The 116,357-nt window shown below is 36.9% G+C and overlaps 8 protein-coding genes and 2 non-coding genes across 17 annotated transcripts; 5 read left to right on the top strand and 5 right to left on the bottom strand.

Annotated features, from left to right (window-relative positions):
* Positions 1-5,038: 5,038 nt before the first annotated feature.
* LOC117907374 (histone-lysine N-methyltransferase ASHR1) lies at positions 5,039-35,930 on the top strand. 3 transcript variants are annotated; one of them, XM_034820893.1, is made up of 14 exons: positions 5,040-5,185; positions 6,884-7,155; positions 7,491-7,625; positions 8,574-8,628; positions 8,742-8,860; positions 10,313-10,401; positions 10,482-10,563; positions 12,298-12,402; positions 12,530-12,620; positions 12,703-12,819; positions 13,042-13,148; positions 26,251-26,320; positions 33,559-33,622; positions 35,242-35,930. In XM_034820893.1, the coding sequence occupies exons 1-14, from the start codon at positions 5,086-5,088 to the stop codon at positions 35,402-35,404; spliced, it is 1,569 nt and encodes a 522-aa protein (XP_034676784.1). In that variant the 5' UTR covers positions 5,040-5,085; the 3' UTR covers positions 35,405-35,930. The 3 variants fall into 3 exon arrangements, with proteins under 3 accessions (XP_034676786.1, XP_034676784.1, XP_034676785.1); XM_034820894.1 differs by having other exon boundaries at positions 5,042-5,185; positions 6,884-7,029; XM_034820895.1 differs by lacking the exon at positions 26,251-26,320 and having other exon boundaries at positions 5,039-5,185.
* Positions 35,931-36,373: 443 nt separating this feature from the next.
* Positions 36,374-52,117, bottom strand: LOC117907373 (serine/threonine-protein kinase MPS1). Of its 3 annotated transcripts, none has more exons than XM_034820889.1 (6): positions 51,759-52,116; positions 50,926-51,336; positions 49,649-50,703; positions 48,846-49,046; positions 48,394-48,555; positions 36,374-37,204 (listed from the first exon to the last, which is right to left on the bottom strand). In XM_034820889.1, the coding sequence occupies exons 1-6, from the start codon at positions 51,955-51,957 to the stop codon at positions 36,626-36,628; spliced, it is 2,607 nt and encodes an 868-aa protein (XP_034676780.1). In that variant the 5' UTR covers positions 51,958-52,116; the 3' UTR covers positions 36,374-36,625. The 3 variants fall into 3 exon arrangements, with proteins under 3 accessions (XP_034676780.1, XP_034676781.1, XP_034676782.1); XM_034820890.1 differs by having other exon boundaries at positions 49,649-50,634; positions 51,759-52,114; XM_034820891.1 differs by lacking the exon at positions 48,394-48,555 and having other exon boundaries at positions 51,759-52,117.
* Positions 52,118-60,382: 8,265 nt separating this feature from the next.
* Positions 60,383-62,486, top strand: LOC117905885. Its single transcript, XM_034818753.1, has 2 exons — positions 60,383-61,330; positions 61,666-62,486. Exons 1-2 carry the CDS (start codon positions 60,499-60,501, stop codon positions 62,298-62,300), a joined length of 1,467 nt encoding a protein of 488 aa, XP_034674644.1. The 5' UTR covers positions 60,383-60,498; the 3' UTR covers positions 62,301-62,486.
* Positions 62,487-65,638: 3,152 nt separating this feature from the next.
* Positions 65,639-65,850, top strand: LOC117908026. Its single transcript, XR_004650144.1, has one exon. It is a non-coding gene; the product is annotated as a small nucleolar RNA U3 (small nucleolar RNA).
* Positions 65,851-67,008: 1,158 nt separating this feature from the next.
* On the top strand, positions 67,009-67,221 carry LOC117908025. Its single transcript, XR_004650143.1, has one exon. It is a non-coding gene; the product is annotated as a small nucleolar RNA U3 (small nucleolar RNA).
* A 1,712-nt stretch (positions 67,222-68,933) lies between these two features.
* LOC117906187 (pentatricopeptide repeat-containing protein At4g08210) lies at positions 68,934-73,087 on the bottom strand. Of its 3 annotated transcripts, none has more exons than XM_034819151.1 (4): positions 72,973-73,087; positions 69,757-72,795; positions 69,517-69,584; positions 68,934-69,409 (listed from the first exon to the last, which is right to left on the bottom strand). In XM_034819151.1, the coding sequence occupies exon 2, from the start codon at positions 72,567-72,569 to the stop codon at positions 70,497-70,499; it is 2,073 nt and encodes a 690-aa protein (XP_034675042.1). In that variant the 5' UTR covers positions 72,570-72,795; positions 72,973-73,087; the 3' UTR covers positions 68,934-69,409; positions 69,517-69,584; positions 69,757-70,496. The 3 variants fall into 3 exon arrangements, with proteins under 3 accessions (XP_034675042.1, XP_034675043.1, XP_034675041.1); XM_034819152.1 differs by lacking the exon at positions 72,973-73,087 and having other exon boundaries at positions 69,757-69,812; positions 69,963-72,885; XM_034819150.1 differs by lacking the exon at positions 72,973-73,087 and having other exon boundaries at positions 69,757-72,885.
* A 1,042-nt stretch (positions 73,088-74,129) lies between these two features.
* Positions 74,130-84,306, bottom strand: LOC117907462 (O-fucosyltransferase 10-like). Of its 2 annotated transcripts, none has more exons than XM_034821008.1 (10): positions 83,642-84,306; positions 82,294-82,384; positions 82,048-82,115; positions 81,190-81,278; positions 80,161-80,358; positions 79,707-79,911; positions 79,423-79,590; positions 76,269-76,436; positions 75,004-75,194; positions 74,130-74,660 (listed from the first exon to the last, which is right to left on the bottom strand). In XM_034821008.1, exons 1-10 carry the CDS (start codon positions 84,005-84,007, stop codon positions 74,447-74,449), a joined length of 1,758 nt encoding a protein of 585 aa, XP_034676899.1. In that variant the 5' UTR covers positions 84,008-84,306; the 3' UTR covers positions 74,130-74,446. The 2 variants fall into 2 exon arrangements, with proteins under 2 accessions (XP_034676899.1, XP_034676900.1); XM_034821009.1 differs by lacking the exon at positions 83,642-84,306 and adding an exon at positions 83,381-83,584.
* A 6,554-nt stretch (positions 84,307-90,860) lies between these two features.
* LOC117907582 (ubiquitin-fold modifier 1) lies at positions 90,861-99,873 on the bottom strand. The gene is made up of 4 exons (XM_034821169.1): positions 99,764-99,873; positions 99,444-99,541; positions 92,055-92,087; positions 90,861-91,257 (listed from the first exon to the last, which is right to left on the bottom strand). The coding sequence occupies exons 1-4, from the start codon at positions 99,826-99,828 to the stop codon at positions 91,160-91,162; spliced, it is 294 nt and encodes a 97-aa protein (XP_034677060.1). The 5' UTR covers positions 99,829-99,873; the 3' UTR covers positions 90,861-91,159.
* Positions 99,874-100,062: 189 nt separating this feature from the next.
* On the bottom strand, positions 100,063-101,545 carry LOC117907580 (pathogenesis-related thaumatin-like protein 3.5). Its single transcript, XM_034821168.1, has 3 exons — positions 101,445-101,545; positions 100,616-101,282; positions 100,063-100,425 (listed from the first exon to the last, which is right to left on the bottom strand). Exons 1-3 carry the CDS (start codon positions 101,503-101,505, stop codon positions 100,299-100,301), a joined length of 855 nt encoding a protein of 284 aa, XP_034677059.1. The 5' UTR covers positions 101,506-101,545; the 3' UTR covers positions 100,063-100,298.
* Positions 101,546-105,929: 4,384 nt separating this feature from the next.
* LOC117907981 (auxin transporter-like protein 3) lies at positions 105,930-108,976 on the top strand. The gene is made up of 8 exons (XM_034821684.1): positions 105,930-106,444; positions 106,548-106,733; positions 106,859-106,971; positions 107,094-107,277; positions 107,408-107,505; positions 107,824-108,031; positions 108,160-108,417; positions 108,521-108,976. Exons 1-8 carry the CDS (start codon positions 106,289-106,291, stop codon positions 108,710-108,712), a joined length of 1,395 nt encoding a protein of 464 aa, XP_034677575.1. The 5' UTR covers positions 105,930-106,288; the 3' UTR covers positions 108,713-108,976.
* Positions 108,977-116,357: the final 7,381 nt, after the last annotated feature.

Raw genomic sequence — 116,357 nt, 5'->3', positions numbered from 1 at the left:
GGGATTCTTGGGTGATCCTAAAAATCCTAAGAATGAAAAATTGGAATTATTTAAAAATCAAGATTTTGAGAAAGATATTTGCAAAATAGGATTTGAGGAAACATTTTCAAAATCGAGTAAAAAGAGATCCGGGAATGTCATATGGCCCAGAGATGGCCATGCAAACCATGCAGTAGGGGTATGGAATAGGTGGCAAATGGGCTCTTGAGTCAACGGTGTTGATTTATTGTTAATGGCAAGATCGGTAATTTGGCTCACAAGGCTGCCTGAATTATAAGCTGCTGTCACTTTATTCATCAGCATGTCACGGGCCCCCTTTCCCTCATCTTTTCTACCTCCACCTCAGTTTCTTTCCTTCAAGTTTTGTTTCAGGTTTGTGCTCCGACCGGAATGACAGTGACATCAACCGAAGATTTTGCAATTCTTTCATTAAGCTTATCTTTTCCATAATTCTGATCTGCTGCCACAACACAATACGACACGAGAAAACTTCAGCCATGAACGCACTCGTAAGCGCGGGCGGCTGGGTCTGTGGGGTCTCGATGTGGACACGTGTCTGTGCCCGTGCCTGAACCCGAGCTTACACCCAAGCCTGTTGTTGCGGCTGTTACTCACTAAACCTGTAGAAAATTCATGACGCGGACCAACACAAACTTCGGCGCTGTAGTGGTTATGTAAGGTTGCATCATGAATTTGCTAGCTTCTCATAAAATCGAAGAGTCTTGGTCCATGAAAGTGAGTAGCTTCCCTATATAGATCCATGTGACAGAGAGTGGAAGACAAGTGGCAGTGTGACTTCGAGTTCCCAGCTTGCCACAGAATTCGCTTGGTGTATTCTCCAAGTTCTGAGCGTCCTCGGTGCAAAACCGAAGAAGGTGGTTTCCATGGTTGCCGCTGCCGAACCTGCCGGGGCCACCACCAGCGTTGCCGCCATTCGGAATCTTAGCTCCCATGAAGAAAACTGGGGTGACTAGACACGGCTTCATGAATCACATGGAGTATCAAAGAGATCTTCACCAACGATGACAACACCACCCCGCTGCTGAGAATAAACCTGCCAAGGTCCCTTGCCGTCCGTGTGATCCGCCGCTGCATGCGGCTGCAACTATGGCTTTCAGTTCGCATGGAAGATGATGGCAATGAGTTGGAAAACGCGATGGGCCGATTCCGGGAATATGGAAAATAAGGACCAGTTGGCTTGAAAGGGATAGGAGGGTGCATGCATAGGATTGGTGGTAGTGAAGTGAGCTATTGGTGATGGGTATTAAAAAGGTGGAAAGGTGACAAGGGTGGCCATGTACAATAGACTCCGTGCACGAGAATGTAAGGTGAATGATGGGTTTGATGGGTACAGGTGACAGTATAGAGATAGGAGCGAGCATGAAGATGGATATGTAGGTGATGGATGTATGTTAGTATAAATACTAGAGAGAATGGGTATGGGTCGTGGGAAGGGTACGCGTGCATGGCTCCATGCATGAAGGAGAGGGAATGGGTGTGGTGGTGAGAGAGACAAAAGGTGATGAGATTGTGTTGAGTGTGATGGGAATGGGTTTAGTGGATTTAAGGTGAAATGGGTATCAATGGAATTGACAACACGTATGGGTATAGAGAGTGAGCATTCACGAGGGCATTATGGGAGATGGCCATGCATGGGGGGTGAGGCATGGGTGTAAGAAGGTGGGCGTGATGGAGGAGGCATGGGAACCAAGGTGCATGGATGATACGTGAAGGTTAGTGAGAGGAAGGTGGTGAGTATAAAAATGGGTACGATGGGTATGACAGCGTGGCTATGGAAGGGTGGCCGGGTTTGCATGGATTCCATGCACGTGGGAGAGCAGATTTGGAACCTCAGTGAAGCCTATGGATGAGCTTTGGAAGTTATGCAAGGTGAAGGAAATCGCCGGGGAAGGAGAGATGAACGACGCTGGTGCCGTCATAGAGAACGGAACGACCTTGAGCGTCTCCGAAGGCGGAGAATGAAAGCCTTGTAGCCGGGCACGCTGGAAGAATCTTCTTTGCTTAGATGGTGAACTCAGTGGTCTGGTGGGGCTGTGCGGAGACGAAGAAGGGGTGAAATAAGGGACAGAGTATGAGAGATGAGAGCTTGGCAGGTGGGTTTGAAATACATGAGGGACGGATAAGCGGGGACGTCCATGTGTATAAAGTTTTCTTTGTGTGGGAGAGCATGAGTTAAACGGGCAGTAGGAAGTGACAAGGGAGGTGGGACCAGCTGGGGCAGCAGGTGTGATGGATGGAGGATTTTGTGGCCATTTTCTCTGAGGTGATCCATCTGGTACTAGATCAACTGGAGCCCAAACAGGAGCCTCATTATCATGCCCCTTTCCTTGAGAAACACTTGGCGAGACGGATGGTAGAATTATTAGAACCTTGAAGTGTGGAGGAGTTTTACTAAGTGATGGTGACAATCTCGGATTGCTTGGTGGCACGTGACCTTTGGTCGTTTCGGATGCTGGAACAGATTTAATGGGTGGCAATACAAGTGGAGAGTGCAAAGCAGGCTTATTTATATGAAATGATGGGCTTAGTGCCTTGCTTTTCGATGGCCTTGCTCAGTGGACGACACCAGGTCATCCCTTATTTCTATTGCACCAGATGAACAGTTTCTTCAAATGAAGAGCTACCAGAAGACTCAGAACTAGAGGATGCAATCAATGGTTCAGCAATTGCAGCAGCATACCAAACATCCCAAACAGCTCTCATCATACGCTGTCCTCTCAAAAGTTCCACTTCTCTTGGAAATGCCCAGGCCACTATGATCTCCACAGCCCAAGGAAATCAACCGTTTGGCGATGGCGAGAAACCATTGGCATTAACTCGGATATTTCTGCCTGATCAAAATCAGAAGCAATACCAAAGGTGGCCAGAAGCCGCAAGAATGCATGAGCTTCCAAGGAGTTCCTGTGGCTGGCATCAATGTCAAGAGTATCCAACTTGGGCTTCCATTCTTCATCAATCGCTTTTGCCGTTTCTTTAACATCATCTGAGACTTCAGAAACAGGTCCCAGATCTGGGTTTGTTAGCAAAATACTAAGGCATGCCATCAGCATGATACAGGTTCGACAGAGACCTAGCACCCTTCTTCCCGTCCAAATTAGGTGTTTCAAATGTGAATGGGTGAAGCTTTTCTGAGTCTGTATCTTCACACAATCTGATGAGCTGGGGATAAGACTTCAACTCCACACTTCCATTTTCACATGACGGAGTTGAAGCCGTTGTCTAGGAATTTGAAGAGCGCATGCCTCAAGAGGAAACATGTTTTAATTCATTGCTGGCACCGTCTGAGGAACACCTGGCAATTCTCCTAGGACAGCGACACCTAACAGCAATGCAGTGACAGATGGCACCACGTCAAAACCGCTGATTAATAATTCTATCAGCACCAGCACTCCAAGCTCTGCTCAAGACTGCTGCAACGTCAGGCGCGTGGCACTGCTTGCCCTGGTAGATTCTTGAACATGCTCGTTTCATCATCTTACAGTCATACCCACGGGCAACTTATCAGATTTCCTTCGAGAACCTTTCCTTCTCACTGTTTCCTTTACTTTTCTTCCTCTTTCTATACCTTTTCCTTTCCATCATTGTTCAAGTCACCTTCCAAAATAATATGGGTAAGACTTGGAGTGGTTGAAGTAGCATGAATCTCTTCAGAGCAACTTTATTCTCTGATAACATCAAAACCTTGAGGATCCGTATCTTCGCAAGGGGTCACAGCAAGATTCCCCTTCTCATAGTCCATGCATTTAACACGGTCTCGGAGCAACGAGTAGCCATAACAAGCAAGAAATAATGGAAATAAAGCATGAAAGACAACAGATGAGGATAGTCTCACCTAAGGCTTCACTCATGAGCCACCAGTGAACCCTCCGGTTATGTGAGACTAAACACATCAAAATATGACTATGGGCATGATTGTGGAATATTTCACAGCAAAAACATGGCATATTAAGATTAACAAACTCATGCATATCTCAACAAACAACAGGTGGCTTTCATTATCCACCCCAAGCAAAACCAACAAATATTCAAGCATCAACAAGAGATATGGAAGAGAGATAACATCCAAAACATCAACGAGCCTGCAGTAAACATTACCTGAAGAAGTTTTCCTCCAGCAAAACCAACAAGACGTCCAAGCTCTTCCCCAGAAAATCCGTCTGCCCCCTTGCTTGAAGCCAAAAACCCCCTTTTTATCTCCCCCTGTTTCTATCTTCCACAGCAAGCCACTACCGACTCCACTGTTGCTCCACTCAGCAAGTATGGCACCTCTGACCACCAGCATGGCCGGCCATCTTGGCTTGCTGCCTCCACCAGCTTGTCTCATGTGTCGAAAGGGGTCCCTCCACTTGCCTAGGATGCTGCCAGCTTCTCCGGGTGCTCGAAATAGCATTCCTCCAATGCTATAAAAATCCTAAAAAAAGCTAAAATCTACTGGTTTCCTGAGAGGGGGTCTACAATAGGATAAGTTTTTATTATTTAAAAAAAAAAACTCTCAAATATTTTTTTTAATGAAAATAAAAAATTATTTCAAACTTTGTGCAATATGAGATTTTTTAAAAGTAAAAATAAATTAATTTAAATCATATATATGGATATTATTGATGATTCATTTTATTTTTTCTATTTTTATTATAATTTTTACCTCAAATTTATTCTTATTTAAAAGTGAATAATAATAAACTATGTGCAATAAATATTATTGTAATTACATTAAATAAATATTTATTGGCATCTAATTAATATATGTCATGTGTCAATAAAAAATCGGTGATAAGAATAACGATATAATCAATATATTATTATAATTCACTGGATTAGTTTTTTTTTATTTATTTTATAGAAAAAAACAATTTATAAAAAATATAATAAAATAAAAATGATCACAACATATCAACGAGAGCGTTACTTTTAGAGTTTCTATTTTTTAAGAAAAATATTATTGTTATTTTTATTTTTAAATGAGGCGGTGGGCTGGATTTGGAACGTTAGGACTTAAAACCCTGTACACCGAGGCTGCCCAAATTACAATAGAAGTTACTAGCGGAAGGGCGACTCTTCTCTACGATGGAGGGTTTGCAAGCTGATCTCTCACCTAATGGTTTAACCGTTTCCACCACCCCAGAGAAAGGTCGATGTCTCTTATCGATCAAAGATTTCTCTCCAGGTCTCAATTTCAATTCACATTTCTGTTTGTTTATCTTTGAAGATCCTAATGTCAATGCTTGTTGGACAATCGGTTCACGGGAGGAAAGTGAAAGTGAAAGGAAAGGAAAGGAACGGGAAATTAAAATCAAGAAACTGGGGGAAATATTGTTATTATCATTATTTTTCAATTAAGCATATTTTCTTGAAGATCAAACAACGGAAAGTTAAGAAACTGTTGGAAAAGAGAAGATGCAGAAAGGTATCTTGAATAATTGGTTCATTGAAGACCAAACAGCTGAAAATCAAGAAATAGTGGGGAAAGAAACAAACAAGAAAGGGAAGCATTTTTTTTTCTCTTCTCCCTTTTAGTTTTCTCTTTTTCACTTAATCAAGAGCTCTAGGTTTAAGGCTACCTTTCCTTTTGTTTTCTTTTGTTGGTCGGCAAACAGATCATGTGCACTGCAAATATTTATAATACTCATGTTTGAACAGTTTTTTGATTTTGATGTGCTTCCAGGAAAAAGAGAAGGAAACAACAAAAAAAAAGGGAAAACATGCACTTTTGATTTTTTAATCTCTCCTTTTTATTTTTTTATTTTTATTTTTATTTGGTTTTGCCCAAATGAACTCAACTATGCGTTCTAGTTTCTGGAGAACAAAACAACCGAAAATCAAGAAATAGTGGGAAAAGAGAAAAACAAGAAAGGGAAATTTTTTTTTTCCTCCCCTTTATAGTTTTCTTTTTTCTTTTTCACTAAATCAAGAGCTTTAGGTTTAAGGCTACCTTTCCTTTTGTTATCTTTTGTTGGTCAGGAAACAGATCATGTGCACTGCAAATATTTGTGATACTCATGTTGGAACAGTATTTTGATTTTTCTGTACTGCAAATTTTATTAAAAAGCTTTGGCCTCCTGTTTGATATAATATTTGAATGTCGCATTGACGATATTCCCAACATTTTATTTCTTTACTCTTCCTCCTCCTGTCTGAGATCCATGTAGAGAAGTCCAAGCCTAACATGAAATTGATCTCTATGGCGTATGAACTTTGAGTACCGCTCTAAAGTATCAAACTGTATGAAGATAGTTGTAAAAATTGTTAAAGACATAATGTTGAAGGTATTTCTGATTTTCTTAAACTGATGGTCTTTCAGTGGCATTATAGGTTTAGATTGGGTTTGGAAAGATATTCAAGGAAGAGTTGGGATATAGAGTGTCTTATGCCTCTTTGATAGGCCATTTTGAAAGAGAAGGACCTCTTCGTGCTTCCATTCTGCCTTACAAATTGATTGGAGTTGTTGTGATGTGAAAAATAATTTGTGAACCAATGGTTTACACCAGGCAATTGTTGGCTGCAAATACTTGATAAAAGAATTGGATATGAGAATGCTGCTAATAATTTTGGGAATGTTCATAGTAGAAATTGTTACCATGCTAGTCACTTGAAACTTGGCATGATAGATCTATGGAGGAGTGTTAATGTCAATTTGAATCAACTTCTACTAAAAGGATAAAACAGATGTTCAGCTAAACCTAATAAAAAGCATTACAAATTGGCATCAAACAATCAGTGGCTTCAGAATTTTGGTGGTCTGGCAATGCATCAGAATTGAAGATCTTATTACTCCAAGTTGCATTATATAAAACCCATTATTTGTGTGTATGTGGGCATACATGTGGGTGCATAATACTATGTAGATTCTATGTTGCACTTGCAGGAGAGGTGATCATAAGCCAAGAGCCTTATGTCTCTGTGCCAAACAACTCTGCAGTTCACTCAAGATGCGAGGGATGTTTCAGATCAAGTAATCTTAAAAAGTGCTCGGCTTGTCATGTTGTGTGGTACTGTGGGAGCACATGCCAGGTGCATAACAGGATGCATCATTCTTCATCAAGTTCAATAGTCATTGCTTCAATTTCAATATTTTCATGCAACTCAGATGGTTTGACCCCAAGTTCGCTTTGGCTTCATCTGTCTCTAGTTCCCAATGTATTACTACTTAATGCACAGGTTATCTGTTAGTGTTCTTTTATTCATCACAGTCATTGCATGGGATGCCTAAATTGTGTTGGATCTTCTCTTTAAAATTCTGATAGAGAGATCTTATATGCCAAAATTGCCTAGATGGTCATTAAAGCTTGTTGTACTGTTCTGATGGAAACAGTTATACATAAGCAAGTTAATAAATTGACATATTTAACTGTATGGCTATGTAATCTCCTGGTGAAAGAAATTTTGAGGTTAGCATTTGAAAAATATTAACAGAAGGGACTAGGTACTGTTGTCCTCTGTACATATTGATTGCATGTGCTTATTGTTTTCAGAAGTCAGACTGGAAGTTGCATCGTCTTGAATGCAATGCATTGTCAAGGCTTGAGAAGGAAAGGCAAAAATCTCTTACACCTTCTATACGCCTGATGGTAAAGCTCTACATGCGGAGAAAATTGCAAAGTGAGAAGGTGAATAATTTATTATCCCCTGGTCCTAATGATGGAGTTTTCATCCCTTTAGTATGTATTCTAATTTATTGCTTTACCTTTTTCTGATTAAATTTATCGACCAAGTTTTTTTCACCTGCTGCAGTGGATTGGAAATGCTTTGCTGACTGAAGATAAAATTGATCTGGGTGATATTATCACCTCAAAAAACAACTTAGAGATGATTAAAGACTTACAACTTGATTTCATGTTTTTTATTTGAACTTCATTTTTTTTTGTCTACAACACTGGCATGGATGATCTAATTCTCTGTCTATTTAATTCATTCCAGGACTTGGAATAGTGTTCTCTTTTTTGTTTAAGGACGGATCAAAATGATTCCTTCCCCCTTAAGAAATGCTTGCAAAAACTTAAAAGTGGATTGGGTTAACAAGTTATCTTCACTTTGAGTTAAGTATAATCATAATTGTAGCTTGCCTACCATTTTACATATTAACATGACACAAATTATCAGGAGCTAAATTTTAGCACCCCTAACTTTGAGTTACTATGATAAAATTCATGCCTTGGTTAGCAAAAACAAAAGCTTAATCCTAGTCGATGGAAGATGGGGTACTAGGCTGAACTTAATGGCACTCTACAAGGAGGACTCAGTCCATTATTAGAGTTCTTGAGGTTGTTTTGGAAGGTGAAAATTGCATTTGGATTTTCATTCTTTGGGCTTATAAATTCTTTTTATTTATTTATTTATTTATTCTACTTTTGTAATAGCTATGAATATGTCTTTGTAGCTATGCTACATTGTTTGTCTTTCTTGTCAGGGTAGATAGACAGAGAATACTGTTTTATTTCTTGCTAAGTGCAAGTTACTGGTTTCAATTGGCTCTGTAAAAATTTTTTGCTATAAGTTCTTCAACTATAAAGCTAATGTTTATTAAGTTTCTATTTATCATTTTGTTTTACTGCCAGATCATGCCAACTACTGCTAGAGACAACTACAACTTGGTGGAGGCTTTGGTGTCCCGTATCCTTTTTTATTGTGGTCTCTGGATTTGATTTGCTTGATATGTTGCTGTTTCCAATTTCTGTGCTTTCATATGTTAACTGTTTGATTTGACTTGACCTCTTTTCATATAGACATAACTGACATTGATGAGAAGCAATTGGTGCTCTATGCACAAATGGCTAACCTTGTCAACCTGATACTTCAGTGGCCTGATATTAACGTAAAAGAAATTGCAGAAAACTTTTCTAAGGTCTTTCCCACAAGTGATTTTGGGTTAATATTACCTATAATATCATAGCCATTCTTTGTGGTTTTACTGGAGTATTCGGTCTACCTTAAAAGTTTAACTGCTGTTCCTTGTAGTTTGGTGTACATGTTGAGCGTACCTCTCATTTTCCATTATCAATCTGCAATCCTGGCTTGCAATTATTTTATGTAAAGCATCCCCTCCTAAGCTTTGGATTGCAAAACTCTACGGTGTTTAAAGCAACTTGATAGCAAACTAGTGGCTGCACTATCATGTTGGAAACTTGAGGGTTATTCAAGCATTTTTGCAAAATATAAGGGGTTATCTCAGTTCTATGGAAACTTGATGGATTCTCTGAGAACATACTTGGTTGGCTGGAAATGGAGAGTGGATGCGATATGGAAATCCTATTTGCACCTTTGATTTGCTACAAGAGCTGATAAGAGAATTATTTTTTGGTCTTTTTTTTTACTTCCTTTCCCAATATAAATGATTACTCTTTTATTACTTATTCTTTTTTTTTGCTTTGCTAATTTATTTTTTTTGTTATGACTATTACTATTAAATAGTTCATAATATGAAATTGATTAATAAATCAATGCAACTCTTCTTTACAAACAACTTTATTGTCATTTTTAATTTTTTTTTATCATCAACAAGCAAGAATTAACTTTTGTATTTAATAATTTGTTCATTTGGCTTCTTCTCTTTAATATTATGGTAGAAGCTAAAATGTGATAATCAAATACTATAATTTGGTATTAATTTGCTCCTTGTGTTGTGCTGAAGAGGAGACGATAGATCACATCCTTGTTCATTGTTCCAAGGCGAGGGTTCTATGGGATTTCGTGTTTTCTTTGTTTGGTGTTAATTGGGTCCTTCCGTTTACGGTTAGAGACACTTTTTTAGATTGGTTTGTTTCCTTTAAGGACAAGAAACATAGAAAGGTTTGGCGGGCAGCTCCTCTTTGTTTATTTTGGACGGTTTGGAAGGAAAGAAACAAGATAGTTTTTGATAATGAGGTTTTGTTGATACAAAGATTGAAAAATTCCTTTGTTTGTAATCTCTTATTCTAGGCTAAATCTTGTATAGTTGTAGGTCCCTTATCTTTAATTAACTTTGTGGACTGGTTGGGTTCTTGTTGAGGGTCGGTGAGTGCTTGTCTCTTTTGTTTCTTGTTTTTAGGTGACTCTTGTATACTCCTTGTATGCTTCGGGTCGCCTTTCAAGCACCCTTTATCTAATATATGTTATGTGGGTTTATCTATCAAAAAAAAAAAAAAAAAACTATAATTTGGTAGTATTGAACAAAATGTGGGCATGGTCCTCACAGTTTTGAAAGATTGATGCCTGATGATTTATTTATTTTTTCCCCTGAAATCTGATACTTTTGCAAAGGGAGATTGATGTCTGATGAATTTTTGTCTGAAATATGATCCTTCTCAATTGCCTGCAGCTTGCATGCAATGCTCATACCATTTGTGATGGTGAACTAAGACCACTTGGTACTGGACTATATCCTGTCATTTCAATTATTAACCACAGGTAAGTGCTTTAGTGGATTAACTTGTGTCAATTTTTCATCCTTCTGCTGTTGGCTCTGCTAAATGATTCCAGTGTCATAGCTGCTTGCCCAACTCTGTTTTGGTATTTGAGGAAAGGTTAGCAGTGGTCCGTGCTGTGCAACATATTCCCAAAGGTACTGAGGTAATATATGTTTTTCTTTTCTGTTGTTGGTCTTTCTTAATTATATCAACAAATATAACAAGATTCATCCATGACCCTAAGGGTAACAAGTCTAAGCTCATCTATTTAACAATCACATCAAGACCTTTTTCTCCTGACAACATTCATTGATAAGGGAAAACTTGGCCTAACTTGAGCCTGAAATTCTATTTTGGCTTGTATATTTTGGTATTATATTAAACTCTCAATTAATTTTGAGAGTAATCTACAATAGAGTGGGAAGGACAAGGAAGCATGTGAGGAGGGGAAAAACAGCATTGTCATCGAACTATTTAGGTTCCCTTTGGATCATAGAAAGTGTGAGACAAAGATGGAGGGAAAAGAAAAAGGAAAGGAAAGATTCACTTTCCTTTACATTTTTCATGGCCAATTGGACTAAAGAATTGAAGATTTTTTTTTTCCCTTTTTCTTTCTAGTACTTTTAAAGATCCAAATGAAGCCTTAGTAATTAAGGAATCCTGAGTTGTTTTGAAATTATTTGCAATGTTTGTGGCAGTTGCTAATAGTGCTGTAATTCTATGCGGTGGATTTAAAGTTATACATGCTTGATGAGAAAACTAAGGCCAGAGAACTTTACTATAATGGGTGACTTGAAGGTTCTTACGACAAGTCTGTATGCCACCTCTTCTTTTTGTGAGAGCTTGCTCCATTATATTCTCTTTTCTTTTCACTGGGAGAATTTGTGGCCAATCTGGTATTACTTCTAGATTTCCTGTTCGATCTTTTCCACCCTATGAAATGCATTAAACATTGGAGGTCTCCAACCTGGAAGATTCTCCCTCAATTGCCATGGTTTTTTCTCTTTCCAATTTGAAGTATTGGTAACCTCAAGTTGCTTTCTATTACCTGAGTCATACCTGTAATTGAACTGAATAACAAAGTTCTATGTCCTCCAAATTAGCATCCCTTAAGCCATTCACATTTAGAGCTTTAGGACGGTGAAGACTTCTGTTTTTCTTGTTCTTTGTGCGAAGGAGCAAGATTGGTTGCTCTCTAGCAAATTGACCTATATTTCACCTTTGTAATATGCTTCCACTACAGCTTAGTTCTGACCTGGATCATTTTATCATGTTATCTGCATTGTGATTATTTGTGATTCTCATTGCCCATTTACCATCTTTTAACTGCATCTGTTTGAATAATCTCTTCTCTGCACTGCTTGAGGCTATCCATTACACATGGCATAAAGATTCATGGATCAAGTTATTTTTATTCAGAATCTGCACTGCTGTTTTAATTGATTTTGACTTCATCAAGCAATGCTGGTTGAGATTTCATACCCATAATAATATCAAGGAAGGGTATATGCTCCCTCCTTGATCAAGCCTCTCTCAATACAGAAAGTTTCATTGGGTGACCCAACCAGTAAAATTGAAGGTTACTGATGAGCTGCCTCAGAAAAAGTAATTCAAGAATGATAAATGCTTTTTTTAACTAGTGCAAGGAAATATACATCTATCATTAATTGCTTTCTACATGTCTAGCTTTGCAGGTGTCAGAGGATATGTTTTCTTTTTTTAAAATTTTTTCCCCTGTAAATAACTCAAGATCTCATAAATTACCATAGTGTTGTCTGAACATCTCCAGTCTCCTTGAAGTAAAAGCGCTTTAGAAAATTGGAAGGTGTTATACCATTTTACTAGGCTTTTTCATTACAATTCTAAATGGTTTTTTTTTTGTTGTTATATTTTTAAGGTATTAATAAGCTACATAGAAACTGCTGGAAGCACTATAACCCGACAAAAGGCTCTTAAAGAACAATACCTTTTCACTTGCACGTGTCCTCGCTGTATAAGAATGGTACTCACTATGTTAAATTTCTTGACAATGTTACATTATTGATCCTGTAGTGTTTTTCCTCTTTTAAAAATTGAAAGTTCACTCAGAATTTCTGCTGCTGTTTAAGTTTTTTGATTGTATTTTAAAGGGCCAGTATGATGATATCCAAGAAAGTGCAATTCTGGAAGGGTACAGATGCAAGGATGATAGATGTGATGGTTTTTTGCTTCGTGATTCTGGTATGTGATATTACCTGCATCAATTCTGATGTCTCTACTGCCTATTTTAATCTTCTTCTTTTTCTTTGGTTTCACTATGCAGATGACAAAGGCTTTATATGTCAACAATGTGGTCTTGTTAGGAACAAAGAGGAGATAAAAAGGCTTGCAAGCGAACTAAAACCACTGTCAGATAAGGCTACTATGTCTTCATCTTCCCGTATCCTTCTTTAATGCTGAGAACTATCAATGATTAGTCGCAATACCATATTATGATTACTGATTACTGACAATATGATTACATTAATTTCTTTCTTGGAAGCTTTTTTCCTTCCATTGCAATGATTAAAGTAAATAATTTCTCATTGATCAACTCCATTCATTCGACAAAAAATGTATATTTTCCTGCTAGAAAATGATATTGATCTTTGACAGAATTTAGATTATGTAGAAGCTACTTCAATCTATAAGACGATTGAGAAGCTTCAAACAAAATTGTTTCATCCTTTTTCGATCAATTTGATGCGAACCCGTGAAGCTATTTTGAAGGTAACTCATCATCTTTGAGTAATATATTTTTGAATGCTTTTTAGGGGAAAAATAGATCTCGCGTGGGTTTGTTTCATGGTAATGAATTGTTTGTTTCTGATTGAAAAAAAAAAAAAAAACAGGTTATATATATATAATCAATGTTTTAAAAGATTGAAAGTAGTCTTGTGGATTTTTTCCTAAATGAAGCAAGGTGTAAGCCTCGAAGTGGAAAGAGGCATAAGCCTGAAGTAAATAATAATAACAAAAAAGAAAATGAAATTCAAAAAAAAAAAAACCCAGAAAATGCTAATAAAATCATGTGAAAATTGATTAATAAAATTAATAACAAAATAAATTGTTTGTCATTATTAATATTTTAAGTTTAGTTCCTTATTTCTTTTAAAATTTAACTCTTTCTCATGATTTTATCAAATAATCTTCAACACTACCATTATTATTACTATAGGGATCCTCCAAGGTATTATAATCACATTCAATTGTTCTATTATTGTCCCAAAGTTGTTATTGCCCACCGATTCTTCTCCTTCATCCATCGGTTGTAATGATTGTTTTTTCATTTATCTATCAATAATAAGATAATGATTATATATGAGCTTAGCCACTGCAGTAGCCAACAACTCCTTCAATTCTTTGTCTCGATATTCCTTTTTCCTCTCTGTCCAAATGGTTATTGGAAGTCAACTAAACCCTTACTTTGTAATAGGTTTAACCTAAGGCCTGGATACAAAGACAAAGCTTGTAAAATCTATACCAAAAGTCTAAAAGCATAAAACCCATTAATACCCAATGAATACTTTTTTTTATATAGGAAACGACAAAGGAATATATTGATAAAAAGGAAGTACAAGAGAAGGATGAAGAATCCTCCCACCAAAGAAAAACAAGACTACAAGTAATCAAATATAAGAAAATACAAAGAAAAAACAAGCAAACACTCTAGTTAGACTAACTCATTGGGATTACACACTGCTAACCAATCAAGTTGTAATACGTTAAGAGGTATCCCTTTAAAAACCTTAGAATAAAAAGCTCAAAGAGAAGCTAGAAAACGAATAGAATCCCAAAGATACTCTGAATTCCTTATTTTATCCTCAAAAATCCTTGCATTTCTTTTCTGCCACACCACCCACATTAAAGCGATGCACGCGTCTTGCCATAAAACAATCACTCTCTTAAAAGATCCAAAACCATTAAAATTAGTAGAAAACATGACAGAGATGCTCCTTGGGGGGACCCAATCCGTCTTTGCTAATTGAAATAATCTGTGCCACAACCCTATCGTCAAAGAGCACTGGAGAAAAAGGTGATCTACTGTTTCTCCATGCTTCATGCACAACTTACAAATGTCGGGACTAAGTGCTTTGTGGGGTCTTCTCAATTGTAACAAGTCATTAGTATTAACCTTTTTGTGAGCCACCAATCAGACAAAGGACTTGACTTTGAAGGAGACTTGAGAATTCCAGACGAACTTAGTAGGGAAAACTGGAGGCGAATCAAAATATTGAGATAAGGCAAGAAAGAAATATTTGACTATGAAAAATCCTGAAGGAGATAAAGACCAGGATCTCATATCTGGAACCGAAAGTGATATGTGTAGACGATCAAGAGACCGCATAAGGTCTTCTAAATCTTCTATCTCAGAATCGGAAAGATTTCGACGAAAGTTGAAATTCTAAGAGAATGGACGGGTAGATCCAAGGATTGAAGAAATAGGAGTATTTTTATCTGTGACTACACTAAGTAGTCTTGGATATTGGATCCCCAAAGGTTGGTCCCCTCACCACAAGTCTTCCCATAACTGAATTCTATCCCCGTCACCTACCACAAACCGAGTAAACTTGGAAAACTCTTGGAAGACTTGTGCAATGGCCTTCCAAGGACAACGATGTGACCATCTGACTATATTGTTGACATCCCAGCCATTGGAGTATGATCCATAAATGCTTCAAATAACCTGATGTCACAGAGCTGAACCCTCCCTAGGATATCTCCACAACCACTTCCCTAAGAGAGCGACATTCCTTACAGAAATCTTTCCAAATCCCAATCCCCTTTTCGACTTCAGCTTACACACTACATCCCAACTAACCAAATGATCTCTTTTGCCTTTCCCTACGCCTGACCATAAAAAATCTCTTTGCAATCTCTCAATTTTTGTTGCCACTGAGGTGAAAATCTTAAACAAGGAGAGAAAGTAACATGGCATATGGGTGAGACAAGATTGAATGAGGGTTATCCTGCCTCCAAAAGATAGCCTTTTGCTACCCATCTAATATCCTTGATATCCTCTCAATCACAGGATCTCAAAAACCACACGCCTTAGGATTCCCTCCCAGAGGAAGACCTAGGTAAAGTATAGGCCACCCAGAAGCCTTGTAGTCAAGCATCTCGACCAACCTAGAAAGATGATTCTGTTCAAGATTAATGTCATAGATATTGCTTTTGTCAAGATTAACTTTCAACCCAGAAATATGCCCAAACACTAGCAAAACATTCTTAAGGGTCATCATATCCTCTTCTCGAGTACTAGAAAAGAAAATGGTATCATCTGCAAATTGTAAATGGGATACCCTTGTTCTGTTCCTACCCACCCTGAAACCCTCTAAGACGTTTCTCTCCTCAGCTTTTAATAACATCCTACTCGCGGCATTCCTAAACACCTCTTTGTTCCAAGCTTTTAGGTCATGTTTCAATATTGCTCTTGTTCTTTCTTTCCAGCTTTCTTTCCTTTTTGATAGGAAGAGTGTGATGTGCACTCATTAGAGAACTTGGAGTTCATGGATGATTCTGGGGATGAAGAGATTTGAGAGAAGAATCCTTAGATGAACAATGACGGTAGCATCCCCTGTTGGTAGGTGTTGGTTTGGTGTTGAGTTGAAGACTTTTGAGATTAGCATAGAAGAACACAAAGGAAAAGTGAGCGGTAAGATCTGTGAAAGAGGCCCTAAGTTTTCTTCATGGGTCAAATTTGGAGGGAAAAGTTTATCTCTGCTGCTAGAAGGGGTTGAGTCATGTTGTGGGCTAAAGGAAAGAATCCCCTTCAGGAAGCTATGGTCGGAAGGAGATAGAGAATACAGTCTGGAGATCCGAAATAATAGAGCAGAGAGATTCTTGTTTTGCATTGTAAGAGATGCGGGGAACAAAAGATTTTCATTGGCTTTTCCTGAAGGGAGAGGGTTTGTTGGAGGATGGAAAATTCTCGCTAGCAAACTGAGAAGTTTGGGAGTCTCTCCCTTTCAATGGAAAGGAGTCCTGTTGAAAAACTACTTACCTTCTCAGGCTTCGCCTAGCAGTAGTGTAGTCAGAGACACATCTCCTCTTAGGGATTGCCCCGCGCCTCGAGATGCCATCTGGCTAGAAATGGAGAAAGAAACTCTGGATAGGAACAAGGAATTGTTGGGCAGATGCCTTGTGGGCTCTTGGGAAGGTGACTCTGATCGTCTTCCGGACCTTGTTGCTTTCGGGTCGTGGGCGAAGAACTCATGGTTCTTGGAAGGGAATCTTTGGGTGTCAAATATGAGAGCAAATCTCTTGCTTCTGGAGTTTGAATTTGAGGACGAAGCAGAGAGGGTGTTTAACTCAGGGTTGAGATGCTTCAGAGGTAGAAGCTTTCGCTTAGAAAAATGGAAGCCATCCGTGGGATGCCTTGAGGGAGTTAGAGGGGAAGTGCGCCTCGTGTGGGTCAGAATCTTAGGTCTTCCTCTGCATCTCTGGGGCAGAAGTCTCTTCAAGAAGTTTGGAGACTCTTGTGGGAGGTTCGTGGCTGTGGACGAAAACACTGCTGATCGTCGGAACCTCAAGTGGGCCAGAGTCCTCGTCGAAACCAGAGGCTGGCAATACCCAAGTTCGCTGCAGGTTGTTGCTGGACCCTCATGTTTTGCTTTGCAACTCTGGTGGGAAGATGAGCCCTGCTTCTCCCCTGTGATCCCCTCCCATGGGTCTGGTGTTTGGAAGATTGGGGAAGACGAGGTGACCCCTTCACGTGCTAAGGAGAGCGTGGACTCCCGACCCTCTTCCTCTGTCCTCCCGCAGACTGAAAAGCTGCCCTCGCCGGTCATGGGGAGTGGTGCCCCTACCTCGGACAAGACAGATGCAGCTGCTCCCCCTCCCCACGCCCACGAGGTTGAGACGGGCCAGCATCCCCTGTCCCCTGCCCTTGATTTGGAGACGGGCCAATGTATGGACGCCCTGGTCCATTCGGGCTTGGCTTGTGGCGCTTCCTTTGGGCCTGGGCTAGGGAAGGCCCAGGTCTCAGCCTCTTTGGGGTCTTCCCCTAAGCCTCTCGGTCCAGCCCATCTTAACGACTTTGGGCGAGGAAGCCCTAAGTGTTCGTCGAGCCGGTGGAGAGAAGCCCTCGCTCCGACTCTTACCTTCGCAGTTTCTCCCCAGATGGAAGCGTGGCCCCGTTTGGACACGCCGACGTCAGCGGCTGAGCCTTCCCTCCCCGTCGAAGCTTGCAAAACTCCCCAGAGGCATGCGTCGCCCCTTTTGGATGCGTCGACGTCAGCGATTGAGCCCTCCCTCCCCGTCGAAGCTCGCAAAGCACCCCAAAGGCAAGCGTCACCCCTTTTGGATGAGTCACCGCCTGTGAAGGAGCCTTCCTCTCCTATCCAACCTTGAGATCCACAAGGTACCCTTTCTTTACCCCCGATCTCCTCGAGAGGGGAGCCAACCTCTTCTTCTACACCATTCTAGGATTCGGGGCTTGAGAGGGGTAAGGGTCGATGCTCTAGTTAGTGGAAATCGACGACAAGGGATGAGGAAGCGACGCCGAGCCTTCTGTCCATGATGCTCAGAGATGGGTCGACAGTGGTTCTAACGGAAGCACCGAGCTCTGATCCGGAAATTGACGTGGCAAAGCAGAGAGACTTGTCGGTTGCTCATCCATGCGAAGAAGGATGGTCAGATGAGGAGCTCTCCAAGCTTTTTCATTTTAGTAGTGTATTGGGAATGCCTGTTGAAGGGCATGAAGTAGAAATTCTGGCCTTGCTTAAGAAACTGAAGATGAGGACTGGAAATAATTCCCTCTGCAAGAGAAGGAAGAAGAAAAAATCTTGCACCACCCGCTTTGAAAGAGAGTTAAAAAGATTGGAATGCTCTGTTAGTTATGGGGAGACATCCGGAATAACCAAAAGATCCGGTCATAGCTCCTGGGATTTGATTCCAGTTGATTAATGAGAATTAAAATTCTCTGTTGGAACGTCCGAGGGATTAATGATTGTGCAAAAAGAAATCTGATTAAGGGAGTGGTGAGGAATCAAAAACCAGATTTGGTTTGCCTCTTGGAGACGAAGGTGAAAGAAGTTTCTCCGTAATTGGTTAAAAGTGTGGGAGTAGGAAGATTTCTCAATTGGGCTTCAATGGACGCTAGGGGTGCGGCAGGAGGTCTCCTTCTCTTATGGGATAACAGAGTCTTGGAGAAGTTAGAGATAGAAAGAGGGGGGAACTCCATTGGGGTGGCCTAATTCATAGCAGTTGCCTGTATCTACCTTGTATTTTCTCGCTTTTGTTTCATTGTAGAATTGTTTTTCTTTGGTGGGAGGATTCCTCATCCTTCTCTTGTACTTTCCTTTTTATCAATATATGCCTTTGTCGTTTCCAATCAAAAAAAAAAAGAGGGGGGTACTCCATCTCCGTTCACTTTAGAAACTGCGCTGATGGTTTCTCTTGGATTTTCTCTGGAGTTTATGGGCCAGTGATAGGTAGTGAAAAGGAAGATTTTTGGGAGGAGCTTGGAGCCATCCGTGGCCGCTGGGAAGACCCCTGGTGCATAGGGGGGGACTTTAATGTTGTAAGATTTCCAGAGGAAAGAAGAAATGCCCCTAGACTCACAACGGAAATGAGGAGATTTACTGAGGTGATTGAGGAGCTGGGGCTGAGGGATTTCCCACTGGCTGGAGGTCCTTTCACTTGGATAGGGGGTTTGAACTCTCAAGCTGCCTCTAGATTGGATCGTTTTCTGATCTCAGATCCTTGGGAGGACCACTTCTCTGCCATCACTCAATCTGCTCTCCCTCGCTTGGTTTCTGATCACAGCCCCATAGTTCTAGAAGCTGGTGGATTCTCGTTAGGCAAAAGCCCCTTCCGTTTCGAAAATATGTGGCTGAAATTAGATGGTTTCAAAGACCTAGTAAGAAGCTGGTGGAATGGCTATTCAGTCGAAGGCTATAGTAGCCATTGCATCGCTGAGAAGCTCAAAGCTCTTAAGAAGGACCTTAAAATCTGGAACAAAGAGGTGGTAGGCAACGTTTCTTTTAATAGAGCAGAGGCCTTCTCTCGCCTGCAGCAATGGGAGGCCAAGGAGAATGAGAACCCTCTGTCTCTTAGAGACGTGGAGGCCAAAAACATGGCTCTTGAGGATTATAAGAAATGGGCTCTGCTGGAAGAAACTTCTTGGAGACAAAAGTCAAGAGAAATCTGGTTAAAAGAAGGCGATAAAAACACCAAATATTTCCACAAAATGGCCAATGCTAAGGCAAGAAGGAACTTCATGTCTAAGATAAAAGTGAATGGTGTGAATCTCTCTTCCTTGGAAGATATAAAAGAAGGTGTATGTAGGGCCTACCAGGCCTTACTCTCAGATTCAGGGGATTGGAGGCCTAGTATTAATGACCTTAACTTCAAGGAGCTGGGAGAAGGTTTGGCCAGCAGCCTAGAAGTTATGTTTTCAGAGGAAGAAATTTTTGCAGCCCTAAGCAGCTTCTGTGGTGACAAAGCCCTAGGCCCGGATGGTTTCACAATGGCTTTCTGGTTGTTTTGTTGGGATGTTGTTAAACCAGAGATTTTGGGCCTCTTTAGAGAGTTCTACCTCCATGGGACTTTCCAAAGAAGCTTAAATTCCACGTTCCTCTTGCTCATTCCTAAGAAGGAGGGGGCCGAAGACCTAAGAGATTTCAGACCAATCAGCCTAGTAAGGAGTGTGTACAAATTGCTTGCCAAAGTCCTTGCCAATAGACTAAAATCAGTGATGGGGGAGGTGATTTCTGATTCACATCATGCTTTCGTTCATGGGAGACAGATTTTGGACGCTGTTCTCATCGCTAATGAAGCCCTTGATTCTAGATTGAAAGGCAACAACCCGGGCCTCCTTCTCAAGATGGACATTGAGAAGGATTTTGACCATGTCAAGTGGGACTTTCTCATGGATGTGATGTCTAAGATGGGATTTGGGCATAGATGGATAAAGTGGATGAATTGGTGCTGCTCTACGGCTACCTTCTCAATCCTCATCAATGAAAGCCCCACGGGCTTCTTTCGTAGCTCTAGGGAATTGAGACAAGGCGACCCTCTATCCATCTATCTATTCCTTTTTGCCATGGATGCCCTTAGCCAATTGCTGTCTTGTGCAAGAAATGGGGGCTTTATTTCTGGTTTCAGAGTGGGAGGGAGAGGAAGAGAGGGGCTGCTTGTGTCCCATCTCTTGTTTGCCGATGACACCTTAATCTTCTGTGACGCCGAGGCAGATCGGTTGCAATATCTTAGCTGGACTTTCATGTGGTTTGAGGCGATTTCAAGATTAAAAGTCAATCTGAGCAAAACGGAGGCCATCCCAGTGGGGGAAGGCATTCCTATGGAGACTCTTGCGTCGGTCTTGGGATGTAAGATAGGGAGTTTACCTACCTCCTACTTAGGTCTTCCCCTTGGAGCCCCTTACAAATCTACTAGGGTGTGGGATGCAGTGGAAGAAAGATTCAGGAAAAGGTTCTCTCTGGAAAAGGCAATACCTCTCCAAAGGTGGCCGCCTTACCTTGCTAAAAAACACTCTCTCTAGTCTCCCAACCTATTTCCTTTCCCTCTTTGTGATCCCCAAGAAAGTGTGCGCAAGACTTGAAAAGATCCAAAGGGATTTCTTATGGGGTGGTGGTGCCTTAAAGAATAAACCCCACTTGGTGAGTTGGAAGGTTATTTGTGCTACTAAAAAGAAAGGAGGCCTGGGCATTCGCAGTCTATCCACTTTTAATAAGGCCCTTCTTGGGAAGTGGTTGTGGAGATTAGCAAATGAGAATGAGTCCCTTTGGAAGCAAATTATCTCTAGTAAGTATGACCTCCAAGAGGGGGGTTGGTGCTCCAAAGGAGTAAGAGACCGCTATGGGGTGGGGGTTTGGAAGGCTATCAGAAATGGTTGGGAGAACTTTCGTTCTCATTCCCGCTTCACCATAGGGGATGGCACTAGAGTGAAATTTTGGAAGGACTTGTGGTGCGGAAATCAAGCTTTGGAAGAAGCTTTCCCCATCTTGTTTAATCTTTCCGTCAACAAAGAAGGCTGGGTAGCTGAGGCTTGGGAGGAAGACGAAGTTGGGGGAAGCTGGGGACTTTGTTTTAACAGGCACCTTAATGATTGGGAGGTGGGAGAAGTAGAAAGCTTATTATGTAAGCTTCATCCTTTGACCATTAGAAGAGGTGTGGAGGACTTATTCCGGTGGAAAGAGAACAAGAATGTGACCTTTTCTGTCAAGTCTTTTTATAGTTCACTTTCAAGGGACACCAAGCCCCCCTTCCCGGCTAGAACTATTTGGACGCCTTGGGTTCCAATTAGGGCTAGCTTCTTTGGGTGGGAGGCGGCTTGGAACAGGCTACTCACCACTGACCGCCTGAAGAGATTTGGTTGGAGCATTCCCAACAGATGTTTTTTGTGTAAACAAGAGGAGGAAACCACAGATCACCTTCTTCTGTTCTGCGAAAAAGCTAGAATGTTATGGCTTCTGATCTTCTCCCTTTTTGGGGTGCAATGGGTGATGCACTCCTCTGTGAAAAGAAACCTCCTGGGTTGGCATGGTTCTTTTGTGGGCAAGAAAAGGGAGAAAGCTTGGAGAGCTGCCCCCCTCTGCCTAATGTGGACCATTTGGAAAGAAAGGAATAGAAGGGCTTTCGACGATATTGAGAGGAACGATCAAGATATTAAATCCATTTTTTTGTACACTTTTGTGAATTGGGTTAGGGTATACATAGAGGAACACACTTTGTCTTTGATAGATTTCGTTGACTGGCTAGCCACCAAGTAAGGGTCAGGCTTGTTTGTCCTTTTGTTTTTTGCTGATTTGTACTTGGTATACTACGTGTATACCCTTTCTCTAGCCTTTTGGCTCTTAATGAATTTTCTTTACCTATCAAAAAAAAAAAAAAAAAAAAACATCCTACTCAATACATCTGCCACTATAGTGAACAAAAAAAGGGGATAAAGGGTCGCCTTGTCTTAAATCTCTAGATGCCTTAACCCACTCTTTCGCATTACCGATCACTAGGACTGCAAAAGAAACCGATGACAAACAACCTCTCATCCATTTCCTCCATCTAGGATTAAACCCCTTCATCTCCAACACATGATCCAAAAAATCCCAACTCACGTGGTCATAGGCCTTTTCAAAGTCAATTTTGAAGACAACTCCTTCCTCCCCTGATCTTCTTTTCTCATCCACTATTTCATTGGCTATGAGAATTGCATCCAAAATTTGTCTCCCTTGAACAAAAGCTCCTTGAGTAGAATGGATGGTTTCGTAAAGTACCCCTCTTAAACGTCCTGCTAACACTTTGGCTATTGTCTTGTAAAGACTAGTGATCAAGCTAATAGGTTTATAGTCTGAGATTCTTTTTGACATGCTTTTTTTGGGTAACAGAACTATAAAGGAAGCGTTAGTGCTTTGTTTGATAATTCCACTCCTATGAAACTCTGCAAACACTCTCACTAGATCCTCCTTTATCACTTCCCAACAATCTTGAAACACTGCAATGGTAAAGCCATCCGGCCCTGGTGCCTTATCCCTATTCAACTGAAAAATGGCCTTAGAAATCTCTTCTTCAGTAAAAGGGGATTCCAACCTAGACGCACTTTCACCAGATATAGGGGACCAATCTAAGCCTTCCACTCTCCAAGGTTCTCTAGAAGGACTCGTGTAGAGCTTTTCAAAACTTAATATCTCCTCTTTGATGCTCTCTGAATTATTCAACATTAGGCCACTTTCATTCTCCAACTCCTTGATAAATTTCCTATTTCGCTTGCCATTGGCCACTTTATGAAAAAATTTTGAGTTACAATCCCCTTCTTTTACCCATTTGACCCTAGTTTTTTGTCTCAAATGTATTTCTTCCCTCAAAATCAACTCCTCTAGCTCCCTTTTTCTTAAAGCTCTCTGGACTAAAAGTTCAGGGGATAGGCCCTCTTCTTGCTCCAAGGTATCAAAGTTAGCTAAATCAGACAAGATATTTTTTTTCCTTTTACTTAGCTCTCCAAAAGAAGCCTTATTCCACTTTTTCAATTTGGCTTTAACGAACTGTAATTTCCTCATGAACTTGTGCCTTTCTCACCCATTTCCTTGAAACTCTCTTCACAAACTTCCAAAACTCTCCTTAAAACTAGGATGTTGCAACCACATATTCTCAAACCTGAACGATGTTGGTTCCTACTTGAACGGATTGGTTTCCAAGACTATCGGCCAATGATCCGATGTCCATCCTGGAAGAATTTCTTGAAGACTTTGAGGAAATACTTGTTCCCACTCATTTGAGTACAGGAATCGATCTAATCTCTTGCATACGGGATGCTCTTGCAAGTTTGACCAAGTGAATGGTGCGTTCCTTAAAGGTGAATCTATCAATTCGCAATCTCTTATGAAATCATCAAAATCCTTCATGCTTGGGGTTAATTTAGAACATCCCAATTTTTCTGAACTTTTCCTTATGACATTAAAATCGCTGCCCACACACCAACGAGGAGAAGAAAGCCCAAAAATGTTTGAAAGCTCCACCCAAAAATCCTTCCTAAGAGCTGAGTTGTTTGGGCCATAAACTGTAGATAGCCATAATGATTCGCATCCATCCAGTGCGAACTTGATTGAGACCGAAAAGGAACCTAATACTACCTCCTTCCTACACAAATTTTTGGAGTCCCAGATGATCAAAATCCCACCCGAAGCCTCACTTGCCGGAAGGGCTGCCCAATCCTTATTTCTGGCTGTCCAAACACTACCTACGAACCTTCTATCACATTCCGCCTTTTTTGTTTCCTGAATCATCACTACATCCGACTTTTCCGATCTCAAAAAATCTTTAACCACCCTTCTTTTTTTCTTTGAACCCAAACCCTTAGTATTACAACTGATTATCTTCATGTGTAAAACTCACTGACCCTAATCTCCAAACCAAATCCAACTGGTCTCACAATCCTGTGGAGCATCTGCTCTTTCTCTTGGAATATACCTTAATATCCAGAGACTTTAAAACCTCACGCACTTTTGCCATTTTCTTAGGGGACAGTTCTTCTATTTGGAACTCACCCGAATGAGAGCCCGCAGTAACTCCCCGGTTAACTGCAACCATGCTGGAGTCCTTAATAGGCGATCTTGGATTAGACGAAAGAGGGTTGACACTCTTGAACATCCGGTATGGAAAAGCAGGCTGGATCGCCTCCATTTCTAAAGTAGGGATATTAACAGAAGTTTGACCTTCATAAGCATCGTTGTCTTTTTTGAAAAAAAATTCAGAATTTACTCAATTTTCCATATGAACCTAAGGTTGAAAGGCTGAACTGGGAAGCATGGGGGCAGAAGGACTCAGAATGGGGACGGAAGGACTCAGAAAGGAATAAGTGAAACCACAAGAAGAAGGTATATATGACTGAGGAGACTGAAAATGTGATGACGAGATTACCTCCGGATTTTCCGCAACCATCAATCCACAATTCCCCAAAAAGCTAGGCCCTTTATCTCTGGTTTTTGGCGTAGAAGGCAGAACCATGATTGCTGAGCCACGAGGATCGGACCCCACTCAGCCCGAAAATCCTTCCATGTCTTCGTCGGAGGAACAATTGTTCAGATCTGCTTCATTTCTTGACGACGAAGCCCCTTCCCCTAAACTCTTCTTACGAAACCTTGGAAATCGACGAGAAAAGAGAGGACTTGCACTAAATCCTTTTTTCGCCTGAAATTCGGCCCCTGAAGCCTCTGCCTTTGGGTCCTCTTCACTGTCAGCCTGGTTCTTTCCGCGCAAAATGGGCTCGCTGCAACACCGGATTCCCTGTCGGTGCTCAGAGCTTGGGGGAAAGAAGGTTGACCATAGCTTCCTTGAACCGTACAACACCTTCTTCTTTGCTGAACTACTCGACTGAACCTCAAGGAGTCCAGGAATTGTTTTCCCCTTTCCGTCTGTAGATGGGTCTTCTTCCTTGCGTAACGACGCCACTGTCTCAACTGGGATATTTTCTTCTGGGCTTAGGCCCAACCCCGGCGGGCCTTTATACTTGCAGCCCATTATAGCAACTTTTGGACCAGTCTTAGACAGTGACTGGGCCTTCCTCTCATAGGCCCGACAGCCCACATCGGCGATGGCCTTATCTTCTCCAACCCAATCTCCTCCCGCTTCTTCAATCCCGTCCAGCCCATCTGCCGTCTTATTTGAATTCAAACGAGACAGCGATGGGAGCTGGCAGCTCTTGCCACGTGTTCCCGCTGAGATAAGCACAACCTTACCCCTTTCTCCCCCCTTCCTCAGTCTGCTATCTTCCCCGACACGGTATAAGTTGTTTATAAAATATGCGAAAGCCCACAAAGGCCCCAAACCCATTAAAACTCTTTGAATATTTGAGGCTTAAGCCTCAAGGCTGTAGGCCTCAATAGTCCAAGGCTCAAGCCTCAGTTACATTGTACTGAGGCCATAGCCTCAAGGCTACTATGCATAGCTTGGCCTTGAGGCAAGCCTTGATAACCTTTTAAGACACTGCTTATAATTGCATAATTTTGGCCGTCCAAATTTTTTTACAGTTTTGGGCAAAATAGCATTAAACTAAACCTGTAATCTGCAAATGGAATCATTACACCATTCTTTAAGTTGTGTCGGTTCCTTATGATGGTATCTTCTGTAGGGAAAACAATGTAGCATTTACCCTTTAATCATTACTTTTGATCATTCTAGATTGACTAGCTACTTTGTTGCTCTGGAAGCAAAGGATGAACACCTGATTTTTCAAATGCTATATGAAACAAAATGGAAATATTGCATTTTCATTTGATAACATAATATTTCAGGATAAATTTAGCAGTGGTCTTGTAGCATTATCTAGTGGGTTAAGTGTATGGTTTGATAGGAGGAAATCATTCACCTCTTTCAGATTTTGATGGAGATGAAAGATTGGAGAGCAGCATTAACATATTGCAAATTAACCATTCCAGTGTATCAAAGTATGTCTTCTTGCAACTTTAATCCTCAGTCAGAAATTATTTTGCCATACTGTATCTTGATAACAATATGAAATATGGTATGATATGGTTGTTGGAAAGCTATGGTTGAGAATAGTTAGTTCATTCTTCCACTAATTGCTATTATCAGTTAGCATCCGTTTTGTATTTGTATTTGTCTTTGTTTAGAGATATGGTTTTACAGTGCATTTTTGTTTGCCAAAAAATGGATGTCTTAAAAATGTAATGGTTGTAAAAAAATAAGAAGGGTTAAGGAATTCTTTGGGACATTAAATGGAATACCTTTAGATAAGTAATTATGAATCGAGTAAATTGGAGGTCGATGGGCAGCCACTACCTCGTGATAAGATAACAATGTAAAAATAAAGTGTCGTCTACGCAAATCATAGCTTGTGGGAACATCATAAAGTGTTTGTTAGAAATTTCAAATGTTTATATGAATTTGTATTGCATTAACCCCAATGGTGTTTAAATAAATCACAAATATAAACAGCTCTAGGAAATACTACGTTAAAAAATCCTCACCTATTAGTTACCCACTGATAATATGTTTTATTCAATCATGAGGTTTTCTCATAAAGATGGTTGAAAAGAAGAAACAAAATCATTGGTATACTCATAGGGTTTTCTAAGTAATCACTATAGGATGAAACAGTCACACCCAAAAAGGAAACATAATAGATGCATGGAGCTAAGCATTAGATTATTTATTTATTTATTTATTTTTGATCAGAGATTTTATACTTCATGACTTGTTGCTAGTGTTGCCTAAACAATTTTGATATGCCCAGATAGATTTTCCTTTTTGAACTACACCACATATTTAATCAGATTTTGTATGGAAGATTTTGTACTTCTTGAACTAACATCCTTCATAAACTTACTATTTCTATGTGATGAAATGGTCTTTTCAGATAAAACTTTCTTTCTCTACTTTTAAAGACAACATAGGTATTATAACTCTCTTCCCTGATAGAAAAAATTTCTTGATTCCTTATGCTTGAATAAATAAATACAGGAAATGAATAGTATTGAGAAACTAATAAACAATGAATATAGGAAAATTCATGTGTCTTTGGCATATGCATAAATTGATTACAATGTTGATTATGTAGGTTATATTTAGTCAACCATGTGATAAGTAGATCAACTTTCCCACTAATCTTTGATATACACCACAATCCACTAAACTGACCTTCTCCTGTTCTCCCAAACTATGATTTGATTTAATTGGAATATCTGAAGGTTTTCAGCTCATCATTCCTGTTTCTTTAAGGAGATAAAAAAAAAGATGTTTTTTTTAAGGAAATGAAAATTCCATTTTTAAGATCTTTTTGGTAAGATCTTTTTTCATACTTCCAATTTCCACCACATCATTTCTGGTCACAATAATATCATCTATAGATACAATTAGAATTTATACCGGGCTGGGAGAAGAATGTTTCATAAATAAGCGTGTGATCTCTTTGGCTTTGATAATAACCCATTCTTACCATTGACTTGATGAACCTTCCAAACCACATTCTTGGAGATTGCTTCAATTCATATAAAACCTTTATAATCTTGTTAACCTTGTTACATTTTGAGATTTCTTCATGTAAACCCGATAGGTATCTTCTTGTAAACTTGTTCCTTTAAATCACCATGTAGAAACATATTTTTTACATCAAATTACAACAAGGATCAACCAAGATTAGTAGTCAAAGACAACAAGAAGCAAATAGTATTCACATTAGCAACAAGAGCAAAGGTCTCCTTATAATCTATTCCATCTATTTGTATATATCCTTCTGCCACTAATCTAACTTTGGATATAGGATGTTTTAGTGCATTTATTAGTACCTTTACTAAGTGCAATAGGTAAGCCAAGATCCTCAAAGGTACTAGGAATTACCTTTTCAAGAGGAATTTCATACTTGCTCTGGGTGCAATGATTTGATCATGTAAATTTATTTGGCTGAGCTTTTCCCTTCTTGAATAAATCTTGAGAGGCAATGATTGGTTCTCTCCTCACCCTTAGATGATAAACTAGTTGTAGAATATTTTAGATTAGAAGGGTGTCCAACATTAATTTATGGTTCAGGGTCAGGAGAAAAAGACTTGAATTCTGGTTGATTTTGTGATTATAATTTATAACTATGAATGTGGGTGGTCCTTTTCCAGATGTGGCTAAGTTAAAGTCAAAAAATAAAAAAATAAAAAATTCTGGTTGGATCATCATATCATGACTCCCTCTAAAGATCAACTTAGCCAAAGAAGGGTTGATTCTTAATAAAAGTTACATCACATGTGAGAAAAAACTTTTGGAAGAAGGATAATAACATTTATACCTTTTTGGTGTGGTGATTAGCCCGTGTTTTTCAAGATCCCTAAACGATTGGGAGGTGGAGGAGGCGGAATTATTTTTGGGGTGTCTTCACGGGAAGAGAGTCCTTGGAGACGTAGATGATAAGGCTGTTTGGACTGAAACAAAGAGCGGCATTTTCTCGGCCAAGTCTCTATACCTTGCTCTAGAAGCGGACTGCCCTATTTCTTTTCCATCTAGCTGTATTTGGAAGGTGTGGGTACAACCCAAAATCAGTTTTTTTGCGTGGGAGGCCGCATGGGGTAAGGCGCTAACCCTAGATCTTGTTCAGAGAAGAGGATGGTCATTGGCAAATAGATGTTTCATGTGTATTGAAAAGGAGGAGACCATAGATCATCTGCTTCTCCACTGCTCAAAAACAAGGGTCTTATGGGAGTTGCTTTTTTCTTTGTTTGGGGTGTCTTGGGTGCTGCCGTGTTCAGTTAGAGAGACTCTGCTTAGTTGGCAGACTTCTTCTGTTGGCAAGAAACACAGGAAAGTGTGGAGAGCGGCTCCCCTGCATATTTTTTGGACGGTTTGGAAGGCAAGAAATCGATTAGCTTTCAAGGAGGATGAAATATCAATACAGAGATTGAAATACTCCTTTTTAAGCTCACTTTGGTCTGAGGCAAAGCTGTTTATAATAGAATGCCCTCAAACTTTGGTGAATTTTATAGATTGGTTGGGATCATTGTAAGGTTTTTGGGCCTTTTGGGTTTGGGTCTCTTATTTGTCCTTGGCCTCTTTTGGTGGTGGGTGTATAGGTTTGTATACTTTGCATAGGTTGTATTCCCTGAGTCGCTCCTTTGGCGTCTCTTTATAAATGAATTTTCTTTACTTATCAAAAAAAAAAATTAGCAAAGAAATCCACTTAATTGTTTTAGGAGCAAGTTTCATTTGATTTTGATTATGAATATGAACAAAAGAAACACAACCAAAGAAATTCAGAGGGAGATTACCAAACCCAACAAAGGGAAGAATTGATAGAGAAGACTAACAGGACTTTTATAATCAAGAACCACCCGTGAAGACAATCTATTGATTAAATGAGTAGCTGTTAAAATTGTCTCTCCCCAATAAGATTTGGGAACATTTATTTGAAATAATAGGGCTCTTGCTTGTTCCATCGACTACCGAACCCAAAAAAGTGAGGGAAGAATGAAGGAAAAGGACTTCTAATCAAGAACCACCCATGAAGACAATCTATTGATTAAATAAGTGGTTGTTAAAATTGTCTCTCTCTAATATGATTTGGTAACATTTATTTGAAATGATAGGGCTCTTGCTTGTTCAGTTGATTTTTTAGAGTGGGTGGGATCTTGTTGAGTGTTAGGGTGTTTTTTGTGTTCTATATTTCGAGGCCTTGCTTGAGGTGCTCCTTGTATGCGTCTTGTGTACTTTGGGCACCTTTTTCTTTTACTAATTTATACGTATCTATTTTTACCTATAAAAAAAATACTTCCCTCCATTATTTAAACAAACAGTTTGGATTTTGCCATTAAACCAACATCATACTTGTTTCTCACTAGATAAATCCATTTGGCCCTTGTACAATCATTATTAAAAGTTACACACCACCTTGAACCTGAGATATTATGAGTCTTAGGTGGCCCCACACATCGATATGAATCAAAGCAAAAGGAATGAAGGTTGGAGAAATGAATTGGAAAGGGAACACAATGATGTTTAGCATATTCGCAAACCTCACAATGAAGATTGGAGAAATGAATTTCTCTAGACAATAAAGGGAAAGCTTTTTGCATCAAGGGCAAGGAAGGATGTCCTAGTCTAAAGTGCCACATCCAAATCTCTTTTTGTTGAGGTGAAATTTTTTCTAAAAGTTAGGGAGAAGGAGAGACACCAATGCCATCCTTGATTTCAAGATGGTAAAAAGCTCTTCTCCTTAGCATGTCCAATCATCATCCCAGTAGCAAGGTCCTAAAAAACACAATGAGCTGGGAAAAGTGACTAAACAATTTAAATCTTTACGAATCCAATGAATAGATAAAAAAATTTATAGAAATTTCTGGCGCATGAAACACAAATTCTAAGGAAAGGATTGGATTAAAGGGAGAAGCAAGGGTTCCATCAACAATTCTTCCTATACAAGGATTGTAGCCTGTACGAAGTGAAAATATTAGGAAATTTTGTCATATGATCCATGGCTCCTAAGTCAATGACCCAAGAATGAGGAAAACAGTCCTTTGAAACATTGAGAGCATAAGAAAACTTACCAGTTGCCTTCACTTAAACAAGAGGCATCGGATTTCTAACTATGCCAACAGATTCTTGAGTTTGTCAATCTCCGGTTTACTCATTCATCCTCTTTCTTGGTTCTTTTCACCTGAACTTTTTTTTTGGGTAGAGGATTTCCCCCAGAATTCACATGATGCTCTTGAGCAAATTTTAGACCACATTTTCCATCACTTACTTTTTTCACAAAATGAAGACTTCCTATGAACTTTCCAGAAAGTTACTCTGGTGTGCCTTGGTTTATTGTAAAAGTAGATATTTTTGGTAGAGGATTCGCCCCATAATTCACATGATGCTCTTGAGCAGGTTTTAGACCACGTTTTCTATCACTTCCTTTTTTCACAAAATGAAGACTTCCTATGAACTTTCCAGAAAGTTACTCTGGTGTGCCTTGATTAATTGTAAAAGTAGCACCAATGGTTATCCTTCTCACTTGTTTTTCTTCCTTGAAACCTGAAGCCAGCAGGAGTATTACCATTCTGTTTCAAAGTTGCCTACAAAGAGACCTCTTGAGTGGTTTTATTGCAGCATAACCACTCTCCAACTTTCTTCTCCACTTATAATGGCAAAGACTTTAGTTGAAGAGGGAAGAAAATCCTTACACAGCACTTACATTTTAACTTAATCGAACTCCACATTCAGACCAAGTACTAAAAAATCCTTTCATTGTCTACCTTTATCAACTCCTTAGCATCCTGACTACACGCCATTTTAAAGCACTGGTAACAAAGTCAGTCCCCTATTTGTTATCTTGAATCTTACACTTAAATTCACACAGTTGAGCCATCCTGCAAACCTTCGAGTATCTTTGCACCACAGCCTCCCAGATTTTCTGAGAAATGGGCAGAAAAATATAAGCTGTTATTTATTTATTTATATATAAAATAAATAAATAAATTTCTGGCTGCGTAGAACCTCATAACCATGATATGTGCATCAAATCCTCCTCATCCCGAGTTTTGTAATTGGGATGATCAGACTTAGCTGCAGATCAACAAGATGATTAAGCTTCCCTCGCCCCTTGATGAAGGTTTTGAGCACATTGAGACAGCTCTTGATAGTTCCAAGTCTTCCAACCATTTAACTTGAAGGAAACTTGGTAATTTTGATTATCACTAGGGAGGGATATAGCTTTTTGATGTGGAATGAGTGAAGGGATTTCAGAAACTTCTGCCATTTTCAAAGGTTTATCGACTGAATAAGAGAGAAACGAGTGATCCGAATTTTTTATGGACTTTCAAAGGGTTTCAGCAATCAAGACCAGTGAAAGAAAAAAATTCTGATAGTGAAGGCTGGTGAAATTTTTCTAAAAATTTTCTAGAGCTAACTATCTCTGATACCATGAAGAAAATAATTTTTTTCATTGAATAATAATGTATAAGTATATAGAGTAATGCAATTGGAAACTATTCCTAAACTAAGGTGGTGTTTAGTTTTTTTTTTACTTAATTCTAAATAGAAATTAAAACTAAATAGTACTTAATAATGTTAAGTATTAGCTTGTTTGTTTTTATAATTTTTTATTTATATTAAGTATTCAAAAGTAAAGAAAAACCAATATGTTACTTTTTCCATTTAAAAAAAACCAATATTTTAGTTTTTTCTATGAAGCTAAAAATTTATATTAAGTCATGAAAAAGTGGAAAAGCAAACAACTTAAAGTCTAAAAGCAAATTGCTTTCAGCAAAAAGTTAAAAAACCAAACACCTTCTAAATAAAAAAACTTATGGGTCAACATTAGTGTGAAAAGAGAGAAAAGGGAGAATCCCTAATTTTTGTTATTAAAAACTATTAATAATACACATTGGACTTGGGTATATATATACATGCTAGTGGGACCCACAATACAATAAGAAAAAAAAAATGGAAAAGTAAATAACTTAAATAACCGTACACTATCTAACAATTAGAATAAAACAAAAAAACTACATAATGTACAACACTATAGGGATATTGGTCAACTTTCCCATATAGATGAGAATCAGCCTAAAGAATCGATTGAGACCTTCTAACATCTGAAATATGTATATCCTGTCTGCTTATCCTGCGTACCAACCATAGCCCTAAAACAAAAACATGTCCTGATTCAAAGATATGCTGCTTCAAATCTTTTTGATGAAGAAGCAGAACATTGTTTTAGGTAAGATAAGCCCACTGTTTGAACATAACAACCAAACCAAAAAACAGGAAATCAAGCCCAAAAAAGAGAGAAGATTCAAGAAACAAGGGAAAGTTGGTTGCATTAGTAAAAGGAAACTTGCAGGGGGAAGGTCAGTTACATGAATGGAAGAAATCTGACCCTAGCTACTTATTATCAGAAGTGGGACACCAACAATTAGAGGGGTATGTTTTGGTCAATTCACTTGATGCAACACAACATGAGTAGGGTAATCTTTTCCTAGAGTCTGCTGAGAAGATTGTAAACAGGAAGGAATTTAGTTTGATGAAATGTAAATACAATTTCTAAATCACAATGCATTCTTTATCTGAATCCTTCATATTACTTTACTGTTATGCTTCATATGCTCTTGGACTATGCAGGCCATGTTTTAAATCTGGAGGTTGAAAATCCAAATATTGTTACTGCTGGCATTCTGAATTTGATAAATTTTCTTCACTGCAGGAGTTTATCCAGGATTCCACCCTTTGCTTGGGCTGCAATATTATACCTGCGGGAAACTTGAATGGTTAGAATCTATTCCTGTATTCTTATTTCTGGCTCCTGTTTCTGAAGGTTTCCTTCTATTGTTTCCCTCAAAATTGTTTAGTTAACTCCATTTCTCACTGCATGTTTACCTTTGTTTTTCTTTTTCAAGTGAACAAATTCCTCAGAGTGGCTCAGAATCTTTTATACATATAGGCATGGATGTGAAATTGCATGAACTTATCGCATTATGTAGCTTTAAAGGTATAACAGAAAATTACACAGCTCCTAGGCCCTCTTTTCCTTTTTTATAGGCTCACAGCCTCTAGGCCGTCTTGGTTTTCTACAGTTGAAATGGAAAGGAGTAGCTCAATTAACCTGTTAAATTGGTCAAGGCACTTTTGTGTATTACCATTCTTTTTCATAGTGTTTATTTTTCTGTTCAGAATTTCTCATGGAATAGAAGTCAATATTGCTTACCCAACTAGGATTTTGGTTGGCTGATTGTATACACATAGTTCTCACTCATGAGATTTTCATTGTGCCCAGAGCTGACTTTTGGTGTTGTGGCCTATAATTTGAGAGTTAAAAGTTATTGATAATTGACTTGAGCAGTGGACTGTGCTAAAGAAGAATCTTATGTTCTTTATTGTCTCCTTTATCATTGGAATTGTGTTCTCCATTATTAAGAAATTATCATCCCAAGCCATGGATGTACCCTTGTTATAAGTTGAATCACATAAGATCCTTGTTTTTGTTTGATTCTTTTCTATTGTGTTGATTCTTTTATTTGTTTTTGTCTAATAAACAAAAAATTGAAGCTGGTTTCATACAAAAATTGGTGCTTAATGCTTTTACACCACTAATTGGTATCAAATCCCAAAGTTTCTATTGTAGGTACTTGACTCGTATTGAATCTGCATATGGAAACAAAAAATTAATCTTTGTTTAAGGTGGAAAGGTTTAATTGGATGAACATATGTAAAACCTTTTTCCCCCCTATTCATTACACTGTTCTTGGTAGAAGAAGACAGGAATGAATGCATCGAAAAAATTGCATGAATTGTCAAGTATTGATGCATTGATAGTAACAATGGAGACTTAACTCTTCATATTCCCTCTCATTCATCAAGTGAGCATCTTGTAATTGATACTTGTTCTGTATTTGCATCCTTCTTAAAAGAAAAGGACATTATATTTTAGCTGAATTTTTCCACTGATCAAGCATGATTTAGAAGCCACTTGCATTCCACAGTAGTTGATTGGTGATTATTGTGAAGCAATGATATTATGTTTGGTCCTACCACTTCATGAAAAAGAAAAAGTAAAAATAAGATTTGATATTTAATTCTCCTGCTTTGCAAAATGTGATTTGTATATTTCATGGCTTCGGGGATTGAATTTGGACCATTGCTGGTTAGGATTTTGAGTTCTGTAAGGTTTCTTAGGTTTTTATAAGTTGTATGAAAAGTTGTGAATATTGCTTTGAGAAATCTTGAATACTTGAGTTCTTGGTTGTTTGTCCAGAGATGTCTTGTTCAATGGTAGAGACTTCACCTGTACTCTTCAAATTTTGTTCCCTCCCTCTTTTCTTCTTAAGAGGTGGCATTTTCCCCTGTTTTCAATTTTTTAAATAGGTGCTAATGGTCTTAATTTTTATAGGTTACTTGGGGAAACAGAGGATGCTGTCAAATCACTCACTAAGGCAGCAGATATACTGCAAATTACTCATGGTACAAATACACCCTTTATGAAGGAGCTCCTGTTCAAGTTGGAGGAAGCACGCGCTGAAGCATCTCACAAACGATCATCTAAAGACGAGTAGAAAAATCCACCTCCCAATCATATCTATACATGAGTAACTGCTATCAATGGTCCTGTGCATGAGTAACTGCTATCAATGGTCCTGTGCCTTTTTCCATCAATGACCCACACCATGGAGAAGACAAGAAGCAGCCTGCATACTGTTACTGTTTGCTCATCACAACGATATCAATAATCTGTCATGCACACCATGCAGTTCATATCTGAAATTTGTTTCAGAATGTAAACGGCCTCTCAATATGTTACTCTCAAAGACCTACCTCACCTAATGTCTAAAGAATGCCTGTGTCCCTTTCTAACATCAATTGTTGGATGAAAAATGGTTGCAGAGAACTGGTATTTTCAGAGTCCTAGCTCATGTGGCCTCAACCTGTGTTCTGCGTACAGAATATTTTCCCTGTAGTGACATCCTGTAATCTTCTTGTACAAGTATTACTACTTGTACTAAATCAAGGAGGGAAAAAAAAGAAAAAAAATCATTGGCAAGTTGCATTTGATTTGCCTATGGTCAGTGATTACTTTGGAAAGTATTTGGAAACTCATAAGAAATAGACAGAAGCCTCAGCACAGGGGCAGAGTAACTGGTGAACCCAGTCAACCACGGTTGACATATGAGCTCTAGGACGGATCTAGCAAGTATGGCAAGTTAATTACTTCTTGCTTGTCTCTGCTCCACTCAGGAAACCTGTTCTCCAAACTGGAGCGGTTCACTAGTTTGGTCCCATACAACCAGCCTTGATTCCTGACTGAAAATGAAGTAGAATCTCCATTCCCGTCGCATTGTATAGAAGAGCTAATGGATACTTCCTCTAAAATATCATGGATTGAAGCATTATCGCAGGCAACAAATTCCATTTTCCCCAAACAGATGGAAGGGTCCATCCTTCCAGATGGATGCACTGACTCCCACTTGTGAAAACAAAGTCGGCTTGAGTAGCACATGCAGAAATGTTATTTTTGGCTAAGACAATGAAGGTAAGGTCATTATCTTTCTTTAAAAATTGAACAGAAACCACAAAGAATCAGTGACCTGAAAGGCACAAACTCCCCCCAAGCTTTCCTGCATAGTATTTTTCCCCTTAAAAAAAAAAAAACACGACAAGCGTTGACCGTACAAGTTATTACAACAGAAGGAATGGAAGAGAATAGGCACAGGGGATCAAATAGCTTTTCAGACCTTTAAAAGGTATTCTCCAATGTTTTTACCCTCAAAATTAGTGATTTACGTATCGGGGTCTGATAAATATTCCTGAAGTTGACAGCAAAGCTTTGACACATAGGAGAGCAACTTACACTGTTGGTCTCGTGATGTTAGTACCTGAGATGTTGGCACCGTGACTGGGTCCCTTAGTAGTTGTTGAAGTTGACGACATAAAATCAAAGCCTTCGGGTCATTGGCACAAGCTTCAGTAATCAGTTGAAGCAGTTTACAGCTTTGGTCTTGAGAGGATGATAACTGAGCTGGGACTGGGGCTGGGGGAACAAGAAAAGGGTGTTGAAGAAGCTCAGGAATCCTCCACCTCTCATTACGGTCCCATGCAAGACACTTCTTCATAATATCAAGAAGCCATGGGTTTGAGACTGGCTCATACTTTATTTCATGGTTACGATCTGTAATGACTTTGAACTTGGCCCAGAACGTCTTGAATTCTGAAAAGGGGGTTCTTCCATACACCATTTGGTAAAGGATGCAACCAAGTGACCAGATATCTGATGGCCGACCACACTTTATAGTGTTTCCATTGGCATCACTCTCATTGCACATGAATGCTTCAGGAGACATGTAGCTCAGTGTACCCACCTGTGTGAGAAGATTACAAACAAAGAAAGTATAGTTTCAGAAGCATCATTGCATAGTGAAAAATGGCATTTCCTCTCCAATTATCTGACATAAAGAAAAGGCCATTGATTTGCAAAAGCATACAAAACATGTCTTGTACATAATTCGAAAACTGGTTAGGAGAACATAAATTACTTTCATAGGGTCCAGCACCTCTCTTGTTTTTCAAGTGATCAATAAAAAATGTTGAAAGTATATATATTTGGAGTATGGTTCTAAATTTTAGCCGAATAAAAATGATAAGAAATTCAATTTGTCAACGGGTTATTTATTATGCTATATTAGGAGTGATTTTGTTTATTGATTATCAAGGCATTATTGTAATCTTAGTTAATAACATAAAAAAATTAGGAGTTACAATTAAGTCTAGTTAGGCAAACTTAACCTCAACGCTTTTTCTTCTCCTTCTTGACTTTAACCTAACATTGTAAGTTTCACATTCTATTCTAATAGGTAAATTTTTGTCCCCATTAGGACTTAAACATGGAATCTCTCACAACTATCCTGACCCCCAACCACTTAAGCCAGGCCTCAAGGACCTAGGGTTATTGTAGCATCAACACTGACTCAGACAATGCAGCACCAAGGCCCCATGGTTGGCACCTTGCAGTGCCTATTGAGCAAGGCAAGGTGATGACTGAGGCTTCTTAGTGATCATGTGGAGGCTTGGTGCAACACAAATATGTAATTTGGTTAAATAGATGAGAGGTTAAGTGGAAGTCTAGTTGGACAAACCTATAGCTAGTCTATATTATCTTTTTATACTTTCTTCTCATTCTTCTTCTTAAGTTTTACCTTAATATCAAAAGTTTCTAGTTCCAACTCAATAAAATGTGAACATTTATGGATAGAACAAAATATGATTGATCAAGACAATCACATGGTCATAAATTTGTAAATGACTTGCAACATGTCTATTCTCATGAGTTTGTTTACAAATATCCAGAATTCTGAATAAATTAAATAAAATAATTTTAAAGAGAAAACAAAGGATTATATAGAATCATGCTTCATTAAGTTTTATCAAATCTAGATTCTCACTAGTATCTTAACATTTAACATTGTTAATTCAAATTAGGGATTGAGTCTCTTATCTTTATAGAAGAAGAAACAACGGCTGGCACTAACTTCTCAGGTCCAACATTAATTTGATCTGATAATTTGTATAACTTCACTAAATTGGCCCCAATCAATATCATTTTAGACTAATGCCATTATGTATCGACCTGATATAACCTGTATCTACCAAAAACTAAAATCACACATTAAAGTTGGCTTTTGTCTAAAAGCATGATAATTTATAGGGTTATGGTTCAAGTTTGAGTCCTATAAATAAGGATTTTTATCTTTTTAAGCCTCTTCTTGAACAACTGCAAATTTGTTAAGACTTTTCTCCTTTTATGACTCTTCTTGTACATATGTAAAATTAGTTACTAGGAGATTTTAATTAATTTGAATTATCATGTATATCATGAATTATCCTTTCTTAGAATAGGGGAGGCTATATATATATTCTAATGTATCTATTGATTTATGTAAATAAGAATAATTTAGAATTTCACATGGTGTTAGAGCCAACTCTCAATTCTCGGTGTGATTGGCGAAAACTTTGACTGCTATTTGTCCTTGTTTGTTTTTTGCTTTTTTGACCATGTTTTGATTCATTAGCTTTCATCGTCGATTTCTTTCTGGTTAGTTCTATCTGCAGTCATCACTACTACTATGTTAGAGATGTCAAACCATACTCCTGCCACTAGTTCTTTTTTTTCTTTTTTTATAGATAATTTTTTGTTCCCATTGGGGCTTAAACCTAAAACCTCTCACAGAGCCTCTTCATCCCTTTACCACTTGAGCCAAGCCTCAAGGGCACTCTTACCACTAATTCTATTGCGAAGTGCCACCAAGACAAACTGATCATTATGAATCGTTTCCCGTATCTTCCTTCCCCTGGCACCAGGGACCCTTTCATCTATTTGATGCATCATCACATGGCCATCATCTAACTCCTCGAGAATCATGTCATTCGCTTGTCACGTGTTGACCCACTTTCTGCCACTCTCGCATATTGTGAAGAAGAAATCCAAGGGTCCCAAATCCTTTATGCCAACCCAAACTAACTGGGAAACTGCAAAACCTCCAAGCTACTTACTGCTTGGTTGAGGAGAATTATCTTCAATGGCTTAAGTTAGTGCAAATCTTCGTAAAGCGTAAAGGAAAAATTGACCCATTTAAATTCAAAAATTCAAAGTTGGGATGAAAAGGATTCCGTGATCATGTCTTTGTTATGGATTTCAATGACCCTTGAAATTAGTGAAGCATGTATGTTTTTTACAATAGTTAGGAAGATTTGGGAAGCCATCCAACAAACCTATTCAAAGGTATGTGATGTTGATTAAATTTTTTAAATCAAGGTCAAGATTTCAACCACAAAACAAGGTACCATATATGCAATTGAATATGCCAATATCATGAAGAATTTGTGATAGAAAATTGACTACTATCAAAAGATCCAAATGGAATGCAGTGAAAATGCAACAATGCCCCATAAATTGGTAGAAAAAGAACAAATTTTTGAATTTCTTGTTAGGCTCAACATGGAGTTTGATCAAGCATGAGTCCAAGTTCTAGGAAGGGAGAAGCCCCCATCTATGGATGAAGTCATCTCCATTATTTGTGCTCAAGAAAGTCAAAGAGATGTGATGCTTAAACCGTTTTTTATTGATGGTTCCGCCATGGTTGATACAAAGTAGAACAGATTTAGTCCAAATCTTGTTAGAGAAACTAGGCTTTCTAGTGGGTCAAAGAACCCTAACCCTAAAGAACCTTGGTGTACTTGTTGCAAGAAGACCCAAAACACCAAAAAGAAGTATTGGAAACTTCATGGAAAACCTCAAAACCTAAATCGGAATGGGGAAAATAAAGCATGGCGACAACACAAGTCAAGCAAATATGGCAAATTGTGAAAGAGACCCTCAAGAAAAACCTAGTTCTAGTAGTAAAGAATTTGGATAATTAAACAAGGAAGATATAAATAAGCTGAGAAATATTTTGGGTACTGTTGATAAACAATTGAGTATATGTTTTTTGGCACAAACAAGTAAGTCATTTGTTTTTTTTAAGGGCCTTAGATTTGTCCTTCACTGACTCTTCGATCATTAAATCAGGAGCCATAGACCACATGATCAACAAACTTTTGCCCCAATAAAAAAATGTTTTCTTTTACTGATGCACTCAATCTATTCTTTTTTTTTTTTATCAATAAGTATATGATTGTATTGCAAAGAGGCGCTAAAGTAGCAACCCATCGAATTACAGTATAAAGGGACTTACCCCCTTGCAAAAGGGCCCATACAACAAAAGACAAGGCAAAACAAAAAAATCCTCTCCCTTAACGCATACACACCCACTCTATAAATTCTATTAAGGTCGAAGGACCATCTTTTATCCACAATTTGGTTTCCGACCACAATAAATACACAAAAGATACTTTCAGCCTTTGAATGGACAGCCCACAATCCTCAAATGCAATTGAATTTCTAGCCTTCCATATAACCCAAAACAAGCATAACGGTCCCAATTGCCACGTTACCTTCCTTTTTTTTCCCACAAAAGAGCTCCTCCATTCTTAAAGGGTTTCCTTGACCGAAAGAGGAAAAACCCACAAAACTCCAAAAAAGGAAAGAAACACCATCCATACTTCCTTTGTTTTTTCACAATGAATAAGAATGTGGTCAATTGACTCCTCACTCTTATAGCATAAAAACATCTATTTGTCATAACCCAACCTCTCTTTTGCAAGCAATCCAAAGTTAGAACTCTCCCCCAAGAAGCCTCCCACACAAAAAAGCTCAATTTGGGCTGCACACAAGAGTTCCATATAATCTTCAAAGGGAAAAAAACAAAAAACCCCGGCTGCATGGTCCTATACAAAGATTTCACCAAGAAATCCTCATCCTTTGATGCCATCCACTTTACCCTATCCTCCTCATCCCCCCTAACCTTCTTCCCCTCCAAGCAACAAAATAGCCTTTCCACTTCTTCCAACTCCCAATCGTTGAAAGGTCTATTGAAACAAGGGTTCCAACTTCCCCTTCTTTCCCCATCGGCTGTCCACACTTCATTTACCCAAGCCTCTTTGTTCGAAGCTAGAGCAAATAAAGAAGGAAAAGTCTCGCTCAACGGGATGGTTTCACACCATTTGTCTTTCCAAAACTTCACCTTCTCACCATCACCCACCACAAAGCCAAAAGAAGGGGTTACAAGATGTCCCATTTTACTTATTGCCTTCCACAACCCAACTCCGTAAGCCTCCTTAGTCTCACAAGATCTACACCCTCCTCTTTCCTTTCCGTATTTCCCTCTAATCACTTGGTTCCAAAGTGCCTTTCTTTCATTTGAAAAGCGCCAAACTCATTTGCCAAGGAGAGCCCTATTGAAGGCCCAAAGACTCTTAACCCCCAACCCCCCGCTTCTTTTGTCTAAACACACAATTGACCATCTTATTAAGTGTGGTTTTTGCTCAAGGTATTGCGCACTAAAGTAATCCTCCCCCCTTTTGAAATGTATTGACGTTTCCACATAGCCAATTTCTTTCTGAATCTTTCTTCTATTCCATCCCACGCTACAACACATTTAAATGGAGCACCCAACGGCATTCCTAGATAAGTGGAAGGCAGTTTTTCCACCTTGTAACCGAACTCATCAGCCAACTTATCCACATTCTCAACTCTACCAACCGGAATCAGCTCACTTTTCTCCAGATTTACTCGTAACCCTGAAATTGCCTCAAACCACATTAACAACCAACCCAAATACAACAACTAATCCTCCTTTGCTTCACAAAATATCAATGTATCATCAACAAACAACAAATGTGATATTTAGACCCCTTCGCCTCTTCTTCCCCGAATCAAACAAGGCGACAAGAAACCCCCAGCCACTGCTCTCTTTATCAAAACACTAAAGGCCTTCATCACCACTACAAATAAGTAAGGCGACAGGGGGTTTCCTTGCCTTAACCCCCTTGAGCTTTAGAAAAAACCCGTAGGGCTTCCATTCACCATAACTGAATACCTAACAGTGGATAAACACCACTTTATCCACCTGCACCATCTTTCCCCAAACCTCATCTTCTCCATCACCGCTAAAAGAAAATCCCAGTCCACGTGATCATAGGCTTTCTCAATGTCTAATTTACAGAGAATCGCCCCTCTATTGCTTTTCACAATGGAGTCAATTGCTTCATTAGCAACCAACACTGCGTCCATGATCTGCCGTCCCTCCACAAAAGCATTTTGGGACGTTGAGATGACCTTAGCTAAAATGCCCTTCATTCTATTAGCCAACACCTTAGCTAGCCACTTATACAACCCTCCCACCAAGCTAATTGGCCTAAAATCCTTCAAGTCCTCTGCCCCCCCTTTCTTAGGAATCAGCACTAGGAAAGTTGCATTCAAACTTCTTACAAAGCTCTCAGTCTCATGGAACTGCCTGAAGAAGTTCATTACCTCCTCTTTAACAAATTCCCACGAAAATTGCCAAAAAGTCATTGAAAAACCGTCAGGGCCTGGCGCTTTCTCACCACAACAACCTGACAGTGCCCTAAAAACCTCCTCCTCCGTAGAAAGGTTTCTCCAGCCCCTCTACATCCCCCTCTTCCAACCTTTCAAACATCAAGGCATCTATCCTGGGCTTCCACCCCCCGGATCTGCCAACAGCCTCTGGTACACCCTGCAAGCCTCCTCTTTGATCTCTCTTTCCTCATTGTACCATCTCTCATTCACTTTGACTCTATTTATTTGATTCTTTCTTCTATGAGCATTAGTCATCTGATGAAAAAACCTATTGTTTCTATCCCCCCTCTTTCAGCCAAATTTCCCTGGATTTCTGCCTCCATGACATTTCTTCTAAAAGAACCCACTTTTTATATATCTCTTTTGCCTCCTTCCTGGCTTCTTCTTCTTCCAAAGACAACACACGAACCCTCTCTTCCTTATCCCAGAAATCCATTGAATACCAAGCCTCTTGCTTCTTAACAATAACCTGATCGAAAACCTCTCTATTCCAATTTTTCAGAATCAATTTTAAAGCCTTTAATTTCTCGCTCAAAATGTAACTGGCTGATCCACTAACCTGGATCCCCTCCCACCATTTTCTCAAAACCTCTTTAAAGTCTTCCTCCTTCAGCCACATGTTCTCGAATTTGAAAGGCGTGGGCCCTCTCCTCATCTCCCCTCCATCAAGAATAATTGGAGAATGATCAGATATTGGTCTAGCCAAAACACCTTGAATACACCCTTGAAAATGAGCTTCCCAATCTTCAGAGATAAGAAACCGATCAATTCTCGACTTTAAGAGATAATTAAGCCCTCCACTCCACGTGAACACCCCCCCTGAAGAAGCAAATCCCTTAACTCTAACTCCTCTATCACTTCTGTGAATCTCCGCATTAATGGGGACAAGATGTGTTACATGTACCTAAATGTCAATCAGTAAATTAACCAAATATTTAAATTGTTGTGTAAGCTTTTTCCAAAATTATCGTGTCTCAAGACCAACCTATAGGGACGACGATTGGGTGTGTTAAGGCAAAGGATGGGCTTGAAAAAACCAATGGGTGTTTAAGCCCAAAAAAAAAAAAAAAAAAAGTCTTCTCTATGTCTTTTAACTAAAACTACACCTTTCAATAAAAGGCAAATTTGACTTCATCACCTTCGTCTTGGACATATATCATATAGAATTCTCAAAACTATGTTTCCTTTGTTATTTAAATTAGTTGATGTAAACAGTTTCCATTGTAACATTTGTGAATTTGTTGAGCATCAACACGTTTCTTTTCTCTTGAGTAATACAAAATCTTCCTCCATTTACTTTTATGCATAGTGATATTTGGGGTCCATATTGAGTTCTGAAGGTTTTTGGTGCTAAATAGTTTGTGTCATTCATTGATAACTATATAAGGATAACATGGATTTTCTTGTTAAAATAAAAATCTAAAATAAGCAAATATTTCCCATCTTTCTTTCTATGATTAAAAATCAATTTGCATAAAAAGGATTAAAACTAATAACGCAAGGGACTACTTCAATCAAGTCTTGTCACCAAACTTCCAAAAAAAGGGGATGATTCATGAGTCATCTTGTGTTGATACACCCTAACAAAATGAGATCACTGAAAGGAAAAATGGTCTTCTTTTTGGTATTACTTGGGCATTATTGTTTCAAAAACAAGTACCAAAGTCTTATTAACTAGGTCTCATCTAGAGTCTTAAGATTCAAAAGTCCCATGGAAGTGCTTACAAAATTCCTTCCTAATTGTCATACCTTCTATAAATCGAGTCCGACAGTTTTTGGGTATGTGTCATTTGTTCCTATTCATGCACATAACTGTGAGAAGTTAGATCTAAGGGCATTGAGATATGTCATTGTGAGGACAAATTTTTACCTACACAAAAAAGCAATAAATGCTATCACTCTCCTTCTAAAAGGTTTTATATATCTATGGATATAACCTTTGCAAAAAAAGAAATTTATTTCTCAAGTTCTTATCTTCAAGGGGAGGCATTACCTTTGGAAGATAAAGATTCCTCATCCTCATGGCTTGACCTTCCTATATTGCCCATGAATTGTGTCCCTTCAAATACCAACACGGCCCTTGTTATCACCATGGTTTGAAATGTCACGAAATATCGATTATATTTCACTGAAATTTTGCTTATGGGCAAGAGCCGACACGATATCCATCATTGATAATCAGCTGATGGGTTTCTTGCCTTTTTTTCGGGATATTTCCTGATTTTTTGTTATAACCCATCTGGTCAACGTGAAGACGATCAACCCTTTCACAATTTTTTTTAGCCGTTACACAGCTGAGGGGATTCGAACCCAGACCAAAAGGCTTGGATTGGACCAGGCTACTTCTGGACCAAGACCTCATATATATATATATATTCAATTTAAATATGTTAAAGTTCATTGTTAAAAAAAAAAAAAAAAAATTCTTATTATTTTATTTTAAATTTTATTTAATTGACTAATAAAAAAATAAAAACTAACATTATAATTTTCTTAATAAGTCTCTTTTTTATATCATTTATATGATAATTAAATATAAAAAATATAAATATTAAAAAATCATATGTGCATCATAATTTATTTTACATTATTGAATGCATTTGAATTGAATAAATTATAGTTTTAATACTAAATGTATCATCATTTATCCCACTAATCCTATTTTAAAAAATTACTATCACTTTATTTTTAAATTTTTTATATTTATCCTTTTAATTTTAAATGTCTTTATTTTAAAATATTAAAAATATAAATTTACTAAAAAAAATACTAAAATATAAAATAAAAAAATTAATGAAGTTATAATATTTTATAAATTAAAATTAATTTGATAAGATGAATAATAAATTATATATTAAGACCGATATATCCTTGCTTACGGATATTTTCCTCCTTAATCTTATCTATGTCAATTAATAACTTTAATATGTATATTTTTACTTATTTTATCATTTTTTGAAGTTTTTCTAAATATTTTCATGAATTTTAAATAATTTTCGTCTCACTGATATTTTTGTCAAAATATCCACCGATATTTCCTATATATCCATAAAATCCAAATACCGATATATCCGTGTTTACCAATATTTCAAACCATGGTTATCACCAAAAATTTTGTCCATAATATTCCAAATGAGTCCAAATTAGACCCATCAACGAATTGGGTCCTTCTACTAACACTAGTCTAGAAACTATTACTACAAAATCATGCAAGTTTACTCAAGGAGAAGAACAACCACCATTGAACCAGTGCCTACTTGAGTTTGAACCAAGGCTAGTTAATAGCTCCATCTCTCCTAGTACTTCAAATGTTGACAATGATCTTAATTTACCCATTGCCATTAGGAAAGGTATAAGACAATGCACTCAACATCCATTGTCATTATTTGTATCATTTGATAACTTCTCCCAACCCTATAAAAGTTTTATCACTCATTTGTACACTATAACCATTCCATAAAACCTTGTCAAGGCACTTAACAATGAAAATTAAAGACAAGTCCTGAGGGTTGAGGTGGAAACCTTGGAGAAAAATAGAACATAGGAAATAGTATAGCTGCCTAAGGGAAAGAAACCAATTGGATGTAAATAGGCATATATGGTCAAGTACAAAGTTGATGGGTTTTTAGAAAAATATAAGGGTAGGTTGGTAGCTAAAGGCCACACATAAACCTATTGGTTTGATTATTAAGAAACCTTTGCTCTCGTAGCTAAGATGAATACCATGAGGGTGTTATTGTCATTGGTAGCAAATTTTGGTTAAGGCTTCCAACAATTTGATGTAAAAAAGGCATTTTTGCATGGGGACTTAGAAGAAGATACATACATATATTTATATATAACCCCAATTGCTTTTTGAATTGATCCCCATCAGAACGAATCTTTTTGTGATGCCGCTCCCCTTTTCCTTTCATTTATGCTTATGCTGGAACCTTTGAATTCATTAGATACCGATTCCTAAAAAATCCTTCCTCCTTTTTTTCTTGCCTATCTTTATATATATATATATATATATATATATATATATATATAGAAATTCCTCTAGGTTTTGGCAAAAGTCTTACTAGAACTAAACTGCAAAAAAAAAAGCCTTATATGGCTTAAAAGAATCTCTAAGAGCATGGTTTGAAAGATTTTCTAAAATAACATTAGCAATGAAATATATACAAAGCTAGGGTGATCACACTTTTTTCATCAAGCATTTGAGTTCAAAGAGAGTGACAACTTTGTTAGCATATATGGATGATATCATTGTTACCGATAATGATCCTAGAGAAAAAAAGGCTCTCTGACAGTATTTAACGAGAGAATTTGAGATTAAAGAGCTTGGCAGATTGAATTATTTCATGAGAATCGAAGTGGCTCATTCTAAGGAGAGTATCTTTGTTTCACAACATAAACATGTGATTGATCTTCTCAAAGAAACCAGGAAACTTGGATGCAAGCCAATAGACACCCCCATAGAACCAAACCACAAATTAGGAAAGGTTTTAGAGGAAGGGAATTGTAGATTGTGACATATTGACAACTAATGGGCAAACTCATTTACTTAGCACATACTAGACTAGACATTACATATGTCGTAAGCAATGTTAATCAATTTATGTAGAATCCCAAAGACTCATCTTCAAGCTTTCTATCTAATCATACATTAACTTAAGGAATTTCCAATAAAGGATTGTTGTTCAAACGAGGTACGGAGTTGTGATAGGAAGCTTACATTTTTTTATCAATGAGTTGTGATAGGAAGCTTACATGAATGCAGATTATGCCAGATTAGTTTTAGATAAAAGATTAACATCAAGGTATTGTACTTTTCTCGGAGGAAATCTAATCGCTTGGTAAAATAAAAATCAACCAATGGTTGCAAGATCAAGTGTCGAATTGACATTTCGAGCGAGCACTCATGTAATTTGTGAATTATCACCCTATGAGACTTTATTATGGTAATAAGTCTACAATTAACATCGCTTATAATCTGGTACAACATAACTGAATAAAGCATGTGGAGGTAGATCAACATTTGATAACAATCTTATTTGCACTCCATATATTGGGACAAGTGGCCAACTTGCAGATGTTTAAACTAAAGGGCTAGCTAATACCACGTTTCAAGGAATTATAGGCAAGCTGAAAATAAAGAATCTCTATTGACTAGCTTCAGGGGGAATGCTGAAAGTAATTAGTTAGGACTTTTCTCCTTAGAGATCTCTTCTTGTTAATTTGTAAATTAGTTACTAGCTAATTTGAATTGATTTGATTTACCGCATATATAAAAAATTATCATTTCCTATAATAGGGAAGGCTAGATATATATTTTGGTGTATCTCTTGATTTTCGTGAATAAGAATAATTCAGAATTTCACAATTATTTGTGCATTTTCCCGAAATGAAGAAATTTCTTCCTCCCCAAATATCCACACCCACATACCCAATGTGAGCAGTTGATGAGGCACAATGAGATATCTTGGTAGAGGAATATGCTAACATCCTACTTTTGTTGCATTTATATATATATATAATTAAGAAAACAACAACAATAAGAAATGAAAAACAATGGGCATACGTGAAAATAACCTGTGAATCCCTTTGAATGTTGGTTGTATCACTCATTATAGCTTTAGCAATTCCAAAATCGATCAGCTTCAAAGAACCTTTGACAAGAAGAAAATTTGCTGGCTTCAAGTCTGAATGCACTATACGCTCTTCATGTATGGTATTGACAGCTTGAAGTATTTGCTGACAAGCATTTCAACAGTATTCATTTTGATTTTTCTTTGTTCAGATTAATCAAGATTAACTTTGAATAAACCCTTCTACTAACATTTATGCAAAAAAAAAAATTGTTATTGAGGAGCCCATAATCCTTACAACTTTTGTGCATCCTACCAGTTAAATGCAAATATGACTATTAAACTGTTAGACCATATGTTTTAGAAGGAAACCTTAACAAAATTAAGAACCTAAAACAGAAATAGAGGGCACTAAAAATATCGAAAACTGATCAAGGTAAAGTTTTGCTTGAGTACCTGCCAGTAAAATCGAAGCCAATTCTCATCTATGGTCCGATCAGAGCTATCCATTTCCTTCCATTTCTGGGACAGCATGTTAGCCAAATCAATTTCCCCATATTCAAGCACCATGTATATGTATCCATCATCCTTGACTCTGCCATCTTTATTACTCATGGAGCCATTCATGACTTCTTGGAGCAATGTCTTATCTGTCACCTAAGAACAAAGGTGAATTCCACATAAATTAAGGACAGATTTCTTCCTCTTTCTAACTAATTAATTAGATAAATGTCTGCATAAATTAAGAATAAATGAAGGACAAATTATCTGTCACCAAAGTGGGTTAAATCCAATCAGCAACCTGGTGATCCTACAACCATGATTGCATCATTTAAGGACCATCCTCAGATAATTTAATTGGCCTAACTGGTCATTATTCAGTTACTGCATGGTCATTCTATTCCCCTCTCGTTGGTCAGTTCGCTTGAGCTATTCCACAGGCACCACATGCCCATCAAATGCTATCAGCTGATATAGACCACTTATTTGGAAAGCTAACATTTAGTAGGAAGCCTGGCCATCCAAACCTGGTTGACAGCATATAGAATTCACACCTTGTTTTCCAACTAGACATTGCTACAATGTTATGATAGTCAAGGTGATTTCAATTTCTTAACTATGGCACAGACAATTTAGCACGAATTGGTTCCCAAAAAAAAATGAATGCAGCACAAAAAACACATGTAAAACCAATAACTATCAGGAGAAATAAGAATCAAATATTACTAAATAATTGATTTTAGGTTGGAGGTGAGTACCTCATAGTCAATAAGTTGTATAATGTTGCTCTTCCCTTTCAACTTGTTTAAATATTGAATCTCTTGACAGAACCCATATGCAGTAGCATAATCACGACCTTTAAGCCTGATTTTTTTAAGGGCATAGATAGAACAATCTGATGATATAACTTTGTGGACTTCACTGCTTCCTCCACTACCTATCTTACCAAGCCTTTGATAGAGCTTACCATTAACTTTCAAAAACATGTCAGGATCATAATTCTTTTTGCGAGGCCCTGATGACCCTTTACCACTTACAACCTTTTCTTGTTTTTCAGATTTAGAGGTCTCCAATTTCACATCTGATGATGAACTTTTGGATAAGGGCACCTGAGATTGTAAATCAGTAACATCACCAGTGAATCCTTTTCCTTTAGTTGAATTATCATCAAGAGGAGAAGGATTCTTTGGAATGTCCCTTTCATTTGGCACTCTGTCTTGTTTCTCACTAAAGCCATATTCCTTAACTTTCGACTGGGTATCTATGGAAGAAGATGAAGCTTGGGCTGCAATTGCTGTGCGGTCAACTATGACTCCACTGGTGGACTTAGATGAAGGATGCGATGGCTGCAGAACATCTCCTTTACTTATAGGTTGAGAATTAAGATTAACATCTCCCAGAGTTTCTGCTGCCAGGTGAGGACTAATATCTTGATGTGAACAGGAGCAGTAGGTTGTTGAATTGATAACTGGTGCAGAAGTTGCATGAACAGATATTGTAGTAGCACATGATGATCCAGCCACCGAAGCTTGAGTCATGGGGTGGTTTATGTCACTCTGCAAGAAGTTTCTGAATCGGTGCAGCTGATCCTGAGCAAGTACAGGTTTCTTTGCCAATAAAGAAGAAATCCCACCATCAGACCTCGAAGTAACATCTGATTCCAGGTTCTGAAAATGCCTATGCTTCAAGTCATGATTGACATCAGTTGGTGCCTCTACTTGATTGCTCACATCCCATTCCATTTCTGTCAATGCAAGTGAACTCATATGAGATGATAGGTCGTCTGTTCCAGTGGCCATTCGATCATCGGCCCCTGCATATGGACAGAGAACGCAATGTATATGGAAGAACATAATGACAATCACAGTGGCAGAACTCACATATAAGTTGCAATATTTGTGATTTCATGAAACTATCAATCTTTAGAACAACAGAGTGTTTTTTTCACAATGTCGCTGTGATATAAACTTGCACCAAAACCAGTAACATAATTTCTAAACTAACAATTCAGAGGAAAGACAAAGCAACTAATTACCCTGTGAGCTAGCATTTTTCCCCAGCAAAAACTGGACCTTCTTCTGACCATCAACAACTGGAACATGCTGAGATTCTACATGTGAAAATGAAACCCCATCAGTATTTTTGCATCCAGAAACGGGTTTGCATTGCACTCGTTGCACATCATATGGATCTTCATTAGTGATACTGCCTGAAATTGAAGGTGGAGTTATTGGTGCATCTTCTTCAGTTTCCCCAACAACAGATACCTTGTTCCTTATCTCCACAACCAACTCTTTCCCTGTGTTACCCTGATGCATTGAAGGACGCACATCCTGAGATTTTTTGGCATCTATTGTAGGAAGCACATTTGATGCAGTGATCGTTGAGGTTTCTCGCCGGGGAACCAATATACGCCTTGGCATAATACTATTAGACTGCATTGTACCTGAAAAATACCATAATAGACATGACAAAAGTCAAAATAACCCAAAATTGAGGTGTTAATCCACTGAAAAAACCAGTATCCCCTAATCATATATGCGGCCAGGAAAGAGAAGGGAAGCCTTAGCAAATAGAAATGGAGAGGACAAAAACAGTAAAATTGAGGGAACCCTGACTTGTTACTCCAACCAAAAAAAATTAGTCTTGACATATCAAAATTTGCAGGAAACATGAATTTGAGTTATTATTTTCTACTTTCACTCAAGAATAAAGAGATCTGTACAGAAGTAGTTAAAACGTCAAAGACGGCAAATTTTGAGAAAATACCAAAGGACCAACAAAACCCTAGCTTTTTTTTATTATAATTACATCCGATACGGTACAGCACAATCTAGGAATAGAAACGAAACTCAGTGAGGGAGATACCGAGTGGGCGGTGGCGCTTGAAGGCAGCCTGGACATGCCGGAGAAAGTCCGGCGGAGAAGATGAATAGAACGATGATGACGATGACGATGACGATGACGACGAGGTGATCGAACGGTTCTGATAGGAGTCAGGGAGGATCGGACGGCTGAGATTATTGGCAGTCGCAGATGGGGCCGGAAGGTTAGCCTCCCCGTCCATGGCCGGACGTCAACGGCATTTCGTACAATGAAAAAATAAAAATCGGAACCAATCCAAATTCCGGAGACTAGGGTTTGGTCTTGGCCATGAGTTCCCCACTGGAGTGGGAGGGAGAGCACGAGAGACTGAATTTTGAAAAGGCTCGTTGGCGCTTTTGAATAGAAAAATGCTACGTGCGCTCCATATTTTGCTGCTAACGCCCCGGTTACTGTTTTGTTATTGCCCCTTTTGATTCGGCTTGAAATTAAGGGCCCAAATGGGCCAGACTTAACTTTAAATGTTCATTTGGAAATTGGGCTCTAGGATAACCCACTTCTTACGTACCTCGTGGACTGACCACTCTATATGTCCCAAATCCGTGGGCATGGAAATAATATATAAGTGTAATATATCAAGGCGTGAAAATATCGCAAAAATCGTCGATATATTGACAATTTATCGGTAAACGGTGATAAATTGATGATGTACGTAATAAATTGGTTATGGCAATCAAAAATCATTGATTTACGTAAATATCTTCTCCCACTATGTGCATGATCTAACGGTCCATATCACACCTGCATTGATTAGATGGTCTAGATCACGCTTGTGTATGCAAAGATGAAATGGTCCACTATTGACTTGATACGATGCCCTAGATCACGTACACTTTAATCCAACAACCCAAATCATATCCGCATCTTTAAAGATGATGCAATGATCATAAGGGTGATCCAAGGGCCCAAATTTAATCCGAGAGATGATCCAACGATTGAAAAGTGATCCCAATAGCTACTAGATGATCTAACGGTTATATTTCACCTAGATTTTGATCTAATACCCATAAATGATTTCAACATTAAAATCACTTTCCAACGCCTATTTTGGCCCAATTTTTTTCTATAAATAATTTATTCTCAATTCATTTCATCCACATTTCATTCCAAAATGTATTGATCTCCTATTGCTCATATATATTTTTGTTATTATTCTCAAAATTTTATAAATTTTGGAATTTATAAGTCAAGTTTGTGAATTAACTCCAAACCAAAGTTGCTCAATTATTGCAAGGTATGTTTGTTTTAAATTTTAATTATTTTTGCATTAAAATTAATTTATGAAATCAATATAATTTAAGCTATTTGTTTAAGTTTAATAATATTTTATTGTTAATTTTCAATAAATGAGTACATTTTCAATAGATGTAAGTAAATTAACTTAGTATAGTTATACATTTAATATTTTGATTCACATAATTAATAGATTTGCAATAATTTAATTTTAAATTAATGATTTTATTTTATTTTGATGTTCAATTGTAATTAGTTAGTAGATTTGTGATTAATTAGTATATTTTTAATAGATGCAAGTGAATTAATTTAACATAGTTATATATTTAATTCACATAATTAGTAGATTTGCAATAATTTAATTCTAAATTAATGATTTAATTTCATTTTGATATTCAATTGTAATTAATTAGTAGATTTGCAATTAATTAGTATATTTTCAATAGATTTAACCAAATTAATTTAGGATAATTATATATTTGATTCATATAATTAGTAGATCTACAATAAGTTAACTTTAAATTAATGATTTAATTTAATTTTGATATTCAAGTGTTATTGATTAGTAGATTTGCAATTAATTAATATATTTTCAATAGATTTAAGTAAATTAACTTGGAATAGTTATACATTTGAATCACATAATTAATACATTTGCCGTAAGTGAATAAAATTAATGATTTAATTTTTAGTGTTTTATATCATTAATGGGCATTGAACTTAAATTACTTCAATTTCATGTTATGCATGGTTTGAGTTGAAGATAATGGTAAGTGGAAGTGGAAGTGGAGGTAGTGGGAGTGGCTTGCCAAGGCAAGATCCACCTTGGAAGCATTGTTCATCAGTCAAGGAGAACAAAAATGGGACAATTTGTAACTATTGTAGACTGTTGATGAAAAATTGAGGCATCATTTTATTTAAGTTTCATTTAACGCATGTAGACCATTACAACAACACCAAAAATTGTCATAAAGTGTATTTTGAAGTGAAAGAAAATACATGAGAAATGTTGCATCAAAAAATCAAAGCAAAAGCAAATTAAACTGCAAATATTAAAGAGATTTGTGCACACTTACGTGGCACAATGGGGAGCAATTATACACATGTGATAAACGAGGATGATGATGATGATGAAGATGTGTGCATGTATCCCACAGATGTGCACCCCAATGAGCGAGATGCCTCGAAAATGATAAAAATGATCGATAACAACATGAAACGTTTGTGGGAAGTAAGCATAGGAAGTCGTCACGTCCTAATGATATTTCTAACATTTGGTTGACTCCATAAGTACTAGGTAAAGTAGTAGACCTAGCACTACTGGTACTCCTATTTTTTATTACGATGATTTAAGAGGTAGAACTGATGATAGAGATGATAATACGAAAAATGTTAGATAAAATATTGGGCAACAAAATCAATATCCAATTAGCCTATCTACTTGTGAAGATGATTTCACACACTACACACAAGATGAAGACCATGACTCTAGAAAAGCAAATCAAGGCATAAGAGCCGTTGGGAAGTTGTAAAAAGGAAAACAATAGACTATGACACCATTTAAAGAAGAGTTGTTTTCAACCAATTTCGAGTCAATGAGTATTGAGACTCAATTTAGTGACTCATCAAATGAGACTAACGTCCATCATCTCTTATGTGATGGGTCATGGACAAGCTTTTTAAAATTATGCGATTAACTCGAGTTCAACTAATGAAAAGTATGGTATGTTGAACTATTCTCTTTTTACACAAATGTCATACCATGTTCCATATCAAATGCAAGGAGGATTTGACACAAGTACATGGGTGAACCTCAAGTCTTTCATCAATATAAAGACAGTGGGCAGGATTTAAGAGATTTATGCATGACATGTTCGGATTTTTAATCAATATTATAGAGACTTAATAGGTTGGTACCAATATTGTCTCTAACAACAAGATGAGATTCCTTCGTCTACCAATTCCATTGAACAACATCAATCATCAGTTTTGTATCAAAGGGTCATTACAATGCAATATGTACAAATTATTGATATTTAATGAAATCAAATATTTCATATAGCTTCATAATGAGTGTACACTTACACAATTCACATTTTTTATTGACCAACATAATATAATTAAATTTAATATCGCAAATCATATCATATATATATATATTAATTTATTAAACAAAACTGAGAAAATAAAGGCTAATCTTAAAAGATAAAAACACCCAATAAGGGGGAGAGGGGGAATTGGGTTTTTAATTATTTTTTTTAAACACAACAAATTTAAGTACAAGAGAAGTAAGAATAAAAATATAAGGTTAGAGAAATCAAACTTAAATTTCAAAGTGGTTTGACACTTCATTGCCTACGTCCACTCTCTTCAAGCTTATAATTGAGTGAGGATTCCACTAAATTGAAGTTTCAACCAGGCTTCTAATCACATTTACACTTGGATTCCGACTCCAATGAGCTCTTACATAATCTTTTCAAGTTTCAATTCACTTGAAGACTTTAACACTCAATTAACAAGTATGAATCTCTCAACCTAACTCAACAAAGGCTCAAATATAACTCAAAGCTAAGATGGATCACAAAGGTGCACTAAAAAGTATGCAAATTGAGATTCAATGCACCAAGCAAATAATGAGAGCTTTTAAGCTAAGAACAAGTGGGTAGACAAGTAAATGTAGGTGTTCTCTTTCTCATAAATGAAGTGGAGTTCTCTATTTATAGGTTTCTAACCTCGAGAGCTAAGAAAACCAAAAAGTATACTCAACCGATCGAGTTGGGGGTCGACCGATTTACTAACCATTGGAGCATTTAATGCTTGGTAGGTGACTGTTACCCTCGACAAGACCTCGACCGGGAAAACAAATACCTCGACTGGGAAGGAAAGACTACTTGAAGAGATATAGTGTTTTTTGTTCCTTTTGACCGGACCTCGATTTAGAAAAGGGAATTGGTCGATCAGTACCCTAGCTAGTTGAGTCGGTTTGGATAATGCCTCGACCGGTTCACCATTTTTTGCCCGAAAACCTATATTTTTATGTTCTTTTATCTTCTAATACTTAGGCAAAGTCTTTAAGTAATTTAATATGCCAATTTTGAAGTGATTTGCCCAAAGTTCATTTGATAAAACTTGGGTTTTGATGAAATTGTAACTTTAAATAATAAATCGAGTTTTTCAAATATGCATGAAATGATATGTAAATCCTAAGTTCACTCATGCATTCATCTTACATATGTTTTTTATGATTAACGGTCTTCCAAAAGTCTTAATCTTGCATCAATTAGGTCATTTGATGAAATTCCAAATTAATACCTGAAATTTTTTATAATTCAAACCAATTAGTAACTAAATCATGATTTGTTATCATTAAAACTTGATTATGAGAACCCTTGGACTAACAAAAAAAACTTTAAAATGTTTATTGTACTTTTAATTTCATTTATAAAAGTTTATTTCTTACATTTCCATGAGTTTTGATCATCTTTTGATCCATCAATATTTTGTGTCAAAATATCAATCGATATGTTTTTGATATATCTTATATATTCGTAAAATCAAAGTACCAATGTTTTCATCATTTGATCTAGCTTTAGTTTTTGGCATTCCTACCTTTGATTCAAACCTAATCAATTTGGGTTGATTTTCATACAATTTTAACATTATATATCATAGAAAATAAATAATAGATGATAAAATATTAATTACAAACCTATTTATCTTGTCCGAAGGTTATACTAATTTATAATTCCTAATATATCACCTGGTTTTTTATTTAAAATTTGAAAATTCATAATTGTTTTTCAAATCCAATATTGTAGTTTTTTTTTATTATATGCATTTTTTGTTCTTATTTTGTTGTTTATAATGATTGAATGATAACTTGAAATTATATATTTCAATTGAATTTAATAAAAAATAATTTATTATTATTATTTTTTTTAACTTTAGAAGTAGTTTATATTACTTATAAGTTTTGAAATTCATTTAATAAAATTAGTCCAAAAATTTTAATTTTGAAATAGTTATTTATTTAAGGTTAATTTCATTCATTTTTACTAAACACCTTACCCGGTTAGTTTGAAATTTCATTAAAACATTCTTTATCATTTTCATTTGTTATTTTCACTTAATAAAGGTAAAAAAAAATAAAAATGGAATCAATACAAAATAAGATTTGTATGACAAGTGGATCTTGGATCAAATGTACGAAATCAAATTTTGAAACAATTCTCTCAAACAAAGAAACAATTCAATGACAAGTGGATCTTGGATCAAATGTACGAAATCAAATTTTGAAACAATTCTCTCAAACAAAGAAACAATTCAAGAATCACATCGTAGCATAACTCAATTTATTCGGAAAAAAGTATTTGCCTTTTTAAATTGAGATAAGATAATTCTTTAAATAAAATAAAAAATGGTCAATAACGTCAAGGTATATTGATTCTTGTTTGGATTGATAAATTTGAGAGCAATTTTCATATCTTCTAATCAATGGAAGAAATGAAGGTAAAGTGTATCTAGCCAATGAGATAAGGTGAGTGAAATTAAACATTTATTTTGAGATATTTTCTTAAGGAGCATAATATGCATATTAAATTTAAATCCTACAAGTTTGAACTTTTAGAAAAATTGTTAGGTGGTGTTCGTTTTTTTGGCTTTTTGATGAAAGCGATTTGTTTTCAAAATTTAGGTTGTTTGTTTTTCTAATTTTTTATGACTTATTATAAACATTTTACTAAATAGAAAAAACCAAAATATGTAGCTTTTTCTAAATAGAAAAAATAACATATTGGTTTTTCTTTACTCTTTAATACTTAATAAAAATAAAATACCACAAAAAACAAACAACCTAATATTTAACACTATTAAGTATTAAGGTTCTATTTTAAATTAAATAAAAAAACAAACACCACCTAACATGGCATTAGAGCTCAATTTGCATGGGAGGTTATGTTCGAGCCATCTTTCCATAATTTGCATTTCTTCCAAAATTTTACTTGTCTAATCCAAATTCAGATTGTCGCTCCACATGTGACTTCGAGCCCACATACCCTTAAGCTCAAGGAATTTTCATCCTACATCACCGTTCCTCAAAAGCAAAGAAAATCCCTAAAAAAAAAAAGTAATTTTTTTTTTTACTCCTTTAGTATTGTTTAATCAGTTTTTTTTAAATGAATGTAATAGAAAAATTGAGGCATGATTGAATGAAAATCATGGTACTATTATAGTCGAAGATAATATGTCAATATAATTATTTTATTTTTAGATTCTTAATGTTTAAATAACAAAATTGAATTTTTAATACATATAATATTGAATGGTAATAGGTTAAATGTTATACTAAAACAATAAATTTGGATATATCGTAACATTTTTTTAATCTCAAATTTCACATAAGACATTATTGAGGAATAGAAGCATTAAATACCAACAATTTCAATTAATTATTATGTAATATGGAAGGATTAGATGTTACAATATTTTTTTAAAAAAAAAAAACATTTAATAAAACCATCCTATTTTTTTATTCCATCTCGCATACCATATCTATTAGCAATAGTAATGAAAATGGTGGTGTGTATAAAGCTTCCTCGTGGAGATATGGGCAAAACTTTCCTTGAACCTCTAAAATTCGAAACTGGAAGAGAAACTTAAGATTTATTTGGTAACTATTTTTTAAAACAACTTTACAAAATAGTTTTTGTATTTTTGAAATTTGTTATTTGATTTTTATAGAATAAAAATCTATTTGAAAACCTAAAATATTTTTAATATTTTTATATAAAATTTAAAAATAATTTATATATATATTATTATTTTTTTTAATCATTTTACATGTTTATATAATTATTTCTTAGAACGATCATAAAAGGAAAATAATAGAAAATAAATAAAAGATATTATATAAAAACACATTATTTTCTATACTTAAAGAAAAAAATAATAAAAATATGTTTTATGAATATATTATATTTTTATAATTAAAAAACAAAAAATAGAAAAGAGTTTTTGCTTGCATTTCCTATGTTTTTTTTTTTTTTGTTCCAAACAACATAAAACTGTTTTAAAACATAGTCCCAAACAGTAAGTTATAATTCCAACTATAACGTGACTTCAGCATTTGAAAAGAAAGATGGTAACAATCATAATATCCTGGGCTAGTCTTCCCTCAATGCAACAACCAACAACTGTGGGTCTTTGGGTTGGACATTGGGCCGTTCGCCTTGGTCTGGTGGTCTGCTGGCTAACAGACGGACTGCACATGGAGCGGGCCAAGGGTGACCCACTCTAGCCTCTCCATAAACTACGTTGGCAAGCGGTTCAAGGCCCATATTGCCTGCACAGGCCCAAATTCAAGTGGGGTAGGTCGTCCTCGTCCTCGCACTAAAGTCGAGTTCCAGTTTTCCGAATCCTGACTGACCCGACTGCACTGACCCATTAAAGTAACATCGGAGGCTCGTAGCCGAGAAGTATTCAAGCTATGATTTATTATTTACGACTTTTTTCTTTATCCCCCTCAGTGTATCTATATATCACGAAGAAGAATAAATTCAATAAACTCGAGTTACAATGACTTACTTCAGAATATTAAGACATAAGATAAAATTTGACACTTAAACCCACGACAGAATAAAATATTTTTAAGATGTAAGACGTTTTGAATTTAAAAGCTCTTTTGTATAAAGATGTGAATGAGTAACTTGTACGGATTGGACTGGGAGAAAAAGTTTTTGCGGAACTCTACCAATTAAGACATTGAAACAATGACTTAATTAGTTATCTTTAGTATTTGAATTCCATGCTTAATCACACTTTAACAGCAGTTACTAGAATCAGCTCCCCTTTTGCTGTGATTTACTTGGAAACCGGCAAAAACCACACACGAATGTTCCTGCCCCCGACGACGTCAGAAATTTGAAAAACCCAGCATCGTGGCATAGGTTTGATGTGAGTTTATCTGAAAATTAAAGTAGAGAGCTTTATTCCATCCCATATGCTCTGGCATGATTCTGAGGCAAAAGGAATCAATGGATCAGCTTTTCCCGATAAGGGAACCATTATGGTGTAATTAGTGTGGTGCTTCGTTGTTGGTGCACATCACTTAGCCCCAAAAATCCACCTTGGGATGATAACGCCCCAAATCATCGGGTCACCCGAAACGCCCTGGTGGGTTTCGGGTGAGTCGGTGGGTTGTTTAAATGAAGAATCGTATGAACAGGTAGATGAGTAATAATTTTCCCACGTGTCCACACGAGAGAGCACGGTCCCTTCTTCTTCTATCCATTATTCATTTGCATTAATGTAGGAAGCCTGGACCCTTGTGTATGCCTTTTTCCAGAAACCCCATTTCATTGGATACAATGTAACGGGCCATAAAAACGGTCCGTTGCTATATTAATACATGGTGGATCAGGGGCCCAATGCATAATTGAACGGTCAGATTGCCATCATTGAGAAATCGGGAGTAAAATATGAAGTTTTTTAGGATATGCGTATAGATGAATCAGGGAAGCGCACTATTTCCAAATCAAGATCACTTCAAACACAAGGAAGTTCCTCTGCAACCCTCCCCTCCCTCTTCTTCTTGGTTTTCTCAAGTGGCAACGCATATGGGATTCTGAAACAAAAACTCTTTAGAGCCACACCCCCTGTTTGTTTGTTTGAGCTGAAACCTCATTTTCAGATCTCTCCTCCAATGGCTAAAACCAGAAACCCGAGAGAAGTCATTAAGGAAAGCTGTACAAAGCAAGACCAGGTACCCCAAAAATCAGAGAAACCTCCTTCTTGGGCGGTTGTGAGAAGCCTTTTGACCTGCAAACACCTCCAGACTCAGCCACAGCAGCAAAAGCAAGAAGGGCAACAACAGAAGCAACGGCGAGAACAAACCGTGGAGGGAAGCGGCAAAAAGTGCAAGAAAATGAAGTGTTCTGGTTCACTGTGTAGCAACACAAAGGTCATGCACAGGCCTGAAATGTCTTCCCCTGAAGACCACAAGAAAAGGCCTTCGATGGCTTCATCCAACAATGACGGTTCCAGCAGATCCATGAAAGCTCCTCTAAGTGAACTCAATGGGGTTGTTTCTTCCACTTCTTCCTCATTGTCTATTTCTGCGTCTTCTAACTCTTCTGTTGGTGGGTCCTTTAGAGGAATGCCTTTCAGGAGACTCTCTGGGTGCTATGAATGCAGAATGGTGGTTGACCCTGTTCTTGGAATCACTAGAGACCCTTCATTGAGAACCACCATCTGTTCTTGTCCTGATTGTGGTGAAATCTTCATGAAAGCTGAAAATTTGGAGCTTCATCAGGCCGTCAGACACGCCGGTAAGTAACTACTTCCAGGTTTCAGGCAATGATGAGTTTTTTTTTTTTTTTTTTTTTATACCAAAGAAATCTTTACTCATTTACCCTTAGTTTGGTGGCTGATAAATAGAGTAAAAGAAAACAAAACAGGACCACCATTGTATTTATAGTCGATGGAAGGGAGGGTCTGGAATCTCAATGATGAAAAAACAGGACTCGTAATTTTTTTTAAATTTCTTTTGCTTTATTTACTCAGTGACCGAACGTAATCTTATGGGTAATCCTTTATCTTGCCAATTTCAATTAGCTTTTCCTAGTTACTACACTCATTGTTCTTGGTCTGTCAAAATTCACAGTGTCCGAACTGGGCCCAGAAGACACAAGCAAGAACATAGTGGAAATCATATTCCAATCGAGTTGGCTAAAGAAACAAGCGCCAGTATGCAAAATCGACCGCATTCTCAAAGTCCACAACACCCCCAAAACTATATCCAAATTCGAAGAATACAGAGACTCCATTAAAACCAAAGCCACCAAGCTCCAAAAGAAACACCCACGCTGCGTGGCAGACGGCAATGAACTCCTCCGCTTCCACTGCACCACTTTCGTCTGCTCCATCGGCCTCAACGGTTCCTCCAATCTCTGCAACTCAATTCCAAGCTGCAGTATCTGCAGTATCATCAAGAACGGTTTCAAGGTGGCCGGAGGGGTTCCCGGAAAAGGGATTCTGACCACAGCCACCAGCGGAAAAGCCCATGACAGTTCTAGAATGTCGTCGCCGGGTGATAATGAGAAGAGGGCCATGCTGGTTTGCCGAGTGATAGCTGGGAGGGTGAAGAAGAGTGCGACTCAGTTGGAGGGAGGAGTGTGTACGGAGGAGTTTGACTCAGTGGCTGGGGTTGGTGGGGTCTACTCTAATTTGGATGAGCTATATGTGTCTAATCCTAAGGCTATTTTGCCTTGCTTTGTTGTTATCTACACAGAGTCTTAGTGGGTTTGACCCTTGACCCAACTACCAGACTCTTGCTTTTGTTTGGTTAGCTTTACATTTTCATTGACCAAGAAACGAAAACCTTCGATTTTGTTGTTGATTGTGTAATCTTTTGTGGAGGGCGATGGCCACATTCGCAACGTGGGGCGCGTGAATGCTCCTGTCCTGAATTTCTTCTTTCTCGAAGTTCTAGTTTAAACCACAAAAAGAAACCAACTCATTTGAATGGATTTAATCATATCATTTGCATCCAACATTTGTCTCTCAAACTAAAATAATGATTAGGATACTTCCTCTCGTTGTCATGCAAAATCTGACATGGCATGGCAGTCCCTGCCCTGTCTGCCTTTACCTCAATTTAGTTAGGTTGATGAGCATATATATGGCTATGAATGCCGACTGGCAGTTATATAACCTACTGTTGTACCCACTCTGTCTTGTTCTCAACGGACCAAAAGAACATATTAGGACTAATTTTGATGGACAAAATGAAATCAAGATATGTTCTTAGCAGCATGTTTGGATCCTAATGTTATGAGGACATGATGATTTTGAGGGAAAGCAGGGATTGGTTCAGGTTTGGCAGAGTGGGCGGTCTCTACTGAAGTGATTAAACTGATCAATACTGCATTCTGAGACTGGTCTGGGCAGTGGGAACCGGGGAGAAGAACAGTATATTCCTTCCATACGGGGTGTGGTAACAACTGTTCTCTGGTGTTGTTTGTACTGTAGCCTGGACTTACAGTCGCGCGTGTTGTTGATGTGTGGGTATGTTGCATTACACGTACATCTTTGTTTTACGATGTGTCTGACTCTTATTTTGTACTCATTGTCTTATCATTTCTGCTTTCTGATGCGTTTACAAAAAGTTAAGCAATGCAGCATGGCGTTAACGCACCAAGGAGACTGTCAGATAAAATATATAAAGTTCCCATCCTCCAATACCCCCATTAATGCTCCAAGTGCTTCACCAGCTGGTTGTAATATCGGTTCTTTCATTAACCATGTAAAATGTATAAATATAAATCATCATCATCATTTCCCTATAGTGACTCCCCAGCCCATGTTTATACCTCGACATTCCAAATCCGTTCCATTGGCTTGTACGCTCTCAGCCTATCTTACAGGATGGGCTTTATATCTCACGTTTCAAGAAGCTTATGCGGTCCATATTCATTTCCCGTGTGGGTTGGCAAGTGTTTTTAATTTGAATAAGAAATACTTTTCACGATGTTGCAGGGCAATCTGCATTCTGGTTTGAGTCAGGATGAAATCTCTCCTCCATAAAATTAGGTCTTGATACTGATTGCCCAATAATTTGAGTCAGGATTTCAAATTTAATTTTAAACATTTTGCAAGCATTCTCGTCAAAAGCATGTTGAACCCTTTCATGACAAGTACGCAAGAATTTCTTTTACCCCAGTAGCTTACCTGAGTTAAAAATGGCGGGGACAGACGTGCATATGTAATCATGACCCGGTCGGTTGGGGAAGGGAGTTGAGTTTGGCGCCAAATAAATGGGGCCAAAACAACTTGTTTCATCTGATCTGACTATATAGCTTTTCTGCAGTACCTTTACTTGAAGCCATAGAAAGGAGGGAAAGGGGGGTGGAGCCATGGGCCATGGGCTCAAAAAGAAGGTCAATACACAGTCGATAATGTGGACTATGGAGGAAGAAAATGGCGGATGCAGGAGAAAGCAACGTAGCTTGAGAGCAGCGAACTGGCAGAAGCATGGGTGTGGTCTTGCGCTGCAATTAACAGGGACAATGAATAGAGTTGGTTGGACCCACCCATGTTTGTGCACTCTGTTGGGTCAGGGTCAGGGTCAGGGTCAATTCGCTGGGAACATGGATGGTTGCCGGGACCATGTATTTCTCTGAAAAGGAAGAGGAAATGAAACCTAGATAATAAAGTTTAAATTTCTCGTCTAACTGTAATGGAAACTATGAAAGTAGAACCCATTTTTTTAGCAACAATTAATTCCGAGTAAATTGAATAGAAGGCTCAAAGTGCTAAACTCCATAACATCTGACTATTGGCCTTCAGAACATGAATCAAAGGCTCCATTGGATTGACAGTGGAGCCCATTTTATAACGGGCTTTGGTGGTTGGGCCTATAAAAGGCAGCATCTTGACTGTGGCCATTTGGTATTTCAACTAATGAATAAAAGCAAGAAGAGCTTTGATAATTCTGTAACATAGAATTATAATCTTAGGTGGATATTAAACAAATGAATGACAGGCTAAAGAGAGCATTTTGAGAACTACACAGGAAATGGATAAACTTCTAAATATTTTCAAATTTGTAAAGATTTTCTATTTTTTATTTATTTATTTTTTTGGGATTAGGCATGGTAAAAAGAAACTTTTCCAAAATATTAAATTTTAGCTTATTATAATAAGGTTATTAAAAATAAAAAATAAAAAAATATAAATATAAAAATAATATGAGAAATATATTATTATTTTATTTGTCTGATAAAATATCTTTGTCATATTACTTTTGTAGTTATATTATTTTAAATTTTGCTAGTAAATTTAAATCCGGTTCTACACATGGAATATTAACCGGGCATGAGTATTGACTACCATACTTATAAAACAGAAGATCAACAGGTAGAACAGCTCTCATTGCTGTTGATATCATCACCCACATGTTTAGTAAACCAAATTAATATATGTCATAACTATTTTTGAAAATAATTATAAAAAAATAGTTTTAAAGAATAATTTTTAAAAAATGTTTTATAATATTTTGTAAAATAAAAGTAAATCTAAAATAATTTTTAATATTTTTAAGTATATTTTAAAAATAATTTTTATATTCATAACTTTATTTTTAATCTTTATACATATTTGTATAATTATTTTTTAAAATAATTCTAAAAAACAAGTGAAAATAACTAAAAACAACTAAAAAAATATTATATGAAAACATTTTTTTTTGTTTTATGAAAATAAAAACCGTTTTTGATTATTAAATATGTTTTCTAATTTTTTTTATTCTAAAAAATAAAAAATTATTATTAAAAATAAAAAAATATTATATAAAAACATTTTTTTTTGTTTTATGAAAATAAAAACCGCTTTTGATTATTAAATATGTTTTCTAATTTTTTTATTCTAAAAAATAAAAAATTATTATTAAAAATAATTACCAAACACGCCAACTGCATTTATAAACCAACCTCGGCACTCGGTTTGGAGTGATCCTGTTTAAAGGTGGAGGTCACGTTTATATAATATACCACGCTGACAAGCATCACACCGTCCCACATCGGGACTTCACAAAAAATGGAACGGTTATTTTAATGCGTTGGATAGTGTCAAAGGGCACGACCTTACTTGAACAGGATCTGTTCTATAGGCTCGTACCTCTGTATCCTTGAGTTCTAAGGAGACAGGAACTTCAGTCTGGTGGATGAACTAAGACCGTTTGATCAGAGCGTGATTAGCAGTTAGATGGTCCACGGATCATGCAACGGCAGAGGATCGTTCCCAACAGACTTTCCCTGGTTGGGATGATCAGGCGGTTGTCTGACAGACTACAAAAACACTTTTTGCAACTTCGCCCAAGCAACGAAATAGCTTTCGTAGTTCATCTTCCTTACGAAAGGATACCGGTTTTCTGACATCCCTATTCCATGTCTTAGTCCCGGATGTTTCTTCTCCGTCCTTTTACGACCCATCTTGCTCTCCATCTGACTCAATCTCTCTTCCACAAGCTCAGTAACATCACTTTTTGGACTCCAATCATCACCGGCAATATTCACTTCACCCATTAGTAGATGGTGGCTCAACTGGCTCAAGATCCTGTGTTTTCAATCTCAAAATTGTCAAATCCTCCCTGACCTTTTCATCCTCATCAGCAGAATTTGCAGCATCCAAAAATGTAGAATTGAAAGCAATTTCTTCCACATTATCTGATGCAATATTCTGATCTTTAACATCATAAGAACCCGAAATTGCCGGAACTCTCATACAAATCAAAGCCCTCCTCCAGTCCTCCTGAATGCTTAGATACGTTGCAATCCCTGTTTCGGTATTGGAATTCAGCAAAATTTCATCAGAAGCATTAACCCTTAATTCATCTTCTTCTAATGTATGCACCACTTCTGTTGGTACCTCTTCCGGTTACAAGATAAAAGAAGAAATCATTTGAGTAGTAAAGGTAGACTTGGAAGGGACTCTAATGTCTTTCACCTTTTCCATCTCTGAAATTCAAATTGATTGGTTGTATTGGCTGGGTTCCAAGTTTTAACCAAAGGAAAGGAAGTGTTCTGGCAAACCTATTCAGTAAATGTAACGCTGCTCCAAATACTATCATCAAGAATTAACCCCTCGAGATCCTTCGCATTGTCAAAGTTTTTCATCTCAGGTATCGTGTTAGATGATCCAGTCTCTCGATCAACTTGTAATTAAATATCCCGACTTTATAACACCACTTGCAATATTTTAGAAAATAAGGAAGCCCGTGCAACTAGTCTGTCATCCACCCACACATTAATTAAAGTATGCCAGACTTTTCAGAACATTCTGGTCTGGTTTTGAATATATAAAATTACAGAAAAAAACATAAGAAAACATCTTTATATCTAGTCTACTTCTGTAGTCTGCACAAGCTTCTGAATAGATACAATCCCACATCGAGAGCGTACAAAAGAAAGTAGAGGTATTTTAGAACACTGAGTCACGATTATAAAGCACGACCTTACTTGAACAGGATCTGTTCTATAGGCTCGTACCTCTGTATCCTTGAGTTCTAAGGAGACAGGAACCTAAGTCTGGTGGATGAATTGTGACCATGTGATCAGAGCGTGATTAACAGTTCGGTGGTCCTTGGATCACTACAACTGTAGAGGATCGTTCCCAGCCAGCTGTGTCTGAATGGGATGGTCACATGGTTATCTGACAGACCCCAATGCTTCCCTTTTTCCACTTGAGGCAAACATACTTTTGCAATCTTCATACTTCAATTGTCATCATTTCTCCATTTCTCTTCCCAGTTCGGATGAATTATAACATGTGATTAGAGTATAATGAACAGTTTGGTGGTCCTTGGGTCACTACAATGGTAGAGGATCGTTCCCTGCCAGCTCTTTCTGAATGGGATGGTCACATGGTTACCTGACAGACCCCCAATGCTTCCCTTTTTCCACTTGAGGCAAACATACTTTTGCATTCTTCATACTTCAATTGTCATCATTTCTCCATTTCTCTTCCCAGTTTGGGTGAATTATAACCATGTGATTAGAGCATAATGAACAGTTTGGTGGTCCTTGGATCTTAAAATGGCAGAGGATCGTTCCCAGCCAGTTTTGCCTGTTTGAGAAAAAGGAATTTTTACATATCTTCATACTTCAACTATTATTATTTCAACATCTCTTTTAATGTCTTCATTTCTCTTCCTAGTTTTCCGAATATTAAATACACTTAGGTGGTGTTTGTTTTTTTGGCTTTTTACTGAAAGCAATTTAGTTTTAGAATTTAGGTTGTTTGTTTTTCTACTTTTTCATGACTTATTATAAACTTTTTACTAAATAGAAAAAGCTAAAATATGTAATTTTTTCTGAATAGAAAAAATAACATATTGTTTTTTTTTTACTTTTTAATACTTAATAGAAATAAAATACTACAAAAACAAACAACCTAATATTTAACACTATTAAATATTAAAGTTCTATTTAGAATTAAGTAAAAAAACAAACACCATCTTAGTCCTGAAATTATCGGGCTTTTGAACTAGGTAATATTATCAATCAACACCAGAGACCTCTACAAAATCCTTAACAAATTTGACCATGATCAATTCAGAAAATATTAGAAAAAGATCATCTTTACCTGTCATGGTTGAGCCTTCTTCACCTAATTAATACAAGGCAATAAAAAAGTTTACTTTTGCGTATCTTTACACTTCAATTTTCGGTATTTCTTTGTTTCTCTTTCTACTTTTCTAGTTTTACAAAAGCTGAATTCCATTCACTTCATCTTACTATTGAGATTTGTTTACTTCTATGCCAGCTAGTTTGATCGAACGAATATTAGAGAATAAGACAATTGTGTCTTATTAGAGAGTGATTGTATTTTCTAAATAAAAAAAATAATATATTAGAGAGTGATTATTACTATTCAATCACTCTCTTCCATTACTAAATAAAAAAACCAAAATATACAGTTTTTTCTAAATAAAAAAAATAATATATTGATTTTTTTTTTACTTTTTAATACTTAATAAAAATAAAATACCACAAAAACAAACAACCTAATTTTTAACACTATTAAACATTAAGGTTCTATTTAGAATTAAGTAAAAAAACAAACACCACCTAAGTGTTCTTAATCACATAAATTACTGCATCATCATTTATGTTCTTCATCGAAATCAATTAATCTGATAACATTTTTGCCCTTATGAAAAGCCACTAGATTACTATTTTAAGCACCCTCTAATGTTGTCTAATCATGAAACAATAGTTACTACATGAAGGTCTTACTTATCTCTAAACCTTTTCACCAATTGCCAAGAAGTAAAATAGCTTTCATAAGGATACTGGTTGTTTGATATCCTTGCTTCATGTCTTATTACTACTCAATCACTCTCTTCCATTGTCTAATAACATGCCTCATCAGTTTAACATTAAGACATTTGTGTGGTCTAAAATCTTATTTTTCTCTATGAACTTTCAGTTTCGACCAAGAATACCATCATTAAATAACAACTTTCGCCAAGGTTTTGGCCCATGCTGATTTTTCAAGGACTTAACATGGTCCATGCTTTTTTGACCAACCAGCATGAATTCAGGCAGAAAGAATAATTAGATAGGCTGTTTCACTCAGATTCAATCCCAATTTCATCATGCTTTAGGAAAACCCAATAACCTCTACTCCCCTTATCAAAATACTATTAACCAGGGCAGGTTCTGGCAATATAAGGTCCTGGAAGGGTTGAGCTGAGCTGGATATGGTCCTAGCCTTCACCCTGCTTAGCAATCCTTGAGACTCAAACTTCTGCATTTCACACTTGACAGCACCAAACTATTTACCATAGCACCAGATGTTGACTCCATCTCTGTCCCACCAACAGTCCATATAAACTCTGTACAGTGCTGAATATTATGTATATATTTGTCAGTTATATCATCATAAGATTTCTGACTTTACACAAAAATAATGGGTTTACCAATGGTTCTACGTAAGAGGAGCTGTAGAATACCTAAGTTGTCAATGCAGTGGCCTGCACTTTCTATCTTCTTCTTATTGATGAGGTAAATTTTCATTCCTCTGGAAAATATGAGAGCTTCTCAGTTGTAATTCAAGGTTCTATGAAGTAACTTCAAGTTGTTTTCGTATTAACAAAAGCCATAATTGTCAGCAAGCCTAAATCATAATGTTTTTACAGGAAAACATGTTTGGGCACAAAGATGTTTCAACTGGATGAAGAAATTTCACAAACCTGGACCATCAAAAGCATCCATGTTTGCAAACAATGTAGAAAATAGTATCAGTGACCTGCAAAATAAATGAGAATAACATGTAACAAAAGAGGACAGAAAATTATTGGTTCAAGTACATCCCTGAAGGGGAAAAATGAAGAAACATATAAGAAATCATTGAGTGGTAAAGTAAGAGTAGGGTCGGAAGGCACTTTTTTTCTTTCACCTCTTTTCTGTCTCTTAAAAAAAAGATGATTGGTGATATTGGCTGGGATCCAAACTTCAACCTTGAGGCAGCAATCAAACGCAGCATTAGATAGAGCAGTAGGCTCAACCAAAGAAAGGAAGTTTTCTGGAAACCCCATAAAGTAAAAGCAACATGGCTCCAAACATTGTCATCAAGGACCACATCCCTCTCGAGATCCCTCTGATTGCCAAATATATGATGATGTTTCGGCATCTCAGGCATGGAAATTAGATGGTCCAGTCCCTTATAATGTGTGGAGCCTTAGCTTCACAAGTACAACAGTTACTTACATGTCTCAAGACACTATGCAACTGTTGAACTTTAGTTTATACGATATCCAATTGTGCCATGAAATGCAATGAAGGAAGATTTTTCAACTTTTGATCTGAATCCAGCATTCCCCAGCTTCTTTCATGCCCACTTCCTTTATCATTCCTCTCTGTTAGCTTGAATTATGTAATTTGAACTTTAGTTTATGGAATCTTCAATTGTACCATGCAACGAAAGGATTTCTTAACTTTTTATCTGAATCCAGCTTTTCCCAGCTTCTTTCATGCCCACTTTCTTGATTACTTCTCTCATTTTTCTTGAATCATCCCACATTTCCAAAGTAGCATAAACATTCGAAAGTGTAACGAGAATTGAAGGGTCTTCAGGTAAGGTTGTTAGAAGACGTTCAGCAATAAAATTAACCAGTTCAGTCTTCTTGTGAGTTCCACAGGCCCCAAGCAAGGAGTTCCATATGGTCTGATCAGGCTCAAAAGGCATTTCAGCAATCAATTCTTCAGCCTCTTTGAAACATCCAGCTTGACTCAGAAGCTCAACTATGCAATAGTAATGCTCTATGTGGGGTTCCATTTTATATTCAGTTTTCATGTACTTAAAAATAGTCCATGCTTCTTCCACTAAACCAGCATGTCTACAGGCAGAAAGAACACCTAGAAAAGTTATTTCATTTGGTTTTAGCCCCAACTCTATCATCTCTTGGAAAAACCCAACTGCTTCCATTGCTCTCCCATTTTGCCCACATCCCATAATGATCCCTGTATAACACACAGTATCTCTCTCTGAAGTACAATAAAACAAAGCTAATCCATCCTCAATTTCACCACATTTTGCATACAGGTCAATTAGAGATGTTACTGTTATCCTCTCTGATTCATACCCGCTCTTTACACAAAAGGAATGGACCTGTTTGCCACTCCCAAGCCCTACTAGGCTTGAACAAGCCTTCAGAACACTTGAGATAATAAACTGATCAACTTCAATATCCAAATTAACCATATCCCTGAACAGTGAAAAAACCAATGAGTTTAGTCCCATCTTAGTGCACCAAGAGATTAAACTGGACCAAACCACAATATCTTTCTCTGGAAGCCTGTGAAACAATCTTAATGCATCTTTAATTTTCCCATTGTTTGCATAGAGATCAATAAGAATGCTTCCAACAACATAGTCTAACTCATACCCACTAGTGACAGCCAATCCTTGGACTTGGAGCCCAAGTCTAAAGTTCTGCAAGTTGATACAGACCTTTAAAGCACTGCCAAAAGTGTAGGAGTCAACATGTGCACCCAAGCTATGAATTTGTGAGGCCAGATTGATAGCAGCGCTATTTTGTTCATTAACAACATACCCAGAAAGCATAGAATTCCAAAGTGGCAAACAATCAAGAATAGAGGCACTGCAGCATGAATATTCATCAAACATTTTTATTGCTTCATCCAATTCATTGCAGTTGGAATATGAATCCACCAGAGCAGATGCAGTAAAACAGCAGGATCCAAAACCTGATTTATTGACGTAACAATGAATCTGTTTCACCATAACTAACAACTGGAAACAACCACAGGTCTTAAGAGCACGAGAAAATGTAAATCCATCCAACTTAAGCCCTTTCCGGTGCATCATACACACAAATCTCAAAGCACCCAAACTTTCTTTACACCCAAAACCAGCAATAATGCTATTCCAAGACACAGTATCTGGTTCTGGCATTTGATAAAATAAATTCACAGCCTCCTCCATCAAACCTTCTTTACCATACCCTGAAATCATAGTATTCCACGAAGTTGAACTAGGACACAAAATATCATCAAAAACATTCCGGGCACTACTCAAACTCCCACATTTCACATACATATCCAAAAGGGTGTTCATCAAAACAGTATCAAACCCTAAATTAGCTCTAAAAACTCTTCCATGGATCAATTTACCCGATTCAAGATCACCCACGAGACCACACGCTTTTAGAACTGCAGAGTACAGGAACCCATTTGGTGTCTCTGATTTGGACTCTAACATCTGCACATAGAATTTGAGAGCAGTATCGGGCCTCCCACTACTGGTATATGCAGAGATCATTGTGGTCCATGTAGCAACATTTCTTTCTAGCGTTTCATCAAACAGTCTTCGAGCATCTTTCAAAAGAGAGGCATCAACGTACATGGCCAACAAATTATTGGCAAAAAACACGTCATTGAAAACCCCGAGTTTGATTATGTGAGCATGAAGTGATCTTCCATGTCGAAAAGCTCGGAGTCGGCCACACTGGCGTATAACACTCACTATTCGATGCAAGTCCATGATTGCCCATGGAGGCGAGCTAGTAAATCGATCTGTACAAGACCTTCAACGGCATGACAATTTTCAAAGCTTCAAAACTCGAAGCCCTGAGATGGAAAGACACCAACTGCATAAGCCTGAAACGCAAGATTTTAATGTCTGCTAATCCGCACTGGCTCTCGTATTTCTCCTTCAAGGCAAAGTTTCAGCTTCAGCTTCACTTCTCTTGAATAAAACATCCTTGTCCCTTCAATAAGCATAATCGGCTTAATTTATTGATCTATATACCTCCTTTATTTTAAAGTTAAATGAGAGGGAAAATGAGCGGAAATAATAAATAAAAAAGTAAAAATAATATTTGATAAAATTTCTTTAAACCTCAAAAAAAAAAAAAAAAAAAAAAAAAGAAGAAGGAAAAACTCACATTAATTTATTCTTCCAAGTGGGAAAACCTTCTTTTAAAAGTGTGTCAGTTCTTACACCATGGCCTATAAATCAATTAAAATTTGGAAGACAATAAATAATTTTTTAAGATAATTCTTAAAAGCACTTTTTGATTATTTTAAGGAATAAAATTTCATTTAGGCTATGTTTGGTTCTCAGAAAATGTAAGAGAAAATGCAAGGGAAATAAAATACAAAGGAAATAAAAAATGAAGGAAAATAAAAAATGGATTAAAAGTTGATAAGTTATTTTTATTTTTTACTTCAAACTCATTTTATTTATTTTAACTCATTAATATAAAGATTAAATAATTTTAAAATACATAAGTTTTTAATTATATTTGATTTTCTTTTATATTTTTCGTAGGACAATCAAACATGAAAAAATCATTATTTTTTGCATTTTTTTTTCTTAATATTTTCCCAAACCAAACATAACCTTAGTATTCTCCTCCTAGTTACTTAAGAAGATAAACTATACCCAACATAAAAATATTCTTTGAAACTGTATTGTCATGTTATCGAGAGCACAGTCATGTAGTATCCAACATAAAAATATTCTTTAAAATTGTATTGTCATGTTATCGAGAGCACAGTCATGTAGTACCCAACATAAAAATATCATTTAAAACTGTCTTGTCATGTTATCAAGAGCACAATCATGTAATCGTGTTATCGAGAGCATGGTCATGTAGTCATGTTCTTATAAATACGACCGTATGACCATATTCTCAAGAACACGGCTTTGATAAGATTAACTCATATTGATGCCCTAAAACGGCTAGCTTATAGTTTGCTATACTCATTATGGTGTTCTTTCATTTAGGACCTCAAATAAAAAAACAATTTTCTTGACTTATTCTCCATTCAATTGGTGCATATTTATATATAATATAACATTTTAAAAAATATTCTCCATCCTTTTATTATTATTTAAATCTCTCTAAAAATAATTAAAAATACCTCAAATTTGCTCTAAAAGCATGTTTAAGAAAAAATTATAATATATATAATTCAAGAACAATGGTCAATCATGCCCTTATTATTTTGAAAACTGGAATTTGATTTTTTGAATTTATTTTATTTTAATCTTATTTTCCAGTTAAAAGAGGCTAGAGTGCAGATGACATTTCATTTAAGTATTTTTTTGAATGTGTTCATTCTCTAGCAGATACTTAGATTAATGACTTAAACCATTTATATATACATATATGTAGGTGTAGAAAAAGAGTTTCATAACCTTCACAAGGGCAGCAACCCAAGAATTCCCCATTAGGCCAAAATTGGAAACCCGCATCTCTCACCTGTACAACTGCAATGACTTACCTGCCTTTGCATCACAGGTTCCACACTTAACAGGGGCTTAAGAAAAATCAAAGAGGGATCAAGGCCAGATAAAGTACAATGTCTATGGTTCTGCACAGAAGAAAGCTGCTGAAGCATGCTGTGTGTTCTTTATACCACGGATTCAGCCTCATCATCAAGCATGTGGGTAGTATGAGTAAATTTGATTGTTGAGTTTTGTGCTTCCAGGAGACACCTGCATTCTGGCAAAGGGTAGGTATAGATGGAAGACTTTCTTCTGGACTTTTTAATTCTGGGTACATTCATCCCCTTCCGATCACTCTCGATAAGCATTGATTCCATCTCATTCTTGAAAGCTTTCCAACTGCAGGAGGATAGAGCATAAGTAGGGATTTTAGAATCAAACTTCTATAGTTTCGTAGCATGTAACGAGGACCTTTTCACACTTCCTTGAGGCTTTCACCGATACAAGTGCTTATTTTTTATTTACTGTCATGGATATAGGAAAAAGTATGGACTTCTATTCAAGGTTCTCTGACTTTAGTTTTAGTTTTGCTTTCAAGATGTTCTGTTGAAGTGTTAAGACATGGTGTCTTATGTATCATTTGGACGAAAACAATTCTAGAAATAGCATTGTCCTAACAGACACAATCATGCATGCCTGTGGGCAGATAATTTAGAGTGAAGACAGAGAGAAAGGAAACTACCTAATATCCATGTCCTGCAGCAGAATAACGAGCTTCCGCTTGTCAGGTTGAATGGTCTTAGCATGTCCACCAAAGAGGAATCTCCTGTGACCCATCAGGAAATGGGGGAAGTTTCCACCCTGAGTTGTCACAAAAACTTCACTAAACAGACATACTGTGTAGTCCAATGCAGCCAACCTTGAAGAATAGCCCTATTAACCAAAGGGACATAGGAGTTAAAGCAAGGTATTAGAACTTTCTGGGGTGAAGTAAAAACTGGGCTGTGACTGGCCATAAGATTAAATGTTTTAGTCTAATTTGATTCTGCTTGTTTTCTGATAATTATTTGGCCTGTTCACTCAGAAGAGTAACTAGGAAAATCAAATAATTGCAATAGAAACATGATTGAGCAGACCAGCCTGACCAGACTTGCCTCAACCTGGTTCAACAAAAAAACCATATTTTTCCTGATTAAAGTAACATGCTATTGCTTTACTGATTCTGTAAAAATGAAAGGTTAAAGAAATAGAGAATTTTTATTATTATTTTTTTTTAAAAGCCATAAGATAGTTAAAATACTAATTTCAAAATGCCTGTGTTGCTTAAGGATTAAGCTGTTATATGCCCAAAGAAAATTAATCAAAATTATAGCCAGGTTAACTCCTACAAAAATCCAAGATTTCAGGTTGATTTGTTGTCTGCTCCTGACAACCATTGCCCCAAGTCCACATATAAATCTCTGGCAAATTTGTGAAACTTATTCTTCTAGTCAGACATCCAAGAACAGGTCTGGCCAAAAGAAGACCAAGGCAGGGACACTTCAGAACTTCTAATTTGAAAAATGGGCAAGGTCGTCCAGTCCAGGTTCAAAAGGTAGGTGAGAAATGGATGAAATTCTGGTTTGACCAAGCCCAGGGTGGATAGCATTCAGTGGAACGATTTGCCAACTTAACAAAGTTCACTACTGCATCTAACGAAGAACGTTGTGATGAGGGATGAATGCAAGTTAAAGGCTCTAAGAGGGGAAGGAGCCATATAGTTGAGAAGGGCGAGGATGCATTAATAAGAAAATTTTTAAGATTTCAGGCTTATGCTTAAACAAAGGCTCTTTATCAACACGAACAGTAAACTGACTAATATTTCTGACCCAAATAATGGGGATATGGCATAACAATGATGATGATTAGTTTCTTGTCACATGAGTTGTTTTGGCAGCTCATGGAGTCAACTCCATCCAACATACACACTAACGGACATTTTCCAAGAGAGCCAGAAACAGTATTTACCTTAAAAGGTGCAAGCTCATCTGAGGTTGCAAGGGACTCCTTGGTATAGAGAAGGGGAAACATCTTTAGTAGAGGATCCAAATGTCGCTCCGCCTGGTATATTTTCCCAGAGGCCAAATAAATTGAAGTGTTGTTATCAAATCCCATACCCCGTAGCATCATTCCTACCTATGCTGACAGAAAAAAACATATACAACAAAGAGTTATCATTTGCCTTGACAAATGAGTAAGTGCAAGGACTCCAAAAATATATGAACAGTCACATGACATAATTGGAACAAAAACATCCAAAGAAACCAATTGCATCCAGAAAAGTAAACAAATATTGACTATTAAGGTGCATCACATTCTTACTACACCATAGAAATGCATAATTTTAATTGTCATATTCTATTATTTATCTTCAACTTAGTTTGAGATTTTAAAGTAATGATAATTGGTAGTTACATCAATCTACAAAACAGAAACCAATTTCCTAAAAGGCTCTATTGCCATGATGACAGGAAAAGTGACAAAGCAATATTGAGTTAAAAAGATAAAAGATAATTCTGATGCATGTATTTCTCCTCACGCAAGAAAAAATGGTTGAAACAACTTCTACTAGGTTCAAAATGTTGGGATTGAGCCCCTTAAAGCAAGACATGATGTAACAAAGTTGGACTTAACTATCCCCTTACTATCCTTTTGGTGTATTGACATTAATTTGAGCATTCAACCCATGTCTTTTACATTGTACATGACTTTGGCGAATTAGGAGTTGCACAGAAGATACAAGTCATGGGCTTCTTGTAAGTAGATAAGTTGTCCATAGTTGGTTCATAGATTTGGGCAATCTAATAAAGACTATAGTGCATCATCTTTTAATTGAAATGATGACTTGTCTTACCCGTCAAGATAGGTTTCCCATGCTGAATGCACTAGTGTATGTGATGCACACTGGACAGGATCTACGATGAATCATGACGTAAGACTATTAATTATCATGATTCACTGAGTTACTATTCTGCATTGACTTTCAACCTTGAGAGGATATTGAGTCTGTGTTAAAATCAACAAGAGACTTTGACCTATGGGTGAGACCTTAAAATGGTCATATATTTCTATGAATTGGGTCACTGTTAATTGAGGTTGGTGGCAACAGGTATTCTTAATAGAGACACCATGATATCTCATAAGATTGAAACAATGTATCCCCTTGGGTGATCCAAAAGACATGATTATGAAATCTATGGCCACGCTAATTCCTTTATTTTAATTTGACATATGCTCCTTGGAGTTAGAGTATGTCAATTAATCACATAATGAGTGAAATTTGTAACTCAAGGATTGGAGAGATAATCTTGATAGATGATAGAACTACCTTATTAAATTACGGATACCAATTCATGGAGAGTCTGTATGCAGTAGATAGTAGGTCACGGACTCGAGAACTTGGTGTCTCATTGATATATACATAGGTTACTAAAGTGCAGTTGACTCTCTACAGTGGAATATTGAGTCAATTTCAGAATTTGATTATGAGGGAACCAATACTCTTATGGGTCTCAGTGGTCCCCGCTCATATTCCTTAATGGCATGGTTTATGAGGGTTAGATAAGTTATTAGTTCACTTTTGTGCATAAGGGTATTTTTGCAATTACGCAAAGTTGCACAAGAATAAGTGAATGGTATGTTTGGACTGAGTTAATTGATTAATTAAGACCTTGTATGATTAATTAATCCATTAGCAACCTTTTGGGGCTAGATTAAGTGACCCAAACCCATGGTGGGCTTAAATCACTTAAGCCCAATAAGAAACCTATAAATACCTCTTTAGGGGTTAAGGTTTCCAAGTCTTGTCATTTTCCCAGTCTAGAGAGAGAACTCTAGCCTCCACCCTTGAGATCTCCACCATCTCAATGCCTAGACACAAGCAAGAGTCATCGGGCATAATATCATGGTTTTACAAGATCCATTATGACTTTGGAGTTATCTACATCGATTGGAATTTGATCCGGGGACATTCGGATCAAAGGTATATGGTTTTATTCTGTAGATCTATGTTTTCTATGGTATCCATATTGTTTTTGAATACCTATTTATCCGCTATGATAGATTTAGAGAGCCTAGGATAGATTTGCATGCACCCTACGATCCAGGACATGGGAATGTAGCAATCCAAGGTTCCCAACACAAAAGAAACTTTATAACTGATAGATTTGCATGCACCCTACGATCCAGGACATGGGAATGTAGCAATCCAAGGTTCCCAACACAAAAGAAACTTTATAACTGAACTCAAAATCAAAAACAGCAAATTCTTCAATAGTTATTAATTAAATAAACAAAGCTCTAAACTACCAAAATCAAACATTAGCTTAATTACAGAGGTAGGGTCTTCTGCAAGGAAATATCTCCCATTGGAACAAAACAAAAGGCGCAAATATAAATGCGATACTAACAATTTAACACAATCCAAAACCTAGATAACTGAAATTCCCAGGTTACTACCCAATTCAATTGAGTCTGTTATACTCAGGACATGAAAAGAATTAAAAGAAAACAAAGTGAGGGTCCGGGCAGATGGAAGCTTGGCACCCAAGCACATTTGTTTTTAACATGCAAACATTTTGGACAAATAATGCACAATAAAAGAATTGAAACCAAAAGCAGATAGCCCCATGGTATAGGCTTGCATAATAGGGAAAATATCCAAGGGAAAACTACCAACACCATGATCTTATTCCAAAGAAAAAAAAACTATAAATAAATATGAAAAATTAACCCAATAAAGCCTTATTGAACTGCTTGTGTCAGCTGCAGAATCCTTTTCCACTATTTAGCCAATTTATGGCAATATCTTTTGGCAAAAGATAGTCCATAATTTCTTTCCTGGTGGGCCTTAAACCAAATTTGTTGAGGCCCCTCTTGCCCTCATAGCACCTTAAACTTGAACTAAATCACCTTTAAAGGCACTCCATAAGGGGAAAGCTAGCAAGAACTAGGGTTGAGGCTGCACAAGAGATAGAGTATGGCCTATGGCTTAATGGAAGAAACTGCACTATATTGAACTGAGGAAGAAGAGTTAAATGGAAGAACTAAAATATTCATAAAAATACTACAAAATTGAGATTTTAAAGATATAAAATCAATGAGAGGTAGATATTTAGGATACCTCCAAAGGAGTTAGAGGGCATTTTCCATTAATTCGATTGAGACCAGGTTGAATTAAACGGTCTTTACGCCTAAACTTTCCCCTCCACCCTTTTTCTCGAACTAAGTCCATTTCAAAATTTTCAGCTTTTCCTCCATCATATAGACAGCATGAGAAGGCCACCATGTCCTACAAGTTGAAGAGAGATGCTCAAAAAACTTTCCATTCATTAAAACTCTATTAAAAAAAATATTAGAAATATCAAGAGCTTGCCAAGAACAAAAATTGAAAACAACCATTAATACCTCCTCAAAACGAAGGTGGACAGAAACATACTTTCCACCAGTTCTTGAGCTCTTCTCAATCATTCGTTTAACTAATTTCCTAGCAAGAGTTGAAACAGGAAAAGAGAACCTCAATGCTACGTTGTTGGCTAAGCATCTCAGGAATTGAACACGAGGAGGAACATTCATTGCCAATCTATTAGCAAATGGGGCTATGCGAATAACTCTGCATCAATTAAGTAACCAATCAGAAACAGCCCAATGCAGGGCTTGAACAAATTTTAAGATATAGAAACATGGATGAACAACTGAAATAAAGGGGATTACTTGGTCACTAATAAACAATTTTTATTTTTATTTTTTTCGTTTTGTTGACATCATTGGTTATGGAAATATAAGTATTCCACAATATCCATTCAATTGAGAACAAGATGAGGTTATAAAGTAAGTGAAGAAACCGTGATTCAGTATGTACCCTTGCTTGCGTAAGACTGGATAAACTTCTTCCAAGTAATAACTTACAGGAGCCCAAGCTTCAATTCGAATGTTTGGTATATTAGTGATGTTGTAATCATATCTTTCCATCACTACCTCCGGTAGCTCCTGGACCACTTCTACAAACCCTTTGAGGGTGGTTATGAAATGGTCCTCATCATAAATCTCCCCAAACTCACTGTAAAACAAATGAAATATAGTTGAAGTTAGAGAGCGAAAAGTACACAGGTAAAATCATACAGAGTAAGGAGATAAAGGAATCAAATTTATTATGCTTGCCATGAATACTTCTTTCATCAGTTCATTCTGGCATCTTTTGGATAGATGTGCTAGGCTAGGCCATTTTATCTGGGACTACACATCTCCCAACCACCCTTGCTTTAGCTCCAAACACAATAATATTTTGTTCTATTTCAGGCCAAACTTTAAGGCAGGTTAGGCAAGTGACAAGGACAGAGAGAATATAAACTTTTTGATTCACGTGTATGCAAATGTTATCACATTTGGCTCTGTAAATTTGGCAGCAGGACCAGCATTTGGTCCTCCCTAACCATAAAATTAAAAACATAAGCTAAAAAAGAGATCATGTAGTACAAATCAGCTTTGAGCCTCTCATAATAGCCTTCTCAAATCATGTAGTACAACTGCAAATGTACTATGAAAGTTCAGCCATGTCTCTGATAAATCAAAATGAGTGGGTAACTGTTATCATTGCAGATGAATCTTCCCAATCATAAACAATTGAAAAAACAGCAAAAACGTTCATAAAAATACAAATATAAACTAGAAACATACTGTATAAGCCCTCATCTACAGTTCTTGAGATAATCTAGGATATTTCCTGGCTTCACCTGTTTAAAAGTTTCTTAAGTGCAAGAAGATGATTTATTTATGTTGAACATACCTTTGTAGACAAACATGACTCTTAAAACCAGTCATCAGTAGATTACCTTTCTACTGGAGTTGAGAAATAAAATTAGGACCTGAGAAAAATAGTTTAGTAACTTGCCTTGGATCCACCCAAACACTGTGAAAATCAAGGTGAGGAATGACTAGTATTGCATTCAAAAGCCCAGCTACAGCCACTGCGTTGCAGATCTGCAAAAAATTGTTGAGCATTAAGATTAAGTTCTATATTCACGTATTGAAAATAAAGGTGGGTATCATTCAGGCAGGCATTATTGCTCTGTTTAGTTTCAAAGTATACAGATAATAGAAAGAAAACGCATATAGTCATAAAATTCCTCATTTTTTTTCCATCATCTCTCAGTTTAAACAGAAAGCAAGGCAAAAAGAAAAAAAAATAACTAAGATTAAAAATTTGCAAGATACAGTTGCACAAAACAGTTATGGAAGGGATTATATGGAGATGCTCTTAGTACTTTAATAGTACTAATGTACCATCATTTGTATTATTTTCTGTATTGCTTTTTTCTGATGTCAATGTATTTTGTTTACATTTAAGATTTTGACAATTAAGGAATAATTCAAATGTCTAATCTGTGGTCTTAGATGGCCACAAGCCTCCATGAGCGACATGCATTCCCTAGTGATGGAAGTTTGATTGACATTTAAAATCTCTGTCTCATCAACTGTATGAAACTGTTGCAATGTCATTTTGAGAGTCTGCCATTCTGGAAAGATTCCCCTTATTCATAAGAATGCAACAGTGTGCATACCTATTTAGCAACATAGCACCACTTCCCAGAAATTCAGATCTGGTGATTCAAAATGAGGAAAAAAAAACAGAGATGATGGAGCATTTTAAGGAAAACATGGACTAAAAATGAACAAACATATCATGCTCAAATGCATTTAGAATAACAAGTTTGAACAAACTGTTACAAGTCCTAAAAGAAATGCATACCGATGAGCGCTGTTGATTAAGGCCGCCATTAGCCTCAACAATCAAGTAGCCACTAGGGTCAGGCGACTCTGAGATTCAGTGGGAAATGTCAGTTCATCATACAAGACCAAGCTATTTTCCTTCTAGTGCATTAACATAAAAAGATGTGTAATAGCACTTCCCAGAACCCAAATCTATAATCTCGTATAAGAAAACTTGGAGAATTGTGCGATCAAACTACAATATCTGTCACAATTAGTTATATACCATGTTTTGTAGCAAAATGGTGTCTATAGCTTGTGTTTGGACAAGGTTTCTGCTCTTTCAGCCTCCTATTGTATCTCCATACAGAAGACAACTGCAACAAGAAACAGCTTATCATCACAAGCTATCATAGAGATATCACACATCATACACAATCAATAAAATATGTCATACAACTAAAATGAGTACAAAGAAACAAAACACCCCCATCAGAGAGAATTCTCTCTTTTTAGCATCAAACCTTACTTTTAAAAATCCATGATAATTTTACCATCACCATCTTCCTGGCTAGATAGAAGTATCTCAAATACAAAATCTCCCTTTGGGATTAGAGTCAATTATGTCTAGTTATCAATCAAACTATCAGAACAACCAGAACTTTTCCTCTTAGGCTGTCTTCTCAGTGTATAATCTAAATTGCTTAGGCTCCCCACTGGTACCAGTGGAAAGTTCTGTAATGGATCCAAAACCCAGCACTTGGTGCCACAAAAAATGGCTTCCTAGCCTGCCTGCCTTTATTTTGTGACTTTACCATCCTAGGAAATAGGCTAATTGTGGCCACACACAATATATTATTTGGGCAATTTTTCGAACATAAGAGCAAAAAAGCATATTCCATTTAATGATATAACATGTTCTAATAAGGACACAGTTATGCTAATATAAACCTCATCCAACAACATCATAACTTTCGTTTTTCAATATCTGTTGTTTTCAATTAAAACAAATACAACCCAGAGTGCCTGATTTGATTACAAATAAATTATCAGGGAAAATGAAATAATTAATGTATTTTATCGGGATACGGTGAAGTGGATGTTTTCAAGTCTTTGCGTTCTAGTCCTTTTCACACTGACTCTGAGCTACCAAACCAGACGTGGTTAGGAAAAGTATGCAACTGTTAATTTTAATACAGAATCGGTAAATAAGCAGGGCATTTCTACAGGTATTTTTATTGAGCTGCACGTTAAGAACTGATAGCAAGATTCAAACATTATGATCATAAACATGCAATTCATTGAACTCTCCCTAGCCCCATATGCAAAAAATGAACGAACACTTTTCTTAGAAGATGAACCAGATAAATTACCATCTGTTTGGTTTCTGAGAAAACAGAGGGCAAGAATTGAAAATAGCATTTTGAATCATGTTTTTTTCCCAAGCGTTGAGCTATGCTTAGTGAAGATCTTTTTCCTTTTGTTTTCTTTTCCCTTGGTTTTCTCGAGTCCCAAATTTTACTTTCATCTTGTTTCTCTCTCCGTCCCACCACACCCCCCATCCCCACGAGTTAACAGAAAAACACAAGAAAATGACGATCCAGAAGGAAAAGAAAGAAACCCATTATCCCAACCTCAATAGCTGAGGAATTATCGGATTCAATTTCGTGCCAAAGCTTCTCAAAGATCTCGTGGCTACGGTAGACTGAACCAGGGAGAGGAGCCTGCCACACAAGACCATAGAAGGGACCCACGCACATGAGCAGTCCAGAGATGTAGAACAGAGGCAGAAGCAGGAAGTACCGAAGACCACGCCGAATAATAATGCCGGCGACGGAGCTCTCACGGCGGGACTGAGAAAAAGTCTTGGAGCGGAGCAGCCGGCGGCAATGGGGCACAGCAGAGTGCCGGCGAGGCGAGGGTGGCGGACTCGGTGAGCTGCTTTCGCTAGTGTTGCCATTGCAAACGGGGGTTGTGTGATGATGGTTCTTGGATTTCATGGCTGAAGTAGAACGGTTGAAGCCATGCAAGAGAGAAGGTGAAGAAAGATCTTAGAGAAAGAAAACAGAGACAGTGAAGAATTTGTTAGAGATATTTCGGTGGGAGAGTGATAAAGTTGGGTTTTGATTTTTATGGGTGTATGAGGCAAGTATCTCTGTTTTTGTTTTCATGGAATTGTTCTTTACTTCTTTATCCTTTTCTTTTTCCTTCTTCAGAGAAAAAGTAGGAGAGAGAGATAGAGTTGCAGAGACAAGTACGATAGGAGGAGGGACGGTAGCGCCGAGTGGTCAGAGTCGGCTTGGCGGTGCGAATATTTCATTAGGTATTGACCTTCTCCGATCGTCTTTTTTATTTCACAAAAAGAGCTACCCCCATTCGTAACGGAAGAAAAATGGTTGGTAACTTTGCGGTTAGTTTAACCATTTAAGATAACTTAAAGAGTGCAATTTTAGAAAACGTTTTAGTATTTTTAATATTTAAATAATAAAAAATTAAAAATATTAAAAACTTTTTATAGAATCACTATCAAATATATTTTAAATCACTTAATAATTTAATTTAAATCATTAAACAAATTAAGTATATTTGATATAAAAAAAACTAATAATATAACTTAAAGTCGAAAATAACTTTAAATAATAAGCAAAAACAATTTATCATAGTTTGTTTTAATTACCTCCATGATTTTTTTTATTACTCTACAACTTCCATTATTAATTGACTTTCTTTCGGTATAATTTATGTGGATAAATATGTTAATATGATTATTTATAATAAATTTTAAGTTAATTTTATCAAATAATTTTAATATTTAAAATAAAAATTAAATAATAAATTTAAATTCAATAATTTAAATATGATTTAAATTAAAGTCAATATAAGTCATTAAGTATTAAATTTAATTAAACACTCAATTTTTTTATTAAAAAACCTATACTATATTGTATTTCTTTTAAATCAAACTTTTTATTATTAATTGTTTAATCCAATAAAATAAAAATAAAAATATATAGTTTATGATAATTATATTAAATAAAACTTTTTTTAATTGATTTATATTGTGAATAAATTTCTTTCAAAATAAAATCCAACGATTTTAGTTATTTAATATAATAAATTTACAAAACTAATTTTTAATATAATAAATCTACAAAAAAAAATAAAAATTCTTTTATTAGAGGGTTTATAAAAATTAAAAATAATCATTAAATTTATTTTGATAAAAAATTGATAATGAAATAATTGATGTTAAGCCATAAATTTTTCATTATACATCTCAATCAACAAGTAGATGTGTGTGGTGACTTTTTTTTGAGTTTAAAAATATAAATTTATATTTATAAAATAATTAATCAAATAATTTTGATTATACTGTAACTTGGTTTTTCGTATCTGTACAGTGATTCGTGTTATTTTTTAAATACATTTACTGAAATATAATCATCAATCGTTGTTTTATATTTGAATTTAATATAGTTAATTTCAAAAACTTATAAATAAATAAGCATTAAAAAGCTTAGCAATAGGAATATTAATTTTTCTTTGCCATCAATTGTGATATTAGATAAAGAGAAGCTCCATGAGATCATATAAGTATGAATTTATTTTAATATTATAAACAAATTTTAAAATTATAATGTCATATTTTGACTAAAAAAGTATAATATTATATGATTGGATATGAATTATTAATTAATTATGACTTATTTTATGTTAGATTAAGTAACTTAAACCTATATGGGTTTAAGTCACTTAAGTTCAATTATGAAATATTAGAGTTTTCATAACTTTTATATTCCACTATACAGGGAGAAAGAGAACCATAGTTTTCATTATCATTTTCTCTTTTCATCGAGGGCCAAAAATAAGGTTGAGTTATCGGGTGGAATATTGTGAGTTCACGAGACTTTCAACAACTTTAAGATTGTCTTCAATAATTGAATTTTGAGGTTTTGAAATATCAAAATCTAAAGGGTAATACTTTAACCCTAAGATCAATTTTTTTAAAACAATTGGTATTAATTGTATTACTTACATCTAAGGCATCAACAATTGGAAAAATGATATCAAAACCGTAATCCCGTTACAGGAGTGGGTGAACTTCTCCAACTGACCTTTTGGATCTATAGTTGATGGAAACCTTTTTGTACTAGTTTGGTCAAATAAGAGTAGAATTTGAAGTAGGGTTTTTAAAATCATGTCGTGGTAGTATGATTTGAGAGAAGATAAAATATAATTTGGACGTGACCATTAATGACAGCGTGCGTTAAAACAGAGAGGAGCCGGTGTATCCATAAAGGAGTATTCTGAAGGTCAGTAAAGAGAGCGAGGGACCCTCATAAATATGTGCATGTAATAAAGAAGAAGCAAGCAGCGGTTGCAGAGCCTTGGGTTTTGTTGCTCCTGCTCAGACATTTGGACCACATCATTCCCACCCAGTGGACCAGCATTTAATTTTCCTTTTGGACATTTACACCCTTCACAACTTCGCTTTGTCTTCATCTTATACCCCATGTGGTGAAATCATGGAACTACTTTGAGGTTGACGATTGTAAGACGTTACACCTACCCATCTTTTCAATTTTTTTTAAACCTAAATAACGTTGATGCAATTACGGAACGCAAAGGGGCCGGGTCGTCAAGGGTTGTCCCACTCTCCTCCTATTTATTTAAAATAATTCATATTTTTATTATATTAAAAAAAAATTAAAGAACGACACCAGATGGGTACGTGAAATTCTACGCTCATCTCATCCAATTTATTTATTTTTTAATTATATTAAAATAAATATATTTTATAAATAATTAAAATATTATAATATTTATAACTTATTTTATTAAAAAGCATATTATTATTATTAAAAAAATATAAATAAAATAGGTGGATTGACTCAACTCAACTTAATGTTTAAATAGATATTTTGATTACTTTAATTGAATTTGAATTAAATTTTTTAATTTGAACTCAATTTGAATTGGAGTTAGGTCTAGATTCATACTATTCGAGTCTAATTCAAACCCAATTTATATTTTTATAATATTTATTTTATTTTTTAGGTTATATAGTATACTTTACTTATTTATTTTTATAAAATAATAAGTTTATTTTACTTTTTTTTTTATTGTTATTATCAAGTTTTGTCTAATATGTTATTTTAATTTTAATATGAATATATATATAAAGCTTTTAAAAATATTTATGGATTGATTTTGAATTATGCAATTAAATTAATTTAATTAATTTGAGTTTAATCCGATTAACTTGAATTTAATATAATTAATTTAAATTTGATTCGATGAATTTGAATTTAAAAAAATAAGATTGAATTGAACTTGCATTAAATATTTCATATTAAAAGTTGGACTGAGTTGAGTTTGGATCGGATCGATTATTTTTTATTTTGATTTGATCTCGAGTCTACGATTAACCATTTGCTCAATTTGCAGGACTAAGAATAATGAATAAAAGGGGCAATTTTCTTAAATAGGCCGAAAATTTAGTTGCACGAAGATTCGAAGAGAACTAATGTCTGAACTTGATCTAGGGCTCATAGCTGGTCAGGAATCAGGATAATGAAAAACAGCTTAGCTAGTTTGACAATAGGCCGAAAGTGAGTTTTAAGGCTTGAACCATAATCATACTGCCCGCTGATTGCTGGAGGAAATTAATGACCGAAGGTTAATCTTTCATATTGAATTTCCGATGTGGAGTTTCGATACAAGGATTTACGTGGAAAATATAAGAAACTGGAATACAGTTGGCACAATGGGCCACGTTTTCAGTTGAGAGCTGGGATGCACCACGCCTACGTCCCTAAACAAGCCGCTCTCATTACCGCGTACTAACCTTTGTCGAGTTATGTGTAGATCCAAGGGCAGTTTCTAATGTATTGACCAGTCTCCGTCAGAGAGTGAAAGGTGGGGGGCAGAGGGGATATGGGGTCACCCTGCCACAAGTGAGTGAGTGAACGTAATGAAAGGGACGGTTGCCCTTGAAAGTCACGGCGAAGGGGCAAAATGGTCATGCAAAAAGAAATAATGATGCGGTTGATGACGTCATCAGAATCGCCTGTCCAAAGGAGGACCTCAAACACGCCGAGACATGCGCTCCCCCCCCATCACTTTCTCGGGATCGGCTCGCACACTAAATTAGCTTTGGAGAGACATTGATATGCATATTTACAGAACTACCCATTAGAGATGACCAGGGGTATATGTGTAACAGCCACTACACACCTTTTAGCGCAGAATATTTGCCTGGGCGACTTCAAGTACAAACCATTTTTATTTTTCTGCACTACCAAAAACGCATATGGGTATATAAAGGAAAAGTGAACATGTCTAGGATCATTATGCTTGAGTAGCCTTTAATGTCCTATAAAAAAGAGAAAGAGATGGGTGTATATAGAGAAAAAGTGTATGTATTTGGGATAATGAAGCTTTAGAGCCCTTTGACCACGTACTATTTATTTTTGGGGCACCACTGCAAAAATGGTACGATTAAAATTAAGCCACAAAAATTGCTTAGTGACGCACCATCCACTTACATTCTTATTGGAGTTTCGTGACGGGTAGGCAATCGGGGAACACGTGGTGATGAGAGAATGAAGGGGGAAAAAGAAAAATCTAAAATTGAGGATGTGATGAGCCCCCTTGCTCTTCTAGAATCATTTGGGTTTGATTCAACTATCCCACAAGGAGGACGGTAAATGAGGATGTATTTTGCAAAAAAATCTAAAAACAAGGATGGCATAATCGTGCCCCAATTCCAAAAATCGAAGTAATTAATGCGATTTTTTTTTTTAATTTCTAGTATATTTTTTGTGTTGTTTTTTTTTTAATGTGAATATATTTGAATTTAATTTAAATTTTAATAGAGTTAAATACTGTTAAGTATTTAATTAATTTGTATTTTTATGAGTGTACTGTTAAGTGATAAGCCTTTAACATATTTTTAAATATCCCGAAATATCATAATAAAAAATTTAGAATAATTAATTATATGATTAATGAAAACTAGTAATGAAATAATAATTAGGATTTGCTAGGCTATTAAGAAAATATTAAAAATTTTCTAAATAAACATTTGTTTTCAAATGGTTTGTATTCATATTTATGAAAATGAATTTATTGATTTTAGGAATTTTAATTGAATTTAAGTATTATAATAAAGTTAATTTTTTAAAAAAAAAAAATTGTTAAGATAGTAATTCATGAAAAGATAAATTTGTCTTAAAAAAACCGCAAGAGGTTAAAAAAACAAGCTACTCTAACAAATATGAAAATTTTAAGGAAAAAAAAGAAGGTAAAAGACAAACAACCCCAACTTTTAAAATCAAATTTAATTTTTTTTAAAGAATCAATTACCAAAGTAACAATCGTGAAAGCAACATTTGTGTAGATCCATGACCGCAAGAAAGTAAACAACTCCTCCCTTAAAAGAATAAATAAAATAAAAAAGACTTCTTGTACTGCATCAACTCGCCTCTTTAGGATGGGTGATGAAGAAGAGAGAATAGATGGAGCATTAGGGTAAAGTTCGTTGGGTCACTTCCGAGCAACGGAGAGGCGAAGGCAGCTGGGGAACATGAAATGGTCGGGATGGGTCAGTGCTTAGATACTGGGGCCACTTTCAAAATCCTTTGGGTTAGATACAGATCTAAATGGATCTGTCCTCACTTCCTCAAAAGGTGGTAATCATCCAAAGGCGCCAAAATCGTGGACTAATGACCACGCTCATGGTGGACCTTCATCTCATTACATCAAACAAACTTGCCGACTTCCAGTACAGCACATTTCATATCGGTTGCCTTTCCTGGGTGCTCCCAGTTGGTACAGCATTTAAGCACACTGCTGTACAACCCACGCTACGAACGCAAGTGCAGGGTTGCCATAATTCAAAAAACATTAACTGGGAAAGCATCTAATACAAGATGCACCCTCACAGCATTTCCTGAGATTATGTTTGGTTTGGTTCCGGATAAGTATTGAGAGAAAAAAAAAAAAAGAAATGCAAAAAATAAAATAATTTTCTTTATATTTGATTTGGTTCCCAAAAAAAATGGTTTTTCATGTCTGGTTCTACAGTGATTTTTTTGTATAACAAAAATAAAATATAATTAAAATTAGTTAAATATTTATGTATTTTAAAATTATATATATATATATATATATATAAAATGAATTTAAAATAACATATAACAATAATTTATTATTTTTAAATTTAATTTTCATTTAAAAAAAAAAGATAAATTATCTCCTTCTTGTTTTCCTCTATTTTCTATTTCTCACATTTATTTTTCAAAATTTTCTAAAAGCAAAGATAGCTTAAATCTTTGTACTTTATTTTCAGTAAAAGATCCCAGGTGCGTTAATGCTACACCTCCAACAATGCTCTCTCACTAAAGGGAGATAAAGAAACATTATCACGTTTTGAATGGGAAGCTTTTTCTTTTCTTTCGTTTTTTGTCTTTAGTGGGAAAAGTGTAACCTTCCAAATCAAACAAAAGCCCTACCGTCATAATGAACTCACTAGGATGGTTCACGCTTGAAAGTGTTCAGTCTATACCCTATTTTAGTTAATCAAATCTGCTACTTGAATATCATTAGCCATAGGCTCATAGCATTGCCTCCCTAATCAGATTCTGACAATCTAAGATTAAAACCCTGCTACTCCAGGGTGGTTCACATTGCCCCTTGGGATAATTTATCACTGCACTCGAACCACAATGTTTCCTTGCTCAGCAGTTCAGAATTTCTAACTCAGCCCAACAAATAATGGATGTCTACCATCTGACAACTTGTATAATTGTATTATGGAGGTTTGAGAATCACTGACTCGGCCTTTTGTTATTGGCGCAGGCCCATCTCCTAACGGGCAATACCAGGCCTAATATATTTATGGAACTGCCCTTCTCTTCCTTTCATTTTCACTCAAAGTCCATCTATATAAACCAGCCATTGTTCCAATCCCTCACAGGTTAATGGTATTGACTAAATTAGTATCTTTTTTATTAGAGCCAATTACAGTAATATGATGCTCAGGAGAGTATGACAATCCTCCCAACTCATTGAAAGCCAAGAAAACTCGAGAAAATACATCCAGGATGTATTATCTATTCAAATGGAGTAGAGAACGTAGTCCAATCTCTTCACCCTGATACTAAGGCAGCACCCAAAGTCCCAAAAGCTCCAACTCTATCACGGGGAATCAGGCGGAGTTCAGAACCATGTTTGAGAAAAACATTACCTAGAGCCAATCAAATTCAAGTAATTAGTATAATTAAGATTCTAGCATGTGAAAAAATTAATACAAACTACAGACAGCATGGACAAATAATTACATCAACATCATCCCAAGTCCCAACTGCTTGGGACAGGCACATGAATACTGCAATGGTTAAAGAACCAGCACAAATCCAAAATCTAAAATAAGAATGTAAAAGGATCGCCCCAATCAAATGTGATAATACAGATTAAACAAAAGCACAATTTGCGGGTCATAACACACAATGAAGAAACAAACCAGAGAAACCAGAAAAAAAAAAAAAACTAGTTGTAGATCAATAAGTCCTCATTGACTCACCACACCAGGTAGATTCATAGATGGCATGCACAACAATTTTAATCAATCCAATACTCAATATGGTAAGCCTTGAGTGACAAGAATCAAGTAGACTAGTGGCAGTATTTCTATTAGGTCAAATATTACATGTGAATTCAAGCATATGTAAAATCCTATCCTAATTAGTTGTACAACCACAACCAAGATATATGTTAAATTTCTTAAAATTCAAGTCAGCTCTTCAAATCTATTGGCCAATAATTTTTAGAACTAAAAAGGTCAAAAATAGTGAAATTTTACATCAAAATTTCCACAGATACTTCTCTACAGTAAACCGATAAGGTTCACAACAAAAGTATTGCTGCAAGGGATAACATATTTCATCTTGTGCAGAATAATAGTAACATTAGGTAAAAGACAACCACAATAGAATGTTGAACTGAATATGCAAACTAAACCTTAAAGAGTGGGAATTGACATACCTGCACTTTGTTGAGGATTGATTCCTACACCATCTGTGAAAATAATGCATTTAAAACAAAATCAGTTCCGAAGAATAATAAAAGAAAGCTCAAAATGACAATGCAAGTATATCTATTCCTACTATATTAAAGCAAAAGGGTGTGTCTCCCTCCTTGGCATATTGCTTCTTTGTCAAATGTGGGAAAACTTAAATGGCTACGATTACTCTTATGATGAGAAATAAAAAATATAAAATAGTAAATACTCAAGAGGGCCCCACAAATCAATGTAAGCACCCTTTCCTTTCCACTTTTGCTTCTTATAATTCCACATGTCCCTTTTCTTTCAACTTTTTCTTCTTATAATTCCACACGTTACACCTCTTACGTCCATCACGTGTACATGTCTAGTATGTTCTTATCTGATACTAGGAGCATATTACTATCTATAATTTCCATAATCTGATCATTTAGAAAAATTTTGCATAATCACTTTCCATTATTTGATCATTGAGGATGATAATGGAAGTTAATAATGACTAAAAGGAGGATAATCATTTAGTAATCTATCCACAGTCATTTTCCATCTCAATTTATACAATGGTTCTTCCATTGGCAAAGATACAGGACCAACATTACAAAAGCTTGCATAACCATGACAGTAAAACATGTTAGTTGCCAATGACTAAAAGAAGGATAATCATTTAGTAATCTATCCACAGTCATTTTCCATCTCAATTTATACAATGGTTCTTCCATTGGCAAAGATACACGACCAACATTACAAAAGCTTGCATAACCATGACAGTAAAACATGTTGGTTGCCAAGGTGATTGTCTGAGCATCCAAGTTCACCAGGTTCCAAGCCCTCCTTTGATACATATTCTTCATTCAAAATGTCAAGGATTGGAAAGTAGTGAAATAGTGAAGCACAAAGATTGACAAATTCTTGGTAAAAGGGATTGGAAAGTAGTCAATGGCAAAGAGAAGGAAAGGAATGTGTTCTTCCCTTTTTGCGGGAAGATCAAATGAGAGGAAATTGGTTTTTGAAAATTTTCCCCTAATGTTATCAATGAGAGTAACATAGTAAAAGGCCTTCACTGAACCAGCTTTCCTTTAAATCCAATTCCATCCACTTATGAACCTGTTGAAATTTGGCATTCAAAGTTAGGGTTTTTAATTTAGGAAAGTATTTTAGGAATAAAAAAGGAGAGATCATTTAGGATGATTCAGTTTCCTAATTTTAGGAGAGAATCAAGCTAGATTGATTTTTTCTTATTCAGTCATTTGTGTATATATATGTGTATGGTGTGTACCTAAAGCAATCAATAAAGGAATTCAGAAATTCTTCATGGTATCAGAGCCAGTTTTCTGAAACCCTAATCCCTTCTGGCCACCTCTTATTCAGGTCATCATTCATTCCGGCCAAATCTCTCTGGCCATCTCTCAATCCGACTATCTCTCATTCCGGTCATCAGTCCCTGTTCTCAGAGCCAAGGGAGAAAACGCTTTCTGGTCGGTCGAATCGTCGTCAGAAAAACATTCACCGCCGGCGACTTTTCCGGCGAACTTTTTTTCACACCGCAAGGAGCGTCTGGAGGAGATCTACAACTTTTCCCAAAACACCGGAGCCAGAAAACCATCCACGCGCCGCCCACGCGCGTTTTTCCGGCCGGCGACTGCATCTCACGCGCCGGCGCGTGAGGGCGCGTGAGCCACTTTCCGGCGACGCGCTTCCTACTCCAAGCTCGCCTGACGCCGACCAGCCACCCTACGTACCTGTTTCTGCCATCTAAGCCCTGCACGTGCCTCTTTTGGGGTCTTTTTGCCTCCGCGAGCCCTCCGATCAGCTTTTCCGACGTCCTCCGGCTATTTTTCCTCAACTCTAATCCCTGCACGTGCTTTGGGAAGTGTTCTTCTACTTTTCCGGTCCATGACGAAATACGGAATGGCATCATCACAAGTATCCAGCGTCACGTCACCAGAATTAGGAGGCAGATCTGAAATTCCAAACCTTGGTGGCAGTGATTCCTCTCCTATTCTCATCACAGGACACAAATTAAATGGCCATAACTACTTACAGTGGTCACAATCTGTGTTGCTGTTCATTTGCGGTAAAGGAAAGGATGAGTACCTCACTGGAGAAGCAGTCATGCCAGAAACTACAGAACCGGGTTTCAGGAAGTGGAAGATTGAAAACAGCATGATCATGTCATGACTTATCAATTCCATGAACAATGACATAGGTGAAAATTTCTTGCTGTTTAGGACTGTAAAGGACATATGGGATGCAGCCAAAGAAACTTACTCAAGTTCTGAAAATATTTCAGAACTTTTTCAGGTTGAATCAGCCCTACATGACTTCCGCCAAGGAGAGCAGACAGTTACTCAGTATTACAACACACTCACAAGGTATTGGCAGCACCTTGACTTATTCGAGACTCACTCATGGAAATGTCCTGATGATGCAGCAACATACAGGAAAATTGTGGAACAAAAGAGACTGTTCAAGTTTTTCCTAGGACTAAACAGGGAATTGGATGATGTTAGAGGCCGAATCATGGGCATTAAACCCCTGCCAAGTCTCAGGGAGGCTTTTTCAGAGGTTAGGCGTGAAGAAAGTAGAAAGAAAGTGATGATGGGATCCAAAGAGCAACCTGCCCCAACATTGGATGCCTCTGCCCTTGCGGCTCGGTCATTTAATAGTAGTGGTGATCGTCAGAAACGGGAGAGGCCTTGGTGTGATTATTGTAAGAAACCAGGCCATTATAAGGAGACTTGCTGGAAGCTTCATGGCAAACCGGCTGATTGGAAACCAAAGCCACGGTCTGACAGAGATGGCAGAGCACACGTGGCTGCCAACTCTGAGAGCACATCTGTTCCCGAGCCGAGTCCATTCAACAAAGAGCAGATGGAGATGCTACAGAAACTATTAAGCCAAGTTGGCAGTGGCAGTACTACCGGTGTAGCCTTCACTGCTAATCGAGGAGGAATGAAGTCGTGGATAGTGGACACAGGTGCTTCTGATCACATGACAGGAGATGCTACCATTCTTCAAAATTACAAGCCAAGTAATGGTCATTCATCCGTCCATATTGCTGATGGTTCAAAGTCAAAAATTGTCGGGACAGGTTCTATAAAACTTACTAAAGACTTATATCTTGACTCTGTTCTCCATGTTCCAAACTTGGATTGTAATCTTTTGTCCATTAGCAAATTGGCCCGTGATCTCCAATGTGTTACTAAATTTTATCCAAACTTGTGTGTTTTTCAGGACTTGAAATCGGGGAAGATGATTGGCAGTGCTGAACTGTGTTCCGGGCTCTACCTCCTCTCATGTGGCCAATTCTCAAACCAAGTCTCTCAAGCAAGTTGCGTACAGTCTCAGAGTATGTTAGAGTCTTTCAATTCTGTGTCAAATTCTAAGGTCAATAAAGATAGTGAGATTATAATGTTACACTATCGCCTTGGTCATCCTAGCTTTGTTTACCTTGCAAAATTGTTTCCCAAATTATTTATCAATAAAAATCCAGCATCTTATCACTGTGAAATTTGTCAGTTTGCAAAGCATACTCGAACAGTCTATCCTCAAATCCCATACAAACCTTCGACTGTTTTCTCTCTAGTACATAGTGATGTGTGGGGTCCCTCTCGGATAAAAAATATTTCTGGCACTCGATGGTTTGTGACATTTGTTGATGATCATACACGGGTAACATGGGTTTTCCTTATGAAAGAAAAGTCAGAGGTCGGGCACATTTTTCAAACCTTCCATCTTATGGTTCAAAATCAATTCAATTCCAAAATTCAAGTCCTCAAGTCAGATAATGCAAAGGAATACTTTACTAGTAGTCTCAGTACTTATCTTCAAAATCACGGCATTATCCACATAAGTTCTTGCGTTGACACTCCACAACAAAATGGGGTGGCTGAACGCAAGAATAGACATCTCTTGGAGGTTGCCCGGTGCCTTATGTTTTCCTCTAATGTTCCAAACTATTTCTGGGGGGAAGCTATTCTCACAGCTACTTATTTGATTAACCGTATGCCATCCAGAGTGCTTACCTTTCAATCCCCACGTCAACTTTTCTTAAAACAATTTCCTCACACCCGTGCAGCCTCTTCTGATTTACCACTCAAAGTATTTGGTTGCACGGCATTCGTTCATGTGTATCCTCAAAATCGTAGCAAATTTGCTCCTCGAGCGAATAAGTGCATTTTCCTAGGGTATTCTCCAACCCAAAAAGGGTACAAATGCTATTCTCCAACCAACAAAAGATTTTACACCACCATGGACGTCTCTTTCTTTGAACATGTCTTCTTCTATCCCAAATCTCATGTTCAGGGGGAGAGCATGAATGAACATCAAGTTTGGGAGTCTCTTCTTGAGGGTGTACCTTCTTTTCACTCAGAGTCACCAAATCCTTTCCAATTCGCGCCCACTGAGTTGTCCACACCCATACCGTCATCAGTCCAGCCATCTCCTGTGACCATCCAGTCTCCCATGCCTATTCAACCTATAGCCCCACAACTTGCTAATGAGAACTTACAAGTTTACATCAGGAGGAGGAAAAGACAGGAATTAGAGCACGGATCACAGTCAACATGTGGCCAATATATTGACTCCAATTCAAGTCTTCCTGAAGAAAACATAGGTGAGGATAGGGCTGGAGAGGTGTTAATTCCCAGCATTGATGATTCTACTCTGCCGATTGCATTGAGGAAGGGTGTTAGGAGATGTACAGATCATCCAATTGGGAATTATGTTACATATGAAGGGCTATCACCATCTTACAGAGCATTTGCTACTTCTCTTGATGATACTCAGGTTCCCAACACAATACAAGAGGCATTAAAAATTTCAGAATGGAAGAAGGCAGTACAAGATGAGATTGATGCACTTGAGAAGAATGGGACGTGGACTATCACAGATTTGCCGGTTGGGAAGAGGCCCGTGGGGTGCAAGTGGATTTTCACCATAAAATACAAAGCAGATGGATCAGTCGAGAGATTCAAGGCTCGTTTGGTAGCTAGAGGGTTTACACAATCCTATGGGATAGACTATCAGGAGACTTTTGCTCCTGTTGCAAAACTGAACACTATCAGGATTCTTCTCTCATTGGCTGTCAATCAAGATTGGTGCTTGCAACAACTGGACATAAAAAATGCGTTTCTAAATGGTGACCTAGAAGAGGAAGTCTACATGGAAATACCACCTGGTTTCGAAGAAGTATGGCAAAGAATCAGGTTTGCAAACTCCAAAAATCCTTGTACGGCCTTAAACAATCTCCCCGAGCCTGGTTTGATAGATTCACAAAAGCAGTCCTGAAGTTGGGCTACAAACAAGGTCAGGCTGATCATACTCTATTTGTCAAGAAGTCTCATGCTGGGAAAATGACCATATTGATAGTCTATGTTGATGATATTATTCTATCTGGGAATGATATGGAGGAATTACAGAATTTGAAGAAGTATTTGTCAGAGGAGTTTGAAGTTAAAGACCTTGGAAATTTGAAATATTTCCTTGGTATGGAAGTGGCTAGATCAAGGAAGGGAATTGTAGTCTCTCAAAGAAAATACATACTCGATCTTCTTAAGGAGACCGGTATGCTTGGATGCAAACCAATTGATACTCCTATGGATAGTCAGAAGAAACTTGGTATCGAGAAAGAAAGTACACCGGTAGACAGGGGGAGATATCAACGGTTGTCGGGCGCTTGATTTATCTCTCACACACTCGGCCAGATATTGGCTTTGCAGTGAGTGCTGTAAGTCAATTCATGCACAGCCCCACTGAGGAACACATGGAAGCAGTCTACAGGATTCTTAGATATTTAAAAATGACACCAGGGAAAGGTCTATTCTTCAGAAAGACAGAGAACCGTGACACTGAAGTATACTCAGATGCGGATTGGGCAGGAAACATCATTGACAGGCGGTCCACTTCTGGATATTGTTCTTTTGTCTGGGGAAATCTTGTTACCTGGAGAAGTAAGAAGCAATCAGTTGTAGCCAGAAGTAGTGCAGAAGCTGAGTACAGAGCTCTTGCACAGGGAATCTGTGAAGGGATTTGGATAAAAAGGGTTCTTAGTGAACTGGGGCAAACGAGTTCATCTCCAATTCTGATGATGTGTGATAATCAGGCAGCTATAAGCATAGCAAAGAACCCCGTGCATCATGACAGGACCAAACACGTTGAGATTGACAGACACTTCATCACAGAGAAGGTGACTAGTGAGACGGTTAGATTGAACTATGTTCCTACCAAGCACCAAACCGCAGACATCCTCACCAAAGCTTTACCTAGGCCTAACTTTGAAGACTTAACTTGCAAGCTGGGATTATATGATATATATTCTCCAGCTTGAGGGGGAGTGTTGAAATTTGGCATTCAAAGTTAGGGTTTTTAATTTAGGAAAGTATTTTAGGAATAAAAAAGAAGAGATCATTTAGGATGATTCAGTTTCCTAATTTTAGGAGAGAATCAAGCTAGATTGATTTTTTCTTATTCAGTCATTTGTGTATATATATGTGTATGGTGTGTACCTAAAGCAATCAATAAAGGAATTCAGAAATTCTTCAGAACCAAAAATGGATTTGCAGGCCTTATCAATGTGCAGATGGTCTCCAAATCTACAGACTTTAGCCATGCCACATCAATCAATTGTCAAAAATGATTTCAAGTCATCGAACCAGGAGAAACTAACACTGAATACTTCTCCATTGGATGTCTCATATCTTATATATATATTTTTATCCAACTCCAATTTGTCATGTTTTCCCATTGATATGCACCAATAGTTTCCCTTTGTGCCCTTTTTCTTTTTGTTTAGATTTATTTCTTCTCTGCTGAATTTGAATTTTGTTTCAAAGGAAAATCAATCCAAGAAAGAAAAGTAATAGGATATTGGGAGAGTTTTGATTTTCATTGACGGTTGAGAAAGTTGACAAAATAAAAAAAAATTCACAGATAAATTTTAATTCTTCCTATATTTAAGTGAAACATGGTTTTTTTGGGACAATTAGTTGACATGTCATGGTGGGAATTCATAGATTTTAAAATCTTTGTACATGATTTTAGCATCAACAGGATAAGAGAAATCCAATCCATTTATGCATAAGAGAGAGCCAAATCTTGAAAGGAATTGATCATCTAAGTTAATAAGACAACTCTTTTTAATTGTGAAATTTGTGTCAATAGAGATGTTTCTCGTTGAAAGATGAGCCCGACACCCTACAACAGCTTGGAATTTCAATTACCAAAAAATTGCTTACCTCGCAAATTCACCTTAACATAATCAGATCTATAAACAACGAATTAACAAACAAATAATCTGAATTTCCAAAATACCAACAAAATCACAGAAATTTAGAAAAATCGTAAACCCTAGACCAAGATGAGCAGAATACCGTTGGTGATGATAGCGCTGGTCTGAGGAGGAACTTTGAATTCTTCAGCTGCGAATTTCAGGACGGCGGTGAACGGAGCCGCTTCTGGTACGCTAAACCTGCAATTGACAAATCAAACAACCATAAACCATGTGAAACCCTAGAGACACAAAACCGTAAAAGAAGAATAGATGGAAACTTGGAATCCTATAGCGAATTGGTGCTAAAAGAATCGATTTCCTTATTTTTCCTAGGGTTTCTCGGAATCCAAAAGGAGCACAGAAAGAGAGAGAGAGAGAAAAAAAAAAGAAATTAAAGAGAAAAGGACTTGGTATACGAACACTTTGAACGGAAGTTTTGGATCGGAAGTGAGCGTGACCTTGAAGGACACCTTTCCACCGGCCATTTTTTGAGCTCCTTCGGCCTTCGTATCGTGGGAAGCGTATCCATGTTTATATATATCGTATTCTTGTATACTGTATGCCATTGAGTTACTATAAAGCAATTAATTGAATTTCCAATAATGGCCTCACTTTTGTCCTTGTTGAATTGGGCTGGGCCAAGCCTCAAGTTGCAACCCATACTAAAAATCAGATTTGGGCTTTTAATCCAATTTACTAAGTTGTATAGAATTTATTAATGAGCTTATCAAAAAGCATTAATCGCCTTTTCATTGAATTGATATTTACATATCCATTACATGCTAGGAGACCATAGAGTGGGTAGGTAGGTAACCCATGTGATAGCGGGAAAATCAGAAAGTGTCAACAGACAAATTGTAAGACGTGGGAAAATGAATAAATGTAGTTGAGTTGGTCATTTTTCATGAAGGGCCAAACTCATATTTACATCCATATATATAAACACTTCCTCCGATCAAGAGACGGATATGGTTAATAGAAATGTGAGCATCACAGCCCACCATGCTCCAATCAAAGATCTTAAGCCCTTAGATCCACTGCAGATGAGTTTGTTGTTGTGGTAGGTGCACGCTGGCTGCCGCCTGAAAGATAAAAAAAAAACTCATATGTTTAATGGTTAGTAGACGATAATCATTCAGGTAATTAAGTAGATTAATTAAGAAGATCGAACATAGATAGACTTCAAGATGTGAAGTGGTGGGTTTGTAATTTGTAAATTAAATTACGTGTGCTTGATGGTTTATTATATATGATGCATACAATATTACCAACCTTGATCCGCAGAATGTGATGACGTAGTCGGTGGTGCCGGAACAGGTAAAAATGCTGGAGGGATCATCATAAGCGTAACTATATGCGGCTGGACAAGCCTCCTTGAACTTCTTGGAGTAGGAGGTAGGTACACATGTGGCGGCGTTCCCATAAAGCCCTTTACAACAGTATTCATCAGTGTTGAACACATCGCATGCACTCCGGCACCCTACAGTCTTCCCACTGGATTTAAGGGCGAGCTCGGACGGGCAAGTGTCCCTTAGGTTGCTGTCACAGCCAGCAATGCTGCAATTTCCTTTACCATTAATGGGTTTTACAACTAATGGTAGGTTGAAGCCATCGACAAGGCTAACATCGTAGAAATCAAGAGCTGCAAGTGTGAATTCTGCGAGTGTTGCAGGTGTTTTGCCTGAGGCCGAGCACTTGATGTTGTCGCCGCAGCTCCCGGTTTGGCAATTTCCCTTACCAGTTTTATCAAAGTTGCAACCTGATCGACCCCATATACGCCCAGACCAGCTCAGTGGAGCGGTGAAAACCCTTGATTGGCCTGTTTTTAGGGCAAAGCCCCCACCATCAAAGTATTCGCCCGGGAAGACCGCCGGCCAGATTGTCTCTTTACAGTCGTTTGTTATAGTGAACACTCTTGCCGATTCTGATATTTGTGGCACTGTCCATCCAAGAAAAATGTACAAATAGAGGCTTAAAGTTTTGGTAATCACACAGGAATTTCTAAGATCATATGATTAGGATTGATTCTACAATACATGCTATCTTTGGAGAACCAAACAGATGACAGAATGAAAGAAAAATGATTAAGAGAAGATATTACCTGATGAAACTACAATCAAAATCAGCAGAAATGATAGAGGCGAGCTAAGGTGTGGAGCCATCTGTCTTTTAGTTTGTGTCAGATAGAGAATAGAGGCGTAGAAGGGAGGGGCATGAGTCTCAGAGTAACGCATGAATATAAAGCAAAGGGCGGAGAAGAATACGTGTGGAGGGAGAGTGAATCAAAGCACTGACCAAATGCGGAAGGCTTGTTTGAAAGGTTATATGATTCCTTTCCTGGTCCTTTCCTGCAAGTTCCTTGAGGTTCTGTCTCCCGCTCTCATTTGAATATATGAAAGCTAATTAAGACGCTGCCTTGTGGGGTAGCTGAGAATCGAGGAGGAAAACCCCATAGCTAGCACGGTGGCTGCAGGAGTTTCTCTTTTGTCTGCATCATCCTCCAAGGTGAATTGAGAGTGGGAATTTTTAAGCTATCCATTTTTGTTTTCTTTAAATGCCCGGAAGGAATTTAAAATGATGTTAAGCAAGAGGCAACCATAATTGATTAATTGTACGGGAAGCCCCATGGTTACTAGTCACCCAAGTTGAAATGTTGAAGCCTTTGAAAGCTTAATTCTCCTGCCCCACATCTTTTCATGCCCTTGGTATTTTTGCAAAACAGCTTTGTATATGCTTGTTCATTTCAGTGATGCCCTCCTAACAAAGCAAAGTTGGAATGTCTTCTCTGGTATCTCAAATCTTTTCAGTCTTCTGCCTCTTTTCAACACCATTTGGTACACTGACTTTAGTGCAGAAAGTAGAATGCAAGAAAATATAGCTCGGAAAAAAAAAGTAGATAAAGTTTAAATTCAATAATTTTTTAGTTATTTGATTAAAGGGTATTTGAAAACCCATTTTTTGAAATCTAACCTCGTACCATTTTTTTGGTCTCATTTGGACAAAATTACCCTTATTATTTTCTTATAAAATGAACATTTTTAAAAAAAATTTACATGTAAATACTTGAAATGACAAAAGACGTTTATATAAAAAAATTAGTTACTTTTCAAGAAAAAAACATTGGAATTGTTAGATTCATAATTTGAGGATTATTTCATTTATTTTAATAAAATATTTCTTAATTCTTTATTTTAAACTTGAGATTAATTTTAGTAACCTTAGTATTACTGCAATAAATTTTCACTTGAATTCTTCTAAAACATTCATTGGTTTTTATCCTTCACTGTAGGTCTATGTGTCGGGTCTTAATTGCTCGTGATGATAACTGTTTTGTAATAGAATAATATTCTTTGAAACTATGCTGCCGTGTCCACGATCACATAGTCATATTCTTGTGAATACAGCCTCTATAAGATTAACTCAAGAGGGCTACCCTCTAGAACATGCCAACCTTTTGATTCAAACTTTTTAACTGTTAATCTTTTCCAAGTTTTGGCTGAAAATTCAAATTTATGGTTCAAGTTATTCCATTAAACATATGGGTCTGCACATAAACAGGCTTGAACTGGGCCTGATCGTGGGCTTTATCTTTAAAAGATTTTCGAAAAGGATATGTGTCGCAAAGCCCGATCCGTGAATTTTAGCGTTGGAGGAACTGCTTAGAAATTGAAATAGCCAGCTATCAAACCGGCCCACACGAATTACAATTGGATCCAAATGGGACCATTTCAAATTCGACTCTGTTCGCCTATACGGGCCGGGACTTGAAACCAAAGCAAAATCCAGAATGGGCCAAAACAAGGCCTGTTCTGCCCCCAACTCGAGTTCTCTCATGCCCATCACTGCCCATCTTGGGGTTGACCCATCTCAGTTCGGCCCAGAACCAGTCTTTTCAAACTAGACATATACCGAATCCGTTCTTGGTCGATTTCCAAAGGAACAAGCATTACAACCCCCCCAATGAAATTTTCTTGGCATCCAATCAACACACGAAGGAAATAAAATTTCAGCTGAGAAAATGATTGATGCCTAACTAATAAATCAAGTCAGAAGTACATTAATTCCTTATTGCCGCGGCCACGTTGGATCTAAGTAGTGATCATATCAAAAAACAAAGAATATATTATGGTATTAGTAAATTATCAACTTACTCTTAAACAAAAACATTTCTATTGCTATTAATGCCTACTTTGTTTTTAAGAATTCCAAAGTAATAAAAAAAATCAAATATAATTTCAAATTATTTAATACTTATATAAATATATATATATATATTTAAATTTTTAATTTTCTTAAAAAGGAAAAAGCGAAGGAAAGGAGGGATGAATGGACATTCCTTAGCTTTTTGCACGTGACGCCAATCAATGAAGCCTAACTTTCTATCTAACAAGGCTAACACAACTTCACATCATAAATTTATGATTCTAAATCTGGATTTTTATAAAGTAAAGGTCAAAAATTCATATCTAAATAAAACCTAACTTTTTATAAATATGAGGAAAGCCTAGAATACAAGCTATGATGTCAAAACCCAATTACAATTCCATTGGTTAGAGAGCAAGGATTAAAATTTTCTAGGAAATTTTGGTATGTTGAAGCTCGAAGCAATATCCGGTATTGCTGCTACGGAAAAGAATCACAACAAGATGGGTTATGACTATCTCGAAGATCCAACTACTGAGAGGGGATTTGGGTAACATACATCTTAGAGTACGTTGGGTAGTGATTTTAAAGAGTGTTTTTAAATTTTCTAATACTTAAAATTTTATCTTTTGAGTATTAGAAATGTTAAAAATATTTTCTAAATTTACTATCAAACGCATTATCAGTTCTTCACAATTTTTTTGGAAAACTATTTATTTATTTTAATTTTAATTTATATTATTCTTTTATACAACTTTTTTTTTTCAATTTTATCACTTTAATATATTTTTTAAACAGAAAATCATTGATTACTTTGATTTTTAATATTTTTATTGTATTTATTACTTTAATTTTTTTTTTAAAAATTATAAAGATAAAATTACCAACAAAGGACTAAAATATTAAAAAATTAATAGAATTTTTTTTTATATAATATAAGTTTTATATAAAAATGATTTTTGATAAGATAAATTATAAATATAACTTTAAACTAAATAAAAAAATAAAAATAAAAATTTCTAATGGAAATTTATATATATACTTTTTTTTTTTATAAAATTTAAATTATTCTATAAATATAATGTGTTTCACATGTGAAAATATAAAATATTTTCAACTTAAAAAATAGATTTTTTATTTCCTTATTAATATTCATTATTTACTTTTTTTAACTCAAATTTATCATTATTGCATGTTATGTTTTTAAGCAATATCATTAAGTTGTTTTATTATTATTTTTAGAGTGTTTTCCAATATTTTTGTAAATTTTAATCATTTTTTCATCCCATCAATTTTTTTTTTAAAATTCCCATCTAATATATATATATATATATATGTAAAATTAAATTACCAATATTCTAAGAATTTTTCTTATTTTAGTCCTTGATAGAGTGAAGGTGATATTTATTGAAGAGCAGATTATTGGGGCATACACAAGCTTACACCAAGTTTTATTTGCTTATTTTCAGCCAGCTAGTCGGTGCAATTTCTTTTTATTTTTTTAAATTTTTTTTTCAGGTTGCTTAGACCATGGATGCATTATGGAGATTGAAGACTCTCAATTGGGCTCGACGCCCATTATGGGATACCACATATGTAATCTCCAACACAAGGTAAAATTTCTTGCATCCCACCCACCAAAAAAGGAAAAAAAGAGAGAGAGAAATCAAATGATACAGGTAGAGAAAATGATTGATGCCTAACTAGTAAATGAAGTCAAAAGTTGGGTAATTCATTGCCTTTCCAACGCTTTCAAATGCCCATTCCTTACCTACAACATACCTTCCATTATTACTTTTCGTATCAGCACATGCAAGGTGGGTTCCCTGATTCCATCAACTGTTTTGACAGGTAACTATTGCCCTATAATCCAACATCAACCTACCTACTTCGAAGGATTACAGCCGTCTGATGCATCCTTTGCAATCCTCTCCCCAAACATTTCATCATTGTGTTTCGGCCATCTATCCAGGATCCATCCTTCACTTCCCTCTTTCACTGTCCGCTTCCCCATCCCCATGTTTTCCTCGAATTTTCATAAAAATAAGTCGAGTAGCATATATTTACCAAAATAAATTATCATTTCTTTTTGTTGTGTGACCCTTTAAATACGCAGAGGCCATGAGTGGAGTGAGAGGAGAGGAAAGGGGTTGAGATTAATTTGATGTAAAGCCAGTTGGCACACGTGTGGTGGTAATCATGCCAAGCACCAAGGCCTCTCCCCCTCCCCAAGCAATCATTCACTCCATTTCATGAGCCCCCGCCCCCACCCTCACTCACATTCACACACAACCCACACCTAACTTTTATAATTCCATGAAAGCTAATAAAATCTCTCCTTCCCGTCGCTTTTCTCCTTCTGCGTTCATCATCAATCAGTGTACATGGGCTCTTTGTTAAAATAAAAGCCCTTCTCCCGTGGGCCACCCCGCTCGTGCAGTGCATGCTAGCCCGGCCCCATCATTCGGCCCACAAAAGTACGTTTCTCACCAGTGGGTGACACAGCTATATCACCCCCCACCCACCCACAAATCAAGATACTGCAGTACCATAAATATCAAATCATACATGCACGTTTTTTACTTACTTGGGTCCAATCAAAGGTGTAAGGGTGAGGTGGGTTGGTTCTCGAGCGGGTGACTCAATCATTGTGTGTGAAAATTTTATAGAGGAAAAGGGGGTGAATGGGGCTAATCACTAGCAGAAAGTGAGAAAGGAGGCACTTGCTCTATTTCTATTTATAAACTCCTGCTATATGCCTTCATAACTACTAATCCAACATATCAATAAGTCTCCGCAGCAATGGCTTCCGAGAAGGTTGAGACCATTGTTGCCGGCAACTACTTGGAGATGGAAAGGGAAGAAGGCGATTCCAAGTCGACTAAGAGCAGATTATCGGCCTTGTTTTGGCACGGCGGCTCGGTCTATGATGCCTGGTTCAGCTGTGCTTCTAATCAGGCACTTATGCTTTTGTGTTCATTTAGTTGTTTTTCGTTGAGATTATGTGTTATGGGAAACAACGAATTTACGTATGCTGTGTGTTTATTTATTTGGAATGTAGGTTGCCCAAGTGCTTCTCACACTGCCTTACTCGTTTTCACAACTGGGGATGTTATCTGGAATTCTCTTTCAACTGTTTTATGGGTTGATGGGGAGTTGGACTGCTTATCTCATAAGCGTACTTTATGTTGAGTACAGAACTAGAAAGGAGAGAGAAAAGGTTGATTTTAGAAATCATGTAATTCAGGTACGTGTTCTTTCTTTTAGAAATCATGAAATTTGAGGTGCTTCAACCATTTTTGTTAAAACGAGAAGAAAGAAGAGGGGAAAGGGGACATGTGGGCTTGATTCATAAGTGATTCATGCATGCAGTGGTTTGAAGTCCTTGATGGGCTTTTGGGGAAGCACTGGAGGAATGTAGGCCTACTTTTCAACTGCACTTTCCTTCTCTTTGGCTCCGTGATACAGCTGATTGCCTGTGCAAGGTAAATCCAAAAGGGGAAAGGAAAAATCATTACAATGTACATTATATTTCTGTTTGGACAGACGAATACATCATGTATACATACTGGTTAATTTTTCCTCAATTTCCATTGATATGTTGCAGCAACATCTACTACATAAATGACAATTTCGACAAGAGAACTTGGACGTACATCTTCGGCGCCTGCTGTGCTACGACCGTTTTCATTCCTTCATTCCATAATTACAGAATTTGGTCATTCTTAGGCCTTATGATGACCACCTACACTTCTTGGTATCTAACCATTGCTTCCTTTATCCATGGGCAGGTATGTATTTACCTTAATTAGCTGTATTCATCACTTAGTTTTAATTTCAAATAATTCCCATAATCCCATCCCCCCTTTGATGCATTGATTTATTTATTAAGTAATCCCATGCTGATTTGCTTGTTTGAAGGTTGAGGGGGTGAAGCACTCTGGCCCAACCAAAATGGTTCTCTACTTCACTGGGGCTACCAACATTCTCTACACCTTTGGTGGTCATGCTGTCACAGTGTGAGAACTTAATTAAATACTCATCAAAACTGCATTTATACATACATTTTTGTATGTACATTCTCGCATGTCTAAAGGTACAACCCTTTTCGAAGGAAAGGAAACATGTTTCCTGGGAAAACGGACCTAAATTTTTGCAAACTTTAGCCTCCACTGGGTTGATGAAAAGAAAATATCTTGGAATGTCTCAATCATTCAATTGGGGTTGTAAGAAAAGCATCTTTGTTATGCAACATATATATATAAACGTATAAATCTATATGCATAAATCTGTATTGCAATTATGTGAAATCTGATTAGAGGTGATTTATGTTATAGGGAGATAATGCATGCAATGTGGAAGCCCCAAAGGTTCAAGCTAATATACTTGACAGCAACTCTCTATGTGCTGACCCTAACACTGCCGTCAGCTTCCGCTGTTTATTGGGCTTTTGGGGATATGCTCCTTAACCATTCCAATGCTTTCTCTTTGCTGCCAAGGTCTGGATACAGAGACACTGCTGTCATCCTCATGCTCATTCATCAGGTCACTACTACTATGCTATTTCCATTTCTGCTTGTCATGAATTCCTGACTGAGTATATATATTGATCAAATTGAAATCTATGATTTTAAGAAATTTTGAGTTCTGAAATATTTTGGTGGTGGGTGCAGTTCATAACATTCGGATTTGCATGCACTCCTCTGTACTTTGTTTGGGAAAAGTTCGTCGGTGTGCACGACACAAAGAGTGTGTGCAAGCGAGCTCTAACCCGACTACCCGTGGTGATCCCCATATGGTTCCTGGCCATCATTTTCCCTTTCTTCGGTCCCATCAACTCCACAGTTGGATCACTTCTTGTCAGCTTCACCGTCTACATAATCCCAGCCTTAGCTCACATGATAACATTTTCTTCGCCATCTTCTAGAGAGGTAGTCAAGCACACATTGCATCTTACTTCATCGTTGTGCTAAAACATATTAGTGTTTTACTTGTTGGCTAATGCCTTCTATTTTTTTTTTTGGTTTTTGACAGAATGCAGTGGAGAGACCACCGTCATTCTTAGGAGGTTGGGCCGGCGTATACTCAATGAACGCCTTTGTGGTGGGATGGATTTTGGTGGTGGGATTCGGGTTTGGAGGGTGGGCAAGCATGCTCAACTTCATTCAACAAATTAATACATTTGGACTCTTCACAAAATGCTACCAGTGCCCTCGCAAGGCTTGAGTTGAGTTGCTTCCCTTATTTCAAAAGGAAATTAAATCAAGAAATTAAGATACATATATAAGTGTGTAAAGAGATTGGGCATTTGTAATTTTTTTTTTTCTCTCCCTTATGTTTTTTTTTTTTTTCTCTTCTAAGAGATCTTGTAACTCGTGTGTTGATCAGCCCTTCTACGAAATGTAACTCCCCTGGTTTTTCTGGGCACCCAGCTCTAAGTATGAACAATCCTCCATTTCTAATATGAAAAATCATAAGTTCTCCAGACTATTCCTGTGACTTCGTTAACATCTGTGCTGATGTGATAGCTAGTCAATAAATGTAGAAAAGTAATCACTCATACCATCTTTCTTTTCACCCGATAAGCTACACCCATGCATATCATTTTCTTTTAATCGCCCAATCATTAATCATGATATCATTGCTAGGGTTCTTATCATCATTCAACACCAGATTCAAAGCCTCATGAGTAAGAGCAATCTATAGAGTTAGAGTGGGAGCCATTGCGACGTGGAAAGGGTAACAGAGAGAGCGCTGCCAAACGTTGGGCAGCTGTGAGTATCAGAAGCAAAAGGATGAAGATCGATGGTATGTTGAAAGGGCCCGAATAATTCGAGGGTCTAATCCTGATGTCTCCCATCACCCACTAGCCTTTCAGAGGATACGTTTTTTATTTTTTATTTTTTCATCTTTCTTTTTTCTCTTTTTTTGGTTTGATTCTTAACGGAACTCAGTTGGATGTTTGCCTAATTTGATAGAGCTTCCCTTGTCCACGACTCTTTACCCGACAACTGAGTGAAGAATTTGGCTGTGAACACCAGCACTTTGTGATTGGCTGATCTGGCAAACTTGGACATTAATGATTGGTGGTTACCTTCGTATGAAAGAGATAGATGAAGGTTGATTTTTAATGCTTTCTTGTAGGCCCAAGGGAAATTTCGCAGCAAATTTTGTAGGCCCAAGCCCATTTAACATGTTCTATGAATAAATAATAGTCCTTGGGCCCCTCAAATCACTCATTTCATAATGCGTTGATCGAATCTTTGAATCAACCCGGTTCCATCATTCGAGAATTTTGAAATTTAATTATGAGAAACAAAAGGATAAATCCTCCAATCAGCTTCCTCTCGAGTATATCAAATGATTTTTTTTAAAAAAATAAAGAATATGTGTCCATAGTGTCCTGTTTGCGAAGGAGGGAGAAAACGTCATGGGCTTCTGGGCTGCGACCCAAGAGATAGGCCCACCAGGGTAGGAGGTGGGGTCCAGAATTTGGTGGGCCCCATACATGGTACAAAGAGCATCGTGGACATGGGCTGAGAAGGATCAATATGACTTCCTACCAGATTGACTAAAGCAACTTTTACACTGAAAAAGAAGAGAAAAGAAAATGGTCAGGAATGGAGAAAAGTTACAAAAGCAATCAATCTAGACGCCCATTCCACATAGCTTAACTTAAAGCCTCTGCAACTTAAAAGCAATATGCGATTTCTAGATCCAGCCCAAAAGGCCCATTTTTAGCTTTTTCAAAGAGAAGAGAGTAAATCAGTGATGGGGTGTGAAACAGGAGCACTCAAATTCAGTGTCCAACTGCAGTGACCATGGATGGTAAGGCTATCGACCGGCAAGTGATGGGATCAGCGCCACATAATCAGCTAATCAAGTGGAGTCCATCGCACATTTTTCTTAGAACTTTCCAAGATAAGGCCTTGTCTTTGATATAGTCACTGTCATAGAATGTTTCTAACTAATTTCTTTCGCTTTAATATTTCTCCACGATCAATGAACCTGCCTACCTACAAAAAGAAAACTGCTTTTTGACCAGCCATTGAATTTCCAAAGATCATGGGGACCCCCCCACCCACCGCAAAAGTTGACTAGCCCTCCAGCTGGTCATATCCAGAAAAGCAAAAACACCCTCTACTTGCTTGGTGAATGAAGGCAGAAAATTCAAGGAAAAATGGGTTCTTAAAGACTTAAACCCTACTTTTTCTTTAACTACCCTACTCAAAAAGTGAAAAATTACAACCAAACTTGGCATTTTAGGGTCATAATTTTAATTCCCTTTTTCTTTTTCTGAAATTTTCTTCGGAATCAAACAAAGAGAGGGAAATATCAGGTACACCAACATATAGAATCGTCCAAGACTCGAGAGGCTTTGTACCGATTCATGTTGTAAGGTTGTGGAAGAGGAGAATCAAATCTTGATGAGGACTGTAGAGAGGAGGAGCTTAGGATAAGGTACACATGGGGTGTGGGGGTCTCCTCAGTCTGTCACTTTAGAACTGAAATCTGACAGTTAGACACACTGTCATGTGATGTGAAACTGCGTGTGTCTCCATATGTTTGGACTCTCTTGATTGCCGTAAACCCACTGCTCGCCATAATTACAACAATATGAGGAAGGACAACGATCGATGGCCACCCTTTTGACTACAGACTGCTTATTGGGAATGTTTGCCTTGCAAGATTGCAATCCGTTGCTTGCATTGTGGTTTTTGATCCTTCAATTTCTTAGCCCAACCATGGAAAAGATGAGTAAAGATCGAAAAAATATTTTGAAATGTTTTTTAAGTGATGTTTTTTTAAAATATTATAAAAAAAAATGAAAGTAAAGATATTTCCATTCTTTTTCCATTGCAGCCAAACAACAAAATTGAGGCTGCCGACTTTTGGAGTTTAGATACAATGATTCGAGCAAAATGGCCGGAATTCTTTTAGGAAAAGAAAAAAAGGTAAAACAATCTCATCCCCTTTCAACTCAAATTGATTCAGGTTGACTCAGTAATTTGCCTCATTCAAACAATAGATTGGAATTTAGATATTGTCGCATAAGTCTCCCTTTCAATGATTTGCCAAATCACTAACAAACCACCAGGTATGAGAAGACATATGAGATATGAAATCCCCATGAAGACTCTGAAATGCAAAAGCCACTCCATAAATGGGCCACTCCCATCCTTCTTTCTCCTCCTCTCTTCTTCTTTCTCTTTTCATTTTCACTTTTTTTCAGTGACCACTGACCGTTGAACTCAAAGAAAAAGGATAAAGGAGAGAGAGACTGAACCCCAGAGGAGAGAGAAAAGGCCACTACTTTACCTTACACACAGATGACTCATGAGTGGTGTGTCGTGCTGGTCAAACTACAAGGCCCACGGAAGTTTCTAAAGATTTAAGGCTGCCACTGGCCCCTACTACATTGTAATGGGCTTTTGATTCACATTAATTCTTCGGTAGTCTTGTCACTGTCAAAAGGTTTGCGGTGCTCTGTAAGACTGATCCACAGGATCTGGCTTCTACGCTGTGACTGCAGTTTGTGAACACCGAAGCTTGTGCTATCGGCTGTGGACCAAACCCAATTCATATGCAGAAGAGCCTCAGCCCAGCATGCAAAGGCACACGTCCATGGACGAGCAATCTTGCAACGCTCAGCAAGCAAAAGGTAAAAATGTTTGGTGCATTAGTTAATTTTTTTACTCAATTTCAGTGGTAGAGCCCTTAACACGACAGACCTTGATTCTCCCGTTACCAATCTACGATGATTTTAAGGGAAGTTTGAGGATTGTGAGACTTCAGACCTATGACCAAACTAAGCATAGCTTGCTCAGAACTAATTTATCAGAGGAAATGGGGCAAACGGACTTTACTGAACAGCAGCACTTCGCAACCTTGCCACAAGACTACATATTAAAACCTCAACAACTTTGTTTTGTTCTATATATTTCTTTTCTAGGTCTTCCAAAATATTTCACACAAAATCATGTATAATCTGCAATGACGATTTCACCATCTTCAAAGATTCAATTGTTCCTTTTCAGAAGAACCTTAAGATGTTTCAGTGCAGGTTTATCACTAGAATGCATCTCAGAGTATCAAGGTTTGCAAGATAAGAAATTTTACTTGGGCTATGTATTTGTTACCGAAGCTGAAAATTGACATGAAAGAAAAAATTATGCAACCAGAAGTCCGGAATTGAACATTTCAAAACAGTAATATTCATAGGTCAAGGCATCAGCCACATTACAAGAATCAAGGCCATCCCATTCGGAAAAGGCCACGCTAATTAGAAACTGGAAACCACATGACAGTAACTGCCAATAAAAAACCATCAATTTAAGAGTCAATCCAACAATCACGGATCCTACTTTTAGGAGCTGTGGCCGCACACAATATGGGTAAAAGTTCTGGTCTTCAAAACAAAACAAGAAAACAAAAAGTAACAACAAATTAACAATAGCAATTTCATCAAAATAAAATCACCTTCGACTACAAAACCCAGGTGTGGAAATTGAGAGATTTGTAAATGATCAAATCTTTAAATTGAACTTCCGTGCATAGCTTTTCTGATATATGGATTACTTGCCTCCATCAAACCCTTCAAATATGGAAATCCCTTTTAAGTTGGTCTTAATATTCAACATATGACAGCTTGCTATATTGCCTGCTAACAGCACAGTAGTTAACCAGATTGCCAGCAAACCCTAACATAAGAGATTCCCTACAGATCCAGGCATGCCATGTGGTCTTATTCAGCATAACCACTTGCATGTGAGGTGAGCTCTCACAAACTTAAATTCTTTGGAAAGAAAACACTGGTATTAAAGGGCTATTATAAGGTTTTTCAAGAATCAGTGCAGTTATTTTGGAACCCATCCAAGTTCCATGAGATTGCATTAACTTCCTACAGCGCTCAAGAATTCCAGAGTACATTTGGGATATGTCTCCAAAGGACTATCAAATCAAACCACTCTATTGAATATTTCAACTTAGAAAAATGTTATTTTCCTTGCATCCTCCTCATCCAATAGCTATGGCTGGTCCTAAAATCCAATTGCCTCATTAACCTAGGTAGATTTCAGCCTGGACCTTTCTTAGATAGCCTTCAGCCTGCATGATGTTTGTTTTCCAAGTCTAGTCATTGATCATTATTTTAAGGGCTAGCTCTTGATCGACACCCACATATTTTCTACATGGACCGTTGTTGTTCATATAGCTCTTTTACACTGATCATAGAACACTCCCAAAGCACCTCCATGTCAGCTAAGCCCTCCAAGATTTCGTCCCTCAAGGATGATTATGAGAAAATAACACTGGTGCCTGAAGGCATCCCTTCACCGCTAATCATAGCTACTCCCTTAAACTTTGCTGCTACATGTACGAAAACTGCACTCTTTTATGTTCTACATAGACCGTTTTACCTTCTATTCTTTTGATCATAAACAATCACTCGTTAGTGCAAGTTCCTAACCTATCACTGTCCATCCAAATCAACTCACCAATAATGATACACAAATTACATTCAAACATTTGCCTGATTGCACACTCACATAAAAAGAAACCAATGCAAATCGAAGAAAAAATGGCCATTTATCAGAGTCCACAAATTATCTCTGTCGACCCCATCTGCTCTCCTGAGTCGATGAAATACCAATGATGATCTTTAATTTTCTTTCTAAGTCCTTACCATTCACTGAAGTACAAAAATAATTTCCTTAGCTATCTAGGCATGAGGTGTGCAGGACATAACCTTAATGCCCTACTTCTATGGAAGTGCCTATGATCCATTATCTCGTTGGAGTAACAATTCCTCCTAATTGACATATTCTATATGACCTTTATCTAATAATCTGTGTAAATAGCTCATCTACCTCTATTTAATATCATCTAAATTCATAGCTTCCTTTACCTTGTCTCAATGTGCATTTTCGCATCACCTATTGTATCTTACTGACAAAGTTATCTACCTTTATATTTGCCTATGTTCATTCTTGATTTAACTTACTTTCCACACGCTTGGATCTTTCAAAAATTTACATCTACAAGCAGGAAATATATTACATCCCATTACAAAGTTTCCTCATCTAGAAGCCCTTTCCTCTTAGATCCTATTTTCAAATCATAATTACCTTCTCTCTAGATACAGTCACCCATCTCACATTGCACTAGCTTCTTCTTCTAAAATCAATGGAACTTTCTTCTAAATCCTACACTCCAAGGATTTCATGATTCTACCTTTCACAATAACTAAACTTTCATCCTTTAAGGTATTCCACCTAATCCTTAAGCGCCTGTCTCCACTCACCTTGTCTTTCATGGTTAGCACAAACATCTAAATCCACCAAGATAATTTGCTTGCCCAAGGTCTCTACGAATTTGACCATTCTGATTCACATGTTGAGCACTCTGTCCTAAGGAGTTGATGAAAATTTCTAATGAAAAGAGAAAAGCATAAAACCAGAATTATTGGTGTACAAATCACCGAAAAGAAATCAGAATATTATACAGATTATATTTACACAATAAATAGCCATCCTTTAAATGAAAACTTCATGAAGAAGGGATACATCTGTAACCATAGATACATATCCCTCTCTCTTCTTTAACCCCTTTCCTCTTTGGGCAGAGGAAGAGGAGAGTATGGAATTCAATGCTTGCAATTGCCCACAATTTCAGCAGTCTTGTTTACCTACAAAATCAATTTCAAGAACATATAGACCATGCCTTTTATAGTGTAAACTCCAGAAGAAACAGTAACAAGGAAATATTCTAAAATTATTATTGCTTTGTTCATCATGTGGAATTCTTAGGTCCCTTCAAAAGCGAGCTTTTTTGCTTGGAAAGCTAGCTGGGGCAAAGTATTGATTGGGGATTAGCTTCAAAAGAGAGGATGGTCGTTGGCTAATAGATGTGCTCTTTGTAAAAGCGAAGAGGAATCAATAAATCACATTCTCCTCCACTGCATTGAGGTAAGGACTCTATGGCAGATCCTATTCTCTTTGTTTGGCCTAGCATGGATCCTTTCCTCTATGGTCGAGGAGACTCTTCTAAGTTGACATGGTTCTTTTGTGGGACAAAAAAAGAAGAAGGTTTGGAGGGCCGCTCCTCTTTGCATTTTTTGGACAATTTGGAAGGAGAGGAATCAAGGGGTGTTTGAAAGTAAAGAGCAGACAATTCTTTTAATTGATTCTTGTGCAATCTTAGGTCATGGGTTAGTTTGTACATAGGAGAAGGTTCAATGCCTTCAATTGATTTTTGTTGATTGGGTGGGCTCTAGATGAGAGGGAGTAGTTTTTTTTGGTTCTCTCTCTTTTTTGGCTTTGCCTTTTGGCACCCTTTGTATATGTTAAGTGTACTTTGGTGCATAATTTCTTTCTCTTTTCTTTATAATATTGTCTTGCTTACTAATCAAAAAAAAAAAAAAATCCTTCAAGTCCAATTAAACTATTTCATCAAATAACACTAAAAAATGAGAAAGGAAAATTAAAACTACCACTAAAACACAATTCAACATGATATAGTGGATTACCATATAATTCATCAAATCAAAGGTCACAAAGTTAACCAAGCTCTCGTCAAGAAAAAAGAGAAACAAAATAATAATAATAATAGTTACTCACATTTCATATGTTCATATGCATGAATCCCTCAGCTAATCATACAAAATCCAAAAGATTTCTTAGAATTTTAAATTGCTAGGATAAAAACTTCCATGATTGTCAAAAAACATGAAGTGCACCTGAGGTTGGAAGCAGATGGGTTTTACTTTTACCCCTTTTGTTTCACAAATAAAACAAGGATTCCTATGCTTATCAGTTACATAACCTCCCTTTATTTTTGCAATCAGTACCATATTTTCCCCTTCTCTGCTTTA

This window comes from Vitis riparia, chromosome 18 (assembly GCF_004353265.1).
Source record: "Vitis riparia cultivar Riparia Gloire de Montpellier isolate 1030 chromosome 18, EGFV_Vit.rip_1.0, whole genome shotgun sequence".
Classification (NCBI taxonomy): Eukaryota; Viridiplantae; Streptophyta; class Magnoliopsida; order Vitales; family Vitaceae; genus Vitis; species Vitis riparia.
Note: the sequence above shows the minus strand (reverse complement) of the source record. Positions and strands in the feature narration are given on the sequence as shown.

Excerpts from the sequence above, each read along its gene's own strand:
- LOC117906187 (XM_034819151.1), bottom strand. The coding sequence starts at position 72,569 with ATGGACTTGCATCGAATAGTGAGTGTTATACGCCAGTGTGGCCGACTC.
- LOC117907373 (XM_034820889.1), bottom strand. The coding sequence starts at position 51,957 with ATGGACGGGGAGGCTAACCTTCCGGCCCCATCTGCGACTGCCAATAAT. Across the intron at positions 50,704-50,925 it reads GAAAAATGCTAGCTCACAGG|GGGCCGATGATCGAATGGCC; the intron begins GTAATTAGTTGC and ends GTCCATATGCAG. Across the intron at positions 48,556-48,845 it reads GGCTTCGATTTTACTGGCAG|CAAATACTTCAAGCTGTCAA; the intron begins GTACTCAAGCAA and ends AATGCTTGTCAG.
- LOC117905885 (XM_034818753.1), top strand. The coding sequence starts at position 60,499 with ATGCGTATAGATGAATCAGGGAAGCGCACTATTTCCAAATCAAGATCA. Across the intron at positions 61,331-61,665 it reads TCAGGCCGTCAGACACGCCG|TGTCCGAACTGGGCCCAGAA; the intron begins GTAAGTAACTAC and ends CAAAATTCACAG.
- LOC117907582 (XM_034821169.1), bottom strand. The coding sequence starts at position 99,828 with ATGGCCGGTGGAAAGGTGTCCTTCAAGGTCACGCTCACTTCCGATCCA. Across the intron at positions 99,542-99,763 it reads CCAAAACTTCCGTTCAAAGT|GTTTAGCGTACCAGAAGCGG; the intron begins GTTCGTATACCA and ends TGTCAATTGCAG. Across the intron at positions 91,258-92,054 it reads CAATCCTCAACAAAGTGCAG|GTAATGTTTTTCTCAAACAT; the intron begins GTATGTCAATTC and ends GATTGGCTCTAG.
- LOC117907462 (XM_034821008.1), bottom strand. The coding sequence starts at position 84,007 with ATGAAATCCAAGAACCATCATCACACAACCCCCGTTTGCAATGGCAAC. Across the intron at positions 82,385-83,641 it reads ATAATTCCTCAGCTATTGAG|TTGTCTTCTGTATGGAGATA; the intron begins GTTGGGATAATG and ends TTCTTGTTGCAG. Across the intron at positions 80,359-81,189 it reads AGTGTTTGGGTGGATCCAAG|TGAGTTTGGGGAGATTTATG; the intron begins GCAAGTTACTAA and ends TTTGTTTTACAG.
- LOC117907580 (XM_034821168.1), bottom strand. The coding sequence starts at position 101,505 with ATGGCTCCACACCTTAGCTCGCCTCTATCATTTCTGCTGATTTTGATT. Across the intron at positions 101,283-101,444 it reads TTTGATTGTAGTTTCATCAG|TGCCACAAATATCAGAATCG; the intron begins GTAATATCTTCT and ends TTGGATGGACAG. Across the intron at positions 100,426-100,615 it reads ATCACATTCTGCGGATCAAG|GCGGCAGCCAGCGTGCACCT; the intron begins GTTGGTAATATT and ends TTTATCTTTCAG.
- LOC117907981 (XM_034821684.1), top strand. The coding sequence starts at position 106,289 with ATGGCTTCCGAGAAGGTTGAGACCATTGTTGCCGGCAACTACTTGGAG. Across the intron at positions 106,734-106,858 it reads TTAGAAATCATGTAATTCAG|TGGTTTGAAGTCCTTGATGG; the intron begins GTACGTGTTCTT and ends TCATGCATGCAG. Across the intron at positions 107,506-107,823 it reads GGTGGTCATGCTGTCACAGT|GGAGATAATGCATGCAATGT; the intron begins GTGAGAACTTAA and ends TTTATGTTATAG.
- LOC117907374 (XM_034820893.1), top strand. The coding sequence starts at position 5,086 with ATGGAGGGTTTGCAAGCTGATCTCTCACCTAATGGTTTAACCGTTTCC. Across the intron at positions 12,403-12,529 it reads GTCCTCGCTGTATAAGAATG|GGCCAGTATGATGATATCCA; the intron begins GTACTCACTATG and ends TGTATTTTAAAG. Across the intron at positions 33,623-35,241 it reads ACCTGCGGGAAACTTGAATG|GTTACTTGGGGAAACAGAGG; the intron begins GTTAGAATCTAT and ends TAATTTTTATAG.